At 43.1% G+C, this 144,179-nt stretch overlaps 4 protein-coding genes across 4 annotated transcripts; 2 read left to right on the top strand and 2 right to left on the bottom strand.

Moving 5' to 3' along the window:
- Nucleotides 1-40,632: 40,632 nt before the first annotated feature.
- On the top strand, nt 40,633-40,884 carry LOC308134016 (cortexin-3; the record flags this gene model as incomplete). The annotated part of the gene is made up of 1 exon (XM_080501603.1): nt 40,633-40,884. One exon carries the CDS (start codon nt 40,633-40,635, stop codon nt 40,882-40,884), a length of 252 nt encoding a protein of 83 aa, XP_080357729.1.
- A 24,972-nt stretch (nt 40,885-65,856) lies between these two features.
- Nucleotides 65,857-89,637, top strand: ptpn23a (protein tyrosine phosphatase, non-receptor type 23, a). Its single transcript, XM_080501598.1, has 25 exons — nt 65,857-66,045; nt 68,571-68,645; nt 70,327-70,454; nt 71,132-71,208; nt 71,836-71,885; nt 71,985-72,116; nt 72,673-72,753; nt 72,849-72,980; nt 73,091-73,138; nt 74,306-74,362; nt 74,456-74,514; nt 74,629-74,708; nt 74,947-75,061; nt 75,154-75,219; nt 75,773-75,918; nt 76,373-76,687; nt 76,905-77,059; nt 78,229-78,560; nt 78,673-80,617; nt 82,966-83,448; nt 83,992-84,176; nt 84,268-84,372; nt 84,503-84,641; nt 84,735-84,848; nt 85,701-89,637. Exons 1-25 carry the CDS (start codon nt 65,962-65,964, stop codon nt 86,232-86,234), a joined length of 5,637 nt encoding a protein of 1,878 aa, XP_080357724.1. The 5' UTR covers nt 65,857-65,961; the 3' UTR covers nt 86,235-89,637.
- Nucleotides 89,638-89,654: 17 nt separating this feature from the next.
- On the bottom strand, nt 89,655-124,834 carry scap (SREBF chaperone). Its single transcript, XM_080501599.1, has 23 exons — nt 124,616-124,834; nt 121,067-121,267; nt 117,540-117,660; nt 117,020-117,177; nt 116,076-116,296; nt 113,583-113,688; nt 111,535-111,707; nt 110,576-110,702; nt 106,917-107,029; nt 105,282-105,376; nt 105,009-105,107; nt 103,991-104,203; nt 102,693-103,078; nt 102,455-102,604; nt 94,810-95,011; nt 93,957-94,072; nt 92,196-92,721; nt 92,031-92,116; nt 91,061-91,143; nt 90,814-90,980; nt 90,600-90,680; nt 90,256-90,462; nt 89,655-89,932 (listed from the first exon to the last, which is right to left on the bottom strand). The coding sequence occupies exons 1-23, from the start codon at nt 124,765-124,767 to the stop codon at nt 89,687-89,689; spliced, it is 4,029 nt and encodes a 1,342-aa protein (XP_080357725.1). The 5' UTR covers nt 124,768-124,834; the 3' UTR covers nt 89,655-89,686.
- Nucleotides 124,835-129,283: 4,449 nt separating this feature from the next.
- On the bottom strand, nt 129,284-131,150 carry elp6 (elongator acetyltransferase complex subunit 6). The gene is made up of 7 exons (XM_080501602.1): nt 130,944-131,150; nt 130,786-130,864; nt 130,627-130,697; nt 130,400-130,524; nt 129,956-130,163; nt 129,723-129,884; nt 129,284-129,417 (listed from the first exon to the last, which is right to left on the bottom strand). Exons 1-7 carry the CDS (start codon nt 130,995-130,997, stop codon nt 129,292-129,294), a joined length of 825 nt encoding a protein of 274 aa, XP_080357728.1. The 5' UTR covers nt 130,998-131,150; the 3' UTR covers nt 129,284-129,291.
- Nucleotides 131,151-144,179: the final 13,029 nt, after the last annotated feature.

The raw sequence follows: 144,179 nt of genomic DNA, 5'->3' as shown, positions 1-144,179 counted from the left end.
CACCCCGGTATGACTTTCATCTCATTCCGTGACAGGGGTGTTTTGCTGAAGTTGACAGTAAAGGAAGTTTTCAGTTAAAACTCGACAGCTGGATCTATTCCCTGTCAGGATGGATTGTGAACGCGGGGTAAAGAACTTTCATGAATCCCATTTCTCATTAACTCTTAAAGGCTTTGAAGCCTGATGAGTAAATTGTGCGTCAGCATTCATAACATTACTATTAAAACATCTACAGTTGCCCATTGGGACGTTTGCCTGTGAAGTGTTTCTCTCTGAGGTTGGCCTGGGGTTATTATGAATACAAGCAGTGGTCAAATCTTTGTTTGGTGACATGTCGCTGCACAGTGTTTTAGTGGTCAGCGCTTTTGCTTCACAACATGAACATTCCTGGGTGAAGTCCAGATTTTTCCATCGTTTTGTGTGGAGCAAACACACAGGCCCCATTTGTACGACAACGTTTCACATGAAAACGCATCAGTCTGGCATCTACACTGCAATTTTTTGGGAAAACGATGTCCGTTCCTAAAATCCTAAAGACGATGCAGTGAGCATGCCAGGCCACGAGTTGATGCTGTTGTTTGTCTTTGTAATGAAACTATCCATGTGCGCAGACAACAATACGCTATAAACATGAACAATGGGAGCACAAGGACATGGAGATGGAGTCTGAGCATTCACAGAAAGTTCCATCTTCATTTTTCAGTAACTCGGAGCACCATTGTCACGGAAATGACCCCCAAAACATAACAAAAGCTTTGGGTTTTCACTTCGCCTTCACACCTATGAACAATTTAAAGTCACATCATAACCTAAAATGCATGGCACCAACACAAGCAACCCTGAGTTGCTTAAAGGCCTCTCTCACAGACTCTTTCAGCCTTGTGCGAATAGCTGATTAGAGGTAAAACTCTGTCCAATCAGACTTGTTTCCAGTCTGTGTGCTGAAAAGCATCCATTCAGCAGAATTAGCACTTTCAATTAGAGATGCAGCTGCTGTCGATGTTCAGCTTCCTGAGGCTTTTACAATTGTCGATGTATGCTTTCCATTAAACCAAATTTACTTCTGTCAGTCAACTGGAACCATATTTTGTTTGTTTTACCAAGCCAAAAGCACATTTGAGAGAAACTCTCTGGCCGCTTCGCCCACCAGAAGGTCAGACATGGTGAATGAAAGTGTTGTGGGGAGAAATCTCCCTCAACAGGTCAGAGCTTCAGAGTCTGTGTACCATATGACTATAATGAGCAACAACAAGAAGCAATGAAGAAAGGGGTTAATTATTACACCGCAGACTGCAGTAATGCTGGTGGGTAAACTTCTGTAAGAGTACTTACAGCTTGCAGGACAATTTAGGTGTTTCAGATGGGAGTTTTCTCACAAAGTTCTTTCCAGATTTCAGTGTTTTTGCATTTGCACGTTTATTCCGTTGACAGTTTTCCTCAGATAAATATGTCTTTGAGTCAGATGAGCTGTGACCTGACAGTGCTTTTTGCTAAGTGCTGTCATTTGTATCTGATTTGATTTAAACCTTGCTTGCTGGGTTTGTAGGTATGTCGCTTCAGACTTGTCCTCAGGGTTCCCATTGAGGAAACTTTCAACACCCAGAAGACCTTCTCTGAGAATCAGAGCCGGCCGTGCTGCCCTGAAGGGAGGGGGCCTGTTCTGGTGAATCGTAGCACTTGCGTTGGATATCCAGATGGACGTGCGTCATAAACGTAGGCAACAAGCCGGGATCTGTGTTCAGCTCGCCAAGATGACTGCGGTGACTGAGGTGACTGTGGTTCAGGTGGTGGACAGTTTATGATCCCATCCTGTAGTTGACAGCTCAGCCCCCATCTCAGCATGTTCATGTGCTGAAGTGTTGGTGGGAAACCCTCCTAATGGTGGGTGGGCACGTTGAATGGCACACCAGCGGTGTTTGGCTACTTTTATGAATGGAGGAATGTCATTCCTCACAGTTTACCAGCGTGTGTTGACTTTAATGTGTATCCCACCTACCCGATTATCGATAAGGACCACGTACACACATTCCTTATAGCAGTGGTCTCCTTGTGGGAGGTATAGCACCTTTCAACATAGAGAGACTGTTCCGGAAAGGTTGAGGACCTTTCAGAGAATTCATGCTGCTAACACGACTTCCATATTTCACTCTGATCTTGCAATTGAGAGAGGAAAAAACAAATCCTCTCCTTAGAGACACCACTGGTAGCTTAATGAGGCAGTACACCGGATGATGTTCGCCATGCCGGGAGAAACCTTGCTTAAAATCCTTGTGTTATGTGGTACAGTGAGAAGAATTTCCCCGACTGCCATAATCATGGTCATGCGACCACTTACAGCCTGAAATATCTTCTGAAAGTTCCTGACATTTCATCATGCCCGTCTCACTACACCCCACACTGCCGCTGCCGCGAGCTACAGCGACCGGCAACAAATAAAAATGCAGCACAAAATGACGACGCAAAAGTCGCCATTGCTGTACCAAAACAATAGCGTTCAGATTCCATTGGTAAAACGTGGGACCACATTCTCCGACCACTCCCACACACCCGGCTTCTTTACTGTAACTGAATGCAACGAGACAAAGGAATTGACTCTTATTTTGCTGCTTTTATTCATATCCTGAAGACCGTGTAGGCACACGTAGATGATTTATAGGATAAAGATTCATTGGAAAGTTTTTTAGATTTTGTATTTAGGCTAGTCTGTAGTTAATTCAATTGTGTTTGCATTAAAAGAGTAGTTTGTCAGGCTGAAGAGAAAGATGAATCCATCAAACAGAAATGGGAGAGCTATGTGGACTATGGCTTCATTGAAGCAGTGGAAAAAAATTGGCACTGAATACATCTTTTGTGATGAAAAACTAGCAAATGAAAGTTTGAAACCCATTAACCTGATAGGGGCCCAGTCCAACAAACACAGTAAACCCAAAGAGTTTATCCTTGGAGAGAAGAAACTCATCGTTGAAGTATATCACGAAGACAATGTGTTTCACATATATTGTATTATGAGATTCCCTCAACTTTTTAGAGTAATTGTACAAGTTGTGGTAAAAATGTGGATCCCTCAAGAAAAAGGTTTAGACGATGGAAAGATAGCCAATGAGAATATAGAATGTGATATCGTGCTTTTGGTGTTGTGTTTAATCACGTCCATCATTCACGATTAACTAATATTGATGCAATGTCGAGTTCCAGCTAACAAGCTTGGGGAGCAGAGAAAGATTTTCAGCACTGTAAAATCCAAAGTGTCATGTGGTATTCATAAGCTTTCAAATTATACGAAACTAAAGTCGTCTTTGACTGTGACACGCTGCGAGAATGTTTCTTAAATTAGGCCATTTACTGGGCTGATATCTGATCACAGTATTAGTCTCTCATCTCCCACTCTTTTCAGAAAGTATGGAGTAAGGATATAATTAAGTGGAATTCGAACCATGAGGGATAGCAACACGATGTGATCATCACCAATTCCATTATCTGATGGTTTAAAAGGGCTCATTAAAGCTAGAGCAAGTACACAGATACAGATTTCAAGGACCAAATCGGCCCACTATTATACAGCTCCAGCCCTTTCAGTTTGCTTCATTTGCCTCAATAAGCGAAGGCCAAATATGTATTCATAAGCCTTTCAATATTTTTGAGGGGAATGCCATGGTATTTCCTCAAAAAGACAACTGACCTCACCAAAGATGACTGGACTATCCACGTCGCTTAGTTTTTATCAGTCGGATAAAAAAAATATAGAGGAAAGAGGAGGTATTTTACAAGCCAAGACAAGAGTCAGCAACTCTCTCCCTCTCTCTCTTACAAAAAAAAAAAATACCCCATAACTCTTACTCCACTGTATCTGTGCTGTTTATTTTCACTGTGAGTCTGCATTGGCAACGTGCCCACTGGACTCAAGCAGGACTTGTGGGCCACAAACCGCGGCACAGTCGAAGGCTTTTAAATGCCCCATAAACACTTGTGAGCAGAAACACACAGAGCTGCAGCACTGCCTCCCCCTCGGTCGCCCCTCCACCACCACCCCAACAGAGCAAAATACCCACTCTCTTTCCCCGAAAATGGCTTCAGTGAAAACTATTAAATTTCTCAATCTGATATGCCTATGCTGCTGCTGCTTTTTTTTTTCTTCTTTTTTCCGATGAGAATTTCCATGAAAGAGCTTTTTTATGCAGAGGCGATTGAGAGGAGAAATTACAGTTGTTATTCAATGTCGGGACTGCCAGGAACATCACTGAGCTCCCTGCTTCATATGAAACTCTTCGTAGCTGATGGAGTAGAACAGACCGACTCGGAGTGGATAAACGGCAAAGAATAAACTTTCTTAGCTACTGCCGGGAGTAGAGACGACACATTTTCGCTCAAACTTCTCACTCCAAGCGGCACTACATCAGAGCAGAGCCGATTGTGACCTCTCTCTTACCTCTGTCCGTGGCAATTTCACAAACATTGAGCTCACCACCTCTTTTTCAACACATTTACTGGAGGATCTGGAGGCCAGCGGAGTAAGGAGCGGTCTGTGCTGCGTTTGGCACGACAGGCATGGAGCCTGATCCTCGCTTTCTGCTTTGGGATTGAAGCCTTCTGTTATTGACTTTTTATCAGCTTTTCACTCCCTTAATGTTGTTATGAGCGTGTGTGTTTGTGTGTGTGTGTGTGTGTGTGTTTAAGGGATATATAGACTCCGGTCTCACTAAGAAGTCTCAGTGAAAAGGCATTTAAGCCATTTCTAACTGCATTGGCCCGGTTTATTTCTGGCTAAAATTGAGAGTCGTCGCAAGAAAGTGGATTTTGATTAAACCGTTCGGTCATTTTGATTAAATTGTTGATGGCTCTTGTGAAGACTTGGGTGTAGTGAACTCGTGCTAGAAGTGAAATGCATTGTTTTTTGTTTTCGCTTCAGGAAAGTTTTGCGTTTCCCCGGCAAACACGACGTTTGGAACACGATGTCCCACAGAAAGGCTGGAAGCAACATGGCAGCATTTCCCGGTTTACATGGAGACGGAGCCCGAGTGTTTTCAAAAAGTTCTACCTTGGGAACCATTTTCCAAAAGTTAACTAACTTTGCTTTGTTTCTGCTCAAAGACAGTTTCTGCTTGAATGAATCACTTCTTTTCCTCTTGTCGTCCATGTGGGATTTGTTGCTTTTTTTTAAATTCTCTTATTATATAGTCCACTGCTTTGTTATGACAATCCTGTAATTTGCGAAGAAAGTTGAACTGCACAGTTTTAGAGTAATGCAAAATGTGTAGTATTGCTTACCACGGGGTACTGAGCCTTTTTATTTCAAAAATTGCAGGGTATTTCTTTAGTCAGATCAGCCTCCAGCCTCTTCAAACTGAGTATGAGCTCCTCGTCTGCTGCAGGCAAGACCCTGATCGTATACAAGTACCTTACACAACCCTGCTTCAAATAATTCAAACTATCCCTTTAAGGGTATGCAATGGCATACGCTGTGTTTTCATACCTCGATAATGACATTTCATTCCCACAAATTGGATTTCCTCGGGGGAATGTGTTGTCTTTGCTCTTCAATCTCCTCCAAGTCGTTCAAGTGTCATTTCATTTCACAGGCAATAAGAAGAGGAGAGGTCAACAGAAGGGCCCGGCAAAGCTTCACTATGAAACATCTGCCACTGTTCAGCTGTTTAGCTCTGCGAGCCGAGATACCTGAATCTACTTGGACATAATAAAACAAACAAATGAAGAGAAGACGCAAACGGGTTGGGTTAGTGGTTCACAAGCTCATCTCTATGACTTTCTGTGGTTATTTTTTCTTGCAGCCTTTTCCAAATGTTTTGCACACTTTATTTTGTTGTGAACACCACCGATCAATCCCTCAGGTTCTATTTGTAGGGCATCTTTTAAACCATTAAATGTGAGTGGTTCACAATGCAATAATGTCCATGTTGTGTCAACAAATAAAAAGCTGTAAAAATAGCACATGATGTCCAACCATGGGCGTGACAGGTCTGACCGTTATGTCCAGGTTTTAAGCTTCCAGGCACATTCAGAAAACGAAGGACTCGCAGTCGAGAACCCTGAGAGTAGAGTTCTGCCTGTGTGTGTGTGTATTTAACATGGATGACCTTTACACTCTCAGTGACCAGAGTCCCGCGATACTGGTCGCGGTGGTCGTCGCCGTCTGTTGCCCTGTATTTTGCGCTGCTGCCCAATAAGCCCTGAGGTCAGTGGGCAGCTATGTGGTATGTCTGGCATGTGCGCGTGTCGCTCGTGGCCTGACGCCTGATCCCACTGCCAGTGCTACAGTAGCATATCTGTCTGTTTGTGCGCGTTGCCGGTTAAATCCAGCGTGGCCAGGCGAAGCAGAGGTCTCGACTCAGCAGTTTGGACACTTTCACCCGGAGACACGGACCCACCTGTGCTTGTCCGTTTCTCCCCCGAGACTCTCATTTCACTCGCAGGGTCATCTGCCCTGTCTCAGCCGGCCTTAACCTGTTCGCCTTGCACCTGTTCCTCACCGTGGCGTCTCAAATCTCCCCCCCCCCCCCCTCCCCTATCTCACCTCACCTCCACACTCCTCTTTTCAGGCCTGGACTCCATCAGCGTCCCACTAAAGCCAGCTGGAAATCCCCCAGCACTGCTGCCCCTCCAGTCCACAGAGATAACCATCATCCAACAGTTCAATCTGCACAAATGCCCCCTGCCAGGCCGACTGTGTCCATATTGCCAGAGAAAAACACGACTATCTGAGGTTGCTGGTGTTCAAAAGAACTGCTGGTGCAGAGGTGAAAAACATAATCACTGCACTTTTAGCTGGACTATTTCCTAGTATGAAATCTTATTCTTTCCTCTGCTGTTTGACCTTTTAGAAAAACACACAATCGAGCGACTACGGCTTCCTATTATGGTCCAAAGAGGCCCTTAAAGTTGTGTTTCTGGAAACCATCCTCAGGCTCTTCTCTTTCTCTCCACGCTGGACAAAAGGAGCCTCAATCAATGGCCATACAAAGAAGCTGCATCATCAACAATCGGGAAGCCGAGAGTCTTCCACTGTCGCGTAAACAACCTTTTGGATTAGCGGTTGAAGATCCCTGAGAATCACAGAGAACGAAAAGTGGAGAATTTGTCCTGTTTACTCGACATTTCAAATGAAAATGCATCATTTTGACATTTTTGTTTCAGAAAAGTTTTGTTCGCATGGCAACATTTTGAGAACTATGTCCGTCTCCACAGCAGTGGCAAGAACGCTGACGACCATGTCGTTTTCACAGTGCGGCGACTAGCGGATGCTGTTTGTTTAGCAAATGAAAGTACACATACGCTATAAAGATTATCAATGGAGGTACACGGAAATTGATACGCACAGACGACCAAGGTGGATTGTTTTTACAGTGAATGACTATCAACCTACCAAGTCCCAGAAGAATATGAACTAGAAGTCACAACACTTTGGAGACCGCCATTGATGTTTTTGACAATCTAGTCGCTCACGTGCAGAAGAACAATTTAGTACTTCTGCCGTCTACACAGTTTGGACCAAGAGCATTTCCAGAAAATGTCGTTTTTGCCCGTCTACATGACGATGGAGTCAATGTTTATGAAAAGTACCACCGTGGAAGATGTTCTTAAAAAATTGCATCTTCAGCTGCACAACGGAATTTTTAACTTGAAATCGTTGTTGCATGAACGGGCACGTTCTCTCATCAATGATGTTCTTCATGCAAAACAATATGCACACATATTGATCAGATAAGCCAAAAATAATCAGACGATCTCAATAGTGTTGCTGTGCAACATCAGCTTGAGCCCATTGAGACGTGACCTCTTCAAAACCTGCGATGCTGCTGTGCCACGGTGCAGGTTTGGAGATGGTCCATCCTGATGTCGAAAGAGACTCTTACCTTGATATGTTCGATTTATTCAGATAAATAGTTTGTCTTTGAGTGACTGATATGTTTTGGCTACTTAGTGTGTATCCTGTACCAGTGTACAGTAAATACTCACTTCCACAAGGATTATGAATACATTAGAAATCGTAGCTGAAGGCATGCAAAGTAATGAGATTGATTTGTTTTGCCGTGTGATCCATTTTCACAAGATCATAATGACAACCTTGACCTTAAACCGACAATTATTGATTTTTTTTCTTTTCTTTTTTACCGTCTGAGAACAGGAACAATCTGACACACAGTCTCAACATAACCTTTTCAGGTCATTTAGGATGATGTGTACTTTGTGTTTGCACATCTCACTATATGGCACTGCTCTATATTAAAATTCATTTCGATTTTCGCAATAAATTTTGGCACCTGATGATTGCACATCTCGAGCTGAGAAGACTTTCAATTGTATGAACTTTAAAATCAGCAGGGAGGATTCAACACATTGCACAACTTAATGCCTTTCCAATACACGTGAACTGATAAAGCTGCGAGTTTACTGGTGACGGCTCACAAAGAAAGTACGATGTGAAGACGATTGGAATTGGATTTGATGCCGATTAGATGAAGACTCTGTTTACATGACTTAACAACAATTTCAACTAAAAATGGTAAACATTTTGGGGTATTATGGACACCTTGCACCTTTTTGAAAACATGCGTGTCCGTGGAAACGGGCCAAAATGCAACTTTTCTGAAATGTTGTTATGCATCCATGCACCCCACGGTGTTAGTAAACAGTTCTTCTGCACATGCTCAGTAGATGGACAAGAAAGAACAATGTTTTCCTCCGTCATGTCATGACTCCTACTCCATATTCTCCTGGGACCTCCGTCCACTCGAATGTCATTGATGGCATCTGTGTGTGCTTCAATTATTGAAAAAAACAAAAAACAAAATAACCACAGCATCCACTAGTGGCCTCACACGCCAACTACATCATTTTGCTGTTTCAATGTAAACGAATGTTGTTTTCAAAACGTTGCCGTAGAAGCGCAAACAGTTTCTTCAACTAAAATGCAAAAGCAAGACATCTTCACTTGAATCGTTGTCGCGTGAACGTAGCCTTCGTCGCAACATTTGATCTCGTCTGCGTTAAAAATCACTTAACTGAAGGTGAATGCTGAGTGAAAAAAAAGTGCCTCCCCCTTCCTCCAGAAAACTGCGCCCTGTATATTGGATATGGGTAGTGACAAAGCGTTTTTACAGACAAATAACAGTGTAAATGTGTGTACCGATAAAAAATGTAATTCACTGTAAAAGCAGGTCACACAAATTCAGATTAATTACAATTATTATTTTTAATAGGAGGTCTCTTCCCCCCCCCGGCACAGATGGTTATCTGCTGCTAAAAATACATCCCAAGACTGACGAGCTCGCTGATACACAAGCAAACCGTAAATGTGCCATAAAAAAATAAAACAAGTTAAACAGGCTAAATAAAAAATTTAAAAAAGAGCTGCAGAGAAGGAGATTAACTCTCTGTGGGGTTCTTACTGAGAAATTTGTGTTTACAGTTCATTAAACAAGGTTCTTTGATTGATTGTAGAACTAAAAGTTTTGATTAACGGAGCTTTAAATGGAACTCTGCTGTTATCTCAGCTGTGGAGCAGACCCTCTCGTTGTTCTTCAGCCAAATGAACATTTTCTAGATCTTTTTTCTTTTTTTTGTTTTTGGAGGATGCTAGACTATTTTTGTAGGACTAAAAACAGACCTTTTGAAGAGCTCAATCATCTCATTTCAACTTTGCAGTGTTTATGTATTTCAGTCCAACACTGATTTGATTCCAAGAAGCCACACACGCATCCATCAGTCATTTCTTCTTCTTCTTCTTTCTCTTCTTCCTCTTCCTCCTCCTCAAAAGTGAAATTCTTGAACAATTAGAAAAACAATGTGGAGGAATCTGTCAGTACTTGGTGGTTTAATGGTGTTTTATGTTCTGTTGTGGAAAATGACCTTGTTTTGGAAGGTGCTTGATCTAAGTTGTAAGAGCTGTCCCTCGATGGTTCTCATTAATTAATCTAGTCTCCCTGCTCATTCCAAATTACAAAAAAAAAACAATCTCAAAATCCTGGTCTGTGCCAGTGCCGGTTCAGCTTCCTGCCTTTGGTCCATATTTCTACAACATAGCTGCTCATTGTCAGCCTGTAAGACTTCCTCTTAAATCTACTTTATAAAGGCATGGAAAAATAGCATTTTCATCCAATTAAACAAGTTTGCCTTTTTATCTTTACAATGTCTAATGTTCTTCAAAGCCATTTTTAAGCCTTTAAAACAGCCTAAATCACTAGAAAAGGTAAGAAGGGAGTAGTAGTCAAAACAGCTACACAACCGACACAGCAAAAAGGACAACATAAATTGTAAACCACGACGAGAGAAAAAAATAAACACAACCAAAACTGATAAAATTGTTAAATCCTGTAGAAAAGGTTGGTAAAGTAAAATCATATAAAAATGGCTACGAGAACCAGAAACGACTACAAATCTAAGATTAATTCAAATTAAATACGGCACGGTAAATATGGAACTTTACGAGGTGTGTCATCTTCATTTTAAAAGCTTGAACATGTTTTGTGGCTCCAGAGAAATTGAACGTGGTAGAAAGAGGCTTAAACGTCTCTTTCGGTCATAAAGGCTTCAGTCAGATTGAGTCTCTGCATGCCAACAGAATAATTCAAGTGTGGCTTGATACAAGAGCAAGAGATTAAGAAGATAATCCTGAATAAATTCAGAAAAATGAAAAGGATTTATGGGCACAAGTAGTTAATTTCTGACAGTGAGCTGTTTCTCAGACGTGGAAGGCAATAACAAAGAATGAACTGAAGATAACGGTGGAGCCAAGTTCATAAGAAGTTCCTCATTTTTGGGCCAAAATGCATAATTGTGGATAGAGGATAGTGAAATTGAGTCAGTCATGGTCAGCAGAAGTGAGATTCGATTGAGTTTACTCTAAACAAAGTCTTGCTTCATCTCGCGGAGGCCTTTGGAAGGATTTGGAGGGTAACTGAATTTGACTTTAAGCTGTACGCACACCTCTGTCAGTCCATTCAAAGTGACCTTGAACGGATTTTAACTTGCAATCAATGAGACACTGATTGTGTGGCATTGGATTTTCATTTATTTGCTGCGTCGTCCCGAGTCTAAATTCATGGCTGAGTCCGTCAAACTGAAACAGAAAGTAATACTGAGCTGATAAGTTTCTGCCCCGGAGAAATGTATTAACACCACATATTCTAACAAGGGGGGGGCTGATGTGTTATTATATTTTTTTTAATAATAAATCACCAGATCGTAAAGTCATCTCACATCCTCTTATGAAATATTAAAGTCACAACCTTAAATTACATTTGAAACTTCTTCCTTTGCAATCACACTCTTATTCTCGATTCCATGCTGCTTCTGTAAACTCATCAATTTACTCTCAATTCCTCCTCTAATCAGCGAGCGAAGATTAGAGGGCAGTTTGAGTTTCCTTCCCTCCGGCAGGAAGAAAATTTTCCCTTTCAGTATTCAGCCTCTCCTGAGCGTTTTGGTGGCGGAGCTGATTACTCCGCAGGTCATAAGCTAATTGTTTATGTGACTCGCATGTCATGCAGAAATATGTCATCTGCATCCCAGAGAGAGCAACCAAAAAGCCCCGACACCGAATTAACTTCAGATCGTGACGGCGGCAAAGAGAAAAACCGAGACGGGATTATTGGCTCCTCATAGCAAGCACAGTGTTCGGTGTCAGAGATTAAGCCACAGACAAGAGTAATCACTTTCTGTGTTGTGAATGTGTTACAGTGCTGGAGTGGAGAGTACTCTTCCTTTGCCATGAGTACATGTTACCGGTTTGGGAGCCTCTTTTAAAGTCGCTCTACCAGAATCCACATGGGGAAAAAAATCAAGAATGGAGGAGCCGGTTTTATTTGTTATTGTACATCTCTAATATGCTGTCAATACCTTTCTGAAGGAAACTGGCCAGTCCACTCAGACACACACGTATTTCCTGCATGACAAGTTATCATCTTTCGTTTATTTTCAAACTTCCCATTAAATCCAAATGGATTTGGAATTTAAGTATTATCAGCTTGTGAGGTCCAAATGAGGAGAAATCATACAGCTGTTAGAAGTTTATGTTTGTAAATGTTAAGTGTTGGCGTGATAGCATCTTTTGTAAAGACAACTTAGTTGACCTGAAGTTGGTGTTGGTGTGTTTTCCTGCAAGATGGCATCTTTCCAGTTTTGCAGTTTCATAATAAAAAGTTCAATAAATTGATAAATAATTCAAAAGGTTCCATGGTGGACAGACTGCAGGTTCTTTCCAGCTTCTTTCCAGTGTACTTTTTAAACTTTTGAGATTTTTTTGAAGAAAAATAAAGCTGATTTGTTCTTTTGACCCAAACTTTAATCTATTTTTTTTCCCATGAACCATCCATTCATCTGACAACCCGCTTGCTTAGTCAATTGCTTAGTCCCCTGACTGTCCGTGGACCCACCCTCCCACCTACATCCATCTATCACATTCCCATGTGCTTTCATCACCCTTCCATCTATCCATCCTTCCATCCATCTATCCATCCTTCCACCCACCCACCTGCTCTTCTGGCTGCCTGTCAGACCCTCTGTCCATTCAATCATCCATCCATCTCGCCACCCATCCATCCACCTGAAGATGTGTCTGTCTGTCCATCCATCCAAACACATGTCTTCCACACTTCCAGGTTGATTTCTCAGCTTTCTGTGTGAAGTGAGTTTTCACCTTTATGGTTCTAAAACCTTTTTAGGTCAATTGATGACTCTGCGTTTGTCCTGTGATGAACGGTTGACCTGTCCAGTTAGTATCCTGCCTTGTGCTCATCGCCTAGGGTCAGCTTCGTTTGGGTAAAATTGAACAAGATATTGAACGGATGAATGTTACAAAATTTTCACATCAGGCACAAATGCTGGGTCCTTTCTTATCAGGGCCTCAGTGGTCTTTGATATCCTCCACCTGTTTGTCTCCTGAAGCCTTCAAAGCAGCGTCTCTGTAAACATCGCGGAACACTGTACGCCTTCATTTTTGCTAAATGTTCCCCTCTCGAAGCCGCCGACCTGTTCATGCTGACGGCAGCAGCTTTGAGGCCGACCGGGCCGGGGCTCATGCTGATACTCAATTAGTCCTGGAACAGTGGTGCTTCCACCGAACTAATGATTCAACCCCAGCCCCCACTCATTCCCCCGTTCTTTCTTTCTTTTTTCCTTCGCGCCCGTCGCCGCATGACGTTCCTTCTGCTCGTCAATCTCATTTCTTTCTGTAAATTGCATCTCTCAAAATGGCGGCGTCTCGGGATCATTACTGTCGGGGTGAGATGGAAGAGATGACAGTTCTGAGGAATGTAGATTTCTCTGTGCAGGCGGTAACGTGTTTAGTCTTTGTCACCCTAAATGAGGTTGGGGTCATGTTGAAGATGTGTGAGGAGAAACGAGAAGCCCACGAGCGCTTCCCCAGGATTGATGTCAGAGAGCCACCTCATTGATTTCTGCCTTCGCCAACCATTTGTTTCTGAGTTTGATGAATCAACAGCCGCGCTTCATATGTGAATCATGTATCTATCATGTGGAGCTGAGAACAAGCTGCTGGCTTGTATTTTTTATCCTTATGTCATGCAACATGCTGTACATTAAGTCAATGAACATAATGTTCTTCTTTAAAAATGCAGACTGCGTCAGTCTTGTACATATGGTATGTGAAGAGAATATTGCCGCGATGACTGACTCATGTGTTGTTATAGCCAAACATCAACCTTGATACACCAGAGTAACCTCCTCTGGCCAATGCTCCTATTTAAAACTCCTCTCAATAATCTTGTGTAATGAACACCGAGAGTTTTATCTATTCGTCTGTCCTCCATCTGCATGCCCACTCAGTCAGTTCATCCATCCATCCCTCCGTCCGCCACTCACTCACAGGACTGAATGCTTGAAACTCATAAAATTTGATTATTAAAAATGTTGGCAACTAATTTCATTATCATTTAGTGCGATTTAAACGCCATGTCGCGGAGCCGTTTACTTCACCTTCCGTGTGCGTTCCATAACGAAACGTAACGATCCTGGCAACTGTCTCCACTTCTGCTGCCCGCCGTTCTCCACCTTTCCTCAATTACTGTTTCCTACTATTACTATGTTTTTCACTTCAGGAGTTTTGGGCCATGTGGCTATCTTTATTTGCTTTTAAATTGTGGATAATAATAATTATCTTGTATACATCTTATATACATGTGTATATATGTATTTATATTGTATACATCTTGTATTGGTTCAGTTCTGTTCTTTTAAATAACTATAACATATTTGGTGTTTGGTTCGTTCAATATCAACGGGTCCTACAATTTGAAATTTCTTTTGTTTTTTTTAACCAATTCATCGATTAACCAAAAAAATTATCAACCGATTAATAGATTATTAAAATAATCATTAGTTGCAGCCCTAAAATGGCTGTTGTTGGTTTTTGCCTCCTCATTCCAGGTCCTTCTACCTCACAACTTTTGTCCATTACTTTCAGTCAAAAAGGTCTCTTGAACTTCATCTACATTACACACCAAAGTTGATAAATAACATTAAGCAGATAAAAATTCAAAAGCTGCTTTACGATAAAGGTCATCCAGATTAAAACGTATAATGCAGCCGCAGAACTTTGGCAAAAGCGTAATACATTAAGTATAAATGGCTGTACATTAAAATAAAATAGATCAGAAAAGACTTGATATGAGCCATTATCTGAGGAGCTGTGATGTAGGAGCGGATTTTTCACATTAATGCATTAATATCTCATCTCTGAGGAAGCAGAGGAAATGCACATGGTCACATTTTTCAACTAATGTGTGCAATACCAAAATATTATTTGGCTTCATTGAGCTCCAAACTCCTCCACATGCATGGGAATCCTTGTAAATAACTTTGAGAGGACGTGGTTTGACATCACACGTTATGACTAGTCTGTTGTACTAATACATAATTAAATATGAGCGTCATTAGACGAACAATAAGGCTTCCTGGGGGGGGGGTTGGTGCAAACTTTGCGTGTTCTCGCTATTTGTCCATACATCCAAAAATGCATTTGATACAAATTGATGACTCGAATTTGGAATGTGTGTGGGACTGGACTAGACTGGACTGGACTGGACTGGACTGGACTGGACTAGACTGGACTGGACTGGACTGGACTGGACTGGACTGGACTGGACTGGACTGGATGGCCCCATGATGGACTGGTGAACTGTGCAGGATGTAACCTATCGGCTCTCGTACCTCACAACCTTTAGTCCAGGAATATCAAACACATTTTAGTTCAGGGGTCACGTACAGCCCAATTTCATCTTGAGATGGCCGGACTGTTAAAATTGTGCCATAATGACCTTTTCAGTTTAAACCCAGAAGTTTTTCATTTTTGCCATGCAGAGTAGTGCTGGGAGATTTGGCCTCACATCAACATCACGATACATCGATCAGTTCACCTCGATAACAATAAATGGACGATAACTACTTCACTGTGCCCCCTGCACAAAAACAATATATATTGTTATATTGATAGTATATTGATAGTGCGATAGTACGACTCCCCTCGACCTATTTATTAATACTTTAAAGGATTGTAAATCTACACTGTCTGAAAATAAATGAAGAAAATACAAATTAAGTACTTTTAGTTAAGATTTATTGAAGAGCTGATGAGATTACTTGAAATGAGAATGACTGAGAGCGGATTGTACCGTGACTTTGTTTGTATTCCACCTGAAAATCTCTCCACAGTCATATGGAAAAAGACCAATTAAACCTAATTCTCATGAAAGAAGTTGCATATTTTGTGTGTAAAATGACTTTTCCCATCCAGAAGTTTCAGGATTATTGTCGCCCAATGCTCAAGGTGAATGTGCTCATTTTCCAGACTATTTACCCACTTCTAAACACAGTAACCTTTCACTTGTGTTTTTTCAAGAAGGATATATTAATAGCACTTTTTGATTCTTTGCAACAGGCTTCCTGATCAGACTGCCATGAAATCGGTTATGTAAATCTAAATGTCACTGTGGTGAAAGACTTTAGTTCTTCAGACGGCTTGAAAAAAATGATCTAATTTTTAGAGTTTCTTTTTGTACATATATAAAATGACAAAGAACTCTGATTCTGAGTTAATCACTGAAACCGACTCGAGGTGAGCCACCCAGCAGACAGTAAACACTGACGGGAAACGAGGCATATTCACCGCTCGGCGGCGAGAGAATCAACCCCTTTTCACACCAATTTCATCAGTTCAGGTTTCTAATCAACTTGCCTCATTAATTCAAATGATACGACACAACAAAACCTTGTTGTGGCAATCAGAGGGTTAGTTAATCCAGCTAATTAGCCTCCAAGTGGCCGTGGACCGATCGCGGTCTTTGGGAAGAAAAAGAAAAAAAAAAGTAAAGGCTTCTGATGCATTTTCTTTTGCACAATAAACAACAAATGAAGACAAAAGCAGCGAGCCATTTTATGAGCTGAGCTACAGGGAGCTGAAGAGCCTGTACAGTGATTTGTACCCGCAAGGGCAGAAGTCAGAAATGATGTAATATCCCAAAAATATAATAGCTGTGTGCGTGTGGCTATTGTTGTGAGGACAATTTCTCCACTTTTTGAGAGACGTCCCTGTTTTTGTTTTTGTTTTTTTGGCAAGTATTTCCTTAGTTTTGGGGTTCAGGTCTGCTGGTAAGATTTACACATTTAATTTTAAAGGTTATGGTTGGGTTAAGGTAATAATAATGACGACAACAAAAAAATAAGTGGAAATGTCAGGAAGTGTCCCCACAAAGCCAGACGTAGCCTGCACCAAACCTGAAGGACTTTGGGTACAGTAGCTGGTTGATTTTCTCTAGTGCCCACAATTCTTCCAGACGTCACTTTAGTAAATTAAACACTTGTTCATCCAGCCAGCACTCATCACCGTGCAGCACCAACAACTGTGTACTGGCCACCCCCCGGACTCCCATCCAAACTGTGTGTGAACACCAAAGCCATTAACTCTTCAGGTGCTCGGTTAGAAGACGTGAGCTGGAGCTTCTGGAGATTCGTGGCTGCACAGTGACACCATGTGGCCACAGGCCGCCAGTGCACACAGCAGCTGTGAGTCTGAACTTCAGAATTACTGCAAAAAATAACATCTTCACCTTGAGAGAGCTTGAAACTGCATTTTTACTCTTAAGTATTCATATTAAAGAGTCTTAAAGGTAGTACTCAGAGTTGTCACGGTAGTTGATCTGGTTTTAGTATTAACGAATTAATTCACTAATTAATTTTGATTTTTTTTACATGTGCATATAGAAATAAAGCATACAAATACATATTAATCATTTTGATGACATGTTTAAAACCTGAGGATGACACAAAAAAGTCATAAATAAGATTTTTTTCCATTGTGGTCCTCATTAAAATAATAATAATAATAATAATAATAATAATAATAATAATAATAAAAGCCACTCAAAATATGAAATAGTGACATTATAGTGAACAACTGTGAAAAGAATAGAACAAAATATAAATGAGAAATATAAATTATGTATCAACATGTATATACAAAGTATAATGGGAATAATTAAGTCGCGTGAATGGATTCCAATAAAAACATTTTGACTTGTTTTTAGCCTGTTTGTTGGTGTTGGATTGGAAAGGTGTGGTAAAGCTGTTCCAGACTGCAGCTCCAGTGAACTTTAATGTGTTGTGACCCAGCAGGGGGTTAAATCTGGGGAAGGCAAGTGACCCGAGACGTGATGGAGTTCTGTTGTGGCTGACTGGTACAACATGAGGAGAGATGTGATCATAACAAACCAACGCTGCTCAGATTTGTCTTTTGGTAAAGAATATCTCTGTTATGCTAATTGTTCTGACCGACCTGGACTTTTCCTAGTACCCATAGAGAAACTTTTATTTATTACACTACATTTCGTGTGTAAATAAGCGTGTGGTTTCATTTTGCGCCAAATAGATTTGTGTCACTTAAAAACAAAACTGTTGAAATGTGTTCAAGAGCTTGAAAAGTCCCACTTCCTAAGAGAGACTAAGAGATGGAGTTGAATGTTGCAGTATGATTGGCTGAATTAAATCAAGACTGAATTTTTTCTGCTATACAATAATGTTCACATTTCCTTTAGGAAGATTCCAAATCCTTATTCAAATAAGTTATACATATGAGTTCCATTTAATATTACGAGTATTTTCAGGCAGCACCGTGTCGGTGGTTTTCTTTGAAATGAACGCCGTCGCCCACTTCCATTCAATTCAATTCAATTTTATTTCTATAGCGCCAAATACAACGCAGCCATTTCAAGGTACATTCACTGAGAAAAACCCAACAATTCCACACGAGAAAGCAGAAGAGAGCGTGAAAAGGAAAAACATAAACTCCCTTTTAACAGGTTGCGTGTTCGTACTTTTCAGCTTTGACGGCACCTTTCAAGATATATAACCTCCTGAAGACATGATCACTTATTCATCGCCATGCAATGACTTTATGCATTGGTTCTCTGAAGCCATGTTCTGTGTAGCTCTCTTGGCACACCGTTTTTTTTTTTTTTTTTCTATTTATCCCTCTCCTGAGCCTGATTTTTTTGTTTAAACTTGGTCGTTTTGTGACATAACATGAATAAAACGCTGACTCACCTATTTTTAAAACATACATCTTTTTTTGGGGGGGGGTGGGGGGGGGGGTTCGGGCCTCTCTGGTTGGGAATCACTAGGGCAGAATGAAAACATTTACACCAGGACATCTACAGTAACCTCACATTATAATAATAAGAAGAAGAAGAAGAAGGAGAAGAAGGAGAAGAAGGAGAAGAAGGAGAAGAATATCCAGGGTAGCTAAGACTAACAGTTAAAAATTGACCATGACAAAAAAAAAAAAAAGGAAAAAAATTATGATAGCAGTCACTGGCGATGATGGAGAGTATTTCACAAGCTTGCAGTCGGCAGGTGTAGGAATGCTTCATCTTGAAGCTTTCAATGAGAAAAGGAATGCATGCTCAGCAGAAATATGCAATCGATAGCAAACGTGCTGCAAGAGAGGGGGGGGGGGGGGCTGAGCAGGTCCATTCAGTCAGCATATAGCTGGAAGTTGAGATAACGACACAAGAAAAGAGGATATTCAGGTAAATGAAATGCCCACACGGCAGCCATTCTGCCTCCAGGTTCCCACAAAAAGCCCAATAACGCCTGAGACTCTCTTGAACATTATTCAAGACTCCAAATTGGATTAGTGAAGATGCTTCTGCTCGCAATTAGTCGGAGGAAACAGACGAGCTGAAGGAAGCACAAAGCTATTAATTAATGCCGGGGGGGGGGAGGGGGGGGGGGGGGGGGGGGGGACGTGCCACTGAGTTCATACCGTCGCAATGAAGACGAGCCGGCGAGGGAGAAAAGGTGTCAAGCAAAGTGGCCCGTCGGAGGGGAAAGCCTTGAGCGGAGCCAGGAAGTCAATAAACACCCTGAGCTGAGCTTTTAGTGCAGTTGATGGCTGCCGGGACGCCCGGTCGCTCCCAGGAAACTTTAAGCATTAGGAAAGTTTGTACGTCTGACGTGTTTTCCTCACACTCGGAGGCTTCAGTTGAAATTTGTAATAACCCGTGAGCCGAGCGGTCGACACGACAGCCGGCGTTGGAGGCTGGAGGACGGATCACCAGGGTCCAGTAGACTGTGGGCCGTCTGCAAGTGTCAGACGTGCCTTTCAAAATGCTAATCTGTGCCCTTTATCCTTCTCTTGTGGGCCCCTCTGGCCTGGGGGGGTCCTCACTGCACTGTCCGGTGCCTTCCGGGTTGGAGTGTGGCTCTCTGGGGGGGTTTGTCGGGGCTCCCCGGGTCCGGGGGGGCAGCCGGGTGCCGGAGTGGCGGCGTCTAGCCCTGGTGGCCTCGGGCCCCGAGGTGCCCCCTCCCCCCACAACAGTTCCAACCACACCCAGTGGACAAACCACACACACACACATACACACTTCCACTCCTCATCGATGAGATTTGCTGCTGATTTTTCTTGTTTTCTGCTATTGTTCTTTCAATTGCCAAGATCATGTTTTTGTTCTTTGTTTTGTGTCATTTCGTTTTTGCTTTTGTTATCATTGTTGTTTTGCTTTTTGGTTTTTTGGGGTTTTTTGGTTGTTTTTTTTGCCTACCTGCTAATTTATACTCTTGCTAGAAAATCGTGCTACTGTCCAGACAGAGATGCTCAGGCTGGTTTAATCTAGAAAATCATGTTACTGTCTTGATAGAGCTGCTCAGGCTGGTATAATCTAGAAAATCATGCTACTGTCTAGATAGAACTGCTCAGGCTGGTTTAATCTAGAAAATCATGTTACTGTCTTGATTGAACTGCTCAGGCTGGTTTAATCTAGAAAATCATGTTACTGTCTTGATTGAACTGCGCAGGCTGGTTTAATCTAAAAAATCATGTTACTGTCCAGACAGAGCTGCTCAGGCTGGTTTAATCTAGAAAATCATGCTACTGTCTAGATAGAACTGCTCAGACTGGTTTAATCTAGAAAATCATGTTACTGTCTTGATTGAACTGCTCAGGCTGGTTTAATCTAGAAAATCATGTTACTGTCTTGATGGAACTGCTCAGGCTGGTTTAATCTCATGATCAGTGTGATTACTGTAAAAAAAAGAAAAATATATATGGAGCACTAACAAGGGTATTGTATTTATCTCCCCACCAAGTCTCTCTCTGTGTTTCCTCTCCTCTCCTCTCCTCTCCTCTCCTCTCCTCTCTCCTTTCACCCGAACCAGTCCACAGAATTCCTCCACCTCTGAGTTTGGTTTCTACAAAGGTTTCTCCCTGTTGGGGAGTTTTTCCTTTCCACAGTCGCAAATAAACCTGCTTGCTCATGTGGATATGTTGGGCTTTTCTATTTTCTCTTTTAAAAGCACCTAGGAATGACTGTGCTGTATTTAAAAATGTTTTTCAATTAAAAAAAAAGAAAGCAAATCCAGGTTATATAATATTTGTTTGCTCAAACCTAAAACATCTGGTCAAATGACTTTTTTTCTTTTTGAGGAAAAATCAACATAACATTTTTTTGTTTTTTTCCCCTTTTAATGAAACGTATCCCTGCAGAAACTTGACGCCTCATTAACTCTCCTTAACATTTTACCCTTTCAAGACTTTACATTTGTTTGGGTTGATAACTGCAATTTTACGTGTCATGACAGCGATATGAGAGGTAGAACAATGCATTAAAGTACTGACTTTGTCTTATGTACAGATGTGTGGTGAAAAAAACTAGATCATTATTGAACAGTATTTGGTTTTTGTCCATTTTTGTTCATTCACAGCATAAACTAAAATGATTCAAGCATTTCAAAAAAAAAAAATGTAATGTTACTCCAGTGAACCAAAACAATACCGTCTGATTCTATAGAATATTGTGATATTTTAAAATCCTATAGTTTTATCATTTAGAAGTGAAACTACAAGAACCAAAACAAACAAGTTTGTGTGAGATAAAGCTAACACATAATTGAATTGTCTCTTATCTCATTTATTATTATTATTGCATTCAATATTTTCTGGGAGCAGTGCAATCTAAAACAAATATCAATAAATATGTATTTAAAAAAATACATTTTGATGTTGCCCCATCAACATATAAACACAGATGGATACTAATATTAAAAACACTTGTTGGATCTAATTTACAGTTGAAGTTAAATCAGGACTGAAATAAACAACGGCAGAGGTCACATGAGCCACTTTTCAATCTCGTCCACTCTGGTTTGTTTCCTGACCCGGTGGTCAGATCACAGTCAAGCGTGGGTGTGTTTTCAGCGTCGGTTCTATTCTCTGTCTTCCCTCTCAGCGATGAATCGGCTTCACAATTAACTGTCCTCAGTCTCTTCTCATCAGCGGCACAGCTGCAGCTGGAACTCAACGTCCGGCGACATTCGATCTGACATCACTGGAGGCTGACCACAGCTCCAATGTGTCATTTAACTGGTGTTTTCAAAATTAGACGACATGGTGATGCAAAGGAGCCCAGTGTGTTAACAGTGTGTCTGCATTGTGCCTGGCTCAGGCCCCGTTGACACCACGAGTTCAAGTGGAAATCCAAAACGTCCGTAGCGTTTTTGAGGCTCCTTCGAACAGGAGTCACTGAAAATGCAACTTTTCGAGGAAAACTCTCAAGATGGAAGGTTTTAGAAAAGCTCAAGGCAAGTTTTTGAAAATTCCTCAACTCTATGTAAACACTGAATATTTAGTTTTTTTTAGTGTGCCCATTTTATGTTATCATTCTATTCTATGTTACTTTCTATTATCGTTTCTTTTATTGTTTGCTATTTTTCAAGTCTGTGATTTCGTACCATTACAAGTAACGTGTGACGATACAGAATCCTTAAATCCGTCTCCATGTAGAGCCAAACTTTTCTGCCTTTTTTTCCTCATAATTCTGATTTTTAAACTCAGAATTCTGATTTTTAAACTCAGAATTCTTACTTTAAATTCAGAATTCTGAGAAAAAAAGTCAGAACTCAGGGTTTTTTTCCCCACAGTGGCCCTAATCCACTTCTGTAGATGTTCACTCTCACTCATGCAGGTGGGTGTAGTTTTAATAGAAAACCCACCAACAGCTCCCACTGGTGGCCCAACATGAAAACTGCATTGTTTTCCGCGTTCCTGCCGTTTCCATTCAACGAAAACCCAGAAACCATGTGTTTTCAGTTGACAACGTGTAAATGGAGCCTAAATTTTACAACCAAATTTAGTGAAAATGGGACATGAATGGCGTCGCGCTGCAGGTTTTTGTCTGCAGGTTTTTTCAATGTGTTTCTTCCAGGGCTGATAAAAAGTGGCAATAAGTTTGCAAATTAAGATTAGTGCAATCTACTGCATTACGTCAATGTATCTGAGAAAGATAAAAACACATAAAATATCTGATGTTAAGATGACGAGGGATCAAGTTTTTTGTTTTTTTTGTTTAGTTACACCAGTGTTCAGGTATTAAACCAAAACTGCAGGATAAAAGAGTTTAATTAGAAGATGTCTTTGTTGACACAACATATCTGCAGGTTTCACTCAGGAAGGCTGTAAAATGTAATAGAATGAGGACTGCAAGTGAAAGTTAGTTTCATTAGTGATTATGATGATAAGTATCGTCCCCAAAAGGCAGAAACAAATTAAAAAGACAATTTAAAACGATACAAAGGTTATTGGAAAAAGCTGAACACAGCCGATAACAGAAAATTGCATTTAAATTAATATGTATTTAGGTGAGATATAAAAGTGGATGGATAAATTGTATTGTTACATAATACATGATCATTGTTGTGTTTTAGAGAAATCTAACTTACCCACATTTGTATTTGGTGCATTATTTCTGTTGTAACGATGCTTCTTGGTAATAAATCTATACACCACTGGAAAGTCATGCATTTGTGGGATGTAGGTAACGTCACAACCGTCCAAAGTCAACACAGACGTCATTTTCTTTCTTGTTTTCTTGTGTTGACAGTGTTTAAGCAAAGTCTGGTGTGTTAATTCACATAATTCAACAACAGATCCCAGACGTTCAGCAGCCCTTTGTTCTTGTCATTGTAACGCTGTGATGAGGATTATTTTGTTCCTACACTACAGAAACGATCAGAAACCCTCCACAGCCATGTGGGATACGGATGTTTATGGGTTAACATAAGATGCATTTGATTCTCAGCGCAGTCTGCTCTCATCTGAATAATTACGGATTCAACAGTTGACATTTTGGAAAATGCCAAGATGTCAAGACATGAATAAGAAGTTTGTCGACGCCGGAGCCGCTGGATGTGAGCTGATCTTAGCAGAATTGGAAACGAAGGAAAGGCGTGTGTGGATTTTTTTTTTTGTTTTGTTCCATTTAGGTCGTCTCAGGAGTCAGAACCACTTCGGGTCCGTGTGCAGTCCAGCGCATTTTTGTCGTAAAATCACAAAGTTTGGATCTGGTCGAGAAATGTGTTTCGAGTTCTAAATAAAAATGGTGGCACAATCAAACTGTAATCACAGATCAAATCAACAAGGTTAATCAACATGACTGCTTTAAATCAAATAACGATAATAACTGGAGTTATTTAGAATCAAAGATTTGCATTTATGCAACTTTAATCCAAAGAGTCAATTGAAAATTGAAAATGTAAGCTGGTATTAAACTACAGGAGTGTGAAACTGCTTTAGTTCAGGGGCCACAAATAGAACAATGTCATCTTGAAAAATAGTGCCATAATAACCTTTTAAATGTAGAGTTTTACTTTGTTGTGGCATAATGAAAATATCTATATATTCACAAAACCAAATTATTACGACAGAAAATGATAACAATGTCGAGATAAATACATTTTATTGAAACACTCTGGTGCAAAATACAGTGAAATGTTTTTTTTTTTAATAATGTGCTTGGTCATTTCCTGGACCAGATTGAAGCCTCGTGTTTTAAGCATCGTGTTTGACTCCCCTGATTCCATGGTTCCCAGTCACATTAAACCAACAGGCACAGCAGAAGAAGTGGCTAAAACACTTTGATTTCCTCCCTTGAAAGTGTCTTAGTTGTGTGAAATGTAGGCGTGCAGGAAGTTTTTAAAGATGGAAATCTTTGCTTCCTGTAGAATTGCTGCATTGACTGAGTAACTTCATGCTGTAGTTTGTGTTTTACCTTCACATGTGCCTGCCTGCAGGTGTTTCTGACTCCTGCAGAGCAGTTTTAATCTGTGCTGCAGTTCTGCCTCGTGTTGGGTTTTTTTTTGTTTTGTTTTCTCCTCTCATCGCTGCCAGTTGAAGCAGAAACTTTACCTCGAGAATTTTTTATTTATTTATATTTAAAAAAAAAAAAAACTTGTCTGAATTGCTGGATTTCCCTGTAATTTCTAAAAATATCTCGATGTGACTGTGCGAGATGCTCTGACGTGACTCATCTTGTAATTTGATGGTTCGACGCCACTCTCCTTCAATCAGCATATATATGGTTTCCTCCAGGTTCCAGCCTCTTCTCTTAATCCGCAGGCATGCTTGTTAGTGTAATTGGTGAATCTGGATTCTGTGATGCGCTGTCATTTAGTTTGCGTTTTCACTTCCTTACGCTGCAGCTGGCTTATTCTCCCTGCAATTATAGCTGGTAACAAAAAAAAGAGAATAAGGAATTAATGGATGAATTGAGTGAGAACGCCTTGTTTCTAATTGGATGTATGCTTGTTTGTACTGTTTTCAGTGCACACTCTTACTTCTAATTTTGAGTTTTGGAAGGGTTTAACTCCCAAATGGCCTCAGTGGACATGCATTAAGCCAATCTGAGTTTACATAAAAAGATCCAAATTATAAAGGAGATTGGGAAAGGGTTTAAAGCTTTATTTAAGAAGTCCCAAATCCTCCAATTGACATTCTCTTCATCTGCGGCTGCTGCAGACGCATTCACCCAGACCCATTGTTCTGCTGTTACAAACTCCTGGCAAATCCGAAGGGGGCAAAAAAAAAAAAAAATGAAATCTCATTACTGATAAGAGTGTTGGGTGATCTGAGGTTCCTTTGTGTTTCCACCTGCAGTCCCCTCGGACGTCCAGCAGGTGGAGACGGTGTACAGCAGTTGGACAGTGGTCGGCGAGGGGTGACTGTGAGCGTTATGTAACCTTCACATTTCCTGAGTGTTCTGCACAGTTACTCCCTGACCCGTCCATGGAGCCGCACATCCTCCCTGATCTCCGAGGGGGTTTGAGTCTGTCAGGGTAGAGACTCAAAAGCCTGTCACAAAAACAACAACAAGAAAAAGCTCAACGTCTTTGACTTTCATGTCCATCACACTAAAACACCCCCCACACCACCGGCACAGCTTTCGATTCTTGGTCTGATCCTGGTGATCTGATCAATAACGTTGTATTTGATTCATATTTTTAAAGATTTGATGCGATATTTACTCCGTGTACAAGACTTTGGGTCACTTCATTTTTTAAAGTGCTTTATTATTAAATAAAAATGGATCACATCTGTTGTACTGATCATTCCAAACATGTCTTATGTTTTTTTTGTGGTGGTGACTGAGAAGGTGCTGGTTCACCTGCTGAGAGCAGAAGAAGACCACAACCCACTGCTTTGCACTGTTAGCCTCAGGAACCACATGTCCTTTTCAAAGAAGTGCCTTTATTTACTGTTTGGGAGCAAAATATGCCACTATTTTAGCCATTTTATGTGCAATAAATCATGAGAAAATATCAAGCAGTGAGAGTATTCTGGCTACCCTAAACATAGCTGATATTATATATATAAATATATATATAAATATATGTGTGTGTGTGTGTGTGTGTGTGTGTGTGTGTGTGTGTGTTTGTGTGTGTGTGTGTGTGTGTGTGTGTTTCAATTAAAGTTGGACTATATTTAGTAATATGATTGAATTATGTAAAATATTGTTTCATTTCCTTGTGTTTTGTGTACATTCGTCAAGGCCTGATCCAGAATGGAATTCCACGTTGAACTTAAACACTACAACGGTCATATCCGGGAAACATGATGCTGATTTGATTAGAAAACGGTTGATGAACATGTTGACAATGAAAGTATATGAAGTAATATTGTACAAATGGAAAATCAAAATGAAATGACGAGACAAACAAGCACGAAATTATTGTTTACTTTATTTTTACTCATAAAGGACTTAAAGATATAAAACGGCACAATTCTGATTATATATATATATATATATATATATATATATATATATATATATACATACAAGTGATGCTATGTGAAGGGGGGGCCACACCTTTTCCCTCATCCGTTTGCGAGCCATGATGTACCTGGAGGATTGCTATGGCAACAGGTTGCCAGGAGCGACGGGCGCCACTACATCCTCACATCCTCTCCTGTGAGTCTGCGGGAAGAGCAGCGAGAAAAAACAAGCGCGCGGCAGAGGGTGAGGTCTGCCGGCTCAGTCAGCCAAGACAGGGGCAGGGAGAGAGAAACCTTAAATCTACCACAGCCACGGCAAAGGTTCTTGTTTCCTGTCATGAGGTGAGGAGCCCTGCAGTCTGCACGGAAAAGACGCGGTGTTGTTTTGGGGTGTTTTGTTTTTTTATTTATTTTTGAGAGTCTGGAAATCAGCTCCGCGTCGTCGGATCCAGCGGGATGGAGAACCGCCGCTGACGGAGCTCCCGGAGCTTCCCTCCTCCCGAGAACAACAGGTTAGTGTTTACAGTCACTTCCACCGCAGTCACCTTCCCTTTCACCCTCCGCGCACACGCGACCGCGGCGCGTGCTCAAGGTGTGAAAGGTGTCCGCAGACGCACCGGAGGCGCAGTCAAAAAAATATAAAATAAAATAAAAAAATAAAAAAAACACGCATATTTTTTTTTTTTTAATTCATCCACGTGTGCAGAGAGGAAGGAGTCCAACTGGGACTTGGCATGTATTCAACCGACTCAGTAAAACCTGTAGGTTTTATGTTTTTTTTGTGGGTTTTTTTCTCCACTCATATGTTTAATATATGGAGAATTTGATAGTTTCATGTAAATGGCGGCTCATCATTGCGCGTTGAGTCTGCGGGTGTGTCCACCTTTTGATCACAGTTTGACGCTTTTTGGCTGAACCCTGCAAAAAAAAAAAAAAAAGAAAAGAAAGAAATTCTCTCACATTCTCACATGAGCAAGTCTGTTGCATTTAAGGATGGTTGCATGCATGTGTTTAATTCGGGAGAGCTATATGTTGATCTGAGCGTGGAATTTATTATGATTTTGTGTTTTTAACTTGCACTGCTTTTTGAATTAAAATGGACAACTTTTAATCAAAAAAACAAACAGTTCATACTTGCTATATTAAAAAAAAAAATTTTTACAGGAGGGAAAAAAAATCATGTTTCAAATTGCAGTTTCTCATGAAATATACAGGTAAAGTTGCAAGACAAATGTAAAAAATACACATTAAGAGTCATTATTGCATTTTCGAGTATATCACCAGTGGTCTGGCTTTACTCATTTTACACAGTGATTTAATAAAACTGTTTAACTGTCCAATGATTGGCAGCGTGTTGAAAAATAAAGAGTCCAATGAGTCCCTTTAACCGTTTAATTATATCTCCTCTGATGCCTTTTGGAATCTCCATTAGTCATAATCACCACACCTACACACACACACACACACACACACACACACACACACACACACACACACACACACACACACACACACACACACACACACACACACACACACACACACACACACACACACACAGCCTGCAGGTTGCATCAACATTTCAGTGGAAGCGGCTTCACTTCTAAATTTGGCTCGATTTCTTCACTTGCTTGTCAGTTTTATTCTGGGAGTGTGACACAGTTTCATCTGTTCTCCTCGACGCGGCGGCTGCCGCAGACGTCGTATCCAGTCCAACCAAAACAACTTCACAAAAATCGTAATCGGTGTGTTTGTGTCCGTTCCAGCCAAGTCCTCGTTTCGTCTCGGTTTGAGCTCGTCGTGACCGACTGTGGAAATCCCAGGGTGCTGTTTGAAAGAATGAGAACATTTGGCAAACATTCTCACGTCGAATCACAACAAACATTCATACATAAACGGTGGAGGAAATCCTCCTGCTTGAGATCAGTGCGACATGCGGACGACGTCCAGGTTTTGTCGAGGGTGTAGCAGAAGTCTAGACGACGATGTGACGCTGCTGGGTGAGGATGAAGACGACCCGCTGGACGCTCCCTTCTCATTTCTTGCAGTTGTCTAACGCTAAACTGGAAAGGTTACCAGATGGGTGTGTCACTTCCGCCATGGGATGGGGAAAAAAGGCCTGCAAATGTTTAATTCAAAATTCAATCCACGCGTTTGGCGAGTTCCTGCGACTGCAAATGTTTTGGAAGCCCATTAACTGCAGTCCAGTGAGACTTCTTCTTTTATAAATGTCGTTTGGAGCTTAATTAATTAGGTATACGTTTTTTCTACTACGTGTGTAAATCAATATTCTGGAGGAAACCTGTGAAATCTAACTGAAGGAATGGAGTTTGTTTAATATCAGTAATCCTGGAGGTGCTTGGATCAATGCAGGTACGGCCTGTTTACGAAGAACTACTTTTAATAAGTCCAGTGTGAATATCTCTCAAAGGTCGGCTGATTCCATCAATCGATCAGTCCGTCTGTTGATTGATTGGTTTGTGTCCCGTTTCAGTGTCAAGACTTGTTCGTGCACCAAATATTAGACCCTAAAGTAGATATAACTGTGTGCAGTCTGCATGTTCTCCCTGTCCAGGACTGTTCTGTGTGAAATATACATTATTTATTTATGATTAACTTTCAGTCCAGTCACTGCCGACATTCTCGTAAAATACTTCTTCCTAAATCATCATTACTGTTTTTAACATTCATTATTATTATTTGTATGCTTTTGCTTGCTGTCCACTCACTGCTGCAACATTGGCAGTTTTACACATTGTGGGATAAATACGGCGTCGATCAATCAAGTAAGTCACTATTATTTCTATAGCACTTTTAAAAACAGCCAAAGTGCTTCACGTAAAAGACGAAAATTAAACAAGAAGAGTAAAAACAGTAAAACAAACAATAAGATTGGCAACAATAAAACCAGGCACAGAGTCTCAAACGTGGTTAAAAGCCAAGGAATAACAATGGGTCTTAAGATTAGTTTTTAAAGTGGTTTTCAAAAGTAGTTTTAAAAGAGTAAATCCAACAAAAGATGGATGGATGAAGATGACGAAACAAGGAGCAATCAGTTAATAAAGGAACGTGACTGAAATGTCATTTTTTTAATAGCGGAATGCAATAAACTTACATCGTCTGCTAAAAGTCTCTTCATTAAAAAAAGCTAAAAGCTTCTTGTCATATTTGTGAGTGAGACCCACCGATGTAGTGCAGGTATAAAAACGTCCTCTTCTCAGTCGCAGCATTTGAAAAGTCATCCGTCTTCTCGGAGGTTTGACCCGTCGTAGCATTTAAGATGCGAGGAGATCCGTTCCTCCCCTGCAGCTTAATGCCACTGGATTAGGTGGAACTCTCCTCCTGAGTTCAGGCAACCTGCTGCTCAACGCTCAGAATAGCCATTTTACTTCTATTTAACATGTTTTGCGTCGAGTGATTCTACTTATAGATATGAGTGGCCGTCGTTCATCTGGTAAGACGAGTGAAAACGTAGAACACTTGTTGTTTTGGGTGCTTATTATGCAATCATTTTAAAGCTAAAAAAAACCAAACTGCTGTTACACTTCACAAATTACATGATTGTAAAAACAACAGATATATAATAAAAGAAAAGAAAGAAACAAATCCCATCTGGACAATAAGGTGAAAATGGGAGATAAAAAAAAAAAACCTCGATTTGAACAGAAATAAATCTTCAGCAGAGTGAAAACACAAAACTTTTGTTGTATTTTTGGGAATCGGTTTACACAACAATGGCCGCAACTTCTTGAAAACTGCTTCCAAAGTGAAAATTTTTGAAAACTTTTGAAAAAATGCAACTTTTCTGAAACGCTGCTATTGGTCAAGTTGTGAATAGCTCTTCTGCACATGCTCAGTAGATAAACAATCAGAACAATGTTTCCCTTCTCCACGTCGTGACTCCAGATTCTCCTGGGACTTGGTAGTTTTATTTTGAAAGTCACCGTAATAACGATCCAACTTGGTCGTCTGCGTATACTCCCCTCGTTGATGTTCATTGCGTAATTGTTCTCTGCTGCATGCGTGAGTCGTTTCATTACAAAAAAGCAAACAACAGCACCCACTAGTGGCCCAACATGAAAACTGCATCATTTTCAGCATTTCTGCCATTTCTGTGAAAATGTGAAACTCCAAAATAGATGCGTTTAATCTTGAAACGTTATCACGTAAACAGGAAGTAAGACTGCGACAGACTTGATCCAAATAGTTTTCTAGCTCGATGTTAAACACGCGGTTCCTTCAGTGTTTCCAGTTCAATGCAGTGGTTTTCTCAAACGGTACATTGCGAGGGACAAGTCTACACAGGATTTCCACGCCCACCTGTGATTTCTGGCTCAGTGTATTTACAGATAGTCTAACTTCCTTGTGACAGCTCTTTAAAAAAAAAAGAGAGAAGAAGAAGAAGAAGCTGTCATCAGAAGCTTAACCATTTAGCGTATCTCCGTGGAGAAACTGTCAAGAAGAAGCTCCGAACTGCGAGCGCTTAGCGGCGGAGCCGTGCCCGTACGTCGCGCGGAGCTGCTGTAAATGCCGGGAGTCTTTGAAGTGCGTTACGTAAGCCGGTCGCAAACGGCAGTGAGGTTTGTGGCCTGGAAGTGCTATAATGCTCTGTAACCTCGCCGTGTCATTGGAGGACGGGACGGCGAGATTATGATTTGACATTAAAACGCTGACAGAAAAAAAAAAAAACAACCCAGCAGACAAAAGAAAAACAACCCCTTTCTCTTATCAGCCTTCACAGCCGGGGCAATGAATCACGCCTGTGAAATATCATTTTTTTTTGGTGACTTTTAAGTGTGATGGATTACGGGCGGCTGATCGGCGAGGCGGGGCCGAAGCCCGCGCTCACTGTCTCTCTCCTGAGAGCTGCCTACACATTTATTTTTTTTTTGGTCTTTTTTTTGTACATTTTCAGCAGAAACAGACAGCTCCTCTCCGCGTCTTGTCAGTTCAAGTCGTCTCATAACACATTCGACACCCCCTCCCCAGTGATTGTCAGCCTCTGTGACGGCTCTTCACGCTTGCAGGAGCGCAGCTAAAGGACACCACCCAAATGAGAGCAGACTGCGGGTTATGCATATACTCTTCACGCAAAAATGAATGATTTGCTAATAGTGTCAAGAAGAAAAAAGAAACAATAATGACTGGTTAGAGCGGGAGTGTCAGTGTTATTATAGTACAGAGGCTATATACTCACTGAATTGATTGAGTGGGCTGGAGCTTTGAAATTATAACATAATAAGCTACTAATGATAGAAACCTCAACTGTTTCTGTTTGTTTTATTGCAGAAAAGTACATATCTTTGCACAAAATCGGCTAATTAGGGATTTTTTCTTCAATAAAAGAAGTGAAATTACAACATATTTAAGATTTATAGCTATAAAGAAATTACTTATAGTCTCTGTTTTGTTTGCCTGTCTACACACTTATTTTTTAATTGCCGCAATCACATCAGTAATTCAAATTTTTGAACTAAAAGGATTTACAAGGTCACTGCTGATGTTCAAGTCTTATTTTATCAAAGTGACGCGTTCTTGTTGGAAAGATCCATTGATGTTTTGAAGAAGAAAACGGCACTGATAAGAAAGAGAAACTTCAGCCACCATAATCATTTTATTTGACCTTCATGAAAACAAATAGTCTCCTTGAGACTTCTCTTTTCCGAGAGTTAAAATACAAGGTTAAATAATATTACACAAAGACACAAACAGAAGAAGGACATATCTCAAATAGATGCATGCAATGATCAAAAACAATATCAAACTCTGGAGATTTTTTAATTCTGCGTTAAAATCACCCGGATCTGTTGGAGTTGTTTCCATGTTGATGCTGCAGAATTAAAAAAATTTAAAAAAGAAGCTGTTTTTACTAAATCGATTTGAAGTGAGGAAACACAGATATTAACATCATCCTGCCCGGTCACACCCCAACGTAGGAGGATAAATATGGAAGTAGTATGCCAAGAATGGATTTATAGATAAATAGTCAGAATCAAACTTGATCTCATGAGGGATTAATTAGATCTAATCTGTGGTCACATGCTGGGAGGTTGAAAAGTTTTCCAGAATGTGCAAAAATCCTTCAATTGTCAAGATTACCATCAAGAATGTTCAAATCACAATCAAATCTGCTCAGAACTAATGCTTACGCTTGACAATGTTTGATAAACTCGTCAAAAAACACACTTTGCTTGTGTTTTGGGGGTCCGGTTACATGACAACGTTGCTCGGAGTCACTCAAAATGCAATTTCTTTGAAAACTGCAGCAAAAGGTGGAACTATTTGAAAACACTCCATCTCCGTCTCCGTCTCCGTCTCCATGGAAACGTGGTCAAACCTTTCTTAAATGCTGCTTCTGCACATGCTCACCACAGCTGTAGCAACTAGTTCTCCTGCACATGCGCAAGTCGATGGACAATAGCCTCAGAATTTGCATTTTTATTTGTTGTACCGCAGAGTACACGGGATGGAAATATCTATTAATTCTATTGTTCTAAAACAATTACCACCACAAAATGACAACAATCTCAACATGGAGCCAATTTTAATGAAACCTTCTGGCACAAAATACATTGAAATGTCCAAAAATCAATGTTTTCGTTCATATTTTTACCATTTGCTTGGTGGTTTGGCCGGATTGGAGCCTCTTGCTGCCAGTTTCGGTCTTCATTCATTTTTCTCATTGCTCTCATTGTTGCCATCTCTTTGTTAATGTGAAGCACTTTGAACTGCATCGTTCCTGAAACCTGCTATATTTATAAAGTTGCATCTTAAGCATAATATTTACATTAATCATACACGCAATGCAGTGCTGTACGCACAAAGGGATCAGAAATCAAGATTAACACATTTTTGTTTCATCATGTACGAGGTTACCTTTGACCTCTGTTAGGCTCGTCCACTGTAATCTAATCCAGCGAATAAGCAGGTGGTTCATGTTTAGTTTCTGGAATCAGCCTGAAGAAAACCACCGACGAGGCCATAAAAAAAAAGAAGTCTCCAAGGAAAATAGCATTTAATCTCATGCAGACAGACTCGTCTGCTGTGTTATCTTCATTTTGAAGATTAAACATGCTTTGACAAACAATTATATTTGGTGTTGGGAGTGGCTGAGTCCAGTGTAAATGTTCCTCAGTTGAACTGTGTGAATTTAGAGAGCGTGGGTGGACACAGTGCCTACATCTGAGATTACATGTATTGGTAGTTGTGCCCCCCCCCCCCCCCCCCCCCATAGTATTTTAATTAAACTTGACATTTTTGTGATTCAAATAAAGACATAAAGCACAATAGTCCAGAATCAAACGGCGGAGTCACAGCTGGCGATCCGGTGTCGTCGTGAGGTTAATTACTTCACTTTGGGGACGATAAACCAGGAAACAGAATCGGTTTCATTAACAGATTGCATAATCGGAAATCACAGCTGGCGCCCGTCTCCTGTGACAAAAGACTAACACAACTCATCGTCTCACATTGGTGAGAGGGAAATAAAAATTAATAAAAAAAAATAACCATAAAGCATAGAATTCAGCTGATTTGAGGAGATTTTTAACCTCGTAGTTAATAATCAAAGTCAAACACGTATGCAGATGATGTCGACGTATTCGTGCTTCGAGATGACGGTGATCTCAGATGTAGATTAATCCTGATGCCAATGTATGCAGCATCCACTCTTTAAAAAAACAAAAACATGTTTCAATTAAATGAAACTTCTGAGTTATAATCCTCAACAAGAATTCACTATAAAGGAATCCCCTAAGGAACTACCTTATAAAATACTGACACCTACAGTATTTTACAAACTTATGGTTACTTTATATCATAGAAACTATTCTTTTTTTGTGCATTTACAGTTGCTGTCCAGCAGCAGTGTATTACCATGAAAGCAGCAAGAAAACATTCAGGCTGCCTTGTCTAACATAATTTAGACAAGGCAATTCAAATTGCTTCATAATTATCGAGAAATGAAGCCAAAGCAGAAATTGCTAAAGCTTCATAACACATTTTTAGTTCAGAGGCCAGATAAAGGCCCGGCTGGGAAAATAGTGCTGCGGTAAACTTTAAATTTAAACCTTGAAGTTTGAAAAAGTTTGTATTTTCTCATAACTAAACAAGTACAATTTTTAAAGATTACTACAGTTTCAACATAAAGCCAATTTTATTGAAACTTTCTGGTGCTAAATTTTATTTTTTATTTTTTTGTTTGGTTTTTTTGCTCCTACAATCTGAAAATGGGGTTTGAAGTGATTCTTCAAATTCAATTCTAAATACGACCGTGGTGGAGCCCAGGCCAATATATCACACAGCGCAATACAGATTCATGTTTGTCGACTTGGAAAATCAAAAATCAAAACGCTGAAAAGAAGTGTCACACCCACGTGCACAACAATCATCGATATCTGAGTGATACACCGGATCCAAGGCTCCTGCGGCGAGATGAGAAAAAAAAAAAAAAAAAGACTTATTCTGAAGCTGCTTCTCAGTAATAATTCAACAAGAGGTTTGCTCAGCGGGAGAAACGACATCAGACAGCGAACAGTTCTCCTGGCTCGTCGTGTATTGATTGATTTACCTCCGGCTTCGTCTGCTGGACGACCAAACCAACTGTCTCCATCCTCCAATTCATTCCATCAAATGACTGCTCGCTTTGGTTAAAAAGAAAGTCGCCAAAACCTTCATCCTTTGTTTTCACTGCCCCGTCGTCGTCGTCGTTCTCGGCTCTTTGTGGAATTTATGGAAGCGACAAGGTTATAAGAGTCTGGACACGGAAAATCATCTTACAAACCGGCCTTCTGTGTTACGTAATGAGCGATTCCACCGTAGTGGCCTGCGGAGGTGATATTCTTCACTTCAAGACAAGAACAGACTCTCGATTTTAAAAAAAAGAAGAAACTAGTAAAAAATAGAACTATGATTGAACATGTTCAGTGTTGAAAGGAAGTGTGCTCGGTGCTGTTTCCACTTCTCCTTGTCGCCATTGTCACATTCACATGTCGTCCTCCTCTATTTTCCTTTCTGTCAAGTGACATTTCTTTTTTTTTTCTTTCCACATCTGATGGATGTACAAAGAGATCTGTGTGCGTTATTGTCATTGAGTTTAGAGTCAGTTTCCATATTTGTGAGGGAATTTAATGGCAGGGGGAAATGACTGGAGTTCAGGGGAGAGGGTTCAGACGTCCTTTTTAGTAGAAAATTAGATAAACGTCCCCTAAAATCTATTTAAAAAAAAAAATACTATTTATTGTCCATTCTGACGTTGACATTTAGTTCTTGTATTTGAATGTAGCATCTAAATCTAAAATAAGAAAATCAGAGTCAAGTACAGATACTTTGATAGAAAACTCTGCACTTTCTGACGTTTCAGTAACCTAATCTTCATGTAATCCACTACCCTGATATATTTTGATTAGAATAGCTAATCGAATTACCTATCTATCTATCTATCTATCTATCTATCTATCTATCTATCTATCTATCTATCTATCATAGTTAATTAAAATATAGATTTCTCATATTCATATTCATTAATTAGGATACATACTTGCTGGAAATTATTTTAAACTATTGTATTACGTTATTGTCATTATGTTATTGTGCTATTGGCTTTATTACAATTTTAAATAATTATCAGTAGGCATTACATTACTGGCCAATGTTAGATTATTGGCTGCTACAGATTTTCAACATTTTTCAATGCTATTTAAAATCTACTACTTAGAGAAGAAATGCAGAATCATATACATCATTAACATGAGTGATGAACTTCAGGTGGAAGCTGTGATTATAACATAAACCACAAAGTCGCTTTCAGTAGTTGTTGAGAGCAGCGGCGGATTTCTTCTTCTATAAATGTACATTTAATCAAGTGTAAGGCGATCACTTGACGGCAGGTCTACACTGGAATAGAATAGAATAGAATAGAATAGAACAGAATAGAATAGAATAGAATAGAATAGATTTGTTATCCAATGAGATTGAGAGCTTCTCCTCCCACAGTGCCAAAGAACAAAATATAACAGAAATAATTCAACGTGACTCAAATGTTCACAGCTGTTTCACAGCAGATGTTAGAGCTGTGACTGCAGGTGTTGGTTGTGATGTGTGGAGAGTGAATCAGTGAATGTGTGAATTTGGGGGCTTATAGCAAAGAAACCAAGAACAAGTCTTTGAAGCACGATAGACACATTCTGATTATTATTATTGTAAAAGACACATTTTGTAACAGGAAGTGGTTCGGACTAAAAAATCCATACAACACAAACTTTTTCGCCGCCCAGTTACACACATTTCCACACGGGAGTCACACACCTAATTTACATAATTAGTTTGTTTCACACCAGTGGTTTTTAAGTGAGTTATGCAGAAATCCCGCTGGGGACGCTGCAAAGCCTCGGGGGGGAGGGGGGGGGGGGCAGCAAGGAGGAAAGTAAAACTATTACGATAACTTTATTTGTGTAACACTTTTTAATTATAGCCGATTTACATGACAACCTCTTCAAGTGAAAATGCAAAACATTCGTTGTGCTTTTTGGCGTCCGTTTACACAACAACGGTGCTCGGACCCACTGGAAGCGCAATTTTTTGAAAACTGCTTGCACTTTCCATGGAAATGCAACTTCTTAAAAACGTTGTCTCCGTGTCGATGGAGGAAACGCGACTACTGTACATACACTCCACATCTGGAGTAAGTAGATCTTCTGCACATGCTCAGTAGATAAACAAGCTGAACAGTCTCTGTTAATGTTTATAGCGTTTTGCTCTCTGCTGCATGTACCTGTGCTTTCATGAGAAATAGAAACAACAGCACCCACTGGTGGCCTGGCATATTAACATCGTTTCTGCAGTTGCCGTGGAAACGAACATCATTTTCGAATGCAAAACTTTTCCGAAACAAAAAGGCAAAAAGAACGGATTTTCATTTGAAACATTGTCATGTAAACAGGTTGTTAGTTGATTAATTAAATCAAACATTTTTATAACTTATAAAAATGATAAATCAGTCGTTGACACGACTGCAGACTTTTTAAAAACTTGACTAGATATTTTAAAAGCACAAAGTGTTTTGAGTTTTATATGGTTTGCACACACATATGTGGATTTAAATGGGATTGTTATGCATTTTGGGTGTTGTGACAAGCGACACATTTCCATATAAATCAGTTTTACTTTTAAGACGTGACCATGTGAAATTATGTGTAAAGTGTACATTTCCACCGTCGTCTCGTACGCAAAGATCAAAATATCCACGTAGACGTCCGTCCACGTCTCAAAACTTCCTGACTCACACTTTGCCCATTTTGTTCAGACTGAAAGTCGTTAATCCCTGAAAACGGCCCAGGAATATATATTTATATACGTGGTTTCATCTCCGAGCGGAGAAAAGAAGCTCAGCAATTTCATAAAAGTGCCCGACTCTGCAAGTTTCAAGAAACTTTCCTCAAACGGGAGGAAGTAGTGGATTTCTTCAGCACATGAGTGAAATCAATCCACATTTACCGTGGTGGAAGAAAATCACAGCGTTCAATGGTTGTACTGGGGACGTTAACAGAGCAATTAGCTTTTTTTTAATTTAGTTTGATTGACTCAAGCGTCGTCCTTGAAGCACAAATCAATGAGGTAGTTTAGAAATTAGCAGCATTTCCATGGAATATCTCCAGTTTGCACACTGATGCAGGACGGACGAGTCGCCCTCAGACTAACAGTTAATGTCAGATGCTCCTGATTTGTATTTCTAAATCGAATTAATGTTAAATGACCTGACAAACTGTTGTTGTTGTTGTTTTTTTGGGGCCCGGGCAGCTCTGGGACCCGCGGCAGCTGGTTGCTAATCCGTCCTCCATCAGGCAGCAGTAAACCCATTTACATCCCTGTAACCTTGTCTGAGGAGAAAATTCATTTTCCTCAAGCATGACAATGTCTCAAACAAATACTTTCCGCTGAATTTGAATCGCAGATGCAGATGGATGTAATTGAGTCGAGGCAGGGGGACACATTTTCTGAATAATAGGATATGGTTTTAATGAAGCCACGGACTTATCTGTCTCCAGAGCTGCTTGGTCTCCAATGAATGTTGTGTAACAGCGACTCCGAAGTGCCGATTCAATCCCCGTCGGCAACGAATTCCCCCCCGAGTCCTGCTGAAGCTGGCTTTTCTCCTGGACGACCAAAAATACATTCGCTTTCTTCAGGACTGTCGCGTGTTGTTTTTGAGTTGTGCGAATTTAAAGAGGTATTGTCATTGATGATTCCTACCCTTGTTGCTCATTTGTTCGTCTTCCAGTTGAAATGTTGTGGGTTTGATGTCCTGGAAGCTCCGTCTATAAGATGTTGATCACATCTTATAGACGTGTACAACAGAAAAACAAAAACTGCAATATTAAAATTACAATTTAAAAGAGAAATAAAAATCACATGGAATGACAATTTTTTTTTATAAAAATACAAGAGAAATTGGTGTAACTGTGATCTCCTCTGTGAAGCCCTGAGCATCTTAAGGTCTCAGTCCCTTCAGTTCTACTTGGCCGGCCCTCAGGGCGTCACCGGGAAATCTTCAGTCCAATGAAAATGACTGTAATGATCAGATTTATTACATGAAAGGTTGTCTCAGTGATTGGTTTGGTCTGGCACAGAGGTCTGTAATGTTTTTCCCCCAAAAGAGCCATTGTCACAATTCTTCCACCAAGTTAAATTAGTCCAGAGCCACAAAATAAAAATGCTTACGTGGATCTTATGATATCACCTTTGTGCCACTTTCAGATATTTAAACATATTTAAAATTTCTGTCTGGCTCTTTTGTTCAGGCTCATTGAATTTAGACAGATTTGTTGTTGTTTTTTACTGGATGTTTCATAAAAGTCAAGCTTTCAACCACCAAGTGGATGTTCATTGTGGAAGAATACTTTACAAAACAGAAAAAGGAAATGTCAAATTTTTTTATTTATTTTTAATCTGTTCCATATTGAAAGAGAAAAAAACTTTAAAAACAGACCAAAACAAATCAGGTTAGAAAATAGACGAGAATACATTTGATGAAAACAATAACATTAAATACAAGTGTAATATATAAAAAACAATACATCCCAAGAGAGAGTTTGTCCAAATAAAACCATTTTCAGCTGCTTTTTCAATCTGGTAACAGATGAGGCCCCACAGGTATAAAGTGGTGGAGAATTGACATCTTCTGTGCATAAAAACAGAAAACTTTCTGTTTCGTGATGGGAATAGTTAATAAAGCTGATCATAAAGTTTGGTTTGGAACATTTTCTATCAGCAGTCAGGAACGTATGAAGATGATCCATAAAGCGATTACTGGAGCGACGGGCAGTCAGTGAAGCGATGCTGACAAATGTGTTGTATTTGTGTCGATTGTGTAACCCAGAGGGTAAAACTTCACAACAGTCCAGTCGTGTCAGAGATATGAATCATTTTCTCAAGAAAAAAGGTCGGACTGGTGAAACGTGTCAGCGGTGAATAAACACTGTTTTGGTGACGCCGTTTATGTGGGATAAAAAAAATGTTATGTGAAAACACGTTGTCTTTTTGGGGCGTTTTTTTTCACTGAAAATTATGTAGTTTGTATGTAAGGCCACTAGGGTGTGCTCTTGGTTGGTTTTGAAATGAAACCACACATACAGCAATAAGCTATAAACAGTAACAATGGAGGAGCATCGACTTTCTCACAGACAGACGATTGTTATTAGGGTGACTGTCAAAATAAAACTACCAACTCCCAGATGAATATGAACCGGAGTCATGGCACGACGGAGGAAAACGCTGCTCTTGTTGTTTCTCTACTGAGCATGTGCAGAACTACTTAACTGTGGCGCGTGTGTCCAAAATCTGCGTTTTCATTCACCACGGTTTTCCGTTTTCACTTGAAAACATCGTCGCGTCAACGTTTCTAACGTCACTTCTTTCTCTCTCGGCTTGAACGTCTCTGTTAAACTGTACCCTGTGATCACGTCTTCTGTCCCCCCCCCCCCCGCAGGGTGTCGCCCGCTGAGACCTTCTTCTCTTCGGAAATCTTTGAGCAACCGGACAAAGAGCTGGAGCCGCGACGATCAAGCATGGACGTGCCCAGGATGGCCGAGGGCCTGTTCAGCAGCACGCTGTCCTCGTCGGGCGGCGGCCATCACGTGCCGTCGTACCTGACGCTGGAGCAGAAGGCCGCCTTCGTCTTCGTGCTGCTGCTCTTCATCTTCCTGGCGCTGCTCATCGTGCGCTGCTTCCGCATCCTGCTGGACCCGTACCGCAGCATGCCCTCGTCCAACTGGACTGACCACACCGAGAAGGACACGTTCGATTACCGCATCGTCTGAGGAGGGAGAAGGGAGAGGGAGAGGGGGGGGGGGGGGGTAAATAGATAAATAAATATTAAAAAAAAGACTGATCCGAAGAAGAAATGACAGCTGAATCACCCGGAGAGAAAGAAAACAGCTTTTAGAAAGTCTGAAAGGAAAAACTGGCGGCTTTCTGTCGTCGCTGTGAGAGAAAATCAGAGTTTAACAGCTTCTCCCTGCCAAATAACAACAACAACAAATCTAACAAGACACCATGAAGATTATTGGTTACACCACAAACTAACATGGCCCTGGTTGAAATGACACATCGGAGTCTAGTTGAGTCGAGGTCCCCCCCCCCCCCCCCATGTGTGGAAGTGACCTGTTACACAGGGTCGGGTACTAACAGTGTTTACATCTTATCATGTTTACTGACATCCTTAGATTTTTATCAATAAAGTAGACAATCAGTGTTGGAAGCAGTTAAAAAAAAAAAAAAAAAAAAAGCTAATTCTCAGTGTTGAATCATTGAAGTCTTTTATTTTTGGTCTTAGACATGAGAGTTCGTCTGACTTTGCGAGAGGAATTTTGATGCCTTATGTCTTTGTGCGATATTCTGTGAAACCTTCGGTGAAGCGGGATTATTAATCATCAAGAGGGAAACTGGAGGAGGAAAAGCTCCCTTTAAGAGTCCAGGAAAAGGTTTTCGGCGTGAAGAGGCCAGCAGCGAGTCGCTAACTGTCGTGTGTGGTTTAAAAAGAAATAAATACATTTTAAAAAAATCAATCCTTCCAATGATGGAAGGGCGCTTGGTGTCTTTAGATGTCAGCAACCAAAAAGAGTTGTTGAAGAAAAAAAATAAAGTTTACTGTGCTGTACCGTGTGCCTCATTTGAAGAAAAAAAACTAAAATAAAAACGCAAAACTCTCCGAGATCGATGTTTTAGGAAAAAGAACGGAAATGGGTTCATACTTTCGTCTTTAAATGTAGTTTTGTGTGTGTGTGTGTGTGTGTGTAGTGCCCATTTAAAGCAACCTGAACAGCATTTTACTGCCTGCAGACGGCGTATTGACAGTTGGTATACTGATCTGCAGAGAGTTGGTGACGAAGATGTCGCTCTTCTCATCAAACCCTTTACAAAATGAATCCGTGGCTCTTTTGTTGGGCAACTTTTTCAACTGTGCGCCTTATAGTGTAGATTGTTTACAGTATCGTAGGTAGTGGAGACACTGGAAATACTGACGTGACGGTGTCTTCGCACTTCACAGAGATGTCATACAACATGAAGAAAATATTAAAAGATTAAAAAAACCAAAAAAAAAACAACAACAACATGTTTCCTGACCTTGTTCCTGCCGGGACGGCGAGTGAACTGTGACCCTTTTGACGACATGTGGCGTTCTTGTGATCTGCTGTGGCCTTTTCCTACCTAACGCAGATGTTGTAACGGTGTGTTTTGGATTTCTTTCTTTTAATCCCCCCCCACCCCCCACCCACCCCCCCCCCAAAGCCCCCCACCCCCACCCCCAGACCGTTTTTTTGTTTTTTTTTGCCCCCCCTGGAATATTAAAAAGAAAAATCGCATGTATTTCCGAGTCTCCTCTCCGTGCATGATAAATGGTGAAGTGCTTTAATCCTGATGTTGTAGCTGTGGGTCAGTTGCTCAAGCAGCTATTTTTCCCCGTCTGTACTGAAGCCTTTCGTTTTTCTTTTTTCTTTTTCTTTATTTTTTGGGGGAGGTTGTTTCAAACTGTTTTCCCGCCCGGAGCCGCCGTTTTCTTTTTTCTAATAAAAGTGAACTGAACTGACTTTTTTCATGTGTTTTTTTGTTGTTGTTGTTGTTTTAAATTCGGTCCTGAGGTGAGAGCGGCAGGACAGTCGAAGCAACGAGACAAAGAGGCGTGACGAAACCGACAAATTACTTCCTTAAAAGGGAGACTTGTGACTTTACCAGTTAATAAAGTCGGTTCTTACTGTAATCGGTTGCAACCTTCACTTAATAAGAACGAACACTTGCCAACACATAGCCGAGGTTGTTTTCAGCCTTCATGTAAACGGATGTCATTTTCAAAACGTCGCCACGTCAACAACTGAATTTCTTGTGAAACGTGGTGTAAAGCGTCGAGCGGAGCTGCACTACTCTCTGCTCTGCAGGCCTGTCACTATTTTCACAAACTAACCAGAGAATGAGGCGCCGCGGCTCTTTTAACGCTCTTTTCCATGTATGACAAAAGCAATGAGCCGATTGATGCTTCAATTATCGAATCCGTCACTTCTATAATAGTTGCTCGGTTGCTTTCGGTTAGTGGCGATGCAGCGGTAATATGTTATTCCATAACGCCTTATTCCCCGCCACAGCAGGTCTCCCCCATCCCTCCTGCCCTCGTGATGGCGGCTCGACACGCCGCAGGGCGCCACACATTCCTTTCTCCTATTTTATCAGTGGCTGCCAGTGGTAGCCGGCAGCTGTCTCCATTGCTTTTCTGTGAACCTCGACACTTTGTCTTGCCACAGACACACACAGACACACACAGACACACACAGACACACACAGACACAGTCGTTTCCAGGCCCTGTCTGCTCTTTGAACCAAGACCCTCCAGGAAGCCATGCAGAATAACAATCTTCTCTCTGACGCCGACACCCAATATGTTGATGCGCAATCATCTGCCGCGAGGAAAACCGCCATCCTCCCTCTCATCTGCGCTCGGTTATCAGCCGGCCGGACGCTGGCGTCTGTTGTGTTACTTAATAATTCTGCTGATATCAAACATCCACAGGTTATTATTTATTTATTTACTTTCAAGGAAGGGCAGGGCAGCCGAGGCGGATCAGGATGTTAAATGAGAGGCCGACCCGCAAAGGAGAAATGTGCAGTCGGGGGCTTTTTTTATTTAATTTTTTGGGCTCGTTATGTAAGAGGGAACCTGTGAGCGCGCTGACGCCGTTCACGGTTTGTCCACTTCATTTATAAGTCAAAAGCTGTGACGTGGACGTCATGCCGGCTTTATTGTGTCTGCTAATATGAAGGCGAATCTAAAAAGTGAATCAGTTGTTCACACAGGAGCCGTAAAATGTTCAGCAGCAGGAGGAGGAAGACAGTTTATCACACAGTGGGAAAGAAAACGCATTAGAAGAATAAATGACACCTAAAGTCTTATCTAAAGGCTCCGACTCCATTCTCCGAACTAGATGCTGTTGTTGTTTACTTATTATTTCTTGTCTTCTCTCTGGCTGATTCTCCTTTTTTTTTCTCTTATTGTGAAGACAGCTCATGTTTATTTCTGTTTTATAACTGCTGTTGTTGCTGCAGTTCTCTCTGTTGGTTGAAACTCACTATGGAAATTTATACCATGGATAGGAATATGCCTCGTGTCCACATCCCCCAAATGTCTCTGTCTGAGTGTCTCACCCCTACTAATGTCCAGCAGCCGTGCCAAATACATAAAAAAAAAAAAGTCAAGTGGAGGCCTCCAGTCTCCTCCTTCTCATCTATATCCCCAAATACAACACAGTCATCTCAAAGCACTCTGACAGAAGAAAAAAAAAACCAATTCCACATGAGCAAGTAGAGCAAACAACCTTTTAACAGGAAGAAGCCTGGAGAGCCGGACTGGGAGGTGGAGAGTTTCTGTAGAACCGCAGTGTTCAGACGACAGCAGTGACGCATGTAAAAGTCAAACATGGAGAGAAGCTCAGTGTTGGTCCTCCAGCGGTCTAAACCAACAGCAGCTTCGCTAGAAAATAGCAGAGAGGCCTGAACCAGCTCTAATTAAAAGCTTTATTTCATAGAAAAGGGTCAAACCTTACCCTGAAAGTAGAGATTGTGTCCCGCAAACAGAAACTGTAAAACGGGTCCCAGATGACAGGAGCCTGAAAGCTTGAAGCTCGTGGAACACCTGAGGACCTCTAGGGGGCAGCACTGAGAACCACATGTTCCGCTGAGGTACATGGAACTCACAGCTCTTTAAGATAGGCTGGAGTCTGGTTGTTAAGAGCTTTAGAAGTTAAAAGAAAGATTCTCCACATTGGTTACCGTAAGTAAAGAATAGCTTCACTGCATTCTCACATGATCTGTATGTTGTTTCATGTTATATCTGCCACCCTCCTGTTTAAATAGTTAAACACGTTAAAGTTCTCAGTCCTCATGAAGCCTCTGCCTCTACAGAAATAGTCATTGTTTTCAGCGTCACTCGAGGGATGTGAAATTTTGATTGTTACGGGCGATACTCAAAATAGAAACAAATCATTACGGGGTGAAAGCCATCATTTTCTGTCTCTGAAATCTCATTAGCTCGTCGCCAAACAAAGATCGTAATCCAATCCAAACAAAACGCTACACAGCAAGTAAGCACAGCGGGCTGGCAATGTGAGCCATTACGGATCAATATCTCAGTCCTGCTTCATGCAACGTGACTCATATTAAAGTAAAGAAGCTCATAATTGAATTGTTTTCCCAAAGTTATTCTCTTCCACAACGGCCTGTTTCGCTGTTCAGCCTCCAGTTAATGTAATGCTCTCTGAACAGGCTGGAAGAGGTTGTCTTCCCTTGTGTGAATGTGAACGGTTGTGCAACAGGACGAGGGGGGGGGGGGGGGGGTGGGGGGGGCTGATATTGCATAATTGATTATGCAGTGATTCCTTTTATTCTGAGAGCGGCTGACTTTTACAACCGTCCACCTCCAGAGGTTTTAGGGAGCGGTGGCAGCACAGAGGATCTCACCTGCATGATTTTATTCAAACGCAGGTATATTTTGGTCTTCCTTGCGTCAAAAGGTTCACACACGCTCAAATATGCTGCATGGATTTAGGCCACGTTCACACAGATTGGTTTCGAGAAAAGTTTTTTTTGTACGCAAACCCATCTAAAAGCCTGGTTACGCTCTAATATGAGCCACAGGCCGAACCTCTAGGTGGCAGTATAACGAACAGCAGAATCCTTGAAAAAAGCACAACAAAGAATGGCATTATTTAGTTTACTTTATTTCATTCACTGGCAAAACAAAATAAAGAATACACATTTTTTTGTTATGAAAGTTGTGAATAAAAGGGAACAGAAGGAAGAATGAACTCATATAATCTGCCTCTTTATTTACCACTATCAATTATAAACACACAACAAACACACAAAACGACACTGGTTCTCACCTCGATCAGAGTTTTTCTGCCGTGATGAAGCCAAACATCTGTTACTTAACTTCTTTGTTTTTGCACAATATGCTGGTTTTAATTAAGTTTTAGAATCTTGCACTGGAGTTTCAGTCTTTTGTTTCCTTGCCCAGATCGTCCCATAACTTCATCCCTTTTATAGAACGGCAACGTTCCATTAATTTGGTCCTGCGTATTGTTTTCATGAAGATCTCTGTTCCTTATCATTTATAGTTACTTCGTCTTTTTGCTAATCTGTTAAAGTTTGTTAATGAGCAACCTCACACTGTTCCATATTATATATATATATATATATATATATATGAATGTACACTGCTATGCATATATATTTATCTGTGTATAATATCTGATACTTGCGATATTGCACTTCTGGATAGATGCTAAACTGCATTTCTTTGCATTTGTAATGACAATAAAGTTGAATCTAATCCAATTGTGAAATTTTAACAGAATGAATAATGGGTTTATTGGACCTTTGGGTTTTTTTGCCCACCGGTTGTCTTTATGATGCTTTTCTACAAACTTGAAGCACTTGAAGCTTCGTTTACGTGTAAGCAAGTAATTGAAATGTCAGCGGTTCCACTCAATTTTGTTGTCGTGTAAACGAGGCCTCAGTTTGACGGCTCTGTGAACCTTGAATGTGACGCTTTGTGCTTGATTTTTCTGTTTGCTGTGAAATAATAGTCGGCCAGTTTAAAAAGAAAAGCTGACCCTCTATGCAAGCCTGAGAATGATCACAAAATATGATTTAGAAAATTACAAACACACACAAAAAAGACTAACTCTGACTTTAAACAAGTGACTAAGGAGATAAAGGAGGCAGTCGACTGCAGTGTTGGACACAACACAAATATGAGAGGTGAAAAAAAGGTGATGATTTATTTTCAAGGCCAAGGCATTGAATTAGTTTTATATTTGTGGAGGAAAACAACATGTCACAATACATTATATTGCAATGTGGGGGGGGGGGGGGGGGGAGCTGTGGTAGAAGTGACCCTAGGTGAGGTCAGTTTTTCCATCACTGCAAAGCCTCGCGGCCTCGTTTCTGACTCTGAAAGCTGGTGTTTGCAGAGTGAAGCCGGTGAGGGACTCCTGTCTGTTTACTCTCCTACCGAGGCGCTTTTCTGTTCAAAGAGAATAACAGGCAACTGGTGGATGAGAAAACAGAGGAAACAGTCAAAAATAGAAATAGTCCTCAGTGTTTCTAGCAACACTGTGGCCCCGCGATGCTAAAACACCGGCGGCCGTGGAAAATGCGAACGAGCTCTACCTGTGTGTTTGTCCTCATGTTGGCCATGGAAATAATCACTTCTCGCCAGCTTACAACAGATAAGCTGAAAAATAAGATTTGCCAGCAACATTCAGTTCCACCAACCAGCCTTTTTTTCCTGTTTCTGTTGTGATGGAGGTTTTTTTTTTTTTTTTTATTACAAGGAAATAAGAAATGTGTACTTCAGAAACGTGTTGCCTCTGGCCCCCATCCATGGACTCGTTCAGCTTTGAGCGTGTACAACATCCACCAGCTCCATCGTGGATTACGGTTCCCTTCTTGTGTTTGAAGACTCAAATGCTGAGTAGCATGAAGACATTATTGTACCTCCTCAGTACTGACTTGTTCCCTCTCGAAGTGAGAATTGGATAAAAAGGGGCATGAAAGCCTGTCGACAGCAGAAGGTGCCACAGCAGGCCAACCAGCAACCTGCTGACCAGCAATCTGACGAGCTCACTGCTAAAGACAAAGAGTTCCGGTCACAGATGATTCTCTGCAGATGGAAATGTTATAAAACCTCCCGATCTGGACCATTAGCATAAAATTACCATTAGCTCTATTACCATGGTGTTTAATGCTCCTGGTTCACCAACATGGCATCATGAATGCTGCTGGTCTACTACAATAGTCGTCTATTACATTGCTCCACCAACATTGTAGTATTGTATGTAGTAGCATAGTATTGTTATTAACGTTTTCAATCCACTACCCTAGTTATTAGTGCTGCAGATTCACCACCATGATTATTATTGGTGCCAGTCCACTGGAAACTTATGCTGTCCTATTGATATAATATTTAATGCTTCTGGTCCGTCAGCATTGTTGCTGTTGCTCGTCCACGACCATGTTTGAGCAATAAATTCTTTAATGGTCCCGTTCCATCACTCGTATTCTCATCATTAATGCTGGTGTCAATACACATGCAGCTCCAGCACCGTGATGCCATTATTGCTGTTGCTCTACCAGCATGGTGATAAGCATTTGGATAATATTTGTCCACTAAGAATAAGTCATTAATTATGTTAATCCACAACGGGATGGTTTCACTGGTCTGTCTGGTTATTTTGCTGGTTAGCCAAGTGACCAGCTTTTCCAAGTTGGCAGGAGAGCTGCTTTTATTCTTATGACTGTCTTATGAGAGTAACTGAAAAACGATACCGTTGGCACGCACTATTCGTTGTCACTGATCAGTATATCATTAGTTTTAAGTGTGTTTGGTCAGGAACCAAAGTGATACTCAAATTAAAAAGCATAAATGTCAGTGAGGCCCTGAAGGAAAAGTCTGGGCGTCGGCAAAGTCAGAAGGATTCATTGACCTGGAAACGTGAATATTGGTACAAAACATAATGACAATCCATCCAATAGGTACTTTAATATATCCGAGCTGGACAGTCAGACATCCTCGTGCTGCTGAGGACAGCCAAGAACAGAAATTACATCTGACTGGAACAGACACCATTAAAGTGCAAGACATAGTGGATTGCAACTCTAATGGATTGCAAAATGAGATTCTGTCAAAGACACCCGACAAAGGCAGACGCCAGGAGGAAAAGAGTAAATAAACGAGTGATGTCCACGGATTCTTGAATATTAATGAGAATGACAAGAGTAAATGATGTTCTGCCAAAATATCAACAGGTGGATAAAGAAAATTCGTACGAAAGATAACAGTCGTGGCGAAGTCTTTGGTCTGGACTCTAAATCAGCGGTCGTACGTCGCACTGTGAGTCCGCTTCGAGAACAGTCGACGTCATGGTGTTGGGATCAACGACAGCGTGCGAGGTATGTCAGAGAGTGTCAGAGAGTTGAAGTGATTGTGGCTGCTGCTGCGACCTACGGCCTGTTTGTTACGTTTACTAGTCGTGTGTTTTGTTGGTAAATGAAAGACCATAACAGTAAATGTTAATTCTAAATGCTAACAAGAACTTACTTCAAGCTCCCTTTGCAAAATTAGCTGTGCGCAGGCGGTTTGCGACAAGGCATACTCTTGGCATATCCGGTATGAATTAGGATTAATACCATTTATTAAAGGGGTCATATGATACAGTCTAAAATTAGAAGTTTGTTACTCCAAGTCCAGTTTTTCAGCCATTTGAATATATAATATATGAGCTGCATTCAGAATCTGCTGTGTCTGCGTGAGCTGGACTGGCTCCGCCCACTCATCTTGGAAAGAGGAGCAAGTTGTTTCTCTCGTGGTGCCATGTGTCAGAGCAGAGCTGCCTGATTGTGGGAGGGTCAAAAAAAGGATGACCCAGTGATTCTAAAAATGCCAGTGAGCAGCTGATCTCCTCGGGCAGGTCGTTTGGCGCCTCGGGGCTCTGACAGATGAGGTGTCGTCTCTCTGGGAAGGCCTGAGGGCCCCTGCTGGGTGATTTCAGGCAGCGCGAGCGCTCACACAGCCTTCACAGCTCTCTAACATCGTAGGGACCCGAGCCAGAAAGCGCTTTCAAGGCTAAAGATTTGGGATTGGTTGTGAAAGCACCAGCAGCCTGTGTGAGGAGACGTGATCCCGTCTCCCACGTCTTGTTAAAGTCTGGAGCTGGTCGGCCAGATTCGTGTCAGCCGCAATCTGCTTTAGTCCTTAAAGAACATCCGAGGGGGGTTGGTGGGGGGGGGGGGGGGGCAGCTGCTCAGGAACACACCGCACAGTGAACAGCAGCCTTCGCTCTCACTGAGCCATTTCATGCTCACATCTCGAGGGCTGCGCTCAAACACAGCTGAGTGTGACAGGATTTTGTTGGGGTTTTTTTTTTTTCCACCACTGCTGGCGACTGGAAGCTGCCCAGTATAATGACAGTCATTACTGGTGACCACTGGAGAGATTCGCTCAGGCAGCTGGGAGAATAAAACGCTTCCACTGGCTGCAGTGCAAGAAAACAATTTACATAAATTTCACTTGCAAATAACATATGAGGTGGAAACCTTTACGCACATATACACAGATTAAGAGGGGGCAATAGACAGGAATTAATTACAAAATCCAAAAACCTTATTAAACTCTTTAATTCAATAATGTCATTTTTTTTTCTCGCACGTTGGAAAATCATATTGTGAGACAAAAATAAACTAAAGGTGAAGTAAAAGAAGCTGCTTCTACTGTTTGGCTACATTCACATTAAAAAAAATCTCATTATCAAATCAAGCTGGAGGAGTTATGCTTCCTTCTTTCTTATCTTCTGCCTGGAATGACGATAAACTGAGAGTTGTCAGTTATTAGAATATACTTTCATAATGATGGAGGACTCCCAGGAGATGGCGAGTGGATTATCAGAGCAGCAGAAATGAGCTCCTTAAGGGCTGCAGAGAGTTAAAATTTACATAAAACATGCCTATTGATTGACAGAGCAGTTTGTATTGGAATCCCAAGGCTGGTGTTTCGATCCTCCATCTTTTCCAAAGTGTCCTCCGGGTGGTGGAGCATAGCAACAGATTCCATTGCTGGGCGACTGTATCCACGAATGGATGAATGCATTAAATAATCTAAACTGCTTATATCAGACAGTTTGCATTAGTATGATATTATTATTATTATTAGTAGAGCAGCCACATACATCTTTCATCTCACAGCCGTCCTCAGTTAATTGGGGGTGGGGGGGGGGTAGCTTGTGTGAATCAGTGGGTGAATCAAGTCGTCCTTCCATCCTAAGGTTGTTGGTTTGATCCCGAATCAATCCAGTCCATGAGTTCTTGGAGCCCAAACTGCTTCCAATGGAGACGGAGCACCGCTGCTCTGTGTGGAAGGGAATGTGAATGACAGCATGAAGTGCTATGAGACAGCTGGAGCAGTGAAATCAGTTTATGTGAGTGAAATTCGTTTATTTTTCAATATAAGTCAGAATCAAATACTTTATTGTTAACGGCATTTGGGATCTCCAGACAAGTAGAAATATTTGCTCAGGTGCGGAGTTAGACGTTTTTACGATGACATTTATTGTTGTCTTACCTGTGACAATAGTAGTTTTGTGTTATAGTTTATTTTTATTCGCCGAACTCTTGAAATGACCTTCACTCCAGATACATGTTTATTTTGGGACGTATAGTAGTTGCTGTACTCTTCTTGTCCTTTCCTTTTTTTTCCCCATCACTATTTATTCTAAGAAGAATTAACGTGTATGTGAATATGTGTGTTTGTACACAGTGTCCTCTGCCACTATAAAGGACTGATTCACTAAAGCCAATGTTCCCAAGTGAAAACGGAAAGCTTTTGTTGCGAACAATTTTATGGAAATTGGTCCATGTTGGTTTTCATGCAAATTCCATGGAGTGATTCAATGGAGAACAGATAACTCGGGGGGGGGGGGCAAAATGAATGAGACGATTATTTGCTTAGCTGTGATTGACTGGCTTGTATCAACCTTTCTTCTTGAGTTTCTCCTCTGTGTTGAACTGAAGTTGGCTTGTTTTTGACATGTCCAGGCCCTGTTTACGCTATAACGTGTCACGTGACAACACCTAATCCTTAAAAAAAAATAAAATAAAAAGGACCGTGTTTACACTGCAGCAGCGGACACAAAGACAACGATGTACTTAGTATGCCGAGCCATGCGAGGGCGCTGTTGCTTGATTTTGTAATGAAACCCCACAGATGTGTGTGCAGAGAACAACACGCTACAAACGTGAAGCAAATGGAGAGAACCAGACATCCTAGTGGACTGATGACGCATCGGATGCGATCAGGGGTGAGTCTCAACTATTAAACTACTGATATGGACGATAAGAGTAGGATACTGACAGTCACGAATACCACGGCGGGTCGCCATGTTTGTTTATAAGTGGATGGGAGGAGAAGTGAGGGGGACCGATGCGCACGCGCAGCAACAGGCTCTGTCGCCTCTGGCAGGGGGGATGAGCGGCCGTGAAAGAAACCTTCCACCTTGGGAGCCGAGATAAAAACTTCACACATACAGTGCATCCGCACACTGGTGTAAACGGACCCCCCAAAAGTGAAGAAAGTTTTGCAGATACACTCGTGTTCGTTGTCGTGTAAACGGGGCCCCAGTCTGTCCTCAGTGTTGCCCTGACCTCTGGCAATAAGACTTAAGACGCCCAATAATATCTGATATTCTTTCATCCAGGTCGCTTTGGTGATGTTCACAATAAGACATGCAGTAACGTCAAATGATGTATTATCTTCTCCCGCCCACGGCACACCACCATCAGAAACATCCTCCATATTTCCTTCTTTTCTCTTCTACAAATTGCACCCTGATGACTTGCATTAAACTTTTAACGTTCTCCTCCCCTAATGAGGCATTCTCTCACTTCTTTGAAGACGCGTTAACTCCAAAATTCAGTTTTCCCTCAAGTTTAAACACCTCTCAATGATTCAACAATGAGCAGACTGGCAGAACGAATGATAGAAAGAAAAGCACTAATTGTTATCACTCACCACGGCACATTTCCTCAGCAGAGAAAAATAGCTTTTAGCAACTTAACTAATTGTTTTTTGGCTCCAAATCAAACAGTCCTCTGGTTTCCTCTGAGTAAATGGGCCTAATGTTCTAAACGGCTCTTCCTGGGGAGAAATGATGCAAGAATGGAAGTGAAAACCCTTTTTTTTTTTTCAGGCATGTTTTGTATTTACGCTGCAAAGTTTTGAAAACGATGTCCGTTGACACGGCAACGGCAGAAACGATGTCGTTCTCATATTGTGTCACTTGTGGGTGCGGTCGTTATCGTCCCTCTCCTGGTACAATGCGCAGAAGAACTAAATACTATGACGTGCAGCCGCGAGCCACGAGCGTTTCCAGAAAGTTGTGTTTTCAGTGGCTTCGTGTAAACAGACTCCCGAAACGCAACCAAAGTTTAGCGTTTCCAGTGGAATACGTGGAATGAGTTTGATTCCCAGAAAAGATAAGGACCACGAGCGACCCGCTGAGCGTTCTGTCAATGTGCCCTGGAGTCCACCAGCAGGTTGCAGTGTGCTCACTACCAGCGTCTCTGGATGGGGGGAGATGAAGGGCTCTTACAGTAAATTGCTTGGTGATGAACTTTGTCCGTACAGTGCAGCTCTGCAGAGGCACACCTTCCACCCCGACACTCTCATTTCGCGAGGAAGTCAGAAATATTACGTAAATAAACATTACTTAAGACTTACATCAGGTAATTAAAGATTAAAAATAAGATTTCAAGCTGATTAGTTGTTAGACCGGCTGTTTATTCAACATTCACTCACTGAGCAGAAACTTTGTACTGAAAATTGTGCGGCTGTGTCGTATCTTAAATCAGCGATTTCTGGAGATTAGATTCTATTAGATTTGATTCGAGAGCTTAGAGGGTTTCTGTGTGGAGTTTGCATGTTCCCCCCTTGTGTGTTGTGTCTCTACATACTATGGCTTCATCCCACGTCTCATGTCCCGAGCATGTTTATGTATGTGTGCCCTTTAGATGAAGCCTATCCTGGATCTTTAATTCCCTCTAACCACTGGGAGCATTGGAATGCAGCCACTAGAAATCAACAAGAAATCCATTTTTCAAATGAAATAAACAAACTGTACTGCAATGTTTTAATTCATGAAGTTAAAATTCACAATACTTGGAAGCTATTGATATACGCTTGCACATTTTCCCTTTCCAAGAATATTTCATCGACGTTTGGATTAGAAGAGTTGTCCCACATGAAACCAGCAACGTGATCTGCACTCGACTGGATTTATCGATTAACATCCAGCCTTTTCCAACGAAAAGCAGGCGAGGGAATGTGAAGGCAGTGCTACCTGATAGCGATTGAAAAGCACGCACCAGTTTATGAACGGAGGATATTTGGGCCTTAAGCTGCAAAAACTTTCCAGAAGTTCCGGGGATAATCAAAGTCTACATGTGATCGGATGGCTATTTGATATCTCATGCGCTTAGTCTAAAAAAATAAAATGAAAGCTGCTGCTGCTGTGTGCAGACTGCTTTGTATTGCCTGTGTGTTTTGATCAACTGAAGGAATTTCTGGTGTTTTGGATCCACTTTGCCGCCATTGGCTTCTCTCCGATTGAGTGTTGTCTCAATGGACCGCATTAAAGTGTAATAAAGCACGATCAAGAAGTTTACAACCCTTTTGCTGCCATTGTTGTGCGCCTTTCGTCTGCTTGTTCTCCCACAACTAGATTGGAAGGGCCTTATTTGCATAAAACTCTATATAAAATGCCCCCAAAAAATGTGTAGTTACCTTTTTAGTTTGTGGAGAAATACCAAGAACTAAAGGTTCCACAAACTTTTGGTCAAAATACGCTCTTAACTTTCCGACTTGCTGTGGCCCTGCTCCTTTTATTTAGGAAAGCTGACAAAAAGTCTCTCGGCATAACACTGACTTGCTTTTGGAACTTGGTGTGCCAAAGCAGACAAATCGTCCTCAATTCTGAATTTAGTGCAATGTCACCTTAAGGTTGAGGAAGCGTTAGTGGACGATGTTATTGCAGTTTAATTGCCTCCGTCTCGCCCAGACTCTCCCCCAAATAAAATGGTTCAATGGGTCAAAGTCAGTTGCTTTAAATGGTCAGATCATAGATATAAACACTAGATGCCGCACGTCCCATCAGCGCGACGTGCCTACAGCGCCGCCATCTTGGGGAGGTCACCCGTGCCTGCTGAATATATAGATTCCAGGCGAGAAAATCCACAAAAACATTTGTAGCTTGCTTGATAGTCCACGAAGCAACACAGAAAATACCAATTTTTAAAGCATTTTAAAGAAATGTGTTGGTGGATTTTCGAACCTGGGATGTGTATGTTTAGCACGAGTGGGTGACCTTCCCAAGATGGCAGCACTGTAGGCACGTCACAGGCGGCGCTGTGAGGCATCTCGTTTACTTTTATATCTATGGGTCAGACGGCCTAATTGTTTACTGTGGTTATTTCTAAGAGAAGTAAATGTCAGCTGGAGTGTGTTTTCTCCCTTCGTAGGTCCTGATCAGTATTCAGAAATATTGAACCGGTGCTCTGCGTTTCCCTGCAGGGTGACGATGAAGCGGCGGCCCGTGGCCGGCGCCGTGCTGCCCCATCACTATGGTGACGAAGCTTTTCCCACCTCATGGTAAAGGATTGTTTCCACCCGCTGAACGGACACGATGTCCTCTGACAAACGCCAAACAGACCGGAGCATTACATAACAACGGAGGTTGGAGAAAAATATACCTACTGTATTTCTTTAGAGAAAGAGAGAGACGGAGTCAGACTGTGCATATCAAGGTTTTCTACTCTGTTATTGTAGCAGGAGTGGGAATAGTGCGAGTGCAAACCAGAAATCAATGTATTTCCCTGTACTTTTTCTAACTCCAGCCCATTGCTTCGAATATTTTTTTCTCTTACTTATGTTTTGATTTCTGCTTTAACAATTTTGATGTGTTGTTTTCCGACTCCCAATTAGTTTGTCACTGTCACAGATTGTGCTGTTCGGTTGCAGCCGGGTTCTGTTTGTTGTCAGATGTGATTATATCTCCCCTGAGGAAACACACTTTTTTCACCTGATGTTTGTTTTTTGCTCACCTGAAGAGATCACAACACCCCCTAATCCCCCGATATTAAGTGTTAATATCTGTATTTTTAGTCCTGTGCTGGTGCATCAAAGCATAACTGACTGATGCATGTGCATCATACACCTGCTGTGGTCTTTCAATTCATTTCCCTTAGATTTTATTTATAAAACCACCAGTAACAACCTCTCATGGCAGCTTCTGCGAGAAGAATGCATCTTAATAACAGACCAGCTGGACCAAACATGGAGAACGTAGTCTGATCTATGGATCACACATGCTGCATGCATCCTGCTGTAGTTAATCAATCATGTTCTAAATGGAAAACGCATGCTTTTGTTCAGCAAATGTGAAGTATGATTGCAAGGACTGAGGTGTTTTGAACGTATGAAGAGTGATAATGGATCTGTTGGAGAAAGGATGTTGGAGATGGAGCTGAAGTTTGAACCAGAGATATTGTTCCTGGAACCACCTCTCATCTTGTGGGAAGAAGACGTTGAGGAAACTCCACACGAGCCCAGAAAGAACGTAGAAACTCCACACAGAAATGTCCTTACTCACATTCTCAACCCAGGTATTCTATCTGCGAGGTCACAGTGCCAAACTCTGTGTCGCTGTGTCAGCCGGGGACAAACCAGCGGTTTTCTATTTCCACTCAAACGTATATAAATCCACCTGAAAGGAGAATCAAGGTCTTATACGAAGAGAAAACCAGTGAATAATACGCTCATCTTTGGTTGATATCATTGCCTATAAAAAACTAAATTGGCTCTTAGTAATTGAATGAAATCATTTCCCTGATGGTGCGATGTTCTTTTCTCCTCTGAAACGGCCCATCTTCAAACCAGAACAAGTGGTGCGTCAAGTGGTGGATGAAATGTAATGACACAGTTCATTTTAGTGTGTTTTTTTTTTTTTTTCAGTAATAGTGTGTTTTCATTCCATTCGAAGGTGGAAACATTCAATCTGGACTCACTTGGCAAGAGACGGGAACGTTGTCAGTTCTGCAGACCCCCCCCCCCCCCCCCCCCCCTCCAGTTTTATCACCCCGTATTGTGATTCAACAATCATCTTCAACAAAAACACGCCGCCCTCAGACGTGTTTGAGGTTTTTCTCGGCTGCATCGCCGCGAGGCAGCGGACCGTCGACAGGGAAAACATGGTGGTACGATGCTGCACTTACGATGATTCATCCCTCTCCAACTCTGACCTCAGCTGAGCAGTTCGCTCTCCTGGCTGGAGTGGGTGTTTGTGTAAAAAAGTACAAGGCTGCGCTTTAAAAGCTGGTATGTAACTCCTGAAATCCAGCAGGGAGATCGGCGAGGCCGCCGGCTCTCAGCTCAGTAAAATGTACATCTATACGCTGATGATGTGCTGATAAACATTATTAACGCATCATCAGCTACATCTATGGCCTCATGCTAACATTCCCAATGCACACTGCTCAGCCAAAACATTCTATGTTAACAGTAATATTCCATGTTAACTGATGATGTGGTTTTTTTGACTGATTCATATTTCTCTTTAGCTGTCTTTTTTTTTTTTTTTTAAGGTTTTTGCAAGCTTACCTTTGTGTATATTACACAATTAAATAGGTTTTTTATATATATATATATTTTGTCAAATAAATAATAAACTTTTAATATAGATGCTTTAATGTTGGAGTTTTGTGACATAAATGAATTGCATGCTATATATTTAAAGCAAAATATGTTATATCCCTTAATCGCAAATAAAAAAAAGTGTTCATGTGACTCACATTTTTTTTACTGCAAGAGCATTTTTATATCTAAATGAATCAACTGTAATACGTGCCATTTAGCTCTGAGCTGAATCTGGTGTATTTACAGCTCTGGTTGTCCCAATCAAATAAATGAATAAATTAAATTAAATTAAATATTACGGGGTATTCAAAAAACATTTGAAAAGCATAAAACTTAGGGAAATGATCAAAAATCCTTTGCAATCTATAATTGAATTTTTTTCTACATGTAAATAACCATATATGTTTTTGTTTGTTTTTTTTTAAAAGGTTACAAAAGTGAAAAACAGTAACGTACCAATATCTTTTTTTTTTTACATATTGACGACAAGTACTTTCTCATATGAGTACTGTGATGAGGAGGATCTATACTTACTGTTGAAGAGAAATACATGTTATCCCTCTGTTACATGCCAGTCGTGTGTGTGCTTCTCCTTCTCTCTCTCTGTTGTTCCAGGTCAGATGTCTGAGGGTTGGCCGCCGTCCACCTGTAGGATTCAAGGAGACGATCATCACTGGGCGTCACAGACTGGATCCAGCCAATCGTCTTTCAGCTCCCGAGACGAACGAGCCCAGCAGGAGGTCAGCGGATGTTTTCTGCTGCGTCTCGGCTTCAATGCTGCACATTTCTGGACTCAGTTCAGACGTTTGTGGACGAGGTAGAGACGACTTAATTCTTACATTGTGCACTCACTATTCTGTTATAATCCATAGATTGTTGATTGGTCAGTTGTTGTTGTTGTTTTATTTATTTTTTTGTCTTTTTGATCTGTACGTTGAAAGTTATATTTATTTATTTTCAATTCTTTTATAGAATAGAATAAACTAAAATAGCATTATTGTCATTATGTCTCAAATAATGAAATTACAGGTGCTTCTCCCTTCGTGCAGACAAAAAGTAAACAAATTGTACACATAATAGACAAATTGTGCAAATGAGATCAAAAGACCGCACCTCCATTTTATCTAATCCAGATCAGCTAGGCCTTTCTTATTTTCTATCTTTGTTCTTTTAATACAACCACGTCATCCCTCCCTTTACCTCATTTGGAGTACATAACTAATTTATAAAAAGAAATGTAACACAAGTGGCTTGTCCAGTGTGACTTTTCCCAACAGCTGTTGAAGTGGATCATAATGTTTGTTATTTCAGATTTTCTTTTTTTTTTTAAAGGGAATGTAACCCCCTCCAAGCATTTATCTAATTAGGACCAAAAGGGAAGTAAATCCCTCCCATTGCCAAGCAGATGCGACTAATTCCATTACTGTTAGTGAGTTCACGTCTTATTGGTTACAAAAAGCAAGCAACAACTTAAAAAGAAATGTGATCAGACATAACTGGGTATCGCGGTTGTGTGTCATAAATATGCATCAGTGAAGCGCTTCATGTATCTTTCATAGGTCAACCAGCAGCCTCGGCTCAAGGCCCGACTATCTGCTGACTTAAAGAGAAAACAGGTTATCTAACACACAAACCTCCCACATAACACCTGCGGGGCTCCACAAACCTCCGTTGTGTGAAGCTTTCATCCACGTGCATTCTCAGTTTTTGCATCAACAATAAACCAAGTTCTTTTAATCCTAATTGTTTGAGTAATGGTTTTTTTTGTGTGTGTGTGTGTGTGAGCCGGCGTGCTTAAATGTAGGCGTTTTTGGTAGCAACTGTTGGTAACATGGCTCCCTGTCAGCGAGAGGCAGCACGGCCACTGAAACCATAGCAACACCAGGCGGAGTCCGCGCTCGGCGCACTTAAAAAACATCAAACGTATTTTGGAAAATCACAAGAGGGGCCATGCAGACACGTCAACGCAACGGCAATCTCACAGTCTTGTTTCCTGCTTTCTCTTTTGACTTTTTCTGCTTCCTCCTGGTTTTTCTTCTTTTTGTTCCTCTTGCCCTTCTCCTCCTCCCCTCCTTTCTATTTGTGCTGTCCTCATAATCTCTGTCCATCTCCCTCCCTCCTCGCTCAGAAGCCTCTCATTTATCCGTCTCCACGTCTTCCCGGCCCTCGTGTATCTGTCCATCTCTCTCTCTGTCTCTCTCTCTCTCTCTTCGTTCCTACCTGCCTCAGCTCAAATGTGCTTGGTCATTTTCTGCCTGTTTGTGTGTGTTTGAAATGCCAGCAGAAGCACAGATGACTTAACTTGATTTGTCTCCGCTTGTCTGTCCTCCTCCCTGCATGTCTCACCCTTTCTCTTCCGCCTCATGTCCTCACATCTCTCCTGGTCGGCCTCGCTAGACTCTATTTATATCTGTCTTTACCCTTCTTTGTCTCTGTACCCTCTATCTGTCTTTCTGAGTCCTCACATCCCTTTTATTGTCTTCAGCTCTTTGTTTTTCTCAACTCGAACCTGAATGTAGTCCTCTCCCTCTCTCTCTCTCTCTCTCTCTCTCTCTCTCTCCACCCACACTTTCCATCCATCCACCTGTAGCAGCAGCATCATCATCTCAGCCTCTCTGGCATCTGTCTTATCGAACTTGCCGAGGCAGGGAATGTCTGCCCTCCTCTTCCTCTTCCTCTTCCTCCTCTTCCTCCTCCTCCTCCTCCTCCTCAGCGGGAGCTCGACCACCTCCCTGCGGTCGTGCTGAGCGAACCCGGCGCAGCGCCGTCATCCTCAGTGTGTCTCTGGATGAAGTCGCTGCAGCTTAGAGCAGAGACACACCGCCCTCCTATGGTGAGACTAAAAAATAATAATAATAACAATAATATTAATAATAATTGAGCCAAAAGAGATGAACATTGATGAACACAATGTGTCAATGTTGAAAAGAGTCCAGCTCTAGTTGCTCTCGTTTGAATCATCTGGCAAGTGTTTGTGCGTCTTTCCACGTTTCAGAGCTAAGAAAATGATTTCACAGCACTTTAGGCCCAGACTTGAAAGTTTCAAACCAAGAACGTGATGAAAAGCCACAATGTTTTACATAATCTTACATCAGAAGCTGTTTTGCTGAGAGTACGTGGTTGGAAACAGTCTGTGGCTGATTTTGATGATATTCTCAAAGCTACACACACAAGGGGGTTTTGGACCTTCAACAGATCTGTATTATCTTTGGGCAGTGGAGGACAGGAAGTTAGAGAAGTAGATTTTGGATTAAAGCAAGGGTATCAAATTCATTTTCGTTCACATACGGTCTAATTTCACCTCGAGTGGACCTGACCAGTCAAATAGTGCCATAATAACCCTCAAATTTAAACGTTTAACGTTTTTCTTTGTTATGCGTGATCAAAGTGTTTATATTTTCATTAAACCAAACAGTTAGTCCCAAAATGACAACAATCTCAACCTAAAGACAATATCATTGAAACCTTCTGGTTCAAAATACAGTGAACTGTCCCAAAAACAACTTTTGGACATGTTTTAACAAACTCCTGTTGACAAGTTTGAGGCTGGTTTGATAGCAAGGAGGTAGCTGGAGTCCATGGCAGCGTCTCCGTGTTGTCGCGTCCGCTACTGTTAAGAAAATTGTCTAAAAATGGAGTTTGCATGTTCCCCATGTGCATGAGTGGGTTTCCTCTCAGAGTCCAAAAACATGCATGACAGGATAACAGGTGATCTTAAGTTGCCCATTAATCATGAATATGAGATAATGTGATTGCCTCTCTGTGGGGGGGGGGGGCTGGCGACCCGTCCCGGGTGTATCCTGCCATCAGTCAGGGCAATTATCAGCTCCTGATCCCACAACAAAGTGGTGTAAAGCCACTATCACGCGTGATCCCAGATGATTTATTTTATTCTTTTAATACAAGTTTACCTCACGCGGAATTTCTATGCTGCAGTAAAGCATTCCTTTCCTGTGCAAACAACATCTACTGTATGTCTTTGGGCACAAAAAATGGATTTTCCAGACCATTTTTCTTTGTCTGATTTGCAGCCATAAAGATCGAGAGTGTTATGTGCTGCACAGATTGCCGAGCCCCCAGAGGCTAATTTGTGGCTTTGTGATATTGGACTATAAATAAGACTGACTTGACTTGACACCATCAATGCTGAGGAGCCCGTGCGGACTCCTCGAGGGGAAACTCTCCAGCGGTCACCGGAGTGCGCTAAAGTGAATCTCAGTCATCCTCAGGTCAGAACCTCAATTCTCGCACATCCACACTAATTTTCCAGACTTTTAGGCTTCTGCTGCGTCGGCCGCGGATCCCGCCGAGGACTTGATCACAGTCGAGGAGCATTTCAAGAGCAGTGCGGTTATACGCTGCACTTCAATGGAGTCGGACCCTAGAGGGACGGATTAAAACAGAATGCTTTAAAATGAATGTAACAAGCAGCCAGATCATTGGCGCATCGCCGGCCTCGCCTCGGGCTACTACTCACTTGGAATGCCGCGACTCCGCAGCCCAGAAACTCCCACTTCTTTCAAAATGTACAACTTTCTGCTCAAAATCCATGTCGTTTTAACTCAAACCCAGGAAATTTGAGCTCATGTTATTCCAACAAATTGTTCGACGCTCAGCAGGTTGAAGAACATTTGGTAGAAACGGGAAAAATGTATAACTGAAATGCTCCCTTCTCCGGTGTTCAAAAGTAGCTGCTCATTCTCCAGGTGAAGATTGAAGTCTTTGGATTTTTGTAATTACAGACGTCTTTCAAGTTGCTTCTTGCACCAGTAAAAACCCCGTATGGTCACAGTATTGTATTGGCCTTTGTGATATCTCTTCTGCTTCGTCCCACTCAGGGGTCACTGGGGCCCGGAGCCAATCCCAGCTGACAAAAACCTCTTTAGACGCCCCCATTGGTCCATCACCGGGAGAAAAGACACACAGACACACACTTATGGCCAATTGACCAATGACCTTCCATTACACGGTTCTGTTCTGTGAGGAAAAAAACAACACACACCATTTCATGCACCATTTCCACTTTTAAATAGATGGGTACAAGCGATACTCATCTCTGCCAACTAATACCGAGTACCAATGTGAGTACTTATTAAATTCCATCCAGTCTAATTTATATTCTATAAGCAAACGATGTTGTAAAGGCTATGTATTGTCGCGAACCAATTCCAACAGCCTTGAGGGCTACAACTCCATCTCCAGTACGTATAGGTCAGTGCATAGCGTTTAGCCACTGTAGACTGAACACTGTGTACTCACACACACTGCAGGTCGCCGTTACCTGTTACCCCCTCCTGCCATCTACACGGAGATGAAAAAGCCCAAGCGTTTTCAGAAAGTCCTCGTTTTTGCCCCTTTAAATGAAAACATTTCGTAAAATTCCAGTATTGAGGACCATCGAGCACCGTACTTTATATAGGTATCGGTGTCGGTGCACACCCACAACTTGACAAAATCCACGCGTGCGGAGAAAGACCATTAAGAGAGAAGCTGTGAATTGAACCCAAATCTGGAGCAACAGACTTGTGTGGTATGTTGTGCTCGAAGGTCTTGGTGATTTAAAAAAATGTTTTCCAGTCCGCACTTCTTCCGTCAACAACGTGTTGTTGAGTTACTCCCTCTCTGTAGTAAAAATCTGTCAGCTTATGACAGAACACCCGCCACCCTCCACTCTGAGCTCACATCATGTCAGATTAAGCGGCACCCTCAGAGAAACTTCTCACATTTGCTTTCCCGGGTAATTACGGGCGCCACATGATGTAAGACTCTGTCAGCGACGTGGACCTTTCCAGCTCTGTGTCACACGCCACCGCAAACGTGACAGCTAATCTACCAAATGTTGACGCCGGAGTAATGGAAATCTAAATTATTATCAATTTTATTCACACAAGTCGGCTTTACGTAGAGAAATGAAGATGAATTAGCTTCATACCACTGAAGGCAGTAATATAGGCTTTTGGAGATAAGAGGTAGTGCAGAAGATGGATGGATAAATTCTGTTTAAAAAAAGAAATACAAAGATTAAATCATCTCCTTTTCCACTTTCGTTCAAACGCAGACATCATGCCAGCGTGCGTGTCTCTGCTGCCTCTCCCTCGTACTACATTTTTTTAACGTGACTCCGTTTAGAGACAGGACTTGAGCAGGAGGGTAGTTGGATTTTACAGCACTAATCTCATGTTACAGGAGATACAGGTTGCGTGAGGAAGCATGAAAGGGAGGAGAAAATGTAATAAAAGTGCATTAGTGTTGTAGAGTGGGCTCGTGAGAACTAAATTATAAATGAATGTTATATATGGGTATGAAAATTAAGAGTCAGGAAGCGCCTGTGAATTTTTTTTAATGTATGCTCATACTTTAAATAAATTATTTTAAAAAAGAGGTAATTATCATTCTAATGTAAAGAGAGAGTTAATTATACCCTATATATGTACGGACTTAAATTTTGACCAGTTTCAGATGAATTAAATAGGGGAATAAAATCCTAATTTGAATAAAGTTTTAACACTTTGTACCTGACGTGTCTATATTTTATGACATTTTATATACTGGGAGTCCGTTTAAAATTATGAATTTATGGTAAAATAAATAAATACGACTAATGAGCCACATGATCGTTAGTTGCCATGTACTTCCTGTGTGTGCATATATTTTTTTTCTTTCTGGTACACTGATTGCAAACATGTTTTAATTAATCAATGACTTTATAAATGTGAATGTGTTTATCTGTGCTTGTAATGGATGGCGTATAAATGGCCTTCTTCGACCCAAATCCCTAAAACAAAGTGCTTTCAAATGGATTAATGGACTGTGATTTCTAATCAACAGAAACCAGCTTATCACAGTCTAAAAGGATCAATGCACTTCTTTTTCCTTCTTAAAAAAAACAACTCTTGTGACTTCACCTCATTTTCATTCTAATTGTAATGCTGTTAATAATGTGAAGCTGATATATTCCCTTTAGCCTGAGCATTGATTGGCGTGTAAACATGAGGTGGTTTGACTATTTCACGCACTATAATCCCAGTTATTTCTGCTCCTATGTGTCAAATAATCGACTAAATGTGATTTGGAATTAGAATCCATGGTTAATTTGTAAATCCCTGTTTTAAATACCAGCAAAACGACTTGTAAAATGTGCTGAGATTAGATCTTTATGTATAGAATAATTCAGTGTCACCATGTAGTGAGCTACTTTATAACTGTCACTCCATCTTCCTTTCTGTCTTTCTTTCTTTCTTGTTATCATGTCGATATGATAATCCAGCACTGCTGGCACGCTGCCTGCACCACATGTTGACAAAACCCAACATGACACAAAGAGATGACAATCGATGTTTTGTGGCAGCAGAGGAGTGTTCGCACTCGTCTGAATACGGATTAGCCAGAAGATTATTCCATAATTAACCCATGACCATCTCTCTCTCTCTCTCTCTCTCTCTCTCTCTCTCTCTCTCTCGCTCTCTCTCTCTCTCAGTCTGTGATGGATGTAGAATAATTTATGCCCTCAAGCAGCAGCTGTTCAAATACACTAGTGACACCTGCAGGAGGGGAGAAGAAACACTTGATGGAGAAGAAACAAAGAGTCAAGTTTAATAATAAAATAAAAATCTGCATGAATTTAGCCTGATTGAATAGCACACGGGGATCCTGTTAGTTCAGTTATTTCCTCTAATAGACTCACCTGCAGGAAGTGTTTGAGGAATCTGTTAGATTGTGTAAAACGAGAACTAAAGCATTATTGGCTACACGTATGACGTGTGAAAGTCTCCGTTCATGTGATCATCATGTCCTGACAGTACATTCGATCATTTCTATAGAGGAAATACATCCCAAAACATTACTGCAAAGGACCATAGCTTGATCTTCATTTTTATTATGTCTTTTTCCCTTTTCTTTTTCCTTTTTTTAAATAAAAAGCTGTCTGAACAAATGTAATCAATTTATTTGCTAATTTCTTTATTATGATTATTATGATTATTATGATTATGATGATGATGATGATTATTATTATTATTGTTGTTGTTGTTGTTGTTATTGTTGTTGTTAGTCATGGATTATGGTTTGATGAGTTTTCTCTATTTTCGCTTTTTTTTTAAACAATTCCCGTTATTCTGTATGTTTTTAGCGATTTTGACCTTCTTTAGTTGCTTTAGCCTAAATATTAGACTTTTTTAATTAGTGTATAATGCAAATAAAACTTTAAAAAAGAAAAGAAAATGTTTCGGTATTTTTTTTGTGTGAAAACTTCAGGGAGCTGCTGCAGAGAAGCTGAAGGGCCACATGTTGAACACCCCAATTCTTGACTTCGATAAAGTTAATGAAAAAGTTTTATTCAACCAAATTACGTGTTTCCAATCGAGGCATTATTTTATTGTCTCCATTCGCTTCCTTCTCTTTCGTCAAACGTGCCCCTAATAAACTACATTTCCCAGAATGACTCGCGGTACGTCTAGGAGGCCTACGTCACGAAAACGGCCAGCTTCCGGTTGGAGGGTGTATGGATACATGACACAGTTGTTTGGAGGAAGAATATCTTCAGGAAAACCGTAAAAAAAGAAAAAACTAACAGCGGGACTTAAGCACTTTACCGGCGGACACGGCCGCGATGGAGGCGGTCCCCCGCATGCCGATGATCTGGCTGGATCTGAAGGAGGCTGGGGAGTTCCCGTTCAACCCGGCCGTGAGACAGGTAAGCGGGGCGGGGAGTGGAGCAACAGGGCTGAGGTCGAAAGTCAGACCGACGCGGATTATGGACGGAGGGATAACTTTAACCGAGGCGTCGGCGTTTGCCGCCGCTCCCAGAGCCTGTTCTCTGCCCCTGTCTGTCGCGCTGAGGAGAATCTTCCAGAAGGTGTAGCTGGGAAGCTAGCTCACACCACCGCCTTTTGTTTGCTAACGTTAGCTCGCTGCCGATAATAATGACCTGGAAGTTCCTTATAAGCTCTCGGCTAAGTGGTCATCTGTCTTGAAATGAAGACATGGAACTGTAAAGCTAAAGCTTATTGAGCATGTTGGTTAACAGATAACGAGGCAGCCTCCTCCTGGCCCAGGCAGGCTACATGACAACAACAACAGTGATCTCATTGTCACGTGCACCTGACTGAGAGCAGCCAAAATCAAATAATCTCAATGTAGACGTCAAATACCTTTAACAGCCACGTCACGTTTACTTTGCTGCTTATTCCACAAAAGAAAGCAGCAAACAATCGTGAAATGACCTGATCTGAAGTTGAAGCAGGTGACAGACCCATAGCGAAAAGCTAAATATCAGGTCGTGTTGTCATGAATACACATTTATACATGGAGATTAACGACACACAATACATGCAGAAGTGTTTGATTGATTAAAAAGGGATCATATTGTATTCAAGCTTTGAGGGAGAAAAAAAAAACCAAACATCTGGATTGAGTAAAACAGAATCAATAACCTTCAATTTATAATTTTATTATGACACAACAATATGATGGGGAGTTAGTACAGATGAGAGTTGTAATAGGTTTTATGCCGGACGCCACATGGGAAATCTAGACTAACTCCTCAGTTAAAGATCAGTATTTGAAGGGAAATATAAAATAATAGAAATACTGTGCTCATTCGATTGGGAAATTCTTTGTGACGTCACTTCACACAGAATACAACCAGAATAGAAGAAATATTATATCATCCCCAAAGAAGAACCAAACAAAACTAATCACGTCACTTTCATAAGTTACCATTCTTGCTCTGCATAAGACATATTTGTATTTTTCCATGTAGTAATGATCCAAAAGTCATTATTACTAAATGGGCTGCAACTAAAGATTATTTTCAATATCAATGTTGATTATTGTTTAGAAGAAGAATCCCCACGTTTTTGTTTCTTGCTTCCTCATTAAGAACAAAAGAACATTTGGATTGACGGCATATATGTTCCTGCGCAACAGGTTGAATATTCTTTTAAATTATATTGATTAAAGTAACAAGTCGATGTCAAAAAGCTTTAGTGAATCAACAATGTCATGATCATGTTGATGATGCTTTCAGTCAAGAAAGCTGCTTGTCTTGATTTACGTTGTGTTCCCCCATCATGACGGTCTCCATTATTTTCTGGAATGAGAAATATATTGTCAGTATTTATAAAAGCACCATTTACTCAATGATGATCTTTAGGCTACTTAAGGCAAATAAATAGTGTAAAAACAAAAGTTTCAACACACACGTTGTATTTAACGCATGACAGATTCTCAGATTTGACTGAATGTAATAAAACGCTGCTTGTCGTACTCGTCCTCATCAGTTTTATCATTTATCTGATGTCATCATTGTGTGAAACCAGACGAGCGACAGCGGAGACAGACGGACTGATCGAGCTGACGTTTCACCTCCAGCGCTTCAAATCTACTGAGGAAAAATTAAAAAAATGTAAATTACAAAAGCTTCCATGATGGGAACTCTGGTTTTGCTGTATGTGAGGAAACCAAATTGTTGGGGGGGGGGAATGAATTATGAATAATTTAACATAGGAAAAAGCATTTCCTCGTCCAAGATGGCTGCCGCGCTGATATTTCAGCCCGGGAGTTTACCCGGAAGTGTTCTCGCTGTGTTCAGCCCGACATTGTGAACTGCAGAAACACAGTCACAAGGCTGATGTTTACACTGGAGACCATCCGGTCAGTTTAACGGCCTGTTGGGCTTCAACCTCCTCATCTTTATCTCATGACCCATTTTCTATCTTCTTCCTCAACCAGATCCATGGAGAGATCTTTGCCCTCGTGAGTCACTTTAGTCCCGGCCGCAGTGTGAAACGGTGTTGATGATGGCTCACTTAACTTCAGGGAGCGTCGCGGCAGCGTGGTTTGCGGAGGTTAAAGGACACGACATCTTGCTGTTGCCATGCCATTGTGCATCTTCCCAGCAGCCACGTGTTCGTCCTGCTTCCATGATTAAATTATAAAGTGAGCCAGAAGTACAGCTTGATAGACGAGTGCAGGCTCGTCCGCCTCCTGACCCAACGTCGGGCTGCTTGATGCTTATTATCGTCGTCGCGCCGTCGGGGACAGGAAAGGTTGTAGCGGAGTACAATAGAAGATTGTCAGTGGCTCCAGATCAGCTCAGAGTCAAAAACATCTTAACTATGATGCTGATGTCAAAGCCAAAGCTTTATATTGTTCATTGACATGCTAAATTATTTAACTCTCATGTTCACCTACTTGCTGCTGCTTTTTCTTCTCCAGTTCATCCTAAAGAATTATGGGGAGAATCCAGACAACTACAATGAACAGATGAAGAAGCTGGAGACTCTGCGGCAGGTAGGCGCCGTCCAGTGTTTTCACCATTTACCGCTTTCACTTTCGCTGTTTCTAAATCTGCTTCATCGTGGAAGAAAATCCTGCCTTAACTTTGAGCTGATTAGATGTTACATTCTAAGTGGGCTTTTACTTGTTTAGCAGTTGTTGTTTTTTTTACTGATTGAACAGTCATGATGAGTCACACGCTGCCCTGCAAGGTGCTTACATCATCCTCCGGAGTACAGGACACTTTGTCATGTTGTGGGATTGAACCAGGAACCTTTCAAGAGGAAGATGACCCAATCAGCTGGCTGGGTCACGCTGATCGCTTTTTATTTATCTGATGTGTAAAAAGCTCAGGTCTGGTGGGACATCATACAGAGAGCTTTTCTCCCGAACCTTCTACCTGGTATGCGGTGCAGAAATCACTCTCAGAAGTCCCGTGTTCATTAGACCAGTTCAACTAAATGTCAGGAGTTCATAACCTTGAGGGAAAACCAAAACGATCCTACAAGATGGAGAAATTAGTTTCTGTGGCGTATAAGATGATGTATTTTCTGCCCTTTTGTTTGTTTTCGTCTCAATGAGTTTGGTTATTTAAACCATATTGTGGTTGTTAGTTTCTCATCAGTCAAGGAGTTACATTGAAGACATGTCATGTCAACATGTCAAGTTGGTTTTTTTTAAAGGTAATTTTGCAGTATGTTAGTCTAAAACACTCTAAAACCCAAACCCTGAAAATAAAACTCTTCTTTCACTACTCCTAATGTGCTTTTATAAGAATGTGTCCTGCTTTACAAGCTGTGCATCATCTCATTGTGAGCTCCTCCACCGCCGCCAGTATGACATGTTTGCTCATTATTCGAACAATTTTATTGCTTTTTGCTCATTTACAATGGCCTAATTTGGGCTATATTGTGAATTTATTGTCATTGTAATATCACCATGTGTAATATTAAAATCCCAGAAGACTGCAAAACTGCAGTAAATAATGTCAGCAGGCTCTGTGCAGCCATGCTCTGGCCCGAATTGTAAAGGTGAATGAAAACTAATGTTAATGAACTCATTTCAAATATTTCCTCTTGGATTATTTCTCACCTGGCACAATCACAAACCAAGTAAAAATGACCAAAAACAACAAAGTCGACTAACTGTTCTGCGTCTGAAACTCTGCTGGTGAGAATTACCGACACACTGGATGGGAAACAAAAACACAAACGGTGTAAATTGGAGGAAATATCTGAATCTGAAAGATATGAACATGGACTTAGATTATATCATTATTGCAATGCTCAACAATAATTTCTTTTCATCCCATTGTTAATATTTGTTTAAATATGTGTATGCTTGTGTGTCGGAATCACTTTAAACCACATTCTGTCATGAAATGTGTATAAATGAAGATTATCATCACTGACTTGAGCTCTATAATTAGGATTATTGTAATCTGCAGTAAATCTGTAACAAAACGTCTCTTTGTTGGTGTTTTATGGTGGATTGGTCGCATTTCTTTCAGACACACATTAACACGATGCTGTATATCATCATAATGTTAGGAAATGGATGATCACGTGACGAAATGGCGGATTAATTGATAATGGGTGTTGAAATGTCTCGTTTCGGGGCGATCAGTGGGGACTTTATCGACGTAGGGGACTAATAAACGGGCGATTGAGCACGTCTCATTGGTTTTGTTTGGCAGAGTGCCGTGAACGTGACGAGGGACTTCGAGGGCTGCAGCACGCTGAGGAAGTACTTCGGCCAGCTGCACTACCTCCAGAGCCGAGTGCCCATGGGAGTGGGCCAGGAGGCCGCCGTGCCCATCTCCTGGTAAGCATGCAGGGAAACCCTCCGTCTCTCAACGTCCTGTCACACAATGCAGTTATTTTCTAATGTTGCAAAAGCAAATTTCATTTAAAATGTACGAAAATCAAACCCTTTAGCTAATTTTTTACTTGATGGCAGCGACGCTACGCGATGTTTTCAAGTAAAACGGAAAACTTTTGTGCTCAGAGCCGTTGAAAACGGTGTAACCTTTTGAAAATGCGACGACTCCGTCTCCATGGAAACGGGGGGAAACTCTGCCACCGGTGCCGCGCTCCACAGCCATAGTCAGGAGTTCTTTTTGCACATGCTCAGTTGATGGATAATAACAAATATGGCGGCCTCCAGAGCGTGGTGACTCCCCGGCCGTATTCTCCGGGGACTCGGTCGTCATAGAGTCGACAGTCACCGTAGTAACAATACAGCTCAAAAACGATGCGATTTCACTTGAAAAGTCGTGGTGTGAACGGAGCTTCAGGGAAGGTGGAAGAAAAATAAACAAAAGCAACTGATGATATCAAGTGGCCTCTGGGCATCAAGTGGCGTTCTGAAATCCCTCTGTTGGTTTTCCAATGGGCTTCTGCATGTGTGTCTCAATATTAAACTTTAGTCACTGATCAGTGATTTCCTTCACACGTGATGTCGTCACTTGTTGACTTTTGCTCTTTAATGCTCTTGTTTAGGACCGAAATCTTCTCTGGAAAAACCGTCACACACGATGATATCAGCTACGAGCAGGCGTGCATCCTCTACAATCTCGGTGAGTAAATGAGTTTTATTTTAAATCAGGCCATTACCTTTAAATGTACAGGATTTGAAATGTCAACAAATTATCATTGCTTGAATCTGTCGATTTGACTCCATTCCAGCAGTTATGAGTCCAATAAGAATTAAACCAGAGCCTTTTATAGTCTTGTCAGTGTAAAAGTATTATAATATTTACTCTATTAAAAGTCATATTAACATAAATATCATAGAGTTCAAGATCTTTAAGGGAAGAAGCTCGTCTTTCCCTTTGAAAACCCCTAAAATATTCATAAGAAAATCATTATATTTTAAAGCTTGTTTACATTTTTCTGTCGTTTAGTTCTTGTGTTACGATAAGAAACAAGATCAGCCCAACATTTAATGTACGGCTGGTTGTGTTTTATAGCATTCTGTAGTTTTCTTTAGCTCCTAAATGTGCTGTAAAAAAACAATGAAATGAATTTATGAGATTTCATGTGATGAAAATGAAGCGCTCACGTCCCGTGAGGCAATTTGGGGGGAAAAAAACATACATAAAGAGCAGCTCATCTGGAGTAAACAAATAAACAGAGAAACGACTTAAAGCCGTAAGCCTGTGTGAGATGTTTCTAACTACGTTTCTAACACGGACTCTCTGCAGGAGCGCTGCACTCCATGTTGGGGGCCATGGATAACAGGGTGTCTGAGGAGGTGTGGCACACGCTGACAGAATAACTGCACACACACACACACACACACACACACACACACACACACACACTCCTTCTAACTCCCGATGTTCTCTCCCAGGGGATGAAGGTGTCCTGCACTCACTTCCAGTGCTCTGCGGGGGCTTTCGCCTACCTGAGAGACCATTTCAGCCACAGCTTCAGTGTTGACATGAGCCATCAGATCCTCAACCTCAACATCAACCTCATGCTGGTAGGCGCCCCCCGCCCCCCCCCCCCCCACCAGCCGGAACATGATGACCACTGACGACGAACAGTTTGTCTTCAAAGTTGATGTGTTACTGCAGGGCTGTCAAACATGGGGCCTGCAAGAGTCTCTGATCCGGCCCACCAACCCAACAAGCATTGTCATTTTCTGCAGTATTGCCACAACAAAGAAAAGCTTTACCATTTACATTTAAAGGTTATTATTGCACTAGTTTACTGGTCTGGCCCACTCAAGACGAACTTTGACTGTTTACTGAACTAAAACGTGTTTGACCCTCCCGTGTTTGAGTTTTGAGAATTTGAACGAATATTGATGATTATACTGGAGCTCTTGGGAGGTGTTGTCTTTCAAAAGTGGTGGAATGGTGACTTGTGGATGCACAGTGGCAAGTCCAATCTAACAGACGTGTTTAACGAATCATTGACAATGGTTCCTGTAGAAAAGTCTCCCGGAACACGTTATAATGTAATATAATGGTCGATCGGTATAAATATGCACGCATGCAGAAAAACGTCCATCTTCTTCTTGTTGTTCCTCCCAGGGCCAGGCACAGGAGTGTCTTCTGGAGAAATCCATGTTGGACAACAGGAAGAGCTACCTGGTGGCTCGTATCAGCGCGCAGGTTTGGCTTCCTGCCAGTAAATCCATCTCACAAGTGTTGAAATCAATAATTAAAAGCGTGTTTGAAAACTAACAGCTGTGGCTGTTGTGCTGCAGGTGGTGGATTACTATAAAGACGCCTGCAGGGCTCTGGAGAACTCTGAGACGGCCTCCATGCTGGGAAAGATCCAGAAAGACTGGAAGAAGCTGGTCCAGATGAAGATCTACTACTTTGCTGCTATTGCACACGTGAGTGTGTTTTGTGTGCCGAGTCAGCGCGTGTCTGGACTTGTTTGTTTGCGTGTGGGTGTGTGATTAGTCAGAGGTACACACAAACATCATCTTCCACTTTCCCACAGCTTCACATGGGGAAACAGGCCGAGGAGCAGCAGAAGTACGGAGAGCAGGTGGGAACAACGTACAAACTCCTCCATGAGTCAGTGGGGAAACGTTTAAATGCGGGTTTTAATAATTTGTGCAATATTAATATGCAAGTGAGCAACAGTGGACCTCTCCTAACATTTTATTCATAAAGTACAATAACAGTCTATGCATTAGTGTTTTAACGATATTATCACATTTGTACTACATGTACTGATCGTTTTGGCCTTTTTTTAAACTGTAAAGCATATTTAAGTTTGATCTATCAATCTTATTTATTTATTTATTCAATAAAAGAAACTAACATTTATCTAATGAGAAACTTCATCTCCAGGTCACGATGCTGCACAAGTAAAAAGAAATTAATACAGTCATTCATTCATTCATTTGGTAAAGAAAGTGCTTCATAATGGAGAATATGATAATTATATACGAGCCACAATCACCCCTGTATTAATCTGTCCACACATCGCTAGGAAATAACATCGCTTATAATTAAAAGTGTCACCAAAAACACACACACTTGAGCAGTACATAAAGATATCGACACATGAAAAGCAGATCATAAGAGACTTAAATTCTCAAGTTGAAAGCCTAATAAATAAAATCACACAGAAAATGAGTGAATAAATAAATAGTAAGGAAAGTGTAAAACCTGTTTAAAAGAAAAGAAAATACATTAAACCACCAAGCAATTTCATAAAAAATAGAATCAGGCTGAATAAAATACCAAAATAATAATTTAAAAAAGCAAAATATTTAGTACACACATCTACATAAAAAAAAAAACAGGTTGAAAAATTACTTAAAAATGTGATTTAAAGGAAAATCTTGAGTGTCTTTTTAAAAAGTATTTGTTTTGCTCCGTCATCAAACACAGTGAAGATGCTGAAGCAGGTAAAACTCATTCTGGAGAAAAAAATAAACCGCCACTCTCAAAATGAAAGCAGAAGCAGTTGTATCATATGTGATCTCATCACTCATTATCAGCTCAGATGGTTGATCTGCTCTCTGATCACAGCTCAGTTCAGTGTGAAGAACACAGTGAATGTTCAGCTCTCAGTAACAAAACGTGCTGCAGCGAAGCCAAAACGATCAAATGGAAAGTCAACAAACGCCGAAATTAGATGTGATCCCGTTTCTGAAGTCACTTCGTTCACAGTGATGAAGTGTTTTTCTTCTGCTTCCCACAGTTGGCTTACCTGCAGAGCTCTTTGGACAAACTCAATGAAGCCGTCAAGTTAGCCAAGGTGGCGCTTTTCTCTTTACCCTCCCACAAATCCTCGTCCGCCTCTCAGTGATGTGTGTTTGTGAATCCGCCATGTTTGGTCTTCACCCTGCAGGGGCAACCCGACAACGTGCAGGACGCCTTGAGGTTCACCATGGACGTCATTGGCGGAAAGTGAGTCCAGCTTTCGTTGTAACATGTGGTTTGATTATTTGTTTGGTTAGTTTTGTTTTTATGCCCTGGATGATGAACGGGTGTAGAAATACACGTTTGTTTCTCAATCTGCAGGTTTAATTCGGCCAAGAAGGACAACGACTTCATCTACCACGAGACGGTTCCCTCTCTGGAGACTCTGGCCTCGGTCAAAGGTGACGGGGGGGGGGGGGGGGGGCAACACCCGTTATTCAGCGTTTCTGCCGTTTCCGTGGAAACGGACGTTGTTGTTGTTAAAACGTTGCTGCGTGAACGCAAACAGCTTTCTGGAAGGAAAACACGAAAGTGATGTGGCGTAGACGGGGGGGGCCGTGGCTGCAGTTTCAGTGTTCGGCGCTGGTGTTGGTCGCCGCTGTTGCATGGTGACGTAAAGCGTCTGTCCTCCCCCCTCAGGCGCCCCGCTGGTGAAAGCTCTGCCCGTCAACCCCACCGACCCCTCCGTCACCGGGCCGGACCTGTTCTGCAAGCTCGTGCCCATGGCCGCTCACGAAGCGTCTTCTCTCTACAGGTAACCATCAAAACTCTCGCCTTCGGCCAGACTTTCACGCATCAATCAAGTCTTTTCAGATTTTAGTGTTCGTGCTTGTGTGTTTGTGTCAGTGAGGAGAAAGCCAAGCTGCTCAGAGACGTCATGGCCAAGGTTGACGGCAAGAATGAGACACTGGAGTGAGTACATGAACTTGTATTCTCTAAAACGACAGCAACGTATTGGGGTTAAAGGTTGTTAAGGTAGTTTCTGCTCAGCAGCCACATCTTACCCAGCGTGGACTGGACCGGTGTGACGGTCGCATCAGAACCTTTCAATACACATTATTCAACAACTTATACAATTCAAACAAGTTTAACATTTTAAAGAAAAATATGTGAGATATGAACATACAGCCATTTACACTGATGCTCCCTGTTGCAAAACGCTTTGAAATATCCATAAAAAACCATCCATTCAATGTGGCTTTTTGCAGTATTCATGTTTTTACAAATTCACACACACAGTATGGCTTTAGTGTTAATGCCACTTCACTAACCATAAGTACTGCATCCCTGATCTCTCAGCTCAGAGCTGTTAGTGAACTACTCTCACTAATGCAGTACAATCCCGTGTGAAACGATCGGAAACATTAGTGACTTTTATTGAAAAATAGATCCCATCTCCCAAGTCAGAACCGGTCCTGGAGTCAGGATTTGTTCCAGCGTCACGTGACCGTTCCTCCTCCTGCAGGCAGTTCATGGACTCTCTGGGTTTGGAGCCGGAGTCCGTCGACAACTTGGACATGTACAGCCACATCCCGCCGGTCCTGATGGAGAAGTGTGCGGCTCTCAGCGTCCGGCCCGACACCGTGAAGAGCCTCATCCAGTCCATGCAGGGTGAGCAGCTTTATCATCCTCAGACACACCCAAACGCCGCGGTGCTGCTTGGTGCAGCAGAGGGAGCCGCGTTTTACACAAGCTTTCTTCTGACGGGTCAGTATTGTGGGTCCATGAGTAAGGATGTGCCCCATTGTGTAAGTACAAGTGAAATTACCTGCACTAATGCTTAAAAATGCTAATTCGTCACAGCGTTATATCCATGGTGGCAGAAGTAAATCTGCACACAATCTAATCAACTTCATTCTGCAGACACTAATAATAAAAGACTGCCGTCAGTCGGTGCAGATAACTCACTGAAATCTTCCAATAAACTAATAAATACATAAACAATTTGGGGTTTTTGTACTGTGAAGACACACCTGAGAGCAATTACGTTCCTTTTTTAATCCTATTAAATGAAATCTAAAAGTATTCACGTTCGTTGTGAATCCCCTTGTCCTCGCCCGTGCAGTGCTCTCGGGCGTCTTCACCGACGTGGAGTCTTCGCTGAGGGAGATCAGAGACGTGCTGGAAGCCGACGAAGCCGGCGTGCGAGCCGTGCAGGAGGGCGGCGGCGGCGGCGGCGAGCTGCACCCGGCCGCACAGGCACAGGCTCTGGCCGAGGTCCGCAGAGACCTGGAGAAGTACATGGAGGCTCACGAGAAGGCCAGCTTCACCAACACGGAGCTGCACCGGGCCATGAACCTGCACATCAGCAACCTGCGTCTGCTGGGGGGGCCGCTGGAGAGCCTGCGGGAGGCGCTGCCACGGCCCCAGCTCAACGAGGGTGAGGGGGGGGGGGGGTCAGGAGGAGGGACTGTTTGTCCGAACGGAAGTGGAAGGATATCTGCTTCTTCATATCATTTATTAAATCACGTATCTCTACAAAATTCTAATAAATTTGAAGCTCAGTTCAATATTCACGACATGCAGCTACAAAGTCCAGACTCTCGTGGTGCATCAGACCAGTCGCATGTGAACCTGCGGTGTCCCTGTGTCTGCAGACGAGGTGGCCGGCCTGCAGTGTATGAAGCGGATCCTGGGGAAGGTGCAGGAGATGCGGGAGCAGAGAAGCTCCCTGGAAAAGCAGCTCCGGGACCTCATCCAGCAGGACGACATCACCTCCACCCTCGTCACCAGCGAGCGAGCCGACATGAAGGTACCTTGCCGGCGCCGGAGGCCCTTAAGTACACCGCTCGACCACAAGTACTGCTAATTGCTTTGGAAGTGGAGGACTGATGGTGATAAAATTAACATCATCTTTGGGCTTTGATCCTGAACACTTAACTTTTTCTGAGCTCAGGTCGTCAGATTTTATGAATGGATGAGGCTCACGGGGATATTTCCCATGTTTTAATTTCTCGCCGGACTGGACTGCAATTTGATCCAGACGAGTGCAGAAAGTGAAAGTGCTCAGAAAACACATTTCATCTCAAACATGTCTGATTTTAAATGCACTGTGAATTTCTGGATCTAAGGGCCAATCCCAATTCTATTCTTACCCCTCCGCCTACCCTTTAACCCTCCGCCTCCAAAACGAGGGCAAAGACAGTCTCAGCCCTTAGATTTGGGACCCCCCTCTTCCTTTGCTCACCCCCCACCCCCCCTTTGCTCCGTCTCACAGTTTTGACGTCATAATACGGCGCCGTTATATCAGCAGAGCTGAGCCACAGATGTTTGTTGATTTTCCAGCAGGAGCATCGTCCTTCCGTCCCAAATTCAACGTGTTGCAGCAGCTTGGCTGCTTTGTTTCCACATCAAGGCGAAGAAATAGACGGAGACATGGATTACTTCAGTTTTTGCACTGTATTTGGACTTCAGAAATATTTCCTCATTCACCATGTGAAAGCAGAGGAGCTTCCTTGTTTGCTCGGGGGTCCCTGTTTTCAAAACACCCATATTAGAAGACTTTGGAACTCTACAGTGTAATAATAAAATGTTATAACACGGTCTCTACCAAACAAATACACACAGAAGCTCCATACGACACACGGCAGCGCTACTGCCGCTCTTACTAGTATAAAACACAACGGGTTTATATAACTTTAGAAGCGTATATATGTGAAATGTGAGTCCTTTGGCGCCATGTCCTCCTACCCCTCTGTTTAAAGTGTGCATCTGTAAACGCTCCGTTTCGAGGGGTGAATAGCCCTTCCCCTCACCCCTCCGCCTCTGCACAATAGTGAAATGGGACACCCCTCAGACTCTCATGAACGCGCATTTCAAAGGGTTAGGGGTAAGATGAAGTGCTAAGAGGGAGAATTGGGACGCAGCCTTATTGTGGCGAGCTGCAGCAGCCAGCAGTCTAAACCCTCCTCCTCCTCCCAGCGCATATTCGAGGAGCAGCTGAAGAAGTACGAGCAGGTGAAGGTGTACATCGACCAGAACCTGGCGGCGCAGGAGAACATCCTGAAGGCCCTGACGGAGGCCAACGTGCAGTACGCCTCCATCCGGAAGAGCCTGAGCCAGACGGAGCAGCAGTGGAGCGGCACGGTGCAGGGCCTGGTCGGCTCCTACGAGGCCTACGAGGACCTGATGAAGAAGTCGCAGGAGGGGAAAGAGTTTTACGACGACCTGGAGGCCAAAGCGTCGCGGCTGCTGGAGAGGGCGAAGACGTTGTGTCAGACCAGGGAGGAGGAACGCAAACCCGTCCTGGAAAAGTAAGGAAGGCACTTCTATGCCCTTTTTGAAGTCTTATTTGAAAAAATAGACTGTTTTTATAGCGCCGGCTGTTAACAAGATGAACTGCTTCCTTGTAATGTCCGCCTCCAGAGAGACCCAGAAGAAGCCTCCGGCGCGGCCGACGGCCGCCAAGCCGTCCCTGAAGACCAAAGCCCCGGACGCCGACTCTTCCGTTCCCAACTTTGACGATCCAGAACTGGCCCAGCTCAGCGCGGCCATCCTGGCCCTGGGGGGCGACCTTCCCAACGACCTCCGCAGCCTCCCCCCCGACCACCCCTCGCTGGGCCCCTCAGTGGCTCGCCTGCCCGGCCCCGAGGCCTTCATCCCGCCCGCTGTGGCCCTGGGGGGCAGTTCGTCACTCCCCTGGCCCGGAGCGCCGGGCGCCGCTCTGTCCCGCTTCCCCGCCAACCTCCCCCCCCCAGAGCTGCTGGCGCGGATCGCTCAGTTCCCCACCTCTGGGCCCCTCCCACGCGGCCCCCACCCTCAGATGGCGCCACAGATGCCTCCCCAGGCGATGGTGCCCGGTTATCGCCCCCCAGCTCAGGTGCCCCAGCAGGGCCCCGTGGCGCCAGCTCCAGTCCGGCGCGCCCCCACCACGGTGGACGGCATCAACGCCCCCCTCCCCAGTTACCCTCCCGCCCCGCAGCACCCCGCCCCCCCTGCAGCCTCGGCGGGCTACAACGTGCCCCCTCAGATGGGGACGTATGCCCACTACCTGCCCCCGCCCGGCGTTCCCCTGCAGGGTCAGACGCCGGCGCCGCAGCCACAGCAGCCCAAACATCCTCAGCAGTATCCACAGCCCCTCCCTCAGGGGTACCAGCCGGGACCCCGGCCCATTCCCAGCCCGCACCCCCCCCTGCAGACCTACCCGCATGGCTACCTCCCCCCCCAGCCCGCCGGTCCTCCTCACTATCAGCAGCCATTCCCGGGGCAGCTGCAGCCACATCAACAGAACGGCTTCCAGCCGCAGATGCCCCCGGGGTACCAGCCCCCCCAGGGGTACGCACCACCGCAGCATCCTCACATGATGCCGAGACCGCCTCAGGTTCAAATGCCCCCCCAGGCTGCACATCCACAGAGAGCCCCCGCCTCTCAGCCGCCGCCCTCCCAGCCCTACCTGCCCCACCCCAGCCAGCAGATGCCCCCCCGACTCCCCCACCAGCACATGTTGCCTCCGCAGCAGCAGATGTCGATGCCCCCCGGGGCCCAGCAGATCCCCCCCCACCCACAGATGCAGATCCCGGGGGGGCCCAGACCGCAGATGCCCCCCACTAGTCAGACAATCCCCCCCATCGCACAGAACTACATGCCCCCTACGAGGCAGCCCATGCACCCCCCCCTTCACCCCCAGATGGCCCCCGCCTCTCAGCCTCATCTGGTCCAGGGGCCTCAGGTCCACCTGCCGAGGGCTCCCATGCCCCAAATGCCTCCTAATCCCCTCCCCCCACAGCACCACCCCCACCCCGGGCAGCCTCCGATACCAAATATGCCCCCCCAGCAGCCCATGCGGATGCCCGGTCAGTCCCTGCCCCCCCACTCCGGGGCGGTCTGCTACCCCGGGGGGGCTCCCATGATGCCTCAGCAGCCTCTGGCTCCTCAGCCGGCCGCGACTCAGCAACCTCAGGCTCCTCTTCCTCTGGCCCACCCGCAGCCCTCCGCCATGTACCCCCCCCCTCCCGGACCAAACGTACCACCAAGTGCCCCGCAGCAGACCCCCGCTCCGGGCGGGCCCCCGGCCCCCCAGCTCCCCGGCTCCATCCCCCCGTCCCCCTCGCCCTCCCCTTCTCCGTCCCCCTCCCCGGGTCCCAGCTCGCTGGGTCTGAACCCCCCGCCGCAGAGGCCGACGCCCGCCCCCACCCCGGGGGCCGCCGCCCCTCCCCCCCTTCCCTCGCCCTCCGCCGTCTCCCCCTCCACCTCGCTGTTCCAGCGGCAGAACTCCAGCACCGACGACCTGCTGTCCTCCAGTCCCGAGAGCCAGCCGGGGGGGGCCAAGGCCCCCACCAACGTGCTGCAGCCCACCAAGGCCGACCCGCAGGTAAGACCAACCCCTCAGTTTTAACTCCGAGTGACGTAGTAACTAACAGGAAGTCCTCTGTCGGGGAGATTCTGCCATTTCAAGTCAAAACGCAAGACTTAGTTTGCCTTTTGTCTTTCTGTTTTACGCGACGATCCTCGGAGCCGCTGGAAATGTAACTTTTTCTGCACACGCTCAGTAGATGAACAACAAGAACAATGTATCCTCCAGAGTGTCGTGACTCCCAGTCCGTGTTCTCCTCAGTGGTAGTTTTGGCCGTCACCGTCGCAACAACCCAACTGAGTCGTCCGTCCAGTAGAACGTCCACATAGCTGCTGCTGTTGTTCATAGTCGCTTAAAAAAAACCCGTTCTGAATCGCAGAAACGATGCGTCTTCACTTGAAATGTTGTCGTGTAGAAGAAGGAAAAAGTCTGGATTTTACTTTGACGTTTAAGAATAACGAAGTCCAAAAAGGTAAGGTGGTTATCTGCAAACGTACATAAAAACAGAACCGACTGTAAAGAGACGGATTCTCCCGTCACAGCAGAACGACTCCAGCAGGCTGCTGGATCTCAACACTCTCCTCAGGTCCACGACTCACTGACTCACTGACTCACTGACCTTCTGACTGTCATTCACCAACTCTGACTCTCTGAGTCACCGACTCACTGACTGACTCACCAACTCACTGACTGACTCTCTGACTCTCTGGCTCACTGACTGACTCTCTGACTCACTGACTGACTCTCTGGCTCACTGACTGTCTCACTGACTGACTCTCTGACTGACTCTCTGGCTCACAGACTGACTCTCTGGCTCACTGACTGACTCTCTGGCTCACTGACTGACTCTCTGGCTCACAGACTGACTCTCTGGCTCACTGAATGAATCTCTGACTCACTGACTGAATCTCTGACTCACTGACTGAATCTCTGGCTCACTGACTGATTCACTGACTCACTGACTGACTCTCTGAGTGAATCTCTGACTCACTGACTGATTCACTGACTCACTGACTGACTCTCTGAGTGAATCTCTGAGTGAATCTCTGACTCACTGACTGATTCACTGATTGACTCACTGCGGCTATTTTCTGCTCACGATCCTCCAGCGACGTCAACCGTAGGCGGAGCAACAGCGTGAGCGTTCCCCGAGGCGTCTCCTCCAACTGGTGACGAGTCAGTAGGGAACCAATCGGCTCTTTGAGCCGGTTCTCTGAAGTGAACCGTCGGCTCTCGTCTGGAAACGGCTTCTTGTGAAGCTCGTGATCAAATCCATGTTGTGACTTTTAATAGAAACTCTAATTTCCAAAAGAATGTAACTGATGTGGGTTCAGAGCGAAGAGCGGCTTGAGTGGGAGGAGCTTCTGTAACGCCGCCGCCGTCAGGGAGGAAGAGGAAATGTTGACTTGATCAAAACTTGTACTTCTTTGCACTAACTTTGTTTTCACACATCGATTCTGTCTGATTTTGGCGTCTGGACTAAAACAGGTTTGACACTTTTGTCACCTTCATGCTGTTTTTTTTTCTTTTTCTTGTCTTCATAGTTTGTTGTGCGAGTCTCCTGAGTTTCTAGTTCTCATTTTACAAACTTAGAAACTGATGAATATTGAAGCTTTTTGTTCAATTGGGTTAAAGAATTTGTTCTTGAAATTCATTTTTCTGTCTTGCATGTTCAGTCCAATAATCCATATAAGAAATAAACATTATATATAATACGTTTGGCATGTTACTCTTTCTTTTACCTTATTTTTGGTCATGATTTCACTTGATCCTGTATCATTACCCACAATGCTCCTGTGCTGCTGAGCTCAACCAGACGTGAGCTCTGAAACATTTGTGGTAGAATTCTTTCAGATAAAAAATAAATAAGTAAAAGCTTGTAGAAATACTAATGTGCAACTTAAACTTTACGTTTGGTGAAACGTCTTTTTATTACTGAATTTGTTGTTGTGTAAAATAAAATAATAGAAACTTCATTGTGAGAGCAGAAGTGCAACAACAGTTTATATTTAGATATTTTTCATAAAAGCTTTGATATAAGGAGAAGAATATATTGTTTTTTAATTGGGAAGCCTTTATGTCTGATATTCAGCCAGAAATCTGTGAGACATTTAAGAGAAATATATCAGAAAAAAATATATATCTATTTTTTAAATCGGTTGTTTTCTTTATCTTTTTCAACTTTTCTCAGATGTATTGCTTCTATTCATTCAAATGTATTTGATATTTTCCTATTAATGGTAAAAAAAACAACATTTAGAAATTAAATGACAGTTTGACATGTTTTTTTTGTTTTTCAGTGTTGAGGAATGTAGTTTCCTTGTCTGCAGATCATGTGAATAGCGGACATTTGGTCTCACCCGCAGGACGGCGAGCGTCGTAAGAAGAGCTCCCAGGGCGTCCTGGTGATCCAGGGCGACCCGTACCAGGCGCCGGAGCGCGTGGCCCGCCTGCACGGCGCCCTGGGCCAGTTCCGGGCCCAGGTGGACTCCCTGGAGCGGCCGTCGGAGCAGGAGGGCGGGCTGTCGGTGCTGGACGCCCGCTGGAAGGAGCTGCAGGAGCAGCAGGAGCGGGACGCCCGCCAGCTGTCCATCGCCATTGCCCGCTGCTACACCATGAAGAACCGCCACCAGGACGTCATGCCCTACGACCTGAACCGCGTGGTGCTGCGCTCGGGGAAGGACGACTACATCAACGCCAGCCTGGTGGAGGAGCTGTCGCCCTACTGCCCGCGCCTCATCGCCACGCAGGCGCCGCTCACCGGCACGGCGGCCGACTTCTGGCTGATGGTGTACGAGCAGAAGGTGTCGCTGGTCGTCATGCTGGTGTCGGAGCAGGAGCTGGAGAAGGTACGGCGGGGTCAAAGGTCGAGACGGAATAAAATGACTTTTCCCACGTCGACTCTTCAGGAAGTCGGCGATGAATAGATACATTCTAATGAAGAGTTAAACCACGATTCTCTCGACATGTTTACATTGGTTTTAATTGGAAAAAAAAATCTTCCTGCTCATGGGGCACCGTATGTTCCGTCTAAAAACTCTTGGTTATTTTTCTTTTTGACACATTATCCCCCCCCCCCCCCCCCCCCGCATTTTAGACGGTTAATGTGACGATTTGAAATGTATTTTTAAGAATTTTAACAACATAGTCAATCGTTTGAACATTTTACATTATTTGTGATCTGCCCAGCTGCCGTTGGTCATGTGACGTCACATGGAATCAGCAAATAAGTGTCACTGGAGGCAAACAAAGGTTACAGTATATAAAGAGGCTCAGTACTGTAGCTGCGTTGGTCGCCAGCCTGTTCTCAGTGTGACGCCTGATTCCTCCAGCAGGACTGCGGGCGACCCGCCCGTCTCGGCGCTCTGGTCACTGGTGGTTGTGTGTTTCAGGGTAAAGTCCTGCGCTACTTCCCCAGCGAGCGCGGCCAGCAGCTCTCCCAGGGCCCCATCACGCTGGGCCTCACCACGCAGAAGGTCACGCCCACGCACGTGGAGCGCATGATCAGCCTGCAGTACCGCGACCAGAGCCTGAAGCGCACCGTGGTCCACCTGCAGTTCACCTCGTGGCCCGAGCTGTGAGTCCCGTGACCCCCCCCCCCCCCCCCTTCTTGACCTCTTGACCCCCACAGAGACCCGAGAGCTAAACTCAGTCTCGTCTCCCTCCAGAGGACTTCCTGACAGCAAGAGCAACCTGCTGCGCTTCATCCAGGAGGTCCACGGCCACTACCTGCACCAGCGGCCGCTGCACACCCCCGTGGTGGTTCACTGCAGGTTCTTCCCACATCCTTCATCCTCGTCTTCTTCTTTTTTGCTCTTCTTTTATTTTCTTAAACAATAAAGCTCCAGTCAAACGTTGTTGCTCTGAGGTGAACTTGCTCGTTTGAACCTCGTGGCGTTGCAGCTCGGGCGTGGGACGCACCGGCGCCTTCTGCCTGCTGTACGCCGCCCTGCAGGAGCTGGAGGCGGGCAACGGCATCCCGGAGCTCCCCCTGCTGGTGAAGAAGATGAGGCAGCAGAGGAAGAACATGCTGCAGGAGAAGGTGGGTTCGCGCGCTTCCGTTGACGCTTCAGAAGCTTTCGTCGGATGATTGTTCATTTATTCTTCAATCTGGACTCGTGTGACGCGTCTCCAGCTGCACCTGAAGTTCTGCTACGAAGCCGTTCTGAAGCACGCCGAGCAGGTGCTGCAGCGGCACGGCGTCTCCACCGCCGCCGCCGGAGGCAGGAGCTCCACCGCCGCCGCCAAGGTCCGACACTTCAACACACAAACACAATCGTCAGTGTAGAATCTGACCTGACGCTGCAGTTTGACGGGAAAAACAAACACAACTCCTTTAATGTGGTTCTGCCAACGGTTCTGATAAACCTAAACCTCCTTCACCGTCTGGACGTCTGGACCACGCTTAATGGACTTGTTTCGTCAGTTCAAAACACTGAAGAGTAAAAAGAAAACAAAACATAAATAGCACAAAAAAAGTTTTTTAAACTGACATGCAATATATACTAAACACAAGTTTTATGTTTTGTTAATACATGCTCATCAAACCTAAATATATATATATGTACATGACGTGTACATGGTATTGAAAATATTGAACAAGAATCTTTAAGATTAATATACTATTTAAAGTTCATCAATTACAAATACAAAACAGAGTAGCAATGTTTAAATTCATAATATTCTATCACAATATATACCTTTTATTATGTTTAATAAGTATTAATGTTTTATATTATATATTCTTGCTTGAATTAGTAAAAGTGACCAACCTGCCGTCCGTCAGATCAAAGTGTCTTCACAGCGTAACGGTTAAAGACGAACGTTGTTCTTTGTGATGTCGTGCAGCGCGGGGAACTCGCCGAGCGCCGTGCAGAAAACCTCCGGGACGATAGTTTACCGATTCTCTCCGAGGTAAAATGTTGATTTCAGGGCCGTCGGTGACGTAGCAGGTTGTGTAGACGCGTAGCTTGGTGTTCGTGTCTCGCCGCCGGAGCCCGAGTTCTAACGTTTTGCGCTCCGGAGGTAAAACGCTTCTGTTCGGTCGAGGAAACGGACGTTTAGTTTCCGTCAGACGGTTTGACGTTTGGTTTCTCTGCAGCCGTATCCCCGCCAGGAGTCCCAGCAGGACCTGGTCCTGGGCGGCGACATGCCCATCAGCTCCATCCAGGCCACCATCGCCAAGCTCAGCATCCGCCCGCCCAGCGCCACCGACCCCGCCATGGAGGCCGGCGCCCCCGGTGGCCCGGAGGAGCCGGAGCAGCAGCAGCAGCTCGCCGTCACGCCGCCGCCCGCAGAGTCCCCGGTGGACGTCCAGGAGCCGCCGCCCTCCTTCAGCCCGCCACATTCCCCGCCGCCACCCAACGGCGTGGACGCCGCCCCCGCCACCGCCTCCCCGCCGCCCAGCGTGAGCCCGCCCCCGGCCGCCTCCGCCCTGGAGCTGCTGGCCTCGCTGGCCCCCGAGGCGTTCTCCATGGAGGGCGGCGGGCGCAGCAAGCAGCGCGTCACCAAGCAGAGCTTCCTGCAGCCGGCGGAGGGTCAGGGGCTGCACGGGACCCGCGGGGGGGACGGCGGCGGCGGCGAGGACGACCCCCTCAGCAGCCTCGACCCCCTCTGGAGCCTCAACAAGCAGTGAGCGAGCGCCGTCTCCACGGAAACCACGATCACCGCGACGTGCCTGGTGGCAGTCTCCCCCTTCACTATGCACTCGTCTGCGCTCCCTTTTTATTTTTCTACGTGACGGACGGAAAACTCCCAGCATGCACTCCTCCAGGTGACGGACGCTCCACTCGTTCTAACAAATCAGCACGTCGATCCTCTTTTCTTTGTAACACTGTAAATATCTTAAATAAAGTTAGATTATTCCAAGAAAAAACTGAAAATGTCCGTCTGGAGACTCACTAACGACTAAAAAGAATAAATAAATCCAGTAGACTGACGACTCGTGGTATCAAAGCCTCTTTATTTCAAAATTAGTACAAAGTCGTTGCAGTTTTTCTTTTCCTGTTATAAAATAGCAAATAAGTTACTTACAGCTTGCGTAGATCACACCCAGCCACTAGAGGGAGCCGGTCAGTGGATTTACGCTCTACGTTTAAACACTTTGCATTTCTGATGCAGCTGCTTGGAAAAATGTTCCCGCTTTGTTCCTGCTGTGACTCAGAGCAACAGGATGGAAGGACCAAAGAAAATAAATCGGAATGAACTGACACACACACACACTGGAGAAGTCGGACATGTTGGGAAACGTTCAGCTCATCAGGATCACAGTAAACAGAAACCAGACATTTGGACACGCCCATTTCTCGTCCATAGATTTTTTTTATTTACATTTCACTGATAATTCAGGCTACGAATTATCCAAATGTGCTGCTTTTGTCCATTTATGATTTTCTGTTACTTTAAGTACAAATGATCAGGTTAAAGCTACATTGTCATTTGACACACGATGTCTTTAAATATGTAAATAAAGTAACTCGTTTTAAATTAAACAGCAGAATCGTGTATGTTGTGTTAAGTTTATTGCACATGTAACAATTTTATAGCCATAAAACATGTCCGTTTATAATTAGGTGAAAAATGTTTCATAATGATCTGAAGCAGCAAAACTTCCAGCTCGAGAGAATTAAAGTCACATGAGGAAAAAAAAACCTTTATCGTACGCCTCAATTTGATTGTATGAATGTGATTTGAGATCATAAACCTGCCGACTTTCCTCACCAGAATTCAGAACAACGGCTTCACATTTGATTGTACAGGTGCAAGTAATGACCACCAGCGCCCCCCTGTGGTCAGAGACGAGCTTTGTGTGATTTAAACACTACGACTGTTGTGGAGTTTGTAAAATGTAAACATGAGTCAAAGGGTTCGCCTCGCCGTCGCAGCAGGAAGAAACGAGGCACATTTATGGTGCAAATTGCAAAAAATGTGAATCTGTCGAGTCGGCGCTGCTGAAACTGAAAAACTTTATTCATATTTATAGAACATTTTATTCAATTGACAAGATTATATCAAAATAACCAGTGATTCATTCAAGTTTCTCTCAAAATGTCCGACTTCTTTACATGAATTCACATTTCTAGAAAAACAAAAGTAAAAAAAAAAAGAAAAACAATCTACACCTTTTACACATTTCCAGTTTCAATACAACAGAAACAAGCGACCAGACGACGACGGCCGACGTGGAGGACGTCGCTCCGACTCCGGCAGGATGTTTCAGATGAAAATACTGACGTTAAGCTGACGGATTATTCTTTTTTGTTTTTTATTTAATCCCAGGGGTAACGGGAGCGGCGTCCTCGACTCCAGCGGGTCACGAGTCGCGTACCAAAGTGCGGCGGCGCCGCCAAGAGGAAGGTTAACGACAGTGCAGCGGGTTAGCGACGCTACATTCAGTAAACGGAGACTCGAGGGAAGGAAAATAGAAAAATACATTCAGGATGTTGTTGGTGTTCGTCGGGGGGGGAAAGTGTGAAACATTCTGGAGGAGGTGAAGATCAGGCACAGACGAGCAGCAAGACCCGAAATCACAGTTTCCTGTTGGATTCACTAAATCTGATTGACTGCTCTCATTCAAATCTAAAGAATCCAGTAACTTTGAACGTCAAAAGTGCTTTTGACACATTAATTCATTAATTATCTATTAGAAGCTCCGATTGACATTTCTAATCCACTGGAATCTTACATTTGGAGTTTATTCATCCTGCTGGATTATAATTCTTTCGCTCCTTCGACTGGATTCATCCGTTTATCAAATTTGCATATTCGTACTTTCCATCGTTTCAAAATTCATTGTTCCGTCAGTTATTTCTACAATCTTTATACAAAACATTATTATGGCTTCCATGTTAACAAAAAACAACCTTGAGTTACTTTTTTTTTTTAACTTAACGTGTTTTAAAAAAGATTTTACCGTTTCTTTCTTTATAAGACTGAAACAAATATTTGCCTCGTGGTTAGTGAGTTTGTTTGTTTTTTATTTGATTTTATTAAATGCCGAGCAAAGTGTTGTAATACCACAAGGTGGTGCAGTGAGATGTTCATAACTGACTCACTGCTGCCACCCAGAGCTGATAAGTGGTATAACCGAACTTTCTTTAAAGGTACAGTAAGACATTTTTAGTTCCGTGATTTATTTTGTGTCAATAATTAAAGTGTAAAAGTGACAGCAGGTTAGAAAACAAAGGACAATCCATTCAATGTGAATACATTTAAATCAGTAAGTGCTTGTTTTTGCCGTGAATTTAACATTTGGTTCCAGTTTGTTGGATTTTCTCACTCGAACAGACTTGATTCATTCATTTGTTTAGATTTCTAATTAAACTGATCAGACAGAATTATGATTAAATCGCATTTCAAAAGAGGGATTTGATTCATTACATAAGTGTTTCAGGCTTTTGGATTAACTCCCGTTCAGTTAGCGTCAGCAGCATGCTAATGACTGCAGAACAAAAAAAAAAAAAGTAAAAAACGAAGCCGGAAACAGTGTTTTGATAATAAATCTCTGAAGGGCACATTTTTAAGTAACCGATGTAAACGCGATGCCGAGAAGATCAAATGGAGGGTAAAAGAAAAAACACAGTTACTTTTCCTCTTTCAGCTCCTGAACTTCACCAACAAACATCCCGACGTTAGAATTCACTGCGTCACTTTGTTATAATCTGCTTTAATCTGCCGCTCAGAAGGAAACCGTTATTCAACAAAACTAATAAATAAGATTTATACATATAAAAACATTCCCCCTCAGGAGGTTCACTTTATACAGTAATCATTATCCGAGTCTCTCTCGGGTCACCGTTGTTCTCAGCAGTGTTTGTCATAGAAAGAGTCGCGATTCATCCACACATTCACTCGCTCACACGTTCACTCGCACCTCGCTCAGTGTGGCTGCGCTTCACGGCGCAGCGGGAATATTTCAACTAAGAAGTCTGTTTGATCTTCCTCTCTGGGTGGGCGGGGTCACAGTGAAGCCCCGCCCCCCCGGTCAGCAGCATAGAGGGCAAAAACAAACGCACACGAGAAGCACAAACCGGGACGAAGAGGAGGAAGAGGAGGCGTCCAGAAGGTGGGGGGGGAACTCCTTCCTCGTCAGTCCAGCTTCTCCAGCACAGACGGGACGTACACCAGGCTCAGCTCGCTGCCGAAGTCGCACACGATGGCGGCGTTGTCGAGCACCAGCAGCTGGCGCACGCCCTGCCCGTCGCTGCTCTGGCCCAGGTACACCGTCTGCAGCAGGTCGCCGAAGCTCAGGTCCCAGAAGGAGACGCAGCCCTGACCGCCCGTCACCAGCAGAGACTCCGAGATCACGCCCAGGCTGGCGCCGCAGCCCACCTCCTGCAGGGGGCGGGACAGAGCACGTCACCACGGGGGAACGTTCTGGAACCGTGCGCTTTTCAGAGAGGAAATCTAATGTTGCCACAAGAGACGGATCAAAGAATCAAAGGAGAAAGATTTTTTTTTTTTTGGCATGAAAACTAAAAGTGCAGACGTTTGTTTCAACTCTTTCCTGCAACTCGTCTCCATGGCAACACATTTAGAGTGTACATTTAACACTGTCCAAACTTTTTGGGAAAGGGGGCTGAAAGATTTAATTCACCTTGTTGTGAATGGTAGTAAAAGGGTGTGTGTGTGTGTGTGTGTGTGTGTGTGTGTGTCACCTGCTGTATGGAGTACAGCTTGATGCCGGTGCTTCGGTCCCACACACAGATCAGGTCGTCCAGCCCGGAGCTGATGACGCAGGACGTCGTGCAGACCAGCGAGGTCACGTCGCCGCGGTGACCATAGACGTGGCTGACGCGACTTCCCGTCAGGACGTCCCACAGGCAGATGGCGCCGTCCTGCCCGCCGCTCGCCAGACCCATCGACTGAGGAGGAAAACAGTGACGGACGTTTAGTTTTCTTCGTCGTGACCTTATTTCAGTCCGCTTTCCTTTTCTACCGATAAACGACGACGCTCCGCAGCAGGAAGGATGTTGTGTATTTGAGCAGAAGAATGAAGCACCTGGTCGATGTAGATGGCCGTGATTCCCCCAGAGTGGCCCTGCAGGGTGAAGAGGCAGCACGAGTCCTCCAGGCGGTAAACCTGAACCACACATTTCACTTAATTAATGGAAGAAAAGCACTTTTCCGTGTGCTAAGATACTTAACCAGTGCTTGTTAGGTTTGACACCTGAAGGCAGACAAACTAGTGTGTGTGTGTGTGTGTGTGTGTGTACCCGGACGGTGTGGTCCTGGCTGCCGGTCACCACCCTGCCGGCGGCGGCCCGCAGCACGGTGATGGGCTTGTGGTGGGCGCACTGCACCGAGCGCGTCAGCTGGCAGCTGATGACGTCCTCGCTGCTGTAGCAGGGCGACGGAGGAACGCTGCCTCGGCCGGGGGCGCCTGCGGGAGGACGGAGGGTGAGCTCAGCGCTCTCCCCGCCGGGGGAATCTGCGATGTCCTCCCGGCGGGGAGACGCTCACCTCGGTACTGCAGCAGGCCCAGAGGTTTGTTCATCTCCACCGTGAAGAAATCCAACGAGCCGTTCAGACGAGCCGCCACGATCCTGCAGCAGGAAGAACGGTTAGAAACCATGGATTCAAACCGACACACTCTGGTAGAGGGTGTTACTATTTATAGAACAGTGCTCTCTTGTTTTTATCATCCTTTCTTGATTCTTGGCCATCGGCTATGTTCATTCCATTTTTCCTCCCATTATGTTAAACTAATTCTCATTTTTATTATTTCATTGCTCTTAATTCATACTTGATATTCTGTTCAAACATGTTCAGGGGCCACATTCAGAACAATTCCCTGTTGAGGAAACCGGACCGGTTAAACGGTGGCAAAATAACCTACATTTTTACTTTTTCTTTGTTGTGGCACAGATGAAAATGTTTTTATTTTCACAATTACTACAAAAAAATCCCTCCAATCTCAACATAAAGCCAATTTTCTGGTGCAAAATACAGTGAAATGTCCCAAAAAACTCCTGTCGCTGTTGCATTCTGGGTATTTTTATAAACGCTCCCTCACAGCATGGCTTTGAGGTCAATGCTATAACTGACATCGCTTGATGGAAGAACAAATAGTTTAAAAATGTATAATTTTCTTGGAGGTTCGGCCTCATGTGCGACTCACCTGCTTTCAAACTTTCCATAACTCATTGAATTACACTAAACTCATTAAAAGATGTAAATAAAAACATAATTACAAGTCAAATCGTCTCCTTGATATTTCAGTCTTTACTTCAGTCCTTGATTTGTTATCGTTTCACAAATGTGTCTCTCGTACATCAACATGTGAATCAGGTGGAAAAGCAAGTAGAGTCACTTTAGCTCAAGAACATAAATAAAGAATCCATCATTTCACCAGAATAACAGTGACCACCGATCACTTTACATTCTTTCATTCATGGGGGGGGGGGGGGGGAGGAGGGGGGGAGAAGAGTACCTGTTGTTGAGGAAAGCCAGAGCGGTGATTCCAGAGGCGCCATCTTCGTTCCTGCAGCGTAGCGACCCCTCCACGGCGTCCCACAGCTGGAAGCAAACATCAGATATGAGACGCCGGCGCCTCGTCACAAACTGCTTCCAGCGTTTCCACAACCCCGCCGCTCACCTCCAGCTTCCCGCTGCTCCGCCCGGCAGCGATCAGGTTCCCCCGGAGCTCCATCGCCCACACCGAGCTCTCGAAGTCCGCCGTGGCGTGACCCCCGGCGGCGGGCGCCCTGTCCGGGACGAAGGACGCCACCGCGTCGCCCAAACTGGGCCTCCTCTGGAGGTAGGGGGCCGAGGGCGGCGAGGAGGAGGCGGGGGAGGGGTAGGGCGAGGGCGGCTCGTGCTCCTTGTAGGCGCGCTCCACCAGGTCGCCGAAGTCGAAGCCGGCCGTGGGGGCGGCGGCGAGGTGGGCGGCGGGCTGCGAGGTGAAGTTGGTGTCGATGAGCGGCGTGAGGTCGGGCTGGTCGGTGAAGAGGGCCGGCCGGGCCGGCGCCGCGCGGCGCCTCAGGGGCCGGCCCTCGTCGTCAGACAGGCCGTCGCCGCCGGCGTCCCGGCAGTCGGCGCCGAGGCACTCCGAGTCACCGCCGAACGCGTCCCAGACGTCCCGCTGCTCCCAGCAGCCACTGCTGCTGCTTCTGCGTCTCAGCCTGGACAGGAGGCAGGAGACAGGAGAGAGGAGAGAGGAGGCAGGAGAGAGGAGAGAGGAGGCGGGAGAGAGGAGAGAGGAGACGGGAGAGAGGAGGCAGGAGAGAGGAGACAGGAGAGAGGAGGCAGGAGAGAAGAGAGAAGAGAGAAGAGAGAGGAGAGAGGAGAGAGGAGAGAGGAGAGAGGAGACAGGAGAGAGGAGACAGGAGACAGGAGACAGGAGAGAGGAGACAGGAGACAGGAGAGAGGAGGCAGGAGAGAGACAGGAGAGAGGAGACAGGAGAGAGAGAGGAGGCAGGAGACAGGAGAGAGGAGACAGGAGACAGGAGACGGGAGACAGGAGAGGCAGGAGAGAGGAGAGAGGAGAGAGGAGAGAGGAGAGAGGAGACAGGAGAGAGGAGGCAGGAGAGAGGAGACGGGAGAGAGGAGACGGGAGACAGGAGAGGCAGGAGAGAGGAGACAGGAGAGAGGAGACAGGAGAGAGGAGACAGGAGAGAGGAGGCAGGAGGTTCAGAGCTGCACCACGTCGGAGGAAGACAGATTATCTAAACCACTGCTGGAATAACGATAAACAGTGATTTTCCAGTTATGACTCATTTCAGTTTTTTTAGAAACACTGAAGTTTAAGAGCACACAGACTATTTTTAATTATTTTAATTCAAGTAATAGTTATTCTGTTTAATGTCACAAGATGTGAGGATGTGTACATCTTAATGCTGTCTAGAATAACGTGTTCATTTCACTTACTTAAATTAAATTAAAAAGATAATTTTACTTTAATCGATGATTCAAAGTTCACTTATTAAATTCAATCAATCAATGAAAAGTTCCCTTTAAATTTTTATCGAATGATCAAAAACCTGGACAATAATGTAATTTGTCCTTTAACAGGTAGAAGAAACGTGTAAAAGTTGGTTTTGATTTCTGGCCCATGACATTAAAGCTCAATATGTGAACATAAAGACCATGTTGATGGGTCATTTTATTATTAATTCATTATTCATTATTATATTCATTGCGGTGGCCTGAATATAAAAATTCATGGTCTTGAATGTTTGATGTTTAAATAAATTAAATGTTTTCGTCTCTGAATAAGTAATATTTGTTTTATCAACCATAAAAAAACTCACATTGTAACAAAACCTAACATGTTTTAGTTCCTCACACTTTGTAAAGCAGAATCTTCTAACTCGTGGTTGAAAACAGTGAAAGCTCTTGAGCATGAAGAGTTCCTCACCCTTGGTTTGGGATGACGGTCAGACAGTCGCCGGTCTGAGCGTCCCAAACTCGAATCTGCCCGGCGAGGCAGCAGCTCGCCAGCAGCATCCCGTCACTGGCTAGACACTCGATATCCTGCAGGAGGGAAACACGGCGAGAAGCGGCGTCAACCAGACGGTTAAAGGACGGATCACTGACCACCAGCACCGTGACTTTTGACCTCTTCCGGCCATCGAGGCGTCGTCATGGCTCCGCCCACTTCCCAGCTCTGGACGCTCAATTCAGATTTATTTTTTTTTGGTTACCAGGATCATTTCAAACGTGACCTGCCCTTTACACATGGCACGCCGCTCAGCACCAGGGTTGCCAGGTGTGACTCGGGTTTCCAGCCAAAACAACGTAAAAGATAAGATAAGATAAGCCTTTATTGATCTCACAGTGGAGAAATTTACTCGTAACATTCACTCTTAAGGACTCATGAGGAAAGGAAAGACAAGGAATGTACAAACAGTTAGTAAGAATAGAGGTATCTTGTATACAATGACTATCAAAAAGCCACACGCCTCAAAAAAAACAGTTCATGATCATGATAAAACTATAAAATTACTATACATGTATTGAAATCTGTTCAAATCCCTGCTGCAGCAACATTTCCCACAATGGAGATCAAGATGTTTTAATCGTCTTTGGCCACATTGACGCTGCGAGTCTTGATGCTCAAATCAGATTTGATCCGTTACTTATGTTTCTCCACATATGAATGATTCATGTGTCCCATCTCGAAATGTCTCAATTTCCAAAAGCGACTCCGTTCTGCGCCGCTTTAGAGCAAGAACATCAGAATGGCGCGCCCCCCCCCCCTGCATGCCTACCATGCTGTGGCCCCTCAGCAGCAGCGGGGAAATCTCGCTGACGGGCGGCGAGTAGCCGTAGTCGTCGCAGGGCAGGTCGCCTCGCCGCCGCCGCCCGTGAGCCGCGGCGTTCTGCCCGTAGTTCCGAGGGCAGAGGACCCGGTAGAGGCAGAAGAGCAGCAGGACCAGCAGGACGCCGGCAGCCAGGCCCAGAGCGGCGACCCTGGGGGGGGGGGGGGGGGGAGAACCAGGGTTTAGGAATCTGAAGATTTGCACGCTAGATGGCGACACTCATCAGAGCAGGTCTGCTCTCTGCTGCGGCGACTTTCTGGAGTGAGGCAGAGGGCGTGGCGCTGCAGGTTTCTTGGATTTTATACATTTCCTGCCGCGGAATGCAAGAACACCATCTAACACACAACACGCTAATTTCTGCATCCGTCTCCTCTCCTCTGAGTCACCACCATCCAGTTTATCCACTGTGTTGAGTAAATATGCTGCGTATGACAAATATTTGTATTAAACATGGTTGTTCTGGAACAACAATAAGTCCATAAACATACCCGACATAATTGTGACGCAACACGTCTGCTTGCTCTACGAGCCTCTGAGGAATTTGGAGTTGAAGTGAAGCTTTGTCAAGGAGGTGTGATGCTCAGAGACGCTCCACTTTCTAAACTCTCCACAGTAAACTGATGACAGCCACTTAAAACACGCTTCCCCTGTTGATTTATACATCAACACAAACCCAGGCTGCCACAGAAAGATGCACCATTTTGATGAATTCTCTTAAATGTGTGTCAACGTGTCTCTTCCACCCCGACGCTTCAACACAGGAAACATCCAGAACAACTTGTGACTCGGCAGGTTGAAACCGACTGGAAGTTTTACTTTCTACAAACGACGCCTTACGGAAAACATTTTGCAAAAACACTAATGTTCGGCCTCTTTATTTGAACTCGCTTCATTAAAGATGAACACGAGTCATTTACAAGCTTCTAAATGTTTTTATGGTAATTTGATCAATGCCGTCACAAAACTTTGTCATTTCTTCAACAAAGACAAATTCTGCGCCTCTTTCTCACAGGTCCGCCTTTCTTTTTTATCCTCCCCCACATAGTTTTTTGCATTTCTAAAAATAAATAATCCACATTTAACACAAAGTACTTTTTTTTTTTTTTTTTAATAAATGAATTAAATGCCAGGTCACATTTATTCAAGACATTAAGAAACTATTAGAAGTTAAAGAGATCCAAGTATAAACTTCAATGCAAACGGGTCAGAATCCATCATAACAAAACAAACTCTGATAAATATTCTCTGATTCAGCTGATAATTTGCCTGCTTGTTTTGTTTTTAGCTCATTTCATAAAAAAGAAAACTAGATAATAACGACAGTGATGAAATCAGCTGCGAGCGATCAGATGGTGTGAAGTTTGTTCTCGTCACCGGTTTGATTAACGTCTGAACTCCGTCTTCTTCACGGTGCAGAACGTTCAGATACGCATTGATTTGTGACGAACCAACTGAAAGAATTTTTTTTAGTTTCCGACACGTTTTTACTCGAATCCCTTCATCGTCATCTTGCAGAGTCACATTATATTTACTGAAGAACTAAATGTGCCACTTCAGTATTTGAAAAGCTAAAAAAAAAAGCTCATCTGTCCGAAATCTTATTTACTGCAACATTTATACGATCAGGTTCCAGCTGTGCAAACAGATCGAGGTCTGATTGCAACAAACTGATAAACTGATTGTTTGTGCACCGATAAAAACGATCAGATTAGTGAAACAAACAAATGAAGTCCGTTTATTTGTAAGTCGAGCAAAATGTAATTTAATGAAACAGCAAAGGCAAGATTACAGCTATTATAGCTCCAATTATATTCTATAATTTAGTTTACAAATAAAGTAAAAACACTAAAGCATTTTTTTTTTAACTGTTTTGGAGAAACTGAAATGCAAAAATGTTCCCCACTGTTGTGCTGTAAGAAATCATGCAAATAATGTATTCTGCGTCTCGATTGAGATAATTAGTCTTCAATACCATCAAGAGTTTGGAGAAAATAAAAGATCTTTTTAATTTGTTAGAATCATCGAGCCGGACAACTTCACAGGTCAGGAAATAAAGGAAATAACCTTCAGACGCAGCAATTAAATTAACCAAGTGCCACAGTGAAGCAGCCAAATCAGTTTTTATGTTAATGTATAATGTTTCATCCACCGTCGGTTTGATTTGCATTGAACAAAAAGGTCACAAACTAAAGTGTTAAACATGAGAAGCAACGGACTGAAAATGACCAGCAAAAGGCTCAAATCTCACTAAATCACCAAGCAAATATTAAAGATTTAGGGTTCACCTCAAAGCCATGCTGTCAGGGTGCGTTTATACAAAAAAAAAAAAAGCATAACGCAACAGTTCTAGAAGTGACATGTCACTGTATTTGGATCCAAAATGTTTCATGAAAATTGGTTTTACGTTGAGCTTGTAGCAATTTTCTGAAGTAACTGTGAAAGTAGACATTTTCATTATGTATATTCTGCATAACAACAAAGAAAAAGTTTAGATTTAAAGGTTATTATTGTTAGGCCCAGTCGAGATGAATTTTGCTGTGCTCGTGGCCCCCCTGAGCTAAACTGTGTCCGGCAGCTCCGGATCAACTCTGGGTCTGTGGAAAGTTTACATGTTCCATCACAAGGTTCCTCCAGCTGCTCCACATTCACTCCCTTCATCCAGAGAGCGGACAGCAGATTTAATGGCCGGGACACAAACTGTCACAAGTCATGCAGAAGAACCACATTTATAGAATTTCAAAAAAAATGTTTTTTTCTGTAGCAGCAGTCTGAGGTCGTACAGTGACATCTAGTGGACCCAGATGGTAAATACAGATACATTTTGACTTTATGCAACTCATTCCGTCAAGCCAGGTAAATCAAACACTGTTTAAATTTGAGTCACGTTGGATATTCTAACTGAGGGTTCTTCGATATTCAAGAGAAACCTTGGAAAGCAGAAGTTTACTGAAAAGACCTGGAAAATGTGCAGTGAAGTCAAAGCGATACTCCAGAGTCCTGGTGTGTGAAGGGAGTCACGGTCATGATCGGCCTCAACACCATGTGACCGTCTTACAACCCGGCTACTAGTTTGCACCAGTCCAGACGTTTACTTTGTGTAGGAGGTCCGTTTCTCCACTGGCTTTTGCATTGTTCTATTTGAGAGGAGTTTCTGGTGCCATCAAGTCTTCACCATCAGAGTGTGACGGGCCTCGGAGGGACAGATCACATCTGATTCTCTTCAAGCTAAAAGAAAAATAAGGTTTGTTTCAACTTGCTCCAGATTCCCTCAGCGTGTTGAAACAGGCAGTGATTCGGTCACCTCTATCACAGAGACCTTCTTGTGGCCCCCTCCGGGTCGTCTACTGCCCCCCCGCCCACCCTCTTCCACGCTGTGAAGGTCCCGACTGTGACCCCGCTGCAGCTGACATCCTCCATATCTGCAGTCTAAAGATGAAGGAAATAAAGTGACGACGCGGCGCTTTACACGAGACGCCGCGTCCACAAGGAAGAAAATGACTGAGACGTGTCGGACAATTTACCTCGGCACCGTTTCTCTTCCGCTTGTGCAGTGAATACGTGATGAAAACAATTTAGACTTTCGGAAAAAAAACTAACAATTACTATCGAAACTTACAATCTCAACATAAAGCCAATTTGAACTAGATGATCTGCATTTCCCACGGCAAATGCATGATAGTGTGAATGCTGCTGGCAAACTGTAATGCTACCTGCGGCCGGTAGACTGTAATGATTTGTCCTGGCGACCCGTCTCTGGTCTAGACAGAGTTTAAACTTGTACAACTTTTAAAAAAAGTGTCAAACAGTTAAAAAAGTTCAAACAGTTAAACAAGTTCAAACAGTTAAACAAGTTCAAACAGTTAAAAAAGTTCAAACAGTTAAAAAAGTTCAAACAGTTAAAAAAGTTCAGTAAAAAAAGTGTCAAACAGTTGAAAAAGTGTCAAATAGTTGAAAAAGTGTCAAACAGTTGAAAAAGTAGAAAAAAGTAGAAAAATTATCAGTTGAAAAAGTTTCAAGAAGTTGAAAAATTTTCAAAAAGTTGCACAAGTTTCAAAAAGTTGCACAAGTTTCAAAAAGTTGCACAAGTTTCAAAAAGTTGCAACAGTTGCAATAGTGGAACAGTTTAAAAGTTGAATAGTTGAAATCGGTGAAGATTTGAAGAAGTTATAGCGAGTTAAAACATTTCTCCATCCGTTAACATTGGAAAAAGGTTTTACAAAAGTTGAAATATTTCAAAAAAGTTGACGAGATTTCAAAAAGCTAGAACTTAGCCGGAAAGTGCCAAAAAAGTTGCACGGTTTGATATTTGAATGATTACGAACGGGCGGAGATTGCCAGAGTAGAAGCGATTTGAACAACGTACAGAATAATAATAAAGATTTTAATCTCAAGAGTGTGAATGCCATGCATTCACACTAATTAAACCACAATCATGAATGTTTTCTTGGTAGTTCGACTGGACTGGAGCCTCCTGCGGGCCGGTGTAGGCCGACGGGCCTCGTGTTGGACACCCCGATGTAGAAGCAATGTTCTATTTTCAGAATCAAAAACTGCCTAAATTTTTAAATTGTCGGAGGAAGAGAGGTTTTTTTGTCGTTCAGCAGAAAATTGAACACACCAACAGACCAAAGTATTGACGACAGATGGAAACTTAAATATGAAGACCTGCCAACGCTCGGATCCCTCCGGGATCATTAAAGCATTTTCTATTATATTCTGCTCAATTCTAATCACTATTATTAACCGCGTTATTTATTCTGCCCCTAAGGTATCAGGTATGCGTTCAGTTTCCCCTCATCACAGGTGTGTGTGTGGAGTTTACAGTTTTAGACGTAAAGAAGCTTGCTGCCCGTTTTTCATGCTTTGCCAAGTTCACAACTGTAGAGGTAGAAAATGATAAAGTCTAGTGATGAATTTAAAATGTAAACACCGTGCCAGCATGGATACAGAGCTTTTTGAGAAAGGCTTGGACAGTGTGTGATTAACCATCGTTATACATTTGTAACCTGCTGAACGCGACTATGAACTGCACCGTGAAGGTCTGAAAGGATGAGCCAGGTGAAACGCCAGGCAGCTGATACTCTCGGGGGGGGGGGGGGGGGGGAGTCACTGTCAGAGGCTGAAAGAAACCAGTTTGTCAGGCTGGTTCGCTCTGAGGGCGTAAAAACTTTATGCTTTGGCAGAAAAAACAAACCACCTTTGTTGCATTTGTCCGTCTCGACTTTTGACTCAGATAAGATGTTCCATCAGTCAAGTGATGCTTGAATTCAACAGGAACAATAATGTGAAGATCCTCCATGGCCTTGATCTCACACAACCACCTGCAGTGTCCAGTCACATCAATGACCCGCTGGTGGAAAACCAAAGGCCAAGGTCCTTTTCACAGTTTCTACTGGCGTCTGCAGGAGCCGGTGTTTCTCACTCCAGCGTGATTCCAAACAACACGTGTCGACTGACCGACGACTGTTGGCCGCTAAAGCCTGGACTGCTCGTCTCCACGCAGGAACCTTCATTACTTCATGTGTCACGACGCTCCACTGACTGTTTCATCATAACTGATCAAGAGTTTAATTAATGTGACAAAGTTTGATTTATTATGTCTGACAATTTGCAAGTAAAGTGTGAAACACATAATCCAATAGGTGGATAGACCTCACCAGCTTTGGATGAATTAATTCCTCATTAATCTCGTCACTCCCTGATCAAACAGTTTACACCATAAGGTCTCAAGTGAAAACGTGTCGTTTTTGCATTTTTGTTGAAGTAAAGTTTTGCGTTTGCACGTCAACGTTTTCAACATGGTTTTCAAAACTTTGCCGTGTAAACATGAAACTTTTTTCTGAAAGGAAAACGCAAAAATATTTTTTTTTTAAATCACGTTTTCACTTGAAGCCTGGCTGTGTAAACTTAGTACATGGTTAATATAACTACTACCACTTTCCCCCTGATTCACTACAAAAAATGTGTTTTGAGCAGATGATTTGTGGCAAAGTATTAAAATAAATATTTGTATTTAGATTTTTTTTTTTTTTTTTTGAAGGGCTTAAAGGGTCCCTGAAATAATTCTATTAAAATACACCAGTATTTAGCATTATTTTTCCCCCTTTCGAATGATATATGACACACCAATGACAATCACACCACTATCTTGCTCTTGAGCGCCGAACGTCTAAAAATGCCTTTAAATCTCCCGCCCTGTGAATCTGACCTAGTTTTCCCAACTTGCCGTAGTTTTGCGCTGTGACGTATGAGGAGTTATTTACTTCCGCCCACAACAGCTGATCGTAGTGTCTTGTTTACATGTGCTCTGCATTATCGCGTTATTTAGCAGTTTTTTAGAGTCATGCCTAAGCGTTGTGTTGCGGCTGGGTGTTCCCAAATGCCCAGTCCGTCTGTAAGTGTCCATAAATTCCCAAAAGATGAAACTTTGAGGAGATTATGGACAAAACAAGTGCAGCGCACTCGCTCCAACTGGACACCAACAGAGGCCTCCTATCTCTGCAGTCAACATTTCACGGATGACTGTTACGAAACAGCACCCGCAATCCGAGAGTCACTTGGTTTTGCTGTGAAGAGGAAACGTATCCTGAAACCTGGTTCTGTCCCCACCATTTTTAAACGGCTTTTTAACGGATTTTTAAACCCAACCTTCAGTAAGTCTTTTTAAAACCTGCTAAAACTTAAGACAAATAGACCAATAAACTTTGCAAAACACCCACTCTGACACAAGGGTAAATACCCGGTCACACACAATATGTGCACACGGGTAAATACCCGGTCACGCACAATATGTGCACACGGGTAAATACCCGGTCACGCACAATATGTGCACACGGGTAAATACCCGGTCACGCACAATATGTGCACACGGGTAAATACCCGGTCACGCACAATATGTGCACACGGGTAAATACCCGGTCACGCACAATATGTGCACACGGGTAAATACCCGGTCACGCACAATATGTGCACACGGGTAAATACCCGGTCACGCACAATATGTGCACACGGGTAAATACCCGGTCACGCACAATATGTACTCACGGCTCAAACATGTATGGTTGAACGCCTTGATTTTCTTCTAATTCTTCCTCCGATGATTCCTCTCCTTCATCTTCGTCCAAAACCAACGATACGTCACTTAAATCTTCGCTAACATCGCTCCTAGGTGCTTCTGTATCGCCAAACCCCTCCATTCTTCAATCAGCTGATGTTGTTTTGGCTGGGACATATAACCCCTCGTACGTCATATCCGGTCTAGCTCAGGCGGCTCACATTTATGGCCCGCAAATATACCGTCGTCTGCTGCATCATGTAAAGTCAATTAAAAGGGTCGGAATTCGGACTTTTATCTGGGAATGTTATATACCTTTCGAAAGCATATTTATTCTTCTTTCTAAAGATGAAATCTGAAAAACATTTCAGTTACCCTTTAAACCTCATTAGGAGCCGTTTTGGGGCCTAAATCGGTTTCACTAATCTCCAGTGTGAAGCAGCACATTATCTGCCTCAAACACGACAAATAGGATTTTCCACTTGAGACACATGAATAGAAAACAGCTGCTGCTCATCTGTACGGGATCTCAGTACTGACTTGTAGAGCGTGAGGTCCGTCTGTAAGTCAGCAGGAATCTTGGGGATGGATGGCGGAGGGTGGCGGGTGTCGTGCGGGTGCCGCGTGTCGATGGCCTCCTGGGGGCTCAGGTGGACGGTGACGGGAATGACGGGCAAGATGCTGATGTACCTGGAAGTGGACAGACGGCGACCGAGGCGGACGATCAGACCGGAGCTGGTCTTTTTGTTTTGTTTTGTTTTGAATTTCCTGCGCTCACCTCTTTGCCAGAGTGATGTTGTAGTAGCTGAAGAGCGACGGCCAGTGTCTGAAGGACAGCCTCCTCCAGCCCTCCTCGTCCACGGCCCCCCAGCTGATCTGCGGCACGGCGGGCGGCGCCTGGGGGAGGGGCCCCGCCATGGCCGGGTCGTGGTGCCCCTGGGACTGGTTCTCCGGTAGCGGGGTGGGATCCGGGGCGGGGGGGAGGCTCAACGTGCTGGTGGGATCCCCGCCGCGAAACACCGGGGCCACGCCGAGGTGGGGGGGCAGCACCGCTCCCCCGGGGTCGCCCAGGGGGCTTTGCTCGGACACCTGCGCCGCCAGGTAGGTGCGGATTCCAGCCGGGTCGGTGTAAACTAGGATGCCGATCCAGATGACTGTGCCGACCTGCAAAATACAACAGAATTATAGCATTGGAAACGTCTTACTAGTGAACCGAGGGGCATGAGCTGCCTTTTGTCTACTTTACACCTAATAAATAAATAAAGTAAGTTAGCACACATTGATAGAAATGTAAAAAAAATAAAAACTTTATTAAAAAGCTACTAAAGAGTAACAAATTATTCTCCACTATTGTATTCGACTTCAAATGTTGACAAATAATTATATACATTTCATGTTTTATATCAGTGCTTCTCAAATGGTGGGGTGAGCCCCCCTGGGGGGGCGTGGTGGGGTGTCAGGGGGGGCGTGAGGCAGGCGCAACTTTCAGTATTAGTGTCTTTATTCATGCTTGAACGATAAAAAAAGGGCCTCCAGCTCATTTTATTGATTTATTTTGATAATCAGGCCATTGTATGCAGAATGCTGGTGCCAGAAAATCATACAGTGGTTTATACAGATAAATAAATAAATATTATCAGGTTCTCAATGTTAGTACAATTCGGGGGGGGGGGGGGCCTGAAAAAATGTTTGTCCTCTAGGGGGGGCATGACAGAAAATAATTGAGAACCACTGTTTTATATAAACCGAATATATTTCCCACCTTGAGTGCTTCATTGTGTGTTATTTGCAAAAGCAGCACTTTGAATTAATGTTTTATATGGATTAGGCGCATGCTTGTGAATTTCCGTTTTTATAATTCCCACAAATTCTGCAGTAGTTTTTCAAATGTGAGAGTCCAGCAGCATTTAAATCAGCTCATCATTCTGAGGGTGAAGAAGAAAAGCAGAATCTAGCAAATGTGTTTAATTGAAACATAAAAGTTAGAGGTTGTGTTAATTGTCTTTCTACTGGCATGTTCATGCAGGTCTTCCTTAAAATGAAGTTAAGTGACATGAGTCATGAAAACCGAGTCACCATGATGATGCGCTGAGCCAGACGCGTGCGAGCCAGGAAGTAGACGACCCGCAGCCTCTTGGGGAGCCGCAGCGTCCTGAAGGCCGGCGTCTGCAGGGTGATGGTGTGGGGGGAGGGCCGCGGGGGAGGGGGGGCCTCCCGTGGACGCAGGGGCCCCGGTTTAGACGGAGGGAGACCCGCTTCGGCCGGCAGGCGGCGGTTCAGGTCGGCCAGCTGAGGACGGAAGCCATTTCACTTTATTTGCTCTTTTTAAAATGTCCAAGGCTTTTTTTTGTGTGTGCTTTTTTTAATGTAAAACTGAAGGCGAATTATAAAAATCCTGATAAAACAAGTGAGGCAATTACCACTTTTCTATCAACATTATGAGATGTGTGAACTATTAAACCAGTTATTATAATTTAAAACAATATCATAACAGGCAACAGAACAGTATAATAATCCGATTTTTAATAGTATTTTGAGATCAGTGGTAGTAACGTGCAAGTTTAAACTTATTCCCGTTCCTTTTCAGAAATGTGTAGAGAATTTAAATTACTTTCTTGTCCAACTATTCACATGCTAGAAAGTCAACTAAAACTGAGAAAACTGGGAATATTCATTTTATCAATCATACTGAAAACAACAAGCAAACATTGAACAACTAATAATTGAGTTGATGTTGGGGAGAAAAATGAGATTTATCATTGGTTTCGTCATGTTGTGATTGAACATTCTTACTGTTTTCAAACAGTCATAAGTTGAACTACTTTTAATAATCTGTACTGCTGTGATATTCTTTGGATTAAAGGTTCACGGGCTCCATTCTGGTGTGGATGTAATATTCAGGACTTATGGCGTTAATGCTGAGCAGGGATCAGGCTAAACATGAGCTAAACATGAGGAGACGCTTGTGGAACATACGTGAAAAGAAAAAGAACGAGCAGTGCGACTGTAAGAGGTTTTTCCTAAGAAGGGCTTGTGTGAGGAAAACCTTAATCTAAAAACTACGTGACATTATGTGTGTGTGTGAGCGTCTCACCTCCATGCGCCGGATATCTATAGACAGTACTGTGGTGAAGAAAAACATCTGCAGGAAGAAGTCGGACACCAGGCCCACAACAGCGAAGAGACAGAACTCCTGCAGGAAGAGGAAACCAGCTCACATGTTGTAAAGCTCAACGGAATAAAACTAGTTCATCACTTCCTTATTATTAATGATCATTAGCAGTTTCAGCAAGACCAAGATACAAATATGAGGCATGTCTGCGTCTACTTTACTTGGTTTCAGAATGTTAAACTGCTTGTGGTTTACCTGGATCGCTGGCACCAGAGTGAAATAGCCAATGAGGATGATGCAAAGCTCAGTAGCCATGTTCTTCATGATAGACCAGCTCTCATTACTGAGGCCTGGAGAGGGAAACGTCACCTTTTAGTCCTTATCCAGTAAGAAATACAATAAACCAGGTGGTAATTTAACCGCTAACTAAAGGCAATACTCTGAAGAAGGTGGTGAACAAGCAGAAACCTCACTAATCACTACAAAGGTGTAAATTGTGTCCCTCTGTGCAGCCGGGAGGCTCAAACTGAAGCCAGAGGACTACGGGTGAGAGCAGGGAACAACAATCCGTCAGAGAAAGAGTTTCACACCTACAGGCACCAATTCATTGAAACGTACTTTTCATTCCTGGACGTTTGGATCCAATGTGTCCTTAACAGACACCACTGAGTGAATATTGATCACCTCAGCAACAGTAAAGCAAAAGCTGAACTTCTGCACAGGCAGGAACAGAAGGCAAGAGTGTCAAAACTCATTTTAGTTCAGGGGCCACATGCAGAACATTTTCATCTCCAACTTGAACTTTTTTCTTTTTTAAAGTTTTAACTTTAATTTCTTCCCAAATTGTGACCTTTTGATTCCATGCAAATCAAACAAGTGGTGGATTAAATGAAGCTGTGAAGTGCATAAGACCAGCTCACTTTCATATTAACAAAAAAATGATTTTCCTGCTTCACTGTGGTACTTGATTAGTTTAATCTCTGTCTGAAGGTTATTTTCTTTATTTCCTGACCTGTGAAGTCGTCCGGCTCGATGATTCTAACAAATTAAAGAGATCTCGCTTTAATTTCCTCCAAACTGAGGATATTAAAGACGAGCTATCTCAATATATATGCAGAAGTATTCACATGTTTTATTACAGCATAACGGTGAAATTACATCTCAGTCTCCCAAACACAGCTTTAAATACTCCTCCGTGTTTTTACTTTATTGATAGACTAAATTATGTATCAAGTCAATATAATCAATTCACCAATTGTTATTAAAGGTTTAGGTGAGAAATACAGTAAAACAAGGGGATTAATAAAGGACTTAGTTTTTTTTTTTTTTAAAGTGTAGTTCTTTTTTAGTCCTCCTCCTCCACTTCCAGTGACTAATGCTTCTACAGCTAGCAATGGAAAAATAAAGATCAAGGACTATCGACTATTAAATGTCCAATGGAACTTCAAAAACTTTTCAAATGGTTGATTAAAAAAGTTAAATGCATCCGTTGAAAGTTGTGTCGGAAGGCTTCAGCAGGTGACCACAGTATTTCTGTGCATTATATAATTCGCTGGTTTTGTGTGTCAATTACAAATGGACAGATTGTGTGGAAAAATAACATTTTTAAAATTTTTCAAAGGATTTGCAACCTTTCCTTTGAGAAGACTGACATGTTTAATTGTTGAGCACGGGGACATTTGTCCCAGCTGGTCAGAAGAGCTGAAGCAGTTCTGGTCGTGTGAGGACATGAAGTCCAACATCATACCAGGCCGTCTTGTGCGTGGAGATAACAATGGTGTCTGTGTGGCGTCCTTCAGGAGCTCCGGGGAGTCTTTGTTCCCCCGTCGTGCAAGTCAACAACCTTTTAATAACTCCCACATTCCAAATAGTATGAAACATTAGACCTACCCTGAGCGATGCGAAGTTTGACCTCCAGGTCGACGGGAGTGGAAACCACCGACTTTGTGAGGACGAGGACGTTCTCCAGGCCGATGACCACCACCAGGTAAGGGAAGATCTCACTGCAGGGAGGAAAACATGGAGAAACAACCTCAAGGAACATGAAGTGAGGAAATTTTTAAAAAAAGACCCCCATTTATACGATAACTTTTCAAGTGAAAATACACGGCAGAAACACAGAACCATGTTTTCATGAGGGGCCACTAGTGGGTGCTGTTGGTTGTCTTGGTAATGCAACCACACATACATACACAGAAAACAGAACGCAGACATTCTAGTGGACAGACGACCACATTGGATGGTTATTAGTGTGTCAAAATAAAACTCCCAAGCCCAGGAGAATGTGGACTGGGAGTCACGACACTCTGGGGGAAACATTGTTCCACTGGGCATGTGCAGAATTATTGGCTATGGCCATGGGAGGCATGAGCAGCTCCAGAGAGGTTTTCAAAAAGGTGTGTTTTGCGTGGCTCCGAGTCCCGCTGCTGTGCAAATCAACAAGCAAAACACAAGGAAAGTTTTTCATTTTCACTTGAAAACGGGGCCTGAATATCAGTTGATGCTAAAATGTCTACAACATGTACAATTTCTGCGTGAACATAACTGACTGAGATCTATCCTTATGTTGATTTGAAATGTGAATTGATCATTTCCACATCCCAACAATAATAAATACACTGTCAATCAGTTTGAATTCATGAAGTCGTATTGTTGGTTATTCATCTCATGTTACACAAGCAAGAAATCCCCAAGAGTTGGAAGGTTTCGGTTGTTTTCTTTTCAGCAGAGCCGCTAAATATAATAATAAACAAAAGTGATCAGCCATGATCAAAGATACTTGTCAACAGCAGGCGTGTGCCTCTGTGGACAAATGTGCCAAGTCAGATTGGTTTACGGGTGTGGATAAGCTTGAGCTGTCGATGTGAGGGTGGAAGTGGGTCACAGAGGAGTCAGCGGCTCTGCGCGTTACATCAGACGCACCCGGGAACACTGCGCATAATAAACACGCACACAAAAGGGCCGTGGCAGCCGCTATCTGAGTGACCCTGTGCACGCTGCCAGTCATGACTAAGCGGAACGTGCCGCTTGTATTCATAGTTCAGATGTGCTGACTTGATGGAAGCACGGCCCACATTGGACCTGCGTGGACCGTAGCCAGTGGTCGGACAACAGAGGGCCACTGTCACGCCATGATGTCTGCTTTCTAGTAATCCTCGGCTGATTGGACGACCGCCTAACGTCAACATCCACACATGTCCGCCCTCTTCAAATAACACCCACCCATTTCCTCCCAATTCAGACTTATCAGGGCCCAGGATAACCCACTTTTCTTCCCCTTCCTGATGTAAACATTAACACAAATCCAAGTAAACGCAATGCAGATGAAGTGATAGGGCAGATAGAGTATGTACACTTGTAAGCCAGCCAGCTGTCCTTGTCTTTCTTTGAAGGTAACAGATAAAGAACGTCAAGGACGAGAAACACCAACAGTGAATATTTGATTGCGACCTCAGGACACACCTGTTCTTAATAATCTCTTGGGAAAACAAAGATATAACTGCAGGTACAAACAAGCATTTAACCGTTTGTCCTGAATACAAATCGACTCTCAGACTGAATCCAAGCACGATATGACTCAACAACTCAAAACCAATAGTAATAATATTAATAACTACCAGAAAAATATGTTATGAATTATATTAAACAAGCAAAGCAACCTTCATAATTATTGAATCAGGTGCTATAAGACATATAAGAGAATCACAAAGTGTCACGCATAAATATGTATATAGTGATATTTACAATTCTATTCTGAATGAATTATTTCTCTTTTCATTTGGTCATATTTCAACACATAGAAAACAAGTCCTGTTGACTTTAACTAACCAAGAGCAGGACCAGGCTGAAGTCTGTGGACCATTTATGTTTTTCCTATGACTCACCCAGAACACGTACAGCTTCTAAACAACATTCTATTCACATATCTAACATGTATTTCATACTATTCACTATATATTATTATGACTGTGGGGAATCGCTGTAAAAAACTTCCCTCTGGGTTTAATCATTTCCATTCTACTCACATTAAAGTTACTCTACATAATCCACACGGGAGAAAATGAAAAATGTGACGAGTTGTTGATGTACATCCAATATGTTGTCAAGACTTCTTTCTAAAAGGACATTTGTCTTTACACCCATAAAAACACTTTTACATTTTTCAGAAAAACCCCGAGTTTGTTGACATCCTAACGTCACGGAAACTTCCGAAGATTCCCGAGCCATCACGTCATAAGACCACTGTACTGCATTGTACACTCAATCTCGATTTGCACTTGAAAAATTAACGGTCAGTTTCGGATTTAAGACTGTTCTCGTGCCTTGAAGACACTTTGAAAAAGTCTGGCTTTTTTCAGGCTAAATCGGTTGTTGATGTTTGTGCCTGAGCTGGAGCGATGCCGTCCCAGAAACCCTTGCACCTTTTCACAAGTTAATATCAGTTAGAAAAACAAAGATTGATGGCTACAAATTCCAGTTTGTTTGTAAACAGACTTTGATGTGATCGATTTAGGTAACTAATTGGAAAGTAGTGGAAACTAGATGATCTGCATTTCCCGCGGCAAATGCATGATAGTGTGAATGCTGCTGGCAAACTGTAATGCTACCTGCGGCCGGTAGACTGTAATGCTTTGTCCTGGCGAGCCGTCTCTGGTATAGAGTGAGAGTTTAAACTTGTGCAACTTTTTGAAAATATGCAACTTTTTGTAACTTGTATAGCTTTTTTGAAAAGTTCAAACAATTAAAAAAGTTCAAACAGTTAAAAAAGTTCAAACAGTTAAAAAAGTTCAAACGGTTAAAAAAGTGTCAAACGGTTAAAAAAGTAGAAAAAAGTTGAAAAAAGTGGGAAAAGTTGAAAAAGTTTCAAAAAGTTGAACAAGTTTAAAAAAGTGGGAAAAGTTGAAAAAGTTGCACAAGTTTCAAAAAGTTGAAACAGTTGAACAAGTTGAAAAAGTGTCAAACAGTTGAAAAGGTTGAAAAAAGATGAAAAATTATCAGTTGAAAAAGTGTCAACAAGTTGAAAAATGTTCAAAAAGTTGCACAAGTTTTAAAAAGTTGCAACAGTTGCAACAGTTGCAACAGTTGAAATAGTGGAACAGTTTAAAAGTTGAATGGTTGAAATCGGTAAAGATTTGAAGAAGTTATAGCGAGTTAAAACATTTCTCCATCCGTCGACATTGGAAAGAAGTTTCACAAAAGTTGAAATATTTCAAAAAGTTGACGAGATTTCAAAAAGCTAGAACATACTCGGAAAGTCCCAAAAAAGTTGCACGATTTGATATTTGAATGATTACGAACGGGTGAAGATTGCCAGAGTAGAAGCGGTTTGAAAAACGCACAGAATAATAATAATAAAGATTTGAATCTCAAGAGTGTGAATGCCATGCATTCACACTAACGAGTGGTCATGGTTCATTCTCTGTCAGAAGTGATTCATTTCATGGGAAGTACATTTTGAAGACTTTTTGTTTTTTCCCTAACAAAATCATTAACTTGAGCGTTGTGTTTTCAACCAACCACAACTTGAGAGAGAATGCGGGAGCTCCTACCCTCCGTTGAGCGTCGGCGTCAGTCCAAACAGGGTGCAGAGTCCCACGGACATGAGCAGCGAGCTGAGGACGGTGACCACTGCCGCCAGCGCCAGGCCCCACTTGGACTTCACCATGTCGATCTTACCTGACGGGGGGAAACGCAGGAGGAGGTGAATCATGGGGGACAGATATTAACCACAAGAAGCATGACTTTAGATGTGTGCTTGTTAGATGTGTAACTCATCACATACATAAGACATTGTTCAACTGATTTCAGTAATCTGCTTTAGTGAACTTAGTGTTGCAAAAGTACAATTATAAAATCAACATAGAACATGTGTTCTTATAGTATTAACATTTTAATGCGTGGATCTGCATCTTAAAGTTTAGGGTTTTGGTAAGCACAGTATAAAAACCATATTCATTTAAAGAAATGTGCTTTTCCGTTCTTCCTTCTGAAAATCTGCACACTGCGGAGAATGTGCTGCTTTTAGTTTTAAAGTGAATAAGTAAACAAATCTGATCATTATGCCAAAACACAAATGGAACCATATTTTCTTGAAAAACATTCAATCAAAATTGTGGCTTTAATGTTTTGGGGGAGATCAAGAAACTTATTTATACTGCCAACACCTTCTAAAAAGCTAAACTGGAAAAATAAATATAAATTCTTGTAGCTTGATTTAAAAGGGTCTTTGAAGGCGAGTCAACTCCTCAGCGGGAGTGTGAATCGTCATCGCGAGTCCTTAAAGCGCCTTTGTTCGGGGAGCGAATGTTTGCGCTGGCGACTTGCTGAGGGTTTGAGCGTTCTTACAGCAGCGTGAGGATAATCCCCACGCCAGACAGGAGCAACCTTGGCACACAGACACACGTGAGCACACAAAGGCACAACGGGCATCGGTCCGACTGTGGCACGGCTGAAATATCCACCGTGGTGGAGGAGGAGGAGGAGGAGGAGGAGGAGGAGGAGGACTCACGCGTGGAGAAGTAGATGTAGGCGAAGAGGATGATGTAGGTGGTGACGAGGGGGATGAGCTCGGCGATGCCGATCTCCTCTTTGAAGTGGACGTGGACCATGTGGTCGTCTCTCAGGCTGCAGTTGGCCGAAGGGTGAAGGTGCTTCAGGCGAGTCCGCAGGCTGTTCAGGAACCTGCAGCCACATGCAGTCCGTCACTCAAGATCACCTTCCTCCTCAAACATGTACAACTAGAGCAACCTGGAGGAAGTCGGAGCATTTCAAACTCAACCTGGACGCAAGTTACCGTATTTTCCGCACTATAAGGCGCACCTAAACACCTCAAATATTTTCAAAAGCTGACAGTGCGCCTCATAACCCAGTGCGCCTTATATATTGTGGCGAGCACCGTGGAAGAATTGTTCTACTCGAGACTGCTACTTGCCAGCTGAGCAACCAGAGGCTTTTATTTTGACAACTCTAACTTCGCAACCAGATCTTCAGAGCGGACGACACTCCACACAACACATTCATCACTCATGGTTGCACACCAACATTCTAACAAACCAAAATAAACTAGATGAAATAATTACTCCCTAAACTGGGGAACAAAAACACATAAACACAATCAACACAACACCAAGCCCAACAACAACCCACAATAACCCCCAACAACACAAAACATGAATTCCCATCATGCCTTGCAGCGACCACCTCTGTGCAAATGCATAAAGGAGCCGATAGCTGCAATGCATTATGGGAGTTTCTGTTTGTGGTGTTTTAAATGCAATTATTGGGGGTTCTATTAGGTTTGTGGTGTCGGTAATAATTGTGTTGTGTTGTGTTTTTGTTGCTTAGTTCATGTAGTTTAGTTTATTACCGGTAGTTGTAAGTTGTCAACCAGCAGTGAAGAAGGTTTTGTGTGTAGTGTCCTCCTGGCATAGGCTGCAGGTAGGACTATCAAAATAAAGTATGTGCACCTCTCTGGGTGTTAGAATCAGTGGATAAAGTAACCTCATGGCTTTGAGCTATAAAGGTTGCTGACCACTGGTCTATTCCATGTGCCTTATAATCCGGTGCACCTTATAGTGTGGAAAATACGGTACTTTAAGATCAGTTTGACCCACGGGAATTAGTTTAAGATGAGAGAGTCTTATTGAGAGGAAAAAACCCATCAAGCTGATGGCTTTTACAAGCAATTCTTTTTAGAGTTCGGAAAGGAAATCATAAAAAGAATTCTATAGAAAGTGAAACTATGAATTAATTTGTGAATCTCATTTTTTTAAATAGATGTTATTCTTGTAGTTGAGAATAAATAAATACTAAGTATTAGTTCAAGGTCTGTCACTTTCATACAAACATGTGAATGAAATTGGTTTTTCAGAAACGACTGTGCATAAGCTTTGTGTGTAACTTGTGGGTTCAATTAGAAAAAAACACATTAAATGTTTAATAATGTGCATCAGTTAAATGATGCGTTAATTTAACAACTGCCGTCTGCTCATTCAATTTTCACTTCCATCCTGTTATATTTCTATGACTATTATAATTTTATGCATTTCTTTGCCTTTGTGAATTGCCTTGTGTATGAACATTGCTACACAAATAAACTTGCTTTACCTAATTATGTGCACTGGAGACCAGTTGGAAAGTGTAAAACTTACCAAAGTGACATTGTATTTCGCAATAAACAGCCTTCACAACCTTTCGATCAACCAAATCACCACACGGGGTTTCATGTCAAGCAAAATTATTATTACGAGTTATAAGCTCATAACAGTTCATTTTAATCAAGCCAGAAGCGACCAGATGTGATCATTTGCCTCAGAGGGTAAATATAAAATCATTGCGTAAAGCTGCACAAACAGATCAGTAACTCCTGATTGCATTCCAGAAGTGACTGCAGAGGACACACTTTTTAACATCATTCAACGGTAATACAGAAAACCTCACCTTTCTTCATAAAGAGATAAAACAACTGAATAGCAGTATTCATATACAACCAGATGAAAAAAGAAGGCTAACAGTTTCTTCTAGAACCTGCTGCATGAATGGTTGCAGGAGACTGACCTGGCGTCGTAGCTGGACAGAACCACGGTGATGGTGTACGTCACCACTCTCTTCCTGTTGTAGTGACTGACCCCCGTGTGTTTTCCAGGGACGCCGAACAGCAGGTCTGAAACACACGATTACCACACGACTCAAGATTTCAGCTCGGCAGCAAACAAAGAAAAATAAAAATGTGTATTAGCAGCTCATGTACTTTGATGAACACCTCAGACGATCGGTGGTCTTCCATACAGTGAGACGGGTTTAGGGACCACGGCATCAATGTCCCACTTCTTAACTCGCTCTGTTTATTTGGAGTCTCACACACAGATGAGGCGTCTCGCGAGTTGCCGGCTTTGACTGCATAATGTCATTTTCCAATGCATCAATCGTGTGCAACACAGGAAGGTTGATTATTATTCAATTCAAAAGTACCCTGCTGATGCTCCGCTGTCCGTTTCCCCTGGTAACTTACAATGAGACAACTACAAACTCGTGTGTGGATTAAAACGAAAAGCTGTTTGTTTCACACTTCATGCAAAGTGTTTCCTAACCAAGTATGAAACACACTGGCTCAGTAGTGACGTTTAACCCTCAGGTTGAACAAATCTCTCAGCTCGGTGCGAACATAAAGTCCGACTCCTGCATCCAGACCCGTAAATCACCTCAGCTGGAAGGTGAAGAGAAACGCCGAGTCAGCGGGCGGCAGTCGGTTCACTGTGTCAGTGGGTAACGTTTGAACAAAACTGCCCACAGAATGAGACTGTGTGTACCGGGTTAATGTGAAAGCTGCTTAGTTTGTGGATCTGAATAATCCTGCATTCACTACAGTTACTCCAGCTGCTCCGAGCCCAGCGGTTGGATTTAGAGGAGAATCACATCAGTTCTTACACTGCTGGTCTCTTAAATACATGTCAGGGAGGAAATAATCATGTCCTGATCAGATTCATGGAACCACACAATTACAGGTTCAACTGAAGGATTTGGAATCTCTATGTTTATTATCTCGTGTGTGTGTGTGTGTGTGTGTGTGTGTGTGTGTGTGTGTGTGTGTGTGTGTGTGTGTGTGTGTGTGTGTGTGTGTGTGTGTGTGTGTGTGTGTGTGTGTGTGTGTGTGTGTGTGTGTGTGTGTGTGTGTGTGTGTGTGTGTGTGTGTGTGTGTGTGTGTGTGTGTGTGTGTTGCACTTAAGTCAACCTGGCTACCCGACAGCTGTGCAGCAGAAGGAATCAGGTAATTGGATCCTCTGCATTTGGATAGTTTATACTGTAAAACACTAAATTGCTGCTGCAATCTACAAAAAATCTTTTAAACAGTTTTCCTCGTCTCTGCCACCCATAGAGGGTTCAGCCTTTTATTTCTATCTCAACCTTGTTTCACTCGCAAGATTGACATTTTTCCAATGTATTTATTTGCAGTTGACCTCGTAGTAGGAGATCAATGTGCTTTTTAGTGAGCATCACTTTCTCGTGTTGCACTGGAAACTATGTGAAGGAGAAAACTGTTCTGAGTCGAGTTGTTTCTTTATGTTTTGTTGTTGTTGCTTGAAATCTGACTCAAACTGTGTGATTCTCTTTGGCTGGCTTTAATTAATGAGTATTGGATAAGTCAGCAGGATAAATCTGGGATTTGATAAAACAGGATTAAAAAACTGCTATAACTACAGCACATTGCCTGTGGCTCTTAAATCATGAAAACATTGTTCATTTCTGGCCAGGTTCACAAATTATATATATATATATATATATATATATATATATATATATATATATATATATATATAATCTGCAAAACATCACCAAACCAGCGAGGATTCGTTCACAAAAGTGTTGATAAACGCAGATAGTTCTTGAAAGAAATGCAGGTTGACTTTCAAAATGTTTTTGGACTCACAAAGACGACTTGACAATAAGTAAAACACCAAATTATAAAGTTAATTTCTCCAGTCACGTCTAACCTTAATTTATATTGTTGCGCTCCAAACAGCTGGAACAACCTTCAAGAGGAGACACACCGACTGCGTTAATAATTTCAAACATAAACTTAAAATTCCCCTTTTAGTTTGACTTTCAGATTCAAATCTTGTAGTTTTTACACGTTTCCTCCATCTCATTTGAGTATTTTTTACTCCTCTAGAGTTTTGACCATTGTTTTATATACACTGATATTTATTCATGTCTGTAGCTTTAAAAAAAAAAAACTGATTATACATCTTCTCGATTTGGGTTGTTTTCTTATTTCAGCTCTTTTTATGGACACATCTGATGAAGGCATCCATGTTTAATATTGTTCTGGATATTTGTATACGTTGTGTGTGTATGCATGTCCACTCAAATAAATGCATTCAAGGCATATTTGTCTCGCTATGTGTATTTACATATATAATTCCTTAAAAATTTTTAGGCAAGCAGTTGAGTTGCATTTTTTTTGCTGAAATGAAGGCCGATCCTCAAAGCTCAGTGACAAGAGGATGTCTCAGCGGCTGCGACTCTCCGGGGGGTCTTACTGCTGGCTACCTCGCAGCGTGGCCGAGGTGTGCAGGCCTTTGGGTTCGTGCTTCTGGATGGTCTTCAGGATGTCGGGGTCCGAGTCGAACAGCTCGCGCTGGTTCTGCCAGTAGTTTCCGGGGGAGACGAGCAGGCAGCCGTGCTCCGGCAGCACCGACTGCATCCGGCGTAGCCCTGGAAACAGGTCCGTCACCTGGAGACACAGCGTCTCCAGACTGCGAACGCCAGACCTGAGGAGACGGGAGGAGAGAAGGTCAGGAGGAGGAGAGGCCGGAGACGCAGCGACTGAAGAAGCTGGCCAACAAATGAGCAGGCTAACCAATGCCGTCGGGCAGAAAACCTTGTAGAGTACGAGTGACTGCTGTTTGGAGGTCACTTCATTCCCCTCACTATTCAAAGGAAAGTTTGTGCTGCATTTGTTGTTAACGTGCATTTGTGGGATGAAATCAAGGCTGAGAATTTGAAAAGAAACGAAAAACCACCCAACCAAATGCTCTCAAACACCCAGCAGCTCAAGAAGCTATTGATTCATTTGATGCACTGGATGATCTTTATTAAATAACATGGCTTTATGTCTGATTGTCAGTTTGCATCTTCTTTAATCGTTTCACTTCCATTTCAACTTGATTATTGTGTTACTTGCCGACAAGACGTAATATCTAAGACGGTGCAGAATGTGGCAGTTTGGCTTCTTCCTGATAATAACAAAAATACATCACATCAGTTTTAACCTCTGTCAACTGATTTTAAGACTACGGTCATATTTAAAGCCGGGGATTGATCCCACCCTGCACTGTGAAACTGCTACCATCGTGTGATGCAGTGTGTTTGAGCGAGTCGTAGGGTTTAACAGCAACAGTATTAATTTTAATGTTTCATAGTGGTGATGTTTGTTTGACGTTAGATGACAAACCATGTGATCACTGGAAGGAGTGTGTACTGTAAGTCTTTACTTGTCAGAGTGGACGTGGTTGCGTATCTCCTCCAGCAGGGTGAAGACTCGACCCAGCGGTGAGCGAAACACGTCCACCGGCACCAGGCCGCTGTCCCACGGAGACACCGCCGCCTTCACCAACACCTGCTGGATGTAGGCCACCGGAGGACCCCGGTACTGCGGCACAGCCAACACACCGACACTTAGGGAACCGGTCAAGTGTTTTCACTACTAACATCTGATCTCACACGGTGAAAACGTGAGGAAAATCCCGTCGAGGCTCTAGTTGCTCCGCCTGAAAGGCTCAGTGTAAACTAAAACTGCCGCCGACAGGAAAACGAGTCGCTGCTTTGTGTTCACCTTCCGCTTCATTATTTATGAGTCACCGTGTTTGCGTGTCGGAGGGCCAGCTCAATACGTGTCCGTTTTTGTTGCGTGAACTCAACGATAAAATCACCCACTTAGCTTTAAATAGCAGCTGTGGATGGATCAATGCACATGAAACACTGTGAAATGAGGGGGAAGTGTGCGTCTCCTACCCAGTCGGGCCGCTCCCCGAGGTCTCCCTGGGGCTCATGGGAAGGGACGCTGTAGTCCCGCACCCCTGTGGTGAACTCCACGGGACCCGTCCCGGGCAGGGGAAGCCTCAATAACGGATAACTGGGACAGAGAGAGACACACGAGAGAGAGAGATGGGGACAAGGTTGTCAACATATCTGACATGTTTCCAGAAAAGGGTCAAAGGATATCTTGTCCTTTCTGTTATCGAAGCCGTACTTAACCCTTTCACTCCTAAACCACGGCTGCTGACAAGACTGGACATGTGGACTGGTCTCGTGGCTCCAACTGAGAGAGCATTTCTGATATTTATAAGACTTCGTTGCAGTGACCCGCTGGACTTCTGCATGATCAAGACCCCGTCACAGACAGCATTTTCCAAGTCCTCACACATTTGTAACATTATTGAAGAAAAGACATCCTGAAAAAAAAGAGTTAGAAGCTCTCACTCACTGCACACGTTCCGACGATTCTAAAGACATAACATCTAAACAAATCCAGGTAAAAAGTGTCAAACCATTATTTTAGATTACCAAAATGACTCAGGAAGCAAAGATAAACGTGTGTTGTGACCAAGAAAAGAGCCTCAGTTTGTAGGCTTATCTGTGTGGTTTGTGCTGCAACTCTTCTGGGGAGGTGAAATCAGCTCCTCGTGCTTTCCTTCCCAGAATAAACCCTCCATACTACCTGGAGAGACCCACACCCTGTTTCTACTGGAAATGGGAGGATTCATGTGGAACAAGCTCCCTCTGAAAGCGCCGGAGTGTGGAGGGAGTGCGTTTGCTTTAGAATGGTTGGGCAACCGTCGATAAATAACAGATTGAGCTTTGAGGGGAGGACGGAGACATGGACAGGATGTAGCTCACAAAGATTTACTCAGTGTATTGACCAGATGAGGGGAACACTTTCCCTTTGCTTACTCGTCACGAAATAACGCGTCAAAACACCGACAAAAACAAACTCACGTATTCCAAAAAGACTTTTGAAACCAAAGCATTACTTGTTAAAAAGGTATCCCAGATTTAATTCAATTTTATAGCACCAAACCCAACTATTCCACGTGAGCAGGAAGTGGAGATGGTGGAAAAGAAAAACTCCTTTTTAACGGGAAGAAACCTGTAGAGCCAGACTCAAAGGAGGAAACGCTCTGCAGAACCAGACTCGGAGCCGTTTAGCGAAACATGTTCTTGTTTCAGAAAAGCCTTGCGTTTACACAGCAACGTTACAAAAACAATGTCCGTTTCCATGAAAACAGATGCAGAGAACAATATGCGATGAATATTGGCGAGTTCACAGACATTGGTTTGGACAGACAATGAAGTTTGAATTGTTATCACGGTGACTGTCAAAATAAAACTACCCAGGAGAGAATGGACCAGGAGTCATGACACGACAAACATCCCCGCTATTGTTCATCTTCCCACATGTACAGAAGAACCATTTCTCACGGCAGTGGGGAGCATGTGCAGTGGGGAGCATGTGCAGTGGGGAGCATGTGCAGTGGGGAGCATGTGCAGTGGGGAGCATGTGCAGTGGCAGCGTTTCCACCATCTACACAGCAAGCGTGAGAGCATTTTCAAAAAGTTCCTCCTTGGGAGCCGTTCAAGATGTTTCCTTTTCAGTGGCTCAGACGTCTGAAACGCAGTGAAAGTTTTCCATTTCTACTTGAAAACGCCGTCATGTAAATGGGGCCTCCAAAAACTGTTCCTGCACCAAGTGCAATTCTTTTGTTTTGACCAGCTTTGCATTGGAGCATTATCATAGAGTATAAAGAGTACATGTGTAAAGAACTACCGGTGTAATCAACCTTCAACATGAACTGTAATAAAAATATTACATTTACAAGTGTTTTGTTGGAAATAAGACTGGCTCCTCTTTTTTTCACTCCGTCCCCCACTTCCCTCCCTCCACCCCCCCTCCTGCCTCCTCCACTCTCCGAGGTCACTGTATCTCCACAAAGGCCTCCTTTGTCTGGCGGTGGCCCCCCTCCTGGGAGGCAGATGGAGGGACAGGCATCCTATTCTCACATGGCCACTTTCTCACAGCCCTTTGCTCCGGTCCTGCCTTTAACATCGCCGCTGTCAGGCTCTTTTCTCTGGCTCCCCCCCGGGGCGGCGGTTCGGCCTCCATTCGGCCGGCAGACACCCCCCCCCCCCCCCCCCCCCCCGTGCTGGAAGGTGCAACAAGGACAGCACGCAGCAGGTGCATGCGTGTGTAGTACATTGTCCAGATTGTTTTACGACAAGTTTTCAGATGAAGCCCGGCCAACTCTCTGACCCGCGTCCTCTTTTTTGACCAGAGGTTTAGTAGGACTTGATAAGTGTGTGTTAAGTGAATGTCAGTGGGGGTGTGTGTGTGTGTGTGTGTGTGTGTGTGTGTGTGTGCAGATGGCCAGTCCAACCAGTTACTCGCCTCCCCTGTACACTATAGCCCAAGTCCATTCAATCCAACAAGGGTGCCTTCTCAAAACGGAGCCATGCTCAAAATAAAGAACTGCGAGCCGGTTTTAAGCTATGCAGTTGTTAAAAAGAACATTAAATTAGTTTTCACTTGCTCCTTCAGCACTTTCACTTGGCTCTTAGATAATAGAGGAATGTCATAAACTACCACGTGGTTGCTGATACTTTCTCAGCACAACTAAAAAGACAAGATTCACCAGAAACTTAGAGAAGTTTTGACAGTTGATTCAACCATGGAAAAAATCATTTGTAAAAGTGCCAAGGACAACTTAACTCATCTGCTCTGGGACATGGTGGCTCAAACATTTTGCAATGACAAAACTAGCAGAACGAGTTTGTTCGTCAGATTTTAAGCCACGGTGGAGGTGAACGTGTGTGAAGACTCTCCAGACAGCCACACCCAGACGCAGGGTGAGAAATAAAATCCTTAGGAGGATGAAAACGTCTTTAACGTGGGACAACGGTGCACGTTCGGAGTTCACAGAGAGGCATTCACAGCATCAAACTGTACGGAAACTAGGTGACATTTCTGGCTAATTTCTAACATTATGTCTTTGAAGTGACGCTAAAAGGCTGCTGACTTTTCTGCCTCAAGACGAAAATAGTGTGCAAGACGAACTATGGAGAATGGAAGACTTTGAATGTTTGAAGAAAGACATTCTTGAGCTAATGCTGCAGTCGAGAGTGGTTTTCTCATTTTAAAACGGAAAACGCTCTAAAAACAACCATGATGTATTGAGGTTTAACAACTTATACTAACTCAAGGTCCCGTTTATAGTCATTTTCGGTACCAATTTTTTAGTCTTGTGAAAATATAGACAGACATTGTCATCTCTTTATACTCTGCACTGCAACAAAGAGAAACATACAAAACTGCTTAGTTTAAGTTTATTAGGCTGCATGTGTTTGACACTGGTCAATATAATGCATTAAAGTTAACTTTTTCCTGCATATACGTTTTCCCACCATCACCAAAGTGCTTTTCTGCAGACGTTCCCAAACCGCACCTCACACAGTGAACATGAAAACTAAACTTCAGGGCAACCTACCAGCAGGTGAGGATGCTGGCGGAGGTGAAGAGGATGATGGGTACTGGGTAGGAAGCACACAGCAGCCCGTGGCGGTAGAACGCCGCCGAGATCTTCTCTCTCAGCTGCTCGCGCAGCGTCATCTTGGCGAGGGTGGTCAACTCCCGGCCATTGGGAAGCACAGGGCGGCCGAGGACAGGGCGTCGCGGCGCATCCAGGGATCTGAGGGACGAGAAGAAGATCCCACAAAACAAATGTCAGTGCAAAACTTCAAAACACCTACTACAACTCAGTGGTGAAACACAAGTAGAATGACTTTATTGAAAGCTTCTCTTAACCATTTTGTAAATGTATTCCCTGCTACACTGACACACAAACGCCAAATTCAACTCCACGTTGTCGTTTTCCATCAATCAGGGCAACGCAGAACGCAAACATCACGTTATCTTGTTCGTCATCTATGTATGCCCACAGAGCTGCAGAAGATAAACTAAACAAACCTGAAACTGAGCCGTTCTTCTAAAAGCAGTGGTGTTCAGGGAAAAGGTCCAGGGTAGGAGTACACACAATGTGGACCTGGTCCAGCGTTTTATCCCCCTGGAAACTTGCCAAGTGCTGTGATTGTCATTTCTGTAAAGCAATCTAAATATGCATGCGGGTCTAATTGTTGACCAAAACTTGCCGCCAGGGGGAGCCCCCTTTTATGTGAAGGTGCGCAGATCTCATGAGTTGATAACCAGCTTCACGGTACCATAATTCCCTGACTATTGAGCACACCTGAATATAAGACACACCAACCAAATAAAAAAATAAATAACATAAAGGCTGGCGTTACATGCATTAGTGGCATGAAGCCCGTTAGAGCCTGGATTATTGTTGAAGCCGCAGGGTTCAAAGTGTGTGAGAAAAGTAGCGGCTTATAGTCTGGAAATTACGGTACTGTTTATCAAGGACTGTGCATTGCTGGCTTTGTGCACCCAGATAATGGAGAGATGGCTGGTGTATGTTAAGCCCACTTCGTAGTACATGTCCTCAAACAAACAAACAAAAACAAACAAACACACAAGACCTCGATTTTGTCCAACGAAACCCAATTACCGACATACTCCAGGCGCTGGCACACATGGCGTGGACTAACCACGGTGTGTTTTCCTCTCGGGGCCAACTCAAACTGTGGTCACATGCGAGACGCCACTTAAACACACGGTTCATTCAGCAGCCAAAAAGGTGTGGAAAAACTCCCCACTGACGAAAACATCCAGCGGAGGAGTGAGACTGAAGAGAAGCTGGTCACACCGGAGGAAACAGAACCTCTTTCCCTTCAGCTCAGCATGTGAGGCTCTATCTGGGTAAGAAAGGACAGAGGACTGGATTTGTAATGGCGCCTAACCACAGGATTAGTAAGACGACCGATTAGTACTTCGACTCATTGATGCTCAGGAAATACTGGAGATGGAACAAGTACTGGACATTTGTACTCAAGTGAAACTACTGTTACATCGGTTAAATTGTACTCCATTACAAGTCAAAGTACAGCTAAAGACCACTCAAGTAATAAATAGATAACACTTCAGTCACTTAGCAGCCCTAATTATTTCAGATCTCATGGAAACGAGTCAAAAGCAAAAAATAAACTAAGTCAAAGACGTTCACATCGAGGAAATCACATCATAGTTACACTCAACATTACAAATTAGTTCACGTATTACCATGCAACCAGGTTGCAAATCATTTTATACTGAGCTACAAACAAAATAACTTACTTGAAGTCATTTTATTTTCATCAAATCTCTCGATACGACCACACCTCACACGCTCACATTTTTCAAGCAGACTAGATGAGTTAAAAAAAACGAGACATGAGAACAATCAAATAGAGAAAGCTGTATATCCAAGAGAAGACACCAAATGTCAGACTTCACTCATAGGAGCATCTCTGCAGGAGATTCAACCTCATTCTGACAATCAGCACACTCTGCAGGCCGCCACTGTTGTTATTGTCCATCTACTTGAACAAGTGAAGAAGAACTGTTTACCATGTGTAAACAGGCGCTTCGGAACTTATTGGGTTAAAAAAAAAAAAATGCTGATCAAAACATTTGACACCCACAAAGCAGATAATAACAAATAATAACAGCAAAGTGTAAAATTATGAACTTGGAAAAACTGCTGTTGTATTTCGTTACGTCCATTATTCTCTGGAAAACGCACTCCATTAACTGATGATATATCCTGAATATTTCTGAACCAGGAGACATTTAAGACATCTAAGAAAAGTAAAGTTCAGGAGTCCTCGCCTCTGGCTGTTTATCTTCCTGCAGACGCGTTTCATCGCCCGGCGCTGAAAACCAGCCGAACACTGTCGTCCTGTTTCCTCCTCCGTGACGCAGACGAGCCGCCTGCAGCTGAATATTCAGCCGACTTGGATCACCTTCCTCCAGCAACACCTGGAGCTTCAGTACACTTACACCGTTACTCCAAACTGCTAGGAACTGTTTCAATAACGCCCAGCAATCATTTAATCCAGCGATTAATTAATGAATCCATCCTGCAGGTCGTCAACTGAGGAAAGCCAGAGATCCGTTGCTCAAATTGCTCGTCTTAGGAAAACAACTGTTCAAAGCAAAGATAGACCAACAATAAACTATCACACTCTTTAAGATGGAGTCACAATGATTAAATCACAATACTGTGTGAAAAGATTGTGGGAAAAAAAGGCTTCAAAAGCCATTTCTCAAACGGAACACGTTCAGGGACTGTAACTCCAAATTGTGCACATAAATAAATTAAAACTTTTTATCTTCACTTTTTTATTTTTGAGACTCGTGGGTTAGTGTTATTTACAAGTATCCTTAACAGAGAAGTTAAAAGTTCAAATAGACAGAACTGAATAATGACAGTGATTGTGAGGCCAGCATGAATAAAAACAATCCATTAACAGCAAGGATGAAAACTATTCAAACTAAAAATTCATTATGCAATTATTCTGTTGAATTTTGCTAAAGAACATCAAGTGTTTCTTAATGTTTTCATGCTTTGAGATGTTTTTTGAAAATAACTGACCTTTCTCTTGGCCATTATTTACCAATTCACACCAGCGGTTTGTTGACTTTGTTGTTTTCAGTCATTTTCTTACTTCATAATTGACTTACTTTAATTAATCGCACCATCAATCATGACTCACTGCATTTTTCTTCTCAATTTAACATTGACATTTTGAATGCATGCTTCATGAAAGCATAATGTATTTATCTCATAAGAAATACTTTCACTAAACTAGAGCCACAAACGTGTTTTGTGCCGAGAATCTGGCTGAATCCAGAAACACGACAAATCTTTCTTCATCATTTCAAAACAGTCACTAATGAGCCGTTGACTCTTTGGTCCCATCTCAGCTCTGCTCCGTTTGCTCAGCCCAGAGGTTCGGTGCAAATTATCAGTGTTGTGATCTGCTCCACTTTTTTCCCCTCTTTCAATATTTAGCTGCTTTTCCTGCAGCTGTGTCCTACACGCGGTGTTCCATCTCCGTCCTGCAGCGTCGGCCACACAGCCTTGTGTTATTGCCCGTACCTGCTGACGAGAGAGCGCTTTATCTCCCTCACTCGAGCGGCGCAGGGTTTTTTTAGTCTAATCTGTGCCCTGTGGGAAACGCAGCGCTCCCTCCTCGGCTCGAGCTGCGTGTGCGACTGCTCGGCTCGTCCCCCCGGGAGCGGCGGAAACATTCCCGGGGAGGTTTTCGCCTCGGGAGTCTCTTGATCTGCCGGTATAAATACTCTGAGCGGTAAACACCGCGGCGCCCTGCGGCCAGCTTGCACAATGGGCAAAAGAGGGTTTTGAAGTCCTTTTCCTGAAGGAGAGAGATCCGGCGGTCCGGTCACGGTCGCCAGGGGAACCCCTCACTGGATGCCTCCATGTCTCCTCCGCGGTGCGTCCAGTCCGCCGCCCGCCGCGGAGGCTGCACCAGTGACGCTGGAAGGCCTGGTTTGGCAAAGGCTCAGCAGCATCTCCGTCAGGGAACTAATCCTGGATTGAGCTGATCGGAAACTCAACGAGCAGGGCTCAGGGCCTGTGGCCACCAACCCCACCCGACACTAAAACAAACCGCTTCCCTCACACATACACATCTAATATACATGTCAACTTCCAAAACTTCACAATAAAGGAGTTTGTATCCAACTGGCAGGAGAACAGCAATGCTCTTCAGGAAATAGAATACACTTCCACAAGTAGTCCTTCATCACAGTTGTGTCGGTAAGAAACGGAAATTATACAATGAAATCATACGTTTATCATGACAGCATTATCAGCTTGTGCAATAAATGATGCCGTGGTGAAATCATGTCCTGCAAATACCAAATGACAGAACTGTATATTAATAAGTGGGACTAATCGCATAAAATTGTCAAACTAAAATACTGAAGGACGGCCTGTTGTTAAGAACAAATGTCAAAACACAAAGTTCACATCAAGCACTCCATTTTGGGATTCATCCTAAATCATGCAGTTATCACGATACTAAGAAACAGCATTACTTCTTCACCTATATCTAAATGTTTCTCTGCACAGGTGGAAACATGAGCAGATTATTTTAGGGTGCAATTAATTCCTCGTCTGGTCTTTAAGTGTTTCACATAAACTACACAAGTCTTCTCTATAAGGCTTAAAATGTCAAGGTGCAAAAAACAAAATTAAAAAACTGAGCAAAAGTTTGCAATAAATAAATACATTTACATGACATTTGCCCCTCCAAATAGCAACACTGATTCTTTACAATCACTTTTTGTGAAGTTTTTGCATTTTCTATTGTATTTAAATGAATGCGTCTGAATTTGCAGGGCATGAATGCAACCATTGTTTATGGCAGTTTAATCAGTCTTTGCAGCGTCACACAGAACGAATAACGAAAGCGGGAATAAACCCATGAGAAATAAATAATTCCATTTCACGGCGCCAACCAATATTGCCAGAAATAAAGGTGAAAAGGAAATCACCCTGCAGATTCGTACACTGATCCCGAGCTGCACGTTTACAGATCAGCTTCACAAATACTGTTTAAACTAAGTCACTGCACTTGGAATTTGTAGATTTTTGCACAAGCTTACCTCTTTTCAACACTTAATAAAATTCCCAACTTGAAGGCATCGGCGGGGTTTAGAAATTCCTGTCGCATCGTGAGCTGATTTGTGTATCATGTGGTATATTCATGAATAACTTTGCAAGCAAAACCAGAAAAGTATCCGCAACACGGGACTTTAGTCTGAGTCCAGTCTTCATAGAATAGCTGCATCACACTTCAGTGATAAATCCCATTAAAGCACGAGCCACCGATCACTGAAGAGCATCAGTCTTTAACGCAAATAGAAGCGCAACGTGGATGTGCAGCGGCTTTTACAACCACAGCTGATGGCAAAACAGGAAAAACACCCCGTCAATCAGTAACAGAAATGTAATAATAGACTAACAAGGAGTCGGTGCCCTGCAATCGATTTTCTGTCATCCTGATGAAATAGAGAAAGACAATGGGGCCTTACAGAAGCTTAATTTTAGTCATTAATTAACAGATATGCCAATAGTACACATTTAAAGTTGAATGAAGCCTCCACTTCTGCATTTCACCTGTGTTTACCATCTTGAGTTGCTCGAAACCAAGTGAAATGGTGACTGACACACACACACACACACACACACACACACACACACACACACACACACACACACACACACACACACACACACACACACACACACACACACACACACACACACACACAGAGAGACTGTGGACACATGGAGGGAAGATGAAGCTGATGCAACCATGTGGTAACATAGTCACCTGCCAGGAAGGAGACAGCAGAGGCAGGGATGATCGGCCAGTCTGAACAGTGTCCCCAAGCAGCATTAACCACGAAAACCAAAAGGACTTAAATGTACAAATACCCTGACAGATGACGAGGTCAGATCCAACACTTGAGAAATCCATAACTTTCACACAGACTACACCACTGACCACTGAAGCAGTTTATTGGATCTGTCAGGAGCGACTTCTACAGCGAATAAAACCCAACATCCACATGAAGAAAAGCCCTTCTTAACCGTAAATCAAACCCAACATCAAGTAAACCCCAAAAAAACCTTTCCAGCCTCGTGTTAATTGTGTCAACAGCTGAATTTCATTTGAGCAATCAGCTGCCAACATGCTCCAGCAGCCCACGTTACTCTTCAGCCGGTTTAACCACTACATGCTTATTTCAATATCCAAAAGCTCCCAATACAAACCACAATCACAGTTTAAAACTTTAAGCAAATCCTATTTTCTAAGCTGCACAAACACAAAATTACATGTTAATTGTTAGCATGCTAATGTTGACTGGAGGGCATCAACATGTTTCTTTAAAAAAGCCACAATAATGGATAACAACAGCCGCTACTAACATTCACACACATTGAAGGTGGTCTTAAATCATTTTAGTTTTTTTCTGTGAATATAGAAGTTAAATCGCCTCCAGGCGACATGCTAAGTCTGGTAGCTTCGTTAGCCAAACAAATGAATCGAGGAGGCATCAAAATTGGCTTTATCAAAAGTGTTCTGGATTGGAAACATGTGCGCACACGTTGAAATCAATAAATGCGAGCGGATAAAGTTGTCAGAGTCGCTTTCTGTCAATAAAAACGCCGAATACTAAAGTGATGCTAAAGTTAGCTTGCGTGCTACATTAGCACGCCGCTGTGTTGCACAATGTGGCGAATGGGAGTTTAGTTTTAATACGACGTGTTATCATGTACAAGTGACAAACTCGCCCCTGGAGGTAAAACGGAGGACAGAAAAAGACATTAAATGCAAGTGCAATTTCCACCAGCTGAATCTCGCAGGGCAGCTAAATGCTCACGGAGCTCAACTTTTCGCACACAAACCTGGACAAACTCGAGATATCCTCCAAATGTTGACGCTGTGGTTCCCTCGGATGAAAGAGGAGCTGCGGCGTTATTCCTTTTTATTCCGTGTCAATCTGCTGAAGTAAAGCTTATGTAAGGCGCCCATATGATGGAGACATGCAGGAGAAGCGTCTCAACACAGCGCCGGTTGTCAAATCCCTCAAGAGACCTCTCCACTCCGACCTCTCACCCTGCAACCGGCCGGCGGAGAGACAGCGACACCCAGCGGCCAGAGGGTGCAATCACACCGGCGCACTGTGTCAGTATGTCAACAAGTGGCACTTTGTACTTTTACTCTTTCACTGTTTCCTCATCAATACTTTTTCACTAATACTGTGACTTTATTGATACTATTTTTGATACGTTTTTAGTTTCATTTACACTTTTATTGGTACTTTATAGCTTTTAAATGTAGCTGATATTTTTTTTCAATTAATGGTACTTTATCGACATCTTTTATCATTTACTGGTATTTTCGTTATTGATGGTAGTTTATCAACACTTTTTTTTAACATTGTAGCAATTCATCCACTACCAGTGGCACTTTATTTACAAATTTTAACTTTTTCTGACACTTAAATACTTTCTTCACTTTTATTGATACCTTTTTGTTAACAATGGTACTGTATTGATACTTTTTTTATTTAAGGGTACTTAATTGATTGAATTTGACCTTTATTGATACTTTGCTACTCTTACTGCCACTTTGTCACTTAGTTTTACTGGTCATTTTAGTTGATTTTTTAGTTAATTCCAAGTGGAAAATGTCACATTCATAAATGCAGATTAGCATAGGTAAACCTAAATTTTGTCAAGTTCTATTTTGAATTTAATTTTTTTTTTTAAACTAAACAACATAACCACATAAAAAGCAATAAAGTAAAGATGTTTAAAGAACTATTCCAAATGAATAATGAGACCCTCTGCTTCCCTGGTCCCTTTTGTATTTTTTAATTATACTATTCTCATTAACAAAATGTCATTCTCATTTGTATTTGTTGTAGTTACGAACTTTATAAGTATCTGTCATAAAGCTTAAGATTATATTAATGTATTATTTGTGAGCACTGTCAGAGTTGTTTGATAGAGTTGTGTAAAGTTTAGATGTTCCCACTTTGTTCAATAAAGTTCTTGAGAAAAAAAAAAAACCTTTTAGCATTAAGTCACATTTCTATTAAGTTGAATGGCTGTGGGAACATATTGCTTATAAAACTGGAAGGAACAAGGACAATGCACATGATTACTGAGCTTTAATATCAGAACTGTTAAACACGTAGATATGTATGAGACGTTTCCACCTCGTCACGGGGGGGCTAGAGAACGGCACTGGAAGTCCCGCGAGCGAAGAAAGAAGCTCCTTTGTCGTGGACTTTGTACTGAAAGAGTTTCCTCTGCGTGTGCTGCCCGTCGCCCCGCCTCCTCCTCCAACACACCTCCACCTGCAGGACAGAAATTCACCTGCTTTACAATCCGTTTTGCTTGAGCACATTTAGTTGTGTGTCTTATACTTACTATTGTACCATTCTTATCAACTCTATATAATTAATCGAGCTCATACTGAATCAAAAGTTTATATTTTGACGTACAGTTTCTGATCTGGGCCTCATATTTTTTATTAAATGAAAGAAAGCAGATTCAGTTGTTATATTAAAAGTCATTACATGAAATACAAACGTGAATCTTTGAATTGTGCGTTTTGGAGGTTTGCAGTATTGAACACCCTGCAGCGCGAGCGCCCACTCACCTGTCCGTGTATGTCTCTGCAGTAACCCGTTGGCAGACCCTCGACATGAAGCGTGAGGCTACACTGGTGCGTCAAACCTCTCAGGAGCCACTCGGCGCCTTCGTCATCGCCTTCCTCTTCCTCCTCTCCCCCGCTGCAGCGAACCAGCATCACCACGTTGCCCTGCAAAGCCGGCAGTCATCAGCGGTCGGTGCGCGGCGCTACGCAAGGCGACGAGGACGGAGGCATCTGACCTGCAGCCGAGAGCAGATCGCGGCTCTGCAGTAATGGCTGAAGTCCAGCGCGGCTCCGGCGCCGACCCCCAGACTCAACAACACGCTGAGGTCGTCCACCAGCAGCACGGGGGGCCCCCACTCCCCCGCCCCCTCCGCCGTACTGTCAGGGCTCTGCACACTGGACAGGATGAGGTCGTAGAGGCTCCGCAGGCCCACAGCAGGATCCCTGAGGGAAAACACACATGGGGGACGAGGATGAGACTGTTAAAACCAAAATACGTTTTTATTACCAAGAATCAAAAGCTATACTTGTCACAAGCACAATTATACACTGTATAATGTGCATTGAAATGTTTTTACGTGCCCGTTTTAAACTATTTAAAAAAAACTACCTAAACACACACACACACACACACATGTATATATAAAGTAAACAAAGCAAAGTAAATGGTGCGACTGTACCTGAGGAAGTCCATGGCTTGACTTTCTGCGTTTCCCTCTTGAGGAATGAAAAAAGACAGCGACTCCTTCAGTCCTTCAAAGAATACCAGCTGGCCTTTCTCCTTGGCCTGAGTCAAGCTCACACCCTGCAAACACACAAATCACAGCATGCTAGAAATAACTAATAGCCCATATTTCTATTCTCGCCGGTTATATTTAACATGAAAACACTGAATGTGAGCACTCACCAGTCTCTGGCTGACTGCACTGTAGTGACTGAAGGACTGCACCAGACCCAGGAAACACACTTTACATCGAGCTGCAGCAGGATGAAACAACACAACGACCAGCTGACACACACAAACCCAACATGCTTCACTTCACTGTGGTCCAGTTTCAGGACTGACCTCGGAGGTAGAAAGAGAGGAAGTGATGGATGAGGAAAGAAGCGTCACTCTGCCTGTCTGACAGCAGGATAAACTCTCCCTGTGGGTCAAAACAAGTGTTGAACGTCCACTACATACATAGAGAGCATAAACCTGGATGAGACGTGGGAAACACTCACCTGTGTGATGCTGTCAGGAGAGGAGTTCAATATGCTGTTCAGCTCTGTAAACATGGCGAAGTATTGCTAAAAAAACACGGGTTGGGCCCGTTATGAGTAAATAATTCAACGCTGTGAAGCAGGCTCCTTTAACCGAAGCCACTTTTGACAACTTCAATAAAATATAAAGCTAAAAACAATGTTGTTTTTTTCAGACCATTCCCTCTGCGAGCGGCTAACCAGCATCCAGCGAGCTACACATTGATTTGAACAAAACACGACGTCTCACTCTGAGGTTTATTTTCTTCCGGAGCTGAAACTGCTATTCAACACGATTGATCTGTGACGTTGTAAACAGAGTGACTGCAGTGACATCTTTTTGTAGACGATCTTTGTAAACGCATGGCAGCTTCTTCTGATGTTCCCTCTGTTTTGTTTTGTTTTTGCCTGCAGCGCCACACGTGGTGGGGTGCGGAATTAAATTAACAGACGGTCGCATTACACAGTGTAGAATAGAATAGAATAGAATAGAATAGAATAGAATAGAATAGTCGCATTACACAGTGTAGAATAGAATAGAATAGAATAGAAAATAATTTGTTAATCTCAGAGGGAACATTGTCTAATACACGCATGGAAGAATGGTTTGATGGTACATCTGACCTGTAGTTTAAATGAATAACATATTGCTATTTATTAAAACCAGGGCTGGCAAAAGTGCTCAGCGTTTCACACACGCATTAAATAATTAATTTGGTACAAATTAAAGTACCAAGTTAAGTTATTAGCTGGAGAAGCTCTGGCTCTGAAGTACATTCAAAAACAAAATGAGGTATTAAAAATATGTTTTGTTTTGTTTTTTCTATTTTCATTAATAAAAAGAATGCCTATTTAAGGCATCTTGAGACTTGTTTTTGGTGGGGATAGTGGTAGTGATAAGGGTGAGCTACACATACACGTATGCACATAGGCACACAGATTATATCTCTTGCTATTGTAACTGTACTATATGTGTGTGCAGACATCAGTTAATTCACTCGTAATGACACATATCATGATTCGTCTTCAAATTTCAACTCAGAGACAAGGTTATTAAGAACCGTTTTTGTTATTAATTTAAACAATCTGGATACACACTATATAAAATAGTTTGAATTACATTTAATTTCTGTATTTGGGATGGATTGGGGTTTTTTTAAACAAAAAAAGAAAGTGTTAACATTCCCCATTATCACTGTTACTGGATCACTCTTTGATTTGTCAACATCTGCAGCTTCAGAGCTGATAACTGTAACTACTTTGACCCTTTGACTGTAACTGAATCATGGAGGTTAAGACGAGGAACGAACCAGTGTGAAAAATGTAAGGAGAACAAAAAGGTCAAGTAATTAACAAATCCTTAAAAGAAAAATCGAGAATAGTAAAATACATATTTTCCATTACCTGCCACTGTAATTGTTTTCTGTAAAGAATATGCATTTAACAGCAAAAACAAAGACTCATTGAAGAAATTACACTATATGGAAAAATAGAAGGTTCAATCAAAATGCTGGAATTCTTAAACGTTTTCTAAGATATGTCATAAAACTACATATATTGGTTGTAATTGGTTGCCATTCATAAATGTCCCCCCTTTCATGAATTCATGACCTGCACAGTGGTACAATGATATATCCCAGTTAAGGCTTTTCTCTGTCAAGTTTGCATGTCGTCCCTGTGTGCGCTGCTTTTTCTTCCAGTATTCAGTTTCTTGTTCAACCAAAACTGCACATGTTTGATGTGAATTGATGATCTTCATCTGGTGACCTGTCCAGACTTTAACCTGAATGTCTATCGGCTCCAGCCCTTTGTGACCCCAGGTTATTTAAAGTGGTACGGATGACGGACGGTCGGTATTCATAACCTGAAATGTTGACAATATAATCAGCTAAACCATGTTGAAATCCAGCCACACGAGGTAAGTGTGTGTGTTCAAAATCAAAACCTGTAGAGCATTATCAAATGGAGTGTGGCACACATAAGTCATCCATCTTACACTCATGGTTGATACTGAACAACTGAGTAAAACGCACAGGAGTAAAATGGGAGATAGAGAATCTGGGACTGATTTTACTGTCCAGCAGGTGGCAGTGTGCATCTCTTGCTCGTTTAGGGAGCTCTGCTTATTTGATAAAAACTCTAAAACACAGCAGCTGTAAAATTGCCAGATGAAACATAATGTTGCTTGCATCAGGGAGATGTTAAAACCTGAATCCAGTCATAAGATCAGTATTTAGTTTTAATTGCTATTGTAGGTTGTGCCATTTAGAATATAGAATTAAAAGCTGCACCAGTTTGTCTCAATGAAACAAGAAGTTACTGATCTTTGTAGAAAACATTAAGTGGACAACTCTAAATCTGATAATTATAGAAGTGATGGGAAACTTTGATCGTCACCCCTTTTAACCGTGGGCCAAAATATAATATTTGCTAATTTGATGTAAAGAGCCGACTTATTGGCTGTAAGTTGAGCTTAATTACTCCTGATGTCCATGTTTCCCCATTTCTACCACATAATGCATTTCGTTATATCATTTGGAGAAACACTGCACTTGAATTTGGTTTCAAATGTGGTTTATGACAGATGGAGGATTGGCAGCCACAGAACAAGATAACTGGCTTCATGAGATCATTCTTAAGGAACAAAAGAAGAGTGAATTAAAAGTCTGAAACTAATGTTTCAAGCATGAAAAGTAAAGAATCTTTGGTTACAGAACACTTTTTAAAAATGTTTTTATTAAATCGATGCTGTTTGTTATATTTGATATTTGACATTTGTTAAATTAATGAACTTTTTGACTTCTCTTAAACTGACATAAACCTTCTTGTCTTTTGTGTCGGCGCTCCGTCTGGGTCTTTTGTAACAAAAAGTCACATCGGTGCGTCTCTACTTGTCGACAAGTGTTTTATTTCAAGTTTTCCAGTAAGAAGCAGCAGCAGAGAGATGAAGTGTATCTCACAGTCATACATCCTCAAAAGTGAAAGTTTTGTGCAGAATTTCCTGCAAGCGAAAGGTTTAAAACAAAACAATAAAAAATTTAACAATAAATAAAATGTCATGAATACAAAAGAAGTTGAATCAAAGTTCAACCTCGTCACTGAATCTATTTTCTGTTTATTTTTCTGACGTACATCAATGCTTCACCAATTTAAAAAAAAAAAAAAAAAGTAATTTGTCTTGGTTTTAATATTGTTTCTTGATTGAAATATTTCTTTTCTGTATCTTTTTCTATAACATCCCACCATCTATATCGTTTTTTCTTGTAAACTTATTGACAAATCGGAGTGTCAAGTGATCTCTGGATTACTCATTTGGAGTGTCGCTTTTTTGTTTTTATTCATTCTGTTTGTTTCTCTTGTTTGCTTGTTGTTTTTTTTATTTTGCACACGTTTGTAAATGAATAAATAGAAATAAATAAAGTTACATGGAACCTATTGGAAACGTATTTGTTGTTAGGAGATTTTCAATCGAAGAAATAAGTACGTTTGAAAAATCTATGAAAATATGCAGTCTAGTCGCACATAGGAAGCTCCAGAGCAGCATTCAACTTAAACACGTGGATCATAAAGATGATCAGTCACATGTAAGACTTATTATTGTAGTTCTGCATGTGAAGAAACAGATTTTTGTCACTTTTTGAGTCTTTTTTTGACACAGAATCTGAAGGAATGACAATAATTGAAATTCAATTTCCTTCTATTTCAGGAGCATTTAGTTCTTATCAGCGACTCACAGTCATTCACCTTCTGGAAGTTTGTGTCAGACGCCAGGAAAACACAGTATTTCCCCTTTATGGAAGTGTAATCTGACATTTACTTCGTATTAGTCCACGATACTAAAATGCTCCGATTGAGCGACATGAGCCCGCAAGAGCGGCGAAATCAACTAGTAATGAAAGCTTCCCTCGATGCGTCACACATCCAGAGCCACGACCAGCAGTTCATCAGAGCGCGCAGTGTTTGAACGACCAGGGCGTGGAGGCGGCAGGGCTGCACACTGAGCAGGGAGGCGACGGCGGGTACAGGTCGTCCTTCCAGCGCAGGACCCGGCCCGTGGCCCCGCCACGGCCCGTGGCCCCGCCGGCGGCGCTCGGCCCGTTCGGGGCCTTGGGTCCGGCTTTGGGGACCCTGTAGAGGTAAACGTCGTAGTGGGCCACGGATCCTCCGGGAGGCCTCGGCTTGGCCCGCTTGTCGAGGTGCAGCTCCAGGTCAATGGTCACCTTGCAGAGCGGGAGCAGACGGGTTATTAAGAAGCAGCAGTAAAGCAGAAGAATCAGGGTTTGCCTCTCTTGGATCAGTGTTTTGTTCTCTGCGTTGTTTTCTTGGCCCACTAGACAGTCGTTGAATTGTTTTGAATTCCTGGTCGAGATCCTCACTCCCGCTGTCTTTCTTGCTCCTCCTGTTGGTCGCACCAGCTGCACTGCTCCACGCTGCCCTCACAGGCCGTCACTGGTATTACTCCGTTTGCTACACGTCCCTGAAATACTGTATACTGCGCACAATATTGCTCTGCCCACGACACTGAGGAGACGACTTCCCCCGCTGGAGCAGCTGAAGTGACATGATGGCTCCAAATATATACAGTAAACACCTGTTCATCTTCAGCATTCATTATGTTACTTTTAGTACATGTTCATGAGTTTATGCATGAGCAGCGAATAGGGTAAGAGAGAGAGTGTGTGTGTGTGTGTGTGTGTGGGGGGGGGGGGGGGGGGGGGGGGGGTGAGCAACAGCAGCGACTTTTCTTGAAAAATTGCAGTGAAAGTCTCATTTCTACACGTTTTATAGGTCGTCTTGCCGGTTGACTGGTCTTCTTACACTTCATGTTTGACCAGAAGTTACAGTGATTAACGTGGATTACACCACAATCATCATCATCATCATCATCATCATCATGATGTTCCTACGGTCCGGTGACCGGTCGGGTCACGTCGAGCCGCTCTGAACAGGCTGCCATCCCGCTGCCCTGCTGCCAAAGCAGCCATGTCACTCACTCACTCCCCGGCCGGTGGGGCTGCAGGCGGGGCGGACGGGGGAACGGGGGAAGGAACGACGCCGCCGTCGACAGTAAAGCTTCGCCAGATTTCCATTAGAAAAGAAGCCAGAGGGTCCTGTTCTGATCAGCAGCATTCCTCAGAGCCTCATTAGTAAACTAGACGGTGCCAGAGCGATTCATTTAGACTTTAGGGGGGGTTTGGAGTAAGAAATGCCCCCCCCCCCCCATGCACTTTCCTCCTAGCTCCTTTTGGTTTTCGATCCCAGCTTTGTAAAGCCCAGTGTGTGCTCATGCAAGCACGCTTGCAAAATTCACATGACGAGCTGGTGCAGTTTTCTGGTGTCATTACAGCTCCTTCCTGCATGCCAGTCGAACTTTGTACATTTTGTGCTCATTACTGATTTTTCACATGTATATGTGGAGCATGCATGCATGCATGTATTACCGTGTGTGTGTGTGTGTGTGTGTGTTTGAGCGTGCTGCATGCCTCCTTCATGCACGACAATCCAATCACAGCAGCCACTTCAGGATCCCAACACCATCATTCCACCACATCGGCAACCAATCAGGAGCGGCTGATGAATCCCAACTCCCTCTGGTTGCATCTGAACACCACACACGCACGCACGCACACACACGCACGCACGCACGCACGCACGCACGCACACACACACACACACAACACACACACACACACACACACACACACACACACACACACACACACACACACACACGAGCACCAAATCTTCACACGTCGTCTCCATGTTCTCTGTTTCCTTCTCCTGCTCCCCCTCACTTGTTACCCTCCTCACATACGACACACCCCTGTGAGCATTTATCCACTTTCATAGTCCAGCCGAAGAGAAAGGGTGTGTCGCATTTCACATAAAATTGTAAAGTAAAATAAAGTAATTCAGGTCAATTCCCACCCACAGTAGCCTACCAGAGTATTCCAGCATTATATAAATGCCCTCGCTCTTTTGGATCGTCTTTTCACACCACTATGTTCGCATTTACAGATACTGTGCAGTTTCAAACTTCACAATTGAATTATTAATTATGGCAATGGGGACACATTCCATCTCAAGCCTCTTTTACGCACGCTTCAAGTGCCATGATGGCCTCATATGAGAGGGTCAAGAGATGCTCAGGGGGAAATCGAGAAACTATTTGCTTGGGACTTTTTCCTTCATGGCGTTCACTAAAAATGTAAGAATACTAACGAGTCCATCAGGACTGAATTAAAGCAATAAACCAAAAGTATGGAATAAGAAAGAAACACTGTCCAGAATATAGATTCCACATGGTTTCCTCACCACGGGCAGATCAGATCACTCGTGATACAAACACTCATGAAATTCATAGGAACCGTTAAATTTTACGAGAGGACTTTGTAATCTACACAAATACCGAGACGTTCAATTAAAAACAACGCGCGTGTATGTGTGTGTGTGTGTGTGTGTGTGTGTGATTAGAGAAACGTAAGCGACATGTGGACAGCTGTGCAGAGAGAGGATTAGGGTGGCTGGAGATCTCCGGGTACAAAGTTGAAGCTAAAGTAGAGTTGAGAGCCGTTTTAATGCTCTGACGGTCGACAGTTTATTGCTAGATGACAGTAAAGCTGCATAAGAGTCACTTAATCGTGTGTGTGTGTGGTTGTGTGTGTGTGTGTGCGTGCGTGCGTGCGTGCGTGTATACATACACATGTACAATTGTATAATTTGGGATGAAAGTTGCTGCTAGGTCTGATGTGGTTGCAATTGAGATGTGTCTGTGTGTATATGTATTAATGAGGTGTGCATGCACGTGTGTGTGTGTGCAGAGGTGACAATAAATCTGCTGCTGAGGATTAAATTACTCACATTTGTGTCTTCGTGAGTGTGCTAATTTGTGTGAATTCATGTGTGCGTGTGATTTCGAGTGTGTGTGTGTGTGTGTGTGTGTGTGTGTGTGTGTGTGTGTGTGTGTGTGTGTGTGTGTGGTGTGTGTGTGTGTGTGTGTGTGTGTGTGTAAGCAGGAGGTCATCGAGTTTGGATCTCGTCTGCCTCAAACTGTTGCCTCAGAATCAGTTTCCATGGCGACAACGCACTCTGTCTGAAGATGCACAAAATCGTTGCCAGCAGCAGATAAGTGAGAGTGAAATGGAGCACGAGAGAGAGAGAGAGAGAGAGAGAGAGAGAGAGCGCGTCTTCAAAAGGTCATCAGACATGAAAAACAACCAAATGTGAGCACAGGGTTAATATGTTAATATGTCCTTTTACTGCATGTTTCTGGGCTCATTTGGTGGGATGTTACTGTTTGACTTTCAATTATCGAATATGTGTGTGTGTGTGTGTGTGTGTGGGGGGGGGGGGGGGGGGGGGGGGGGGGGGGGGGGGGTTGGTGCTGGTTGATAGTCTCAAAGCTAATTATGTGGATTTATGAAAACACAGACATCATCATGTATCCTCTGCACCGCAAAAATGTTTACATTTCTAAATCTAAAGGTTACTTCATACTATTTTTTTATCGGTCAAGATGACGTTGGACCGTTTGTGGCCACTGAAGTGAAAACTTCACGAGAAAACTCCTGTTTCCATACGTTCGATATAAACCTGGACTGGATTTAAGTTTTAAAAATTCAACAACAGGCGTGTTTTCTGCTGCACAAATACAGTGAAGTCTCAAAAGTGACTCGTCTCTTTCCAATATGATTTACCAGCTCCGTACAAGAAACATTGCCCCCCCCCCCCCCCCCTCACTTCTCCCTGTTGGTAACGTAATGCCCACTTGTTGCTATGGAGTTTGCTGCTGCTTCTGGCTTCACTTGTTTCAAATCAGAGGAGCCTCTATTGGTGTCACTGTGTGTGTGTGTGTGTGTGTGTGTGTGTGTGTGTGTGTGTGTGTGTGTGTGTGTGTGTGTGTGTGTGTGTGTGTGTGTGTGTGTGTGTGTGTGTGTGTGTGTGTGTGTGTGAGCATGTGCAGTCATGTGCCAGCTCCCAGTGTGTGTGTGTGTGTGTGTGTGTGTGTGTGTGTGTGAGCATGTGTGTTAGGAATCAAGAGAGCGATGATCACTGTTGCTGCTGTTGTTTGTATTCTTGCCTACTGCTGTTTCCCTTTCTGTATTTACAACAAAAAAAAAGTCTTTTCTTTCACCTTGTGAGGGCTGAAATGCCCTCTTACCCCCTCCTCGTCTATTTATTTAAAGAAAGCGAGGGGCACGTAGACCTTCCCCCACGCTCCACCCTGGGAAGGATCCACCACAATGCCGCTGTTTAACCCGTCTGAGAGGGGGGGGGGACGTTTCAAAAGGGTGTCGCTCTGAGGGCCTCATCTGAGCCCTCCGTCCCGGGCTGTTTATCAGCTGTGGGTGTTGTGTATTGTTGTCGTACTTCTATCCGTGTGGGAAACTATTTGATTTTTTTTTTTTTGTAGTTGTGGCGTCTAGACGTTTCTGAAAGTTCAGAGTAAAATTTATCATCTGGTCTGATTTGAGATCCAGGATCCAAATGAAGAAAACTTGAATTAAAGTTGGGTTTGCCAGTTTGAGTCAGTCCAGGAGAATATTACACTTAAAGAGGAAATTATTTGCTTTATGCCAGATTGAATCCAATTGATTTAAAACAAATTCAAGCTTTTTATCTTCTTTTTTTTACAGATTCGATCATGTTTTTGTGCATTAATATACAATATAATTGATCTCTACTGAGAAAAAGTTTCAAAACATGCCGTTAAGGCGTCTGAACAGACGACTCTGTACAGATTCTTATAATAATATTTTCTTTTTAACCGTGGGACGGCACTGAAAATGAGCCAGCAGTCAGTTTCGGGTTGTGGTTGCTTCTGGTGGGTACCAGTTGCTCAATTTGAGTCGCAAACTTGAAATTTCTACCTTTCCAGAAAAAAATATCACAAACCTTTTAAAACTTGAATTGCGACTAAATCTGGCACACTATTTTCTCGAAACGTCACTGGAAGTCCTTGTTTCTTACATTGTCGGAGTCGGAGAATTTTCAGAAAGTCTCACCTTGTGTTTTCAAAACATTGTGTTTTGAGTTGCTTCGAGTCCCTTTTTTATGTAAACGGTGCCCAAAACGTGTTTTCACTTGAGAACTCGGACTTGTGACCAATATTCGTCATGAAAACTGTAGAAATTATGAAGACTTCGCCACTTTAACGAACGTGAGCATTCCTCCGACACCTTGACGACTTCCCTCAGACTTTACCATCATTAAATTGCAGAGAACTAAATTAACTAAGACTCACAAAAGTGTCAAGATCGTTGCATGCATGGAAGGCCAAGAGCCTTTGCGTGTGGTTTTCAGGAGCTTTGGGAAGCTGACAGATGCTCTGTGCGTACATGAATGTAAGCGTTAATGTGTGTGTGGCTCTATTGTGCCCGTCGAACATCCTGAATGGAACAAAAAGCTCACGAGAGTAGAGCTTAAACATGTGTGGGAGGTGTGTGGAGGCTGGTCTGAGCCGGAAAGCAGGAAGAAAAGCACATTTAATTGTTTACTCCGCCTCCACAAAGCAATTCTAAAGCATAAACTGTTTGTAATTCAACTTTTTGTGGTTGGATTTTTTTTTGCGGACACATTTTTCTATAGCTTTCCCTTCATATGCTGCTTGTGTGTCTGTAGGTGTCAGTTGTTTGCACGTGCTTGTGTGTCCAGCTGGAAACGGGGAAAGCGTCTCTGGAGGCTGTAAACATGCAGCCACGATGTCAAGACAGTTTCTATAACAGTCCAACTGTCATATTTAGAGATGGCCACTTTGTCACCTTTCACATGAGTTACATCCTTTAGCGGGAGGAAGATGCTCTACAATCAGGATGTTGGTGGAAGAAGATGCTCTATAATCTAGATCGTAATGGTAATTGGACTTCAATTATATGGCACCTTTTCGCTGAGAGCAGCCTCAAAGCGCTTTACATGATTCATCACATTCACACACCAGGATGGATGGACGTTAACACTTCTTGAAAGATTTCTGAATGAAAAAGCAAGAGAAACTGTAAACATGCAGACGAAGACCAGGCAGCATAGCTTAATGAAGTGTGAGTGTTAATATTACAAACAATGAATCATGTTATGTTGGTCAAGTTGCTATGAGTGCATCAATGTTTTCATAAAAGTTGGTCTCAATATTGAGGAGTGGGAATCACAGCCCCGATTGAGGCCCCGTTACCACGACAACGGATACGAGTGTATCCGCAAAACTTTCTTCACTTTTGGGGGTCCGTTTACACCAGTGTGCGGATCTACTGTGTCCCTGGAGTTTGTAACCAGGCTTCCAAGGTGGAAAGATTGTTTCCTGGCCGCTAGTCCCTCCTGCAGACCGCCAGACACTACGGAGCCTGTTACTGCGCATGCGCATCTCTTACCGTCCCCTGCTCACCCAGTTGTAAACAAACATGGCGACCCAGTACGAGTCGGATGACTCGCGGTCCATATTCTAGTTTAATAGTTGAGACTCACCCCTGATAGCATCCGATGTGTCATGAGTCCATGCGGATGTCAGGTTCTCTCCATTTTCTTCCCGTCTAAAGCGTGTTGTTCTCTGCTCACAGGTCTGTGGTTTCATTACAAGATCAAGCAACAGCGCCCTCCTCTGGCCCGGCATACAAACTACAGCATTGTCTCTGCTGCTGGAGTGTAAACACACTCCTTTCTTCTTTTTTTTTTTAAAGGATTATGTGTTGTCACGTGAAACGTTGTCATTTAAATGAGGCCTAAGATGGAGGTTATAAAGTAATGTGTGTAAAGTGTAAACTGAATATAAAATAGAGCACCTGCTGGGAGCTTTGAGTGATTTCTTGATTGAGGCGTCTCCTTTGAGAGGCTGTTATGATGTAGTTTGGTACTTCACTCCATGATGAGCAGTTAATCCATCGCCACGGCAACCAAGCCAACTGCTGTCTTTCCATCAAGGTTGAGTAAGAAAACTCCGGAAATACCAAACCACCTGAAATCATCTTTACTTTGTCGTTAAGTTTCATCCGTGCTGATCTCCGTGCTGATCTGAACTCCAACTGTGTGGGGCTGCACGAAAAAGAGTTTGATAGTCAAAACGTGTGTGTGGCGTTGTTGGAATACTGGAGGTGTTTGTGTAAGGAAAGAAGAAAGAAGCACGCACACGACAAGGTTCGAAGAAGCTGCGGTCAAAGCCATGCAGAGAGCGTTCGGAAGGGAACAAGAGCAGGGAGGCGACACAGAGGAAAACACAGGATCCACCCAGGTCATGTTAAAAAGGTTTATTTCAACAACTGTCTGAATCTCGTTTGTTTATTCTCTGTTCGAAGTCCCAAAAAAGTACAAAAAAAAACAAAAAAACAAGTACATCAAAGGATTAGAAATCACATCAATGAAATCCAAGACACATTGTGTTGCTTCTTTTTAAATCAATCCAAGCAAAAAAATTGTTGTTGTTTTTTGTTGTTTTTTTTTTCTCCAATATTTATACATACTCACTGGATTAGTCAGACAAACATCAAAACCTCTCAGTAGCTTTATCTTCACTTTTTTCTTTTTTACAATGACGTTTTACATACGTTTTTTAAACTTCTGTATGATTTCTTTCTTTTTACAAAATACACCAATGCAGGCAGGGGGAGGGCACGTGTGTGTGTGTGCGTGTGTGTGTGTGTGTGTGTGTGGGTGTGTGTGTGTGTGTGTGTGTGTGTGTGTGTGTGTGTGTGTGTGTGTGTGTGTGTGTGTGTGTGTGTGTGTGTGTGTGTGTGTGTGTGTGTGTGTGTGTACACATAAGCATGGCTATGTCTTCATCTTTTCACAGTAAGTGTGTGCGTGTGTGTGTGAGTGTGTGTGCGTGTGTGTGTGTGTGTGTGTACAGGTAAGAAAGATAAAGGGGATAGAAGAGTGACAGCATCAAAGGGGGGGGCGGGGCTGCAAAACAGGGGGCGTGACTGGATGTGAGGGTGGGGTGTCGCGAGGCGGTGGCAGGGCGGGGCGGATGGGAGGCGGGGTTACTTTTCAGCGGGGGGGGGGGGGCAGTGACGGCGGCGGTGACGTGTTGGTCGTGTTTTTTTTGTTTTTTTTTCCCTTTCTTTTCATTTTTTTTTTCTCGCAGCGACCGGAGGCCGCTCGGTGGCAGTGTTGCCGTGTCGGGAGACGGTTGCAGACTGTGTTGACTGGCTGGTACGGTTGGCAGGCTGGCTGGTTGGCTGTTGGTTGGTTGACCGGTTTTCGCTGGCTCCCGTCTTGCCGGTTGTCGGTGTGGCGTTGTGTCAGGTTGCTGGGGGGGTTTGGTTGGGTGGGGGGGGGGGCGGCGGGGTCGTTTGGATTGGTTTCACATCATGTTGTTCTGCAGTGAATTTACCTCCGAGGAGTTGTCCTCGCCCAGGACCTTGTGGTTCTCGTGTTTGGGGGTCAGAGAATTGTGGATGTTGAGGGAGTCGTCCTCCTTGGGCGGGGCCTTCACCGGGTCCTCCAGTTTGTTCTGGGAATTAGGATCATCCTACCCAGGAAGGGGTGGAGGTGGAGGGGTAGGAGTACAGAGTACAATTAGAACCACACAAGCAGCATCGCGACACACCGTCAGTTTTTTAAACCTGTAGCGGCATTTTACCCTCTCCGTGTATCATCAACACTTCCCTTTAAGGTCTCCCGTCAACATTCATTCTACAATTCATATTTAATGTCAACAAGCAGTTGTCAACGAAGCCTTTATTGTGAGTAACGTGTACAGAGGTTTGGGGGAAAGGTCCTGAGTCTTGAGACTGTTTTGAGGAGTTTTACTAGTTTTGAAAATGACCTTCTTAATTTCAACACCAAATCAGTTTATTGGCTTTAATCACAATTGATATCTGAGGTAGACACTGCACAGTATATGAACATGTAAAAACCTTTAACATTAGACGTGTTTTAAGATATAGCAATGATATTTTATTGTGAAAAGAAATAGCAGTCATTGTTTCTCTCTCTATTCTATTCGAGCCATATTTGCCATTTTAGGGGTTTTTATTCTGATTAAGCTATACCTATTAAAAGGCATTTAATTGTTTTGGAGAAACAAAAAATGTAGATTAAATAGTGTTCAGATTGAGCAGAAGTATAATATATACAGTTGTAAACCGTTTTGGTAGCATCTGTTTGATGTTTGACCGAGGAGACGCTCAGTTGAGCTGCATGAGCGACAACACAACCCCCCCCCCCCTCCCCCCCCCACCACTTCAGGCAACACAGGAAGCAACATGCACATCTACATGCAAGCGCCCCCCC

The sequence above is a fragment of the Blennius ocellaris genome (genome assembly GCF_963422515.1).
Source record: "Blennius ocellaris genome assembly, chromosome: 8".
Classification (NCBI taxonomy): domain Eukaryota; kingdom Metazoa; phylum Chordata; class Actinopteri; order Blenniiformes; family Blenniidae; genus Blennius; species Blennius ocellaris.
This window is presented reverse-complemented; position numbering and strand designations above follow the sequence as displayed.

Bases quoted from the DNA above. Each gene is read 5' to 3' on its own strand.
- ptpn23a (XM_080501598.1), top strand. From the start codon at position 65,962: ATGGAGGCGGTCCCCCGCATGCCGATGATCTGGCTGGATCTGAAGGAG. The intron at 66,046-68,570 runs GTAAGCGGGGCG...TTTCTTCTCCAG, and splicing joins TCAACCCGGCCGTGAGACAG to TTCATCCTAAAGAATTATGG. The intron at 84,642-84,734 runs GTGGGTTCGCGC...ACGCGTCTCCAG, and splicing joins AGAACATGCTGCAGGAGAAG to CTGCACCTGAAGTTCTGCTA.
- scap (XM_080501599.1), bottom strand. From the start codon at position 124,767: ATGTTTCCGCCGCTCCCGGGGGGACGAGCCGAGCAGTCGCACACGCAG. The intron at 107,030-110,575 runs GTAGGAGCTCCC...TCCTCCCTGCAG, and splicing joins ACGCCGACGCTCAACGGAGG to TGAGATCTTCCCTTACCTGG. The intron at 90,981-91,060 runs GTGAGCGTCTCC...GTCCTCCCGCAG, and splicing joins GGGCCTGCTGCAGTACCGAG to GCGCCCCCGGCCGAGGCAGC.
- elp6 (XM_080501602.1), bottom strand. From the start codon at position 130,997: ATGTTTACAGAGCTGAACAGCATATTGAACTCCTCTCCTGACAGCATC. The intron at 130,865-130,943 runs GTGAGTGTTTCC...TTTGACCCACAG, and splicing joins CTCCTGACAGCATCACACAG to GGAGAGTTTATCCTGCTGTC. The intron at 130,698-130,785 runs GTCAGTCCTGAA...ATCCTGCTGCAG, and splicing joins CCTCTCTTTCTACCTCCGAG to CTCGATGTAAAGTGTGTTTC.